Raw genomic sequence first — 144,179 nt, forward strand, 5'->3', positions numbered from 1 at the left:
TCCAGAATGTCACATAGTTGGAATCATGCAGTATGTATTTTTTTCAGATTGTGTTTTTACTTTAGTTTCCTGCATGTCTTTTTGTGACTTGATAACTTACTTTTTTAGTGCTGAATGTTATTCCACTGTCTGGATATAATACAGTATATTTATCCATTTACCTAGGTAAGGACATTTTGGTTACTTTCAAATGTTGGCAATTATAAATAAAGCTGCTGTAAACATCTGTTTTCAGGTTTTGTTTCAACTCATTTGGGTAAATACCAAAAAGCATAATTGCGGAGTCGTATGGTAAAAATATATTTCGTTTTGTTAAAAAAAAAAAAAAGCCAAACTGTCTACTAAATGACTGTATCATTTTGTATCCCCGCCAACAGTGAATGAGAGTTCTTGTCGTTCCACATCCTTGCCAGGACTTGGTGTTATCAGTGTTTTGGATTTTGGCCCTCCCATAGGTGATAGCGCAATGGCATGGATAAACCTGGAGGACATTATCTTAAGCAAAATAAGCCGGACACGGAAAGACACATACTGTGTAATCTCATTAATATGTGGAATCTAAAACAGCTGAACTCCTAGAAGTACAGAGTGTCACAGGTGTGTGAATCAGAACAACCCCATCTCGAGTAGGGGCTGGGTAAAATAAGTCTGAGACCTGCTGGGCTGCATTCCCAGATGCGTAGGCATTCTAAGCAGCAGGATGAACTAGGAGGTCGACACAAGATACAGCTCATAAAGACCTTGCTGGTAAAACAGTTCGTAGTAAAGAAACCAACCAAAACCCACCAAAACCGAGACAGCGATGAGAGTGACCTCTGGTCGTCCTCACTGCTACAGTCCCACAAGTGCCACGACAGTTTACAAATGCCATGGCAATGTCAGGAAGTTACCTATGTGGTCTAAAACGTGAAGGCATAAATAACTCACCCTTTGTTTAGCATATAATCAAGAAATAACCATCAAAATGGGCAACCAGCAGCCCTCAGGGAGGCTGTGCCAATGGAATAACCATTCTTTATTCCTTTACTTTCTTACTAAATTTGCCTTCACTCTATGGATTTGCCTCAAATTCTTTCTTGTGCAAGGTCCAAGAACCCTCTCCTGGGGTCTGGATCAGTACCCCTTTCCGGTAACAAGAGTAGAATTGTGGTTCTCAGGGGTTGGGGGTGGGATGGAGGTGAGGAGATGTTAGTCAAAGGAGACAAAATTTCAGTTAGATAGGAGGTAAATTCAAGAGAGCTATTGTACAGCATAACTATAGTTCATAACAATGCATTGTATTCTTTGAAAATTGTGGGGAGAAAAAGTAGAGTCTAAGTGTTCACACCACAAAAAACGAAAACTTACGCAAGGGAACGCATATGTTAACTAGCTGTATTGATCCACTCCGCAATGTATACATATTTTAAAACATCATATTGTGCATGATATGTACAATCTTTAATTTGTCCATTTAAAACAAATTTTTAGAAAGTTGCCCTAACTGCCCCTCAAAATCTCTGTTTTAGTTGGATTCTTTTATTTCCAATTAAAATTTGCACATTTTATTTAATCATTACGTTTCTTAGTCTAGGATGAACAGTTTATGCATATTTATTTTCTTTCTTGCCATTGAAAGACTATATGTTCCTGGACTATCTTGAGTCCCCGGGATCTCAAAAAATTTTACCTAGGTCTCTTAGCTGGAGTGTTCTACTTGGCCCCAAGTTAATGCCAAGTTACTGAGAAATAACTATTCATACGTTTATCAGAGAAGTGACAGGGAATACTTTTTATTTTATTTTATTTTATTTTCTCATGGTTACCATATCCTATTTGGAAATGTTCAGTCCAGAATGTTTGGGAACTTGGAATTTGCTTTGGGTCTTATACTCATTGTCTCTGCTACTTGGTTACCTGGGACTGTCACAGGGATTCCATCCTCAAAACCTTATAAAAACCTTTGCCTGCTTAATTGCCTCAAAGCAATTTTTGAAGGCTGTTTACCTGCTGTGAAGAAGTAATAAAGAGAAGGCTTCCATTCCTTCCAAACTTCCTTATTTTAACGTTGACAAAAAAAAAGAGAGAGAGAGTCTAGGTCAGTTGCCTTACTCAATGTTTGACACTCTTATTAAGTGGTTTGTTTCTTAGAAGCTTGCAAACCCCACAAAGTGGGGTGGATGTCCCTGCAGCAGAATGTCTTATTGGGAGGAAGTTGATTAGAATCCACAACGTAGTTAGACATTCTGGTCACTAAACATTGAGTGCTGTGCTGCTGGTCTCTTGTATACTAGTGATTACTTTCTCTTCTTTCCCTGCCCCAGATTCCACTAACCAAAGCTTTTGTTTTTACCAGACTTTAGTTGGAAGTATTTTGAATAGTTGCATTACAGAATAGAATGATTTTTATTTTTTTTATTTTATTATTTTATTTTATTTATTTTTTTTAAAGACAGCAGGATGGACTTTAATGAGACTACTCCAGTAAGGGAGAGAGACATCAATGCAGGCTGAGCTCAACTCTGAGCTGTGCAGAGGTGACTGGGCATTTTTTTTTTTTTTTTTTGAGACAGAGTCTCGCTCTGTTGCCCAGGCTGGAGGGCAGTGGCACTGTCTTGGCTCACTGCAACCTCCCCCTCCTGGGTTCAAGCGATTCCCCTGCCTCAGCCTCCTGAGTAGCTGGGATTACAGGTGTGTGCCACTACACCAGTTAATTTTTGTATTTTTAGTAGAGACGGGGTTTCATCATGTTGGCTAGGCTGGTCTCAAACTCCTGACCTTGTGATCCTCCTGCCTTGGCCTCCCAAAGTGCTGGGATTACAGGCGGGAGCCATCGCGCCCAGCAGTGCCTGGGCATTTTTTTTGTTTGTTTGTGTTTTGCCTGATTACTATTTTATATATATATATTTTATTAATTTTTTTGCACACAAAAACAATAAACATTTTCTAAAAATACATACAAACAAAAAGATGCGTATCAAACATATTAGGAAGGTTGCACATGGGAAGACGGGGAATAGATTTTTAAATTTAAGGTCACATATTGCGATTCCTGTAAATTCATTGACCAGTGCCCACCACAGGAATTCAGTTGATAAGTTCTTCAGCAGGATGCAGCCTTCTCATAAGTAACTGGTTTTCCCAGCTCCCTAGACCCTTCCTTTTCCCTTCCCTTTAGCTTCTGCTATCCCGTCTCTAGAGGCATGAGAAGAGCACCACGCCACAGCCTCTTTTACTCTATTTCAGAGGAGAATGTACCTTTTATTTAAACCTATCTAAACTAGTTACACATCTGGAAATCCCACCTTTAGTAGTCAAACAAGTATGCTAACTTATTTTCCAAGACAAAGAAGAGGTTGTCTCTTCTATTCTTTCAGGCTAATGGCACAAATTGAGTAGCTTTTAATTTATGTTTCTCCCTGGTGTAGTCTCAGAGAAAATATGTTGCAGAAATAAATTGGACTTAGAGAAACCAATGCATTCTAAAGATATTTTACAACATCCAAAGCAAACTGTAATCTCCCAAATAACTAACAAAGCAAATCCTGATGAGCTTGAGGAGGCAGGGCTCATGAGTTCAGGTTCAGAGCCCAGCCTGGAGACAATGACCCCCAACTCTGCCAACACCCTGATGCTCACAGAATGTGCTATTTGCTGGACCACTCAGAGGGACTCTGCAGCATGTTGCTAACCTGACAGCATAGCTTCACCATTTACTTGGACAGTCCTTCCCCAACAACAACACGAACCAAATTGTTCTTGTTATTACAATATTAAAATATGATTAAAAGTGTCATATTTTATACTCATCCTAGGATAAACAACTAAAATCCAATTTATGTCTTCTGTATTATTTAATATTAATGTAGAAGAACATAGGGGATGACACTGCTGAATAGTATAATTTGAGTATGGAAAACAGGGTATTAAATAGCATCATAAAAAGCCGGAAGCTAGCAAACCAGCTGGAAAGATTAGAAAACTCATTAGTTAACCATATTAAGGCACAAATTATATTTTCTCTTTTACATTTAAAAAATCAATAATACTGGCTCCCTGTTAATTTGTGACCTTGGGTATAGGAGAAGAAATGTTCATACAACTTTGGGACAACTCTAATAAACTTTACCCGGATGATATGTTTTGACCTTAGTCTAGAAAACAAGTTGGCAAACTCTGGCCCTTGGGCCAAATCCAGCTTACTACCTGTTTGGTAAATACAGTTTTATTGGAACACAACCATATCCATTTGTTTACATACTTTCTATAACTGTTCTCATATTACAACAGCACGCTGGAATATTTGAGACAGAGAACTTGTGAGCCTCAAAGCCTAAAATATTTACCAATTGCCCTTTACACAAAGCAGTTTGCTGATCATTGGTTTAGAACACTAGAGTATAAAGTATTTCTAAACATAAGCATCAAAAAACTCATGAATACATTGCATCACTATACACCCTGTGGCATGTTATTTTAAAATTTTTATTTAGAAAATGTAATTTTTATTTATAAAATTTTAATAGACAATTTGCAAAAAATAATATGGAGAGTTCTCCTGTATATATCATCAAGCTTCCCCTAATGCTAACATCTTACATAACTATAGTATAATTATTGAAATTATGTAATTAGTATTGATATAAAATAATCTATATGCCTTATTTGTATTTTACCACTTTCCTAATAACGTCCATTTTTTGTACTTTTTCAATCCAGGATCATTGCATGTGGGTGTCTTCTTGCTCTCCTCCAGTACTGGACAGGCATTCAGTCTTCTGTTGTTTTTCATGTCCTTGGTTTGTTTGGAGAATACTACTCGGTTATTAAGTGCTTCCCAATTTGGGTTTGCCTGATGTTTTCTCATGATAAGATTGAGGTTATAAACATTTGGCAAGAATACCACAGCAAAGAGAATATACCTTTCCAGTGAATCATATTATATTGTTGATATGTCCTATTGCTGCAATGTTAACTTTGATCCCATCACTAAGGTGGCATCTGCCAGGTTTCTTCACAGCAAAGTAACACATGAGAAATACTTTGAGACCACGAAATATCCTGTTTTTCTTCATACTTTTGTCCCCTAATTTTAGTATCTACTGATGTTACCTGCAACAACTATTATTTTGGTGTTTGTTTAATGATGACTTTATAGTTCCCTCATTTTTTCTAATGTAAGTAAAGTCCTTTTTCCCATTTAATTATTCACTTATATCAGAAGGGACTCATGTGGGTTTATCTTATTTTACAGGTTATAAACTAATACTACCAATGTTTATTTTGTTACCCAGACTGTCTCAGCTTTGGCCATTGGGAAGTCCTTCCAGTGGATTATTGGATCCTGTGCCCTTTTGACATGCTTTCTTCCCTTATTAATTTTTTGTTTGTTTTGGGTCTTACTTCTGGGTTTTCTGTCATCACAAGTTGTTCCAGGCTTGTATCGTACATTTCCTCTTCAAGCCCTAAAACCGGCCATTTCTCTAAGCATTCATCGTTCCTTTTATTGGAGACCGGTATTTAAAATCAAGCTTTGAGTACTAGGTATACCTTGTGCTATTAAGCTGTCATTGTTTCTAGGAAGACAGAGCTAGGAAATATATTTATGTATTCTACTGTTTCCTTAACTATTTGTTTGACTTCTTAACCTTTTGCCTGAAGAGTAACTTCTGTGACGGGGAAACTTCCAGGTGTTGGGCTGCCTTCTCTATGCCTCCCTGTTTTCAGGCAGCTTGGCTCCTCCAGTAAGGATTTAAGCCCTAAGATCCCCGAACTCCAATTTTTGCATATTACTGCAGTGTAATTTGCTCAAAACTCTGATGATTAGTTAGCCATTCAATCCATTCCAAGAATCACCAAATGGTCCAAGGGTAAAAGTGGATTGCTAATTTTAATATCATTTCAGTGGGATTCTGTTCTCTCCTGAAGCGTGACTTCTGAATTTCAGGCTGCCTTAGCAGCTCCACAATGCCTCCAAAAATATGTTTTGTTGTATTTTACCCAGGTTTTCTTATTGCTCCTGGTAGATATGTAGCATTGTTAGGCTGATATAAACTACTACATAATAGCTGAAAATAGTATTTTTTCTTATTTTTTTAATGGAGGTAAAGCAATCATATAGAAAAGTGCACACAGTAGAAGCCTATAGTTCAATGAATTACCACAAATGGAACACAAGCTTATATCTATCTCTCATGTCAATAAATAGATCTCTTAACATTTTAACAGTTTGTGAAAAGTGAGCCCTTTTAAGTTAAATATTCAAAAAACTTCTACCATTCATGTAGAAAAGGCAATAATATAAGATATAAAAGCAAGTCATAGTCTCCTGTGCATGCAGGTCCACGGAGGCTGCAATGTCAAAATGCTATTACTACAGGTTATTTTCATATGCTCTGCTACAGATATCAGAGAAATTTAAGCAAAGTGATGTACAAGGAACATATGTTAGTATGAAGTAAATTAAATCCCCTTTTATATTTTTATTTTTTATTTTACTTTAAGTTCTGGGATACATGTGCAGAATATGCAGGTTTGTCACATAGGTGTACATGTGCCATGGTGGTTTGCTGCACCTATCAACTGGTCATCTAGGTTTTAAGCCCCGCATGCATCAGGTATTTGTCCTAATGCTCTCCCTCCCCTTGCCTTTTACCCCGTGATAGGCCTCAGTGTGTGATGTTCCCCTCCCTGTGTCCATTTGTTCCAACTGTTTAATTCCCACTCCTTTTTAAAGCAGGTGTTCAGCTCTACACCAGTGAATTTCATAAAATTTCCTCTACTCATCACAGGAATTTCAAGGACTGCCAGAGATGATATTCTTTTAATTTATTTAGATGTAGGAAAATGCTTTTTGAAAAGTTAAATTTGCCTCCTTCATGGAAGAAATAAATGTTGAAAAATGTGAGTATTTGTAGAAGTCAGGTTCAGATCTATTTAACAGACACAAAAGATTGCAAAAAAAAAAAATTACATCTAATTAAAGTAGAGGTTGCCATTTTCTCAGGGCAAAATGTGGAAAACAGATTGTACCTCATTTAAAGCTTTGTCCAGTATATGTGCAGATAATTAATGAAAGTGTACGTATTGCCCTGGAGAACGCCAGAGAAGAAAATGTGTTTCAGATGCAAGAACTATATATAAGGTTCAGCTAATTAACAAATCTGAAGAAGAAAACCAAATTTGCTCCTCAATCTGATAAATGAAAAACGAACTAAAGAATGGAAGCTAACCAAAGAATGAAAGAAATATCTACTGTTCAAACACACCAGTAATAGTAAGAATGGGTAGAGTCCATGATAGCCAGAGTCTCCTGATGCCAACTGGAAGGATCTCTAGAAAGGCTTTGAGAAGGGTTGGATAATAGGATGTTTATGCATGTATCTCTCCGTGAGGGCTTTAATGAACAAAAAGGTGAGCGCCACAGACCAAAGAGACTTTGAGAGAGTTGGTAGAATGGGAGTAGAGATCATTGGTTATAAGAATGTTGGATAACTTGTGGGTCAAACTAAGTCTTAAATTTAGTTGAAACTGAGGTAATCATACAAACTTTTTAAGCTTATGTCCCAAATGACAGAAAATTATATATATACCATATACATTAATGTTGCATTTGGAGTGTTTTGTGTTTTCATGTTTTTTAGATGTGCCAATAGTCAGCAGTCAGCTTACCATCATTCTGAATAAATGCCAACAGGCAGAATGGCTGGAAACAATGCCCAACTTTGGAGTAAAATTAATCTTGACACAATTGAGTGGGAGAGTGCTAAACTATTTTGTAATTATCATTTCAACCTAAATATCAGTCAGAATTTTGAATACAACCTAGCAGGTTATTTTCATGGTTTATCTTCAAGCTATTATTAGAAACCTACAAGCATTTAAACCTGCATCACATTTCTTATTTTTTTATGTTAATCTAAATAATAAACTGACTTTCATATATAATGTACATATTTCACATGTTAATACATAAGGTAAAGTGGTTTTGTGGAAGTTGATTAAACCTGGATTTGCAATGTATATGAAGTAGCAGAATTTTCTCCTTTTATTTAGAGTTACCTACCACCTGCCCTTAAAACGTCAACTGCCTTACACAATATCAACACATTGTTTTTTTAATTTTTTCTCTAATACAATATTTTATTTCAATAAAATGCACTTTTGAAATTTTAAAATGTTTTATAGCCCTTGAGACATTAAATGAACATGGCTTTTAATAGCTGCTTATATGGAATTGACTATTGGAAATTTAAAGAACAGCCTTTATCAAGTTGTAGTTAATATTTTTATTCTCACATTCTTTTACTATTTGTACAGAATGACTGGTAGAACTGTCATCTTCATCCAAACAGAATCAATTGTCCTCTTTAAGTAGTAATTGTCCACTAGCTTGTTCAACACAGTTCTCAAAGTCAATTTGTCAGTTTTGTGACCCTGAGAATAGAACACAGTATGGATGAAAAGAGAATATTTTGGTTTTATTTATTTAAATAGATGGTTACATCATTGTAACTGATTTAAGGAAATATCATGTTCTTAAACTCATATTGTTTTCAAGTATGATTTCATGAACTGCTTAGGTATTTATGGGAAGATATTAAAATCTTAAAGTTTTGTGCTTAAGATAGGTATATATTTTCTATGGATTAGCAGTTTTATATCTAGAGTCTTTATCCTTAAGTGTTCTGTAACAAAACATTAATAATTATTTTTTAAAGATTTTAAATAGAAAACTTCCTTAAGAACAATCTAGCCACATTTTATTCATCATGATTAGGTAACAAACAAATGAGTCTACAAAAAGTAGTCATAGAAAGATGTATCTAAGTTAAGGTACATACATATGTTTATATTTAAATGTATATCTGGATATATATGCATATATATTTATATACACTGCGTATTTATGCATGTATATACATACACACATATATACGTGTGTGTGTATATATATATTTGTATTCATAAAAAATCACGAGACTGTCTTTACTTACAATTAGAAAAAGGAATGTAATAAATTCATCCAGATTCATTTTATGGCATAAGTGTTACATGGTTAAGGTGGTCAAAATCATTTTAGAATACTATTCAGTTCAAAGTAAAACAGTAACACAATAGCTTCTGCTGTACACAGGGTTTAGTGAATAAATTAATATATAACCATTAAAACTTTGATTTCAAAGTAAAAATTTAAGAGCAATTTCACATATGATAGACTCACTGCACACTTTTGCTTTTTTCCAGTTGCTTTTAACAAATACTTTACAAGAAAATAGCTATATTTTGGCTTTATTACACATGGAGGAATGCTGTATTATAAGGTGGTTATTATGAAATCTTGTGTATAACAAATGATTTCTACTACTAGACTCACAGTGTACAATAACACTGCTTTCACAGCATGGAGTCAATGAAATGTCCATAGCTTTTAGCAAAGATATATTTTAAAGCCACATACATCTAGCAATTATTAAGAAGAAAATATAATTTTTGCTCAAGTTGATCAGTGGTTCTAGGGAGTTCAAGAATCCTCTTGAGAAGCTGCTAAAGTTATGACTTTTTTTCAGTTTTTAAAAACACAATGTACTTTAAAGAATTGCTTAGTAAGCAAACTTCCTTAGCATGCATAATTAACTTTTAATTTTAGTCATTTTTAATTTTCACAAACCACTGTTTTATGAGTTGTATAATTATCTAAACAACGTTTTGAAAGCATTTGAAACATCTAAAAGACAAAGGAATCCTTTAATGTGTGAAATAACAACACAAACTATGAATTTTATTACCACTAAAAAAATTCCTTCCTTGAATTTTTAGGCTTTAGTTTGGCTAACAATCACCACACTTCTTAAACGCTTCATGTTTCAGATACAACTGGCAGGGGCCAGCACTGTGGGCAGTAAAAGAATTTACCAAGACAGTTGTGTGTAAAGAAAGGCAGGTTTATTAGAGAAAGTACCAAGATATGTTGTGAGAGTGCAATGGGCAGCACAGTAGAGAAGGAGCTGTCTGCAAGGAGACGGGCTGGAGGGAAGTTTTATAGGGTCATGCTGGAAGGGTTCATACAGATCAGTTAGTGCTGCTGAGGCTGTATGTGGAGTGAGATATTTGGGAACAGGATGTTGTGCCAGCAAGTTGTTTGTGTTAGCCATCTCTCAGAACAATTGTTCACCACCTGGCTCCACTTCCTTTTTGTTGCTTACTTATTTTACCAGGACTCTACACTTTCTACCATTTTTTATTTTTTATTTTTTTGGCACTCTGTCGCCAGGCTGGAGTGCAGTGGTGCGATCTTGGCTCACTGCAATCTCCGCCTCCTGGGCTCAAGTGATTCTCCTGACTCGGCCTCCAGAGTGACTGGGACCATAGGCATGCACCACCACACCCAGCTAATTTTTGTATTTTCAGTAGAGACGGGGTTTCACCATGTTGGCCAGGATGGTCTTGATCTCTTGACCTCGTGATCCACCCACCTTGGCCTCCCAAAGTGCTGGGGTTACAGGCAAGACAGATTCATTGAGAAATAATTCACATATCGTATTGTAACCCAGGGTCCCCATTTTCAGGTACACAGTATGAAGAATAACCCATTTGTAACTGTTGCACCTTAAGTTTTTGTTGTTTCAAAAATTCCTAGGAAGAAGCCCAACCTCAGCAAAACAAAAACCAGTTGGATTCAGAGATGCCTAAGTAGGAGATAAACTTTTGATGAATCCTCCTCATTACCGTATTAAAAACTCAGCCCAAGGAGGAGCTTATTTACCATGTCTATCCACAGGACATATGTAGAAGCATGATCAGCAACTGCTGCACCTGCACTGTCTTTACTGTACCTCTACATGCAGTGATTCAGCTATTAGCCCAGTAAAAGCCCAGCTTCCACCTTTGTTTGGAGAGGTACTGCTTTGGGGAAGTATTTCCATGTCCTCCTTACTTGTTGCAAGTAATAAATTCTTGTTACATCTTCCTTGGATGTGGTAATTGGGTGGATGAACCCACCCATTGTGTGAGTTATAGTACAATTTACCATTTAAAGTATGCAATTTAATAGCTTTTAGTATATTCACTGATCTGATCAACCATTATTATAGTCACAGAAATTTTTTGCAGGAACAAGGAATTCATACATTTTCACATACACAAATACTTCGCATTCAAAAACTCAGAGCCTATCTTGAACACCTGTGTAATATTAAGTATGCTGAATACCACACTTTTTTTTGCAAAGGATAACTTAAAGATTTTTAAATCCAGTTTTGTATGCTAGAGCCAAAGTTGCACAAACAGGTAAAGGAAGACTATTCAAGGCTATGGCAATACGAGAGAAAGTCCAAAACTCAGTTTGAGCTCACCTCTGCTGAAACAAAGGGCTGGAGACTCTTTAAGAGGTGGAGTAGGAAGATTATAGGGCATGTATGTTTGCTAATTGGTGTTACTCAAATGAAAAATAAACATTTCCATATCTTCATGGCAGAAGGCAGTTTTACAGCTTGGTGTCCACTGAAGTTAGGCTTCTCTCCTCTGACAGAAACTGGGAGATGAAGGAGCTATCTTCCCTTATGATTACATTTCAAAGGAATGGTCCCACGTTTTTGAGAAAGTCCTGCAATATAAAACTGGCAAGAAAATTTTTAAAAGATTTATATCTCAAAGGGGCAGAAAAAGAACTCACAGGGTTCATAAATTAAATGTAAGCAAAAGAAGGTCAGGCTAGAGACAGGAACATGCCTGTCTAAGGTTTAGTCAGTCTTGGGGGCACAGCTGCAGGCCACCACCTTATTCAGAAATCTGGTGTAATAGGGTACTGTCCCCTTCAAGATGGAACTAAAGAAATCACTGCTTAGAATTTTTTTTTTTCTGTGAATAGTCCTCTGGGTTTGAATTCACAGGGCCCGGTGTGACAGGTCAGAGCAATTGAGTGACTTGCAGGTCAATTGTTAACCTGGCAGATCAGATTCTTCTTTTCACTTCCATCTATCCAACCCCACTCACCACCCCCCAAACAGAATTATAGGTGGAGTCATTACACGTAGAAAATTGAGATGTTAGACTGAACTCTGACTTTGCTAACTGAAGTTTTGACATCCACTACAAAAAATTCATGTATCACTGCCTTGCCTTTTGCTGACATCTACTGGCACTTTCATGAAAATATACTGAATTTGGGCTACTTAAAAAAAATCACACTGGAAAAAGACAGTCAGATGTCCACTTCTGGCCTGACAGAGTGACAGGTACTGTTCTTGCCCTCCCGTCACGAGGGACTATAAAACTGGACAACATATGAGACAACGGTTTTCTCGCATCAAACAAAAGGCAGTGCAAAACCATGCTCTTTAAGAGAAAACAATGTATGAACCGCATTGATCACCCTTTCTGCCTGGGCACTTTCAGGGCACGTTGCCAGGAGGTGCAGCTCAAGTCAATGGGGTCTTGCTGAACTGAGATGACACAGTTGAAGCACTGACTGCTGAAGGAGCTGGGATTTGGGAAACCGGTATATCAGAGAAGAGGCAGTTGCACAGAAGGAGACTGGGGAAGTCTGAGTGTGGATTCTCAGCAGGTCTCCTGGGCTGGGTTGTGGTGTGCTGGCAGAGATCCTGTGAGGCTTAACAGTGAGCTATTGCTGTGAGGCTCCCAGGGTCTGTGACTCCCAGCCCAGGAAGAGTGAAGCAGCCCGGCTGAGCACCTTGGACATTCTATTGACACTCCACAAAGGAAAGGTTTTAAAACGAAGGATCAAGCTCCAAAATAAGGATATATGCCTAAGGATTAAGTTAGAAACCGAAATTGATTACCATAGTGAAGAATAAAACCAAGCCTGACAAGCTCAAATGTAACCCCAGTAACTGAAGAGCCTGCCAGAAAAAAACTCAGCACCCTTAAATGAAGATGACATGATCCATTCTCCTTACACTCCAAGGCCTTGAGGAATTCAAGTTAATTTATAAGGATTGAGGTTTAGAATGAAAAAAATATTTGAACCAGGGCTGATTTTACCCTCAATTAAAGTAATAGAATCTGTAAAGGATTGAGAGCCCATGATATGCTCACCCAGTTGTCCAGTTCCTGGTGGGGAATCTTGGGTCTTAAGTAACAATTTGAGTGAAGTGTAAAGTGAGTGGTATGCAAAGCACTTTAATTCTGCAAGGTATGGTACAGCTCAAGGTACAGTAATCCATGGGGGAATAAGGATGGTGCTATGAAAGGCCCAGTGACGAAAGGAGCTTATGGAAATGCTGTATAGGAGGAGATTAAAGAATGGGTTGACTTCCAAATTGAGTTGCATTACAAATAACTGGAGTGATTACCCTGAAGTCTCAGCAGCTTTACTAAAATGCAATACTGGAATGGATATAATGAGTGAATGGTCCTGTTGTCTTTATTCTTTACATCAGGGATATTGTCTAAGCCTGTCCTTTTCCTAGTTTTAATTGATCATGCTAAGTAACAACTTACCTGGATGGCAACAAGAGATCACTCCTCTGGTTAAGAGAATGGTTATAGTAGGAGTATTATTTCCCACTAAATCCCCTTTTAATAGTCCTAACTGGTCATTATGCAAAGCAGACACTCTGGAAGTTGAGTAGAGGATTAAACAAGATGGTATCGTCATTTGCTTCAGCTGTATTGTATATAGAAAAGACTGTACAGGAAGGGTGAGAGAATCAACGAGGGACTGGCATGTCTTTACAGGCCTAGCTAATGCTTTCCTTTCAATATAGAATTGCAGTCTAGCCAGGCTCTGTTTGCAATGTTTTGAATGGAACCCAGTATATATTTGCTGTTTTCCCAAAGGGATATGTGAAGTTATGGGCATGTTGTCATAATTAGATGAGGTTAAACTTGGAAATGATAACCATTAAGGACCAGTTAGTGCATTACATTGAAGACGGCATGATAATTGCCTCCTTCTTGGAGGAATAAGCAAGGGGAGTTAACTGTGGTTACTTATTCGACAAATAAAGGCTGACTGATAAATACAGCTAAAAGTCAAGGCCCATTGAAATTCCTGGAAATTACATAGGTTGGAACAAACAGGAACATTGTCATTTGTGGTTCAGGGCATGGACCATGGTTTTAAACTACAGATCTATTCTGACAGCTGTATTTTATAAATGATAAAAGTAATATTTAGACAGTGAAGTTTACAGAGATACTTGAAGGCCAAGGACAGTCTAAAATTCAATTTCTGTTACTACTAGTGTAGTAAATGAGTTTTTAATTTGTTTGTATTGTGAAATATTTCAATATCATGAAGAAAATATTTAACAAATATCCATTCACTCATCATGCAGATAAATAATCCTTAATTTTTTCGTATTTACTTAAGATTACTTAAAGAAATATAACATTCCATATGCTATTAAAAATATCCTTTGAAATATTTACTCATTACTTACCTTCCTTCTCAAGAAGGAAATTGTTAATCCTAAAACTAATGTGTATCTTGCCTGTCCACATTTTCACTTTGTTATATTATATATATGTGAATTCTCACTTTCAGTTCTAGTCATCTAGAGATTTATTGATCTACTGTTGTGACAATATCCCAGTATCTGATTTACTTGAGTTTTATGTAAATTTTATTATTCTATAGGGCAAGTTATTCTTCTTTGTACTTCAAAATGACTTGACTATTTCTGGTAGCTCCTTTGTAAGAAGTTTGAAATCAAATTGTAAAGTTTCAAAGAGTAAACTAAAAACACCTGTTGATAATTTGATTGAAATTACTTTGAATTTCTAGGTTGATTAAAGGAACACTCTATTGTAGATATTGAGTCTTCTTTTAGTTGAGTGTAATCTGCTAACTATGATTTGAATTATATGCCTCAATGTCCACATAGGAGTGTGGTATTAAATATAATTTAATATTACTGTTTTTATTTTTTTTTATTTATTTTTTGACATAGTCTCACTCCGTCACCAAGGCTGCAGTGCAGTGGTGCCATCTCGGCTTACTGCAACCTCTGTCTCTGGGTTTCAAGCAATTCTCCTGTCTCAGCCTCCCGAGTAGCTGGGACTATGGGCACCTGCCACCATGCCTTGCTAATTTTTGTATTTTTTTTTTTTCAGTAGAAATGGGGTTTCACCCTGTTGGTCAGGCTGGTCTCAAACTCCTGACTTCGGGTGATCCGCCCACCTTGGCCTCCCAAAGTGCTGGAATTAAAGGCGTGAGCCACTGTGCCTGGCCTTATTCTGGTTTTATTGAAACAGAATACATACATAAAATGGATTGCAAGCTTTTCTTTTTTTACATGCTGTTTTAAAGTATAGTTTCTATCAAGTTGGGATTATCTTTTCCTTCAGGGTGTATAAAACCCATCTGTAAAACCACCAGGACCTGATATATGTTCCTCTTGGCGGGACAATAAAGTTACTTAATCAACTTCAGTTATTTTTTCTTGAAAACTGCACTGAATGCTAAATGTCCACCTATAAAATAAACAAGTATAGTAATGGTAACTCACACTAAAACAAAACATACTTCTGATAGCCATTATTTTTCTGTTTCAAACAATTTTAAAGTTTTTCTTTTGTCGCTAATATAGGAATATACCTATACAAAGGCTCAAAATAGGCCATCTTTTTAAATAAAAAGACAATGATCCACGAAGGACCTTGAATCGAACATGTAACTAGTTGATACAAATCTAATAGGATTTGTTAAAATCAATCACATCTAATACCTCCGAAGTGTTCTTGTGTAAAATACCACGTGAAGAAAAGAAGGCTTTATTAATGTCTAAAAAAAAGTGGGTTTGTTTATAGATAACCTGACAAATTACCATAAAAAGTGTTTCCTGAGACAAGGAAATGCAATATTATTCTTCTTGAACCCTTTTAGCTCAAGACTTTCCACTCAGTAAAATAGCAGAGGATCTGAAACTGAGAAAGTATATCTGAGTACAAACAGCTTGTGAAACTTAATACTTTTTTTCGCATCATCAGAAGGTTTTACTGAACTTAAACCAACTTGCCTGCTCACTATGCAGTTCAGGTGTGAGAGACTTCTCTGTACAGAAGCCTGTACTGTCTTCAATCCTATGCTGCAGGTGTCTACCACGGGCAAACAGTTTTCTCCCCATTTTGTAGTCATGTGATCTTCCTCTTAGCAAAAAGAGGTAACCAGCTCCTGTAGACGAATGGGGATTTCCTCTTAGTATTTTTTTATTTTCATGTTTGAACTCTTGATGCAGCATTCTAGAGCAGGGTGTTCAGGACCTGCTGTGGCCAAAGGACTGATGAAGGAAAAAGCTCTGTGTATTCTTGGTGATTAAGGTGAAAAACTTAACACACAATGACAGAAGTAGGTCGTCAATAAATCACATCCTATTCTTTCAGCGCTTCCGTAAGCAGACGACATCCAATTTTCTAGCTCTTGTAGTTTTAACACTGCAACATCAATAATGCATATGTCCAGAATCAGTTAAAAAGACCGTCAGATTTGTTTTCTGAGTTCATCAATTTTTCACTGTCCCTTGGCCGCAAGTGGATCTGAATGATTACCTTCCGGCATTCTCTGCTTTTGCTCGTTGGGGTGCTCTCGATTGTCCCCGTGTTTTGTGGGCTGGTTGGGAGCGGGAGCTTGGGAAGGATGTGCCACTGTGGGAAGGTTGTGAGTCACTGGGATGCCTCCAGGGATGATCCCTTCCATGGCTGCGGGAAGTCCTCCTGGAGCCACGCCCATGATGCCTGGAGCCACGCCCACGATGCCTGGCAGATATCTGTATGTGGCACCATTGAGCTCGGGATGAATTGCTTGCTGGTCTATTACTGACCAAGGCGCTGATGTGACAAAGAATTCCCTGTTCACACAGTTTCTTAAGCTTTCTGGGATGCGACCTGTGATGGTTTCGTGGATCTTGGTGGCCGTCACCTCCCTCATCCCCAGCGACGCCTGGATGGGGGGGCAGTGTGAGGAGTGCAGATGACATTCCAGGCATCCTTCAAGGAACCCTGAGCAAAGCTAAAGGGCTCCGACTGGTGCACGTCGAAAGCTGCCCTCTTATCTTGCCATCATTGAGGGCCTATGCTAAGGCTTTCTCGTCCACCAGGGCACCATGGGCTGCGTTCACAAAGAATGCTTCCTGACTTATCTGGTTTATAGTCATAGTCACTGATGAGGTGGTGGTTATGTTTGTTGAGCTTGCAGTGCAAAGAGATGCAGTCACTTTGACACAGCAAATCCTGCAGGGTGTAGACCCTCTGCGCGCCCAGGGGCCGCTCTATCCCATCCTGCAAGTAAGGATCATAATATATGACCCTGAATCCAAAGGCCTTGGCTCCAACTGCAACCGCCTGCCCCGTGCTAGCAAAGCCGATGAGGCCCCAGCGTCTCCCCACCGATGTGAGCCCCTCCCGAGGCCACCTCTCGAATCTGCCCCATGCTCTAACACACGTGCCTTCCGGCCATGCCACGTACAGCCACGTGTTCCTCCCGGACAGACTGAGGATGTGGCAGATGGTTGAGTTGGCTGTCTCTTCCACAGCTGCGGACCGGATGTTGCACACAGTAATCTCAAGCTCGCTGGCAGCCTTGATGTACACGTTGTCGTAGCCACTGCCTATCCCCACGATCACTCCCAGGGCCTTGAACTTCTTCAGGTCCTCCCTGGCGAGGGTGATGGTGTGGTACCTCATGGCGCCCATGGCTTCATGTAAAATCTTCTCGTGGATCTCCTGCGTGGAGTGCGTATCACAGAAGGCCATGGTGGCCAGGTCCTTTGGGATGGGTATATCCACGGTGCAGTTGCGCAGTCCAGCAGCGCCACCCGGGGCAGGAGTGGAGTGCAGGGGGCCGTTCGTGACCTGGTGGCGGATACCTTCACAAATCTGGTGCACTCGCTGTCTCTTAACTTTGTGCTTATCCACACGGGCCATTCTTTATGGAACTTTGCAGCTACCGGATCAAAAGGCAAGGCAGTCCTCTAAGAACTTGGGGAACTCGCAGGAGTCTGCGTGCATGAGGCCACTATGAACCCAGTATAAATCTGTCCACAAACTCTATATAGTTCACACGATGGGTTGTCCTTCTTTTAAAGCAAATACGGCTTCATTTGTTCGAAATTTTGTTCGAAACCGTTTAAGGTGATGAAACCCGTTTGCTTGCAACTCGGCCACCATCACTCATTCAATCAATGAACCTCACCACCACCCCAGGTGTGGAGTGCCCAGAGTCCGTGAGGGCTGGGGGTGGAGGCGGCTCAGGCCCGGTGCTGCCAGATCCCTGCCCCTGCTCCAAGCCTTGGGCACGGGCTGGGGGGCCCACTCCAGTGTCCAGTGTTGTCTCGCAGCTCCTCCCCTGCTGGGGCCCCGCTGACCAGAGGGGCGCCGGAGATCCCACTGGCATTAGGGGGGTGGTCCGGCTGGACCCCTGCCACCCTGGGTCCGACCTGGCCAGCCCAGCACCACGTTTTTTACTTTCTTCTAATTTTATTTTCTTCTTGAGAAAAATTATGGTAAGATACTCTAAAAAATTACTGGCATTCGTTTTTTCTTTGAATTTTATTATAAAAAATAACGGCCAGGCGCGGTGACTCACAGCCTGTAATCCTAGCACTTTGGGACATTGAGGCAGGTGGATCACCTGCGGTCAGGAGTTGGAGACCAGCCTGACCAAAATGGAGAAACCCCATCTCTACTAAAAAATACAGAATTAGCCGGGCACGGTGGCAGATGCCTGTAATCCCAGCTACTCAGGAGGCTGAAGCTGGAGAATCACTTGAACCCGGGAGGTTGAGGTTGCAGTGAGCCGTGATCACAGCATTGCACTCCAGCCTGGCAAAAAGAGCAAAACTCCATCTCAAAAAACAAACAAACAAACAAAAAATTTAACTATTTTTAGAATCTGTATTTGAGGCACCTTTTCATTGCCAGGATTACCTTGTATTTCTATGGTTTTATGGATCATTTTCCTAGAGGTTTCTTTTAGTTATTCAGACTGTGTCTGGAATTGGTTCCTTCCAGTGGGTTCTTGGTCTCACTGACTTCAAGAATGAAGCTGTGGACCCTTGCGCTGAGTGTTACAGTTCTTAAAGATGGTGTGTCCAGAGTTGTTAGTTCCTCCCGGTGGGTTTGTGGTCTCACTGGCTTCAGGAGTGAAGGTGCAGACCTTTGCAGTGAGTGTTACAGCTTATAAAGGTAGTGCAGACCCAAAGAGTGAGCAACAGCAAGATTTATTGTGAAGAGCGAAAGAACAAAGCTTCCACAGCATGGAAGGAGACCCCAGTGGGTTGTCGCTATTGGCTCCGGTGACCAGCTTTTATTCCCTTATTTGGCCCTGCCCACATCCTGCAGATTGGTCCATTTTACAGAGCGCTGATTGGTCCATTTTACAGACTGCTGTTTGGTCCATTTTACAGCATGCTGATTGGTCTGTTTTTATAGAGTGCTGATTGGTACATTTACAAACCTTTAGTTAGACACAGAGCCCTGATTGGTGCATTTACACTCCTTTAGCTAGACAGAAAAGTTCTCCAAGTCCCCTACCCAATTAGCTAGACACAGAGTGCCGACCGGTGCATTTAAAAACCTTTAGCTAGACACAGAGCACTGGTGCATTTACAATACTTTAGCTAGACAGAAAAGTTCTCCAAGTCCCCACCCGACCCAGAAGCCCAGCCAGCTTCACCTCTCAATCCTCCTCTAAACAGGACACTCCAACTGCTGTTGGGAATTTGGCTGATGACCGCTCTAGCTACTTCCTGCTGGATAAGGGTGAAGAAGGGGCCCTGCAGTTGTATTGTCCTCCAGAGGGGAACTCTTTAGGCCAGTGGAAGGGCCAGCGGGTTGGTCCAGGGGTCCTTGGTAGAAGTTGTTAGTTGAACTCATTTGGGTTTCCATTTGCAAGACCATCTGTAGCTTCATGGCCTCAATTCTAGAGGAAACAAATTTGACAAGAAGGTTAAAAATACAAGGCCCAAAGGTGAGTAATGGCAAGATGGCTGTCACGGGACCTAGAAAGGGGAGAAGCCATGTTGCCCAACTCCAGAGGTTGGTATAAGAGTTTGAAAGGTGTTATCTGATTTCAGAAGCCTTTTCCTCTAAACGCTGGGTGGCATCTTGTACCATCCCTGACTGGTTAGTGTAAAAACAGCACTCTTCCCCCTAAGAAGGTGCAGAGTACTCCTTTCTCAGCAGTGAGGAGGTCTAGGCCTCAGTGGTTTTGGAGAGTCATTGCTGCCAAAGAGTCTATTTGGGATTGTAGAGTAAGGGTAAATTTTGTTATTTCTTGCAAACTGTCTGAGAAATCCTTTGAGAGTGTGTGGTAGTAGGATAATGAAGTAGATAAACTGGCTATTCCAGTTCCTGTAGCAGTAGCCATTCCTAACCCTATAAGTAGCATATTAGTTGTATGGCTCTGCGCTGACGGACTTGAGCTTTGAGGGGTACTGATAGGGTCTGATTTCCACAAGATTAGAAGTTAGGATAATATATGTTTATACAGTTAATTTTTAGCAAACTTTACTTTTGTTGAAAACCTTGTAAGTTTGGGATTTCAATTATTCTTTGCTATTAATAAGACTTCGTTCAGTCCATGTTAACTTAGATTTGGTATAGATGGCTCCTTCCTGATTCTGTAAGTACTTTAAGGTTTGGCTGAGTGCAAACAGCTTGCACATTTGAGCACATTTGAGCAGACCAATTATTAGGCAATTTTCCTTACTCTGCTTTTACAAGAGTTTCCTTATCATTTACTGAATACCCATTGTGTCTTTTTTCCTAATCGCCAGGGTGAACCATCTATTGTCCTGTCCTGAAGGGAGTTCCTCCTAGATCTGGTCAGACCTTTGTATGGTAATTAATCAAGGTTTAGATCCCCTGTTAGGAAACCTGCTGGGTTAAGGATTTTTGATAGGAAGGCTGAGGGTGGTCAGTGGCCTCAGTGCTTTTGGGCTCCGCCCTGTTTATACTGACAACAAGGTGGTATTGGAGTGTTATAGAGTTACAGAGAAGACCTTCAATTATCAATTACAGGTTTTAAATTTACCCTAGCTTTTAGAAGAATAGGGTACACTGTTTTTTCTTTACTACTTCTATCTCTTTCTCTTTGACTCCTTTGTCTCTTCCTCTCTTTCCTTGTCTTTTGACTTTCTGTCTCTCTCTCTCTCTCTCTCTCTCTTTCCTTTCTGCTGGTCTTTCTCTGCCTCTGCCAGCCTCTTATGCTGCTGTTCTCCCTTCTCCTTCCCCTTTTTGATGGCTTTGGCAGTGTAAGACTCCCATCTCCTTGGGTTTTTGCACGAGTGCAATAACTCCATGGTTTCCATGTGGTATTTAATGGGGGGTTCCTCCAGAGGTTAAGAACTCCTTTTCTTTCCATATTGCAGCATGGGCATGTAGGATTAGATAAGCATACTTGCTATCTGTATACACATTTATTCTTTTTCCCTTTCCCAGTTCTAAGGCTCTGGTAAGTGCCATTGGTTCTGCCAATTGGGCACTGGTCCCTGGGGGAAGAGGCTTACTTTCAAGTATGGTTACATCATTAACTATGGCATAACCTGCCCTTCATATCCCATTCTCCACAACTGAACTTCCATTGGTATATAGGTTAAGGTCAGGATTGGCTAAGGGGACTTCTAAGAGATCATCTCGGGCGGCATAAGTCTGGACTATAATTTGGTGGCAGTCATGCTTGAGTGGTTCCCCATCCTCTGGGAGAAAAGTGGCAGGGTTGAGGGCCATGCATGTATGTATTTGAAGTACCAGTCCCTCAAGTAGTAGCACCTGGTATCTAAGTAGGTGGTTGTCTGATAGCCATAAACTTCCCTTGGCACCTAGTATGCCACTTACATCATGTGTAATTCAGACAGTGAGATCCTTTCCTTGTATTATTTTGATAGCCTCTGACACTAAGACAGCCACAGTCACAACTACCCTTAAACAGTGAGGCCAGCCTTTCGCTACTACATCAATTTCCTTACTTAGGTATGCCACTGGTAGTGGGGTTGTCCCACGAGTCTGAGTAAGGACCCCAAGAGCTCTTCCTGCTCTCTCTGTGACATATAAAGAAAAGTTTCGTCCTGTGGGAAGGCTTAAGGCTGGAGCTTGAGTTTGTTCCTTCCAATGCCCAGACTTCAGGGTTGATTCCCTCCTAAAACAGGGGACAACAAATGGGTAACTTGTTCCCTATATTCATGTAGACAACAGCTCCAGCTTTGGCTAATATATCCCTCCCTAATAAGGGTATGGACTTTCAGGCATAGCAAGAAAGGCATGTGAAAAGAGCAAAGTCTCCCAGTTACAACTGAGGAAGTGGGAGAAATACCTGGTTATAGGCTGTCCTGGGATTCCTCAGATGGTAATGGACCTTGAGGACAGTAGTCCAGGACAGGAGATTAACACTGAGAAGGCTGTGCCAGTGTCCAGGAGGAAGTCAACTTCCTGGCCTTCAATGGTTAAGCATACCCGGGGCTCAGTGAGGGTGATGACATGAACTGGCACTTGCCTTGGGCACCCTCACTCCTTTTGTTGGGTCATCTGGTTGGGGGCTTCTGGCCCAGAGAACCATTGCACTCTGGGGCAGTGTGCCTTTTAATGATTGCCTCGGCATAGTGGACATGGACAAGGGGGTGGCTTGTTTCTTGTTGGACAATCTTTTCTAAAGTGTCTTTGTAAACCACACTGATAACAAGCCCTACTGGGCTATTGGCCTGCTCCATTTTCTGTCCTCTCTGAACCACCAAGGTTTGTTTGTCTGAGGGCCATGACTAAGGCTGCGGCCTTTCTCTGATCTCACTTTTCCTTTTGGGCCTGTTCCTCTTGGTCCCTATTATGGAACAGCAAAATTGCCAGGTTTAATAATGCCTCCAGATTTTGTTCAGGGCCCAGGGCTCACTTTTGAAGCTTTATCCTGAGATATGCAGCTGATTGGGTAATAAACTTATCTTTTAGGATCAATTGACCCTCGAGTGAGTCGGGTGACAAGGGACTATATTTTCTTAAGTGCTCCCATAGCCACTCGAGGAAGGCAGAAGGATTTTCTTCCTTTCCCTGAGTTATGGTGGACATCATTGAATAATTCATGGGCTTTTTCCTAATTCTCCTTAGTCTTTCTAGAACACAGGTCAGCAGATGTTTACAACTCCAGTCCCCATGATCTGAGTCGAGGTCCCAGTGGGGATCCACACTGGGGATGGCTTGCTGACTGGTAGGGAATTTGTCCCTTTCTTTGGCTGTCATCTTATCATTTACTTGACTAAGATACCAGGTATCTCCAAACTCTTGGGCTGCAGCTAAAGCCGCATTCTTTTCATTAAAGGCCAGGGCTTGATCTACGAATAGCATGACATCTCTCCAAGTGAGATCAAAGGTTTGCCCTAGACCCTGTAGGACATCTATGTACCTATCAGGATCATCTAAAAACTTCCCCAGGTCTGCCTTGATCTGCTTTAAATCAGAGAGGGAGAAAGGGACATTCACCCGGGTTGGGCCAAATTCCCCTCCCCCTACAGCTGGAAGGGGACATAACCGATAGCCCGGGGGTTTTTGTGGTCCTTTGGAGATTTCTTTGCTTATTTCCTTCTGGGCAGGGGAGATTAGAGGAGGCTTATCATTAATAGGAAGGGGAGCTATAGGGAGGCTAGGATATGGGGGTAAGCTGAAAGGTCCTCTTGTAGGATGTAAACTGCAAGCTTTGCATAGTTGTGTATTCTCCTTCAATGAAAAGAAAGCTTGGACATAAGGTATTTCACTCCATTTGCCCTCCCTCTTACAGAAAAGGTCAAGCTGCAGGATAGTATTGTAATTTATATTTCCCTCAGGTGGCCATTTTTCCCCATCAGAGAGAGAATATTGGGACCAGGCTGTGGTGCAGAAAAAAAATGAGCTGCCTCTTTTTCAGGGTTTGTGGGTCAAATTGGTCACAATGGCTTAGGATGCATTTCAAGGGTGAGTCTGTTGATGCCTGAGTGTTTCCTATCTGAAAGACAAAACTGCCTGCAGTTTTGCTTTGTTTGTTTTTCCCCCTGCCCAAGAACCCACAATGGTCCGTGGACCCTGCTGATTGGAATAGTTGCACTCACTGATGCGGCAGCAGAAACACCTCTTGCCCAAGAACCCGCAATGGTCCCTGGACACTGCTGATCAGAATAGTTGCACTCACTGATGAAGCAGCAGAAACACTAGTTTTCCCCCTAGACCACATGGAGGACTGAGGAAGGTCAGATTTAGTGGCCCTTACCGACACATTCTCGAAAACCTGCACCCTTGCCTGTCCTCCTAGACCACAAAGAGGATCAAGAAAAATTGGATTTAGTGGCCCTTACCAGCACATCCTCGAAAACCTGTTAGAGTCCTAAGCATTCTCCTGTTAGTATTGGGACCTTATCTGTGTCCTATAAAGATGTTATACCCCAAAAATGAAGTGGAGGGCCATACCCTGAGGGAGGGAAGGGATCTCCAGAGTTGGAAGAGTGATGCCTTTTGTCCTCACTTATATGAATAGGAAGGATACAATTTCTGAGGATCCCCATATCCTAGCTTCAGAAATAGCTTTTGTTAGGCCTGCTCCTGCTTGTCTGAGGAGGGAAAATAAAATTCCAGATAGTTCTCCCCTACGATGGGGATTTGGGCAAAAATTATATCTTTCTGATTGATGACTCCGGATGCCAAAAGAAGGGAATAGAGTCCTGGAGTTTATGCTAGAAATCATTCTTATAGGAGAAACTAGAAAAGCACCAAAGACAGGGAGTGGTTTTTAGAAGCGGGACTAGCCTTGGAAAAGAGAGGTAAGAGGAAGTTTGTCTGACAAGTATTAGGACCTAGGAGGCAAGGGTCAGGATAGATAGGATATATAGGCGAGTCTCGCTTGGGCGACATGACTTTGAGAGTTCTGCTCATGGCCGCGGGGTCAACCAAATTGCTCTCAGGACCCTGGAGCTGAATGGCTTTCCTCTCTGTTGACCCTTGGCTCAGCCCAGAAGTACAGGAAAAGTGGAAGCTAGTTCCAGGCAAACCAACGCTCCCAACTCTGAAGAGTCAGGGCTTGTTAGAGATCCCTCTCCCAGAAAGCCTGACACCTGTGTCTTTAGTCCAGTAGCCGCACTAGTCGCTTTTAACTGGCTGACAGGTCCCCGGTGTTTATCTCCTGAATTCTAAGGAAAAAATAGGACAGAATAGCAAGCAAAAGGGTTCCGATGGTACTCACCACTTGGCGATAAGGGATAGTCCCATCTGGGTCGCCAAAATCTGTCCGGAATTCATTCCTTCTGGTGGGTTCTTGGTCTTAATGACTTCAAGAATGAAGCCGCGGACCCTTGCTCTGAGTGCCACAGTTCTTAAAGATGGTGTGTCCAGAGTTGTTCGTTCCTCCCAGTGGGTTCATGGTCTTGCTGGCCTCAGGAGTGAAGCTGCAGACCTTCGCAGTGAGTGTTACAGCTCTTAAAGGTGGTGCGTCCAGAGTTGTTCATTCCTCCTGGTGGGTTCGTGGTCTTGCTGGCTTCAGGAGTGAAGCTGCAGACTTTTGTGGTGAGTGTTACAGCTCATAAAAGTAGTGTGGACCCAAAGAGTGAGCAGCAGCAAGATTTATCGTGAAGAGCAAAAGAACAAAGCTTCCACAGTGTGGAAGGGGACTCGAGTGGGTTGCCACTGCTGGCTTGGGTGGCCAGCTTTTATTCCCTTATTTGGCCCTGCCCACATCCTGTGGATTGGTCCATTTTACAGGGCACTGATTGGTCCATTTTACAGAGTACTGGTTGGTCCATTTTACAGAATGCTGATTGGTCCGTTTTTACAGAGTGCTGATTGGTGTGTTTACAAACTTTTAGCTAGAAACAGAGCACTGATTGGTGCATTTATAATTCTTTAGCTAGACAGAAAATTTCTCCACCCCACCTGATTAGCTAGACACAGAGTGCTGATTGGTGCGTTTACAAACTTTTAGCTAGACACAGAGCGCTGATTGGAGCATTTACAATCCTTTAGCTAGACAGAAAAGTTCTCCAAGTCCCCTACCCAATTAGCTGGACACAGAGTGCTGACTGGTGTGTTTACAAACCTTTAGCTAGACACAGAAAACTGATTGGTGCATTTACAATCCTTTAGCTAGACAGAAAAGTTCTCCAAGTCCCCACCCGACTCAGAAGCCCGGCCGGCTTCACCTCTCAAGACTATCTGGGAAATACTCAGTTTGGTAAGAGGATTTCAATTTCTTAAAATTAAATATTAATATAAATTTGATATTAAACTTATGTCAGCAAAATAATAGTTGTATATTTTTGGAGGTCAGAAATTTCATACAAGTATTTCTTTTATCAATGCATGATATTAAATTGTTACAACGTTTTTTCTTTTTAAAAATTTTATGTGTATAATCTTAAGGGATAAATGGTCAGTTTTGTTACATGGATATATTGTATAGTGGTAAGGTCTTGGCTTTTAGTGTAACTATCACCAAATAATGTTCTGTTAGGTAATCTCAGAAAACCTCACACCACTTCTTCCTCTTAACAGACAAGAAAGTTGATTCCACTACAGCTGAGTCCTGGTCTAGGAAAAGTTATTAACTCTTTGGTTGTTTTCCTTGTCCATGGAGAGGGAGAGAAAACTCAATCCCAAGTTTACCCATTGAATGGAGTTCTAGAGAGAAGGGGCTGTTACCAGTTTGTTATTCTTTCTCTGAACTCAAATAGATCAATCTCTTGTTGGTTCTTTTAAGTAGCTGGCTTTATGTTTTCTCAATTTAGTTGATGCCATCCTTAGACTATGGAGAAATAAAATAAGCTATGGAGAAATATGCTCTTTAACTAAAATATAAGTCATTTACATTAGCTCTTTAAGTATCCTTAAAACAATTTTTGCTTATATAGTCGGCCCTCTGTATCTGCAAAGCATCCTCAGATTCAACCGACCGTGGACTGAAAACATTTTTTTAAAATGAAAAATAAAACAAAAAAAACAAATTAAAAAACAACAGAGTATAACAACTATTTATGTAACATTTACATTGCTTTACGTATCATAAGCGTCATGGTGTCCTGGAATCAATCCTCCTCACATACTGAGGAATGATTGTATCATAAGTATCATCATATTGTATCATAAGTATCATCATAAGTATCATAAGTATCATCATATTGTATAATAAGTATCATGGGTGTCCTGGAATCAATCCTCCTCACATACTGAGGAATGATTGTATTCTGTAGTTCTAAATTACATGTTTTTTTGCTCAGGGAGGGATATAATTAAAACAGATTCAGAAATTTTCATTCAGGAATGAATACAGATGTTCCTTGATATGGTTTGGCTATGTCCACACCCAAATCTCATCTTGAATTGTAGTTCCCATACTCCCCACGTGTCCTGGGAGGGATCTGGCAGTGGAAGGTAATTGAATCATGGGGCAGTTACTCCTATGCTACTGTTCTCATGATTGTGAATGAGTTCTCACAAGATCTAATGGTTCTATAAGGGGCTTTTCTCCCTTTTGCTCAGCACTTCTCCTTGCTGCCACCATGGGAAGAAGGACGTGTTTGCTTTCCCTTCTACCATGATTGTAAGTTTCCAGTGGCCTCCCCCACCAATTAACTGTGAGTCAGTTAAACCTCTTTCCTTTATAAATTACCCAGTCTCGATTATGTCTTTATTAGCAGCATGAGAATGAACTAATACATTCCTCTACTTACGATGGGGTTGTATCCCAATAAATACATGGTAAATTGAAAATATCATAATTGGAAATTAGATTGAATATACCTAGACTACTGAACATCATAGCGCTGCATAGTCTACCTTAAAAGTGCTAGGAGTGCTTATATTAGCCTATAATTGGGCGAAATCATCTGGCAACACAGTACCCAGCAGAGTATTGATTATTGACCCTGCTGATTGTGGGGCTGACTGGGAGCTGTGGCTTTGTTGCCCAGCATTGAACAAAAGGATGGCATTGCATATCGCTAGCACAGCAAAAGAACAAAATTCAAACTTTGAAGTTTGTTTTTTTCTGAACTTGTATTATTTTTGTATTATCATAGAGTCAAAAAATTATAAGCAGAAACTTCATAAGTCAGAGATCATCTGTAATTGCTTCTCTAAACATTAGATGGCTTTCTTCAACAGCATATATTTTCTATCTAAAACCTATATCCAAATTTCATAGATCATAGTGTTAATGTATTCATTGCTCAGACAACAACCTCTTTTGGTCATTTGGATACTTTACTCAAGCTCAAAGTAAATATTTAATCTTTCACCAGTTGTTGTGGTAGAACAAAATGTTGTATCCAATAAATATGTAGTATGGTGACTTCTCTTAATCTAAATATGTACATTCTTTGAAAATGTTTACTTATATATTATTGCATTCCCATTTTAATTCTTCATTTATATTTATGTTAAACTACTTTAATTTGCATTTATCTACAAAATTATAATATGGAAGGAGTGGTTCATTGAAATATCCATTAAACTTTAAGCCTATGTAATTGGATTATTATATTTAATTTTTACAACATAACATTTACTAAAATAGTGAAGACACACACACACGTATATGTATATGTATATATAAAACTAAATTTATTGTCTCTAGAAAGTAGTCAATTCCTTGATGGCTATTCCAGGGATAAAATTCAATGAAGTCAGGCTTTACTATTTAATTTTATTGGCATATAAACCAATGATTCAAGTTTTTGAATCAATAGCGATACTTTAAAAAATAATATTATGATCACACTCTTAAAAATTCTGACTTAATTTGTCTTTGGGGAGTCTGTGCATTTGTACTTTTAACAACTGCCCCGGAAAAAAACACTGGACTCGACCAATATACAAGTATCATGACCCAGAGTTAAATAACTACCAATAGAAAAACAAGGTCAGAACACCCAAAGCACTGAACCTCAGCCAAGTAATCTTTGTCTAATTGAGTACAGCAGAAAACTGCTAAATAATTGAGGAGAATGTCATTAAAACCTTGGCACTATAATGTGCTAAAGGTAATCAAAGTAGTTATATTTTAAAATTCTGGTTTTGCTTTCTAATTATACAACCACTTAAAACCTTGGAATTCAGTATATTACATGACTTCTTTAGGGGCGTAGCCAATTAATGAAAGAACCACAATTTGCCTCCGATTACATGTAATTATGCTATAAGTGTAGTTTATGTACTGTATGTTCTTTGTATTAGACTGTCATGCATTCTTTACCATTTATCTTCTTTACCATGAACAGGAGATGAGAAATGTCACCTGTTGTATAAAGAAATGCAAATAATAACAATTCTCTACAATTCTAAATTTTAACATCCTATATTATTATCAAAACCTTGAAGCATTACCTTTATATAACTGAGCACATAATATTCAGGGATATACTAGGCATCACTATACTCCTGTTATTACCAGAAATAGAGTAAAACACCATCCCCAACGCAGAAGGGATTATTGTCTAGTTAGAGAAGCAGATAGCCAAGCATATCATTTCAATGCAATGTATTCAGTACTATCAGTGAACATATGTGAATTATATTTTTGATGGTCATGTTATTGGCACTAGTTACAAAGTGAAATTCCAGAAATAGTCTCTGCCATTGTAGAGTGGAATATAAGAAATATATTAAAAGAGGAATTATGATTTGGGAGGAAATTCTTATGAGTGGTCTAAACCAGTAGTGGGAATATATATGTAAAGACAGGAGTCATAGCTCAGATGACTGCCTCCAAAAGCCAACTGAGCAAGAGCTTTCTCTTCTGCTTCAGGTAAACAAACCATCAAACTGGTAATAATTGTGTACTGAGCATGACAGTAGCTTCTCAGTGAAGAACATGGTAGGAATTTTTGTAGCCCAAAGAAACAAGAGCCTAGGAGGAACATTGGATCAAGGTCAAGTTGTTCACTAGGGTTTGATATCATAACACTTGATGGGATGGTTTGAAAGACAATATACTTTAAAGGAGCACTCAAATTGAGTCTTTTGGGGCAACATGTTGCACTGCCATTTTCTGTTAGGTACATCTTATTACAAAATATGTAATTGTGTTTCTTAAAAGCCATGGTTATTAGTTTCTCTCTTTCCACTTTTTTGTTGTCATGGCAACAACCATAGAAGGCCCAATGATTGACCAGTCATTTGAAATTAAGGAAAGAGGCACTTATATGAGCTTGTCTATTTTCCCTTGCCTGAGAAGAATCAGTCAGAAGTCCATGAAATGAGATCCTATTAACACTAATTTCTCCCAGATTTTTGTAACTCAGTTATTTTCATACTTCAAGATCTTCTGCCAAAACAGATGTGAAATTTTCCATGTAGCTCTTGTTTGTAAAATATCGGACCCTTTTCATCATATCTGTAAAATCACTTTTCTGTTACTCTCTCTCCTTCATTTATGTCTAACGAGCAGCTTCATTTATTGCTTTCCATATATTTTATCATTAATGATTCTACTGTGATGGAATATCTGTAGATCAATAGATCATTGTAAATTTCATGCTCAGCAGTATAAGTAATTACAAACAGCTATGCCTTGAACACAATGGAAACAGCATCTAAACCCCATTCTTGGAGAACTTCCTGGAGAAATCCATCATGAATTTTTGGATTCTAACATGTTAGTCATCTTGGAGTTTCTGTCTATGGTACATGGTAAACACAAAGTCTGTTTATGTTATAAGCCACGGCAATGGAAACGTATGGTGTAATAACTATAACAACTGTACTTTCCTCTAATTTGATGTTGGGGTCTCTGTCTCTGGAGAGTGGCTATGATCTCTATCCCTGCCTTGATGGGGCTCCAGGGATTTGGTCATGGATGCTTCCAGTATGCCTTTCACTGGATACTTATTATCCAGGCAGGTGGCCCAATGCCTGTGTCTGACCTGTGACCAGGTGCTCCTCTCAAAGGAAACTTGTATACATTGGCAGGGATCTTCGTGGGTCTTGTCTGATCTATGTCCAGTTTATTCCTACCGAAATATCCACTCTCCAGGAGAGCCCTAACCAGGAAAGAAGTTAGCTTCTCTTTATGTCAGTCAGGTGAGACAAGGAAGAGGCAACTCAGCACAACATTTAAAACAACAGAAGCAGCTTATTATTTACAGCTCCCAGAAAGTAAAGGACAGCATAGCTCGTAGGACCAATGGGGCACAGGGAGGGCCATCAGGGACATGCCTGCTGAACCACCAGGTGGAAAGTGAAAGAGAAAGAGCAAGGGTCCTGTGGGCTAAAGCCTTTATTGGGGTCCTGAGCATTACCCAAGCATGTTTCCCTCAGGGACTTCTAATTGGTGGGTTTATAACAAGCAGGCATGAGTGCTCTGGAGTCATGCTGTGACTGAGATGTGGTCACTGTGGCATATCTGTGCAACCCTTGCTGAGCATGGGGGTCAGTGAGGTTGTATCTTGCTGTCCCATAGGGAAGTGGTCACCAGGAGGCAATTGTGTAAGGTAGATATCTGTATCAGTCACATTGAGGAACTGGGAGGTGGTGGAGAACTAGAAATTGTCAAGGGTGGAGAAGTCCTGCCTCTGGCATGAGAAAGTGAAACTTTATTTAAAATTGATGCTGAGGCAATATAAAATTGCAGAAATGCACTGTAAGCATGGTGAATCCCCACACTTCAGTAACATAGCAGCAGGATAATATATTTGAAATATTTACCGGTATATGTTATTTTGTAAATTTTGGTGTCTCTAGTTAACCCTCTAACCATTGAATTAAGTCATTATATTACTTCAGAGAGACGGAGAGTACAGCCTAGGACAAAGTAGTCACTACTTTGAATTTTCCAAAGTGCTTTTTATTTAATTTTAAAAATTAAAACGATGAAATTTACTTTGTGGAGTACAGTTTTATGGGCTTTGACAAAGACATCGAGTAACGTATCTGTCGCCCCAGTCCTGATACAGAACAGTTCCATCAACCCCCAAATTCCTTCAGCCTGCCCCTTTAGATACAACCATTTACCCTCAACCCCTAGCCCCCGGAATCCACTTATCTGATACCTGTCCCTATAACTTTGCCTTTTCCAGAATTTCATATAATATAATCAGACAGTATGTAATTGTTCACATCTAATTCTTTCACTTAGCAAAATGCAGTTGAGAGTCATCCATGTTGTTCCAGGAATCAATAGTCTGTCCTGCTGAGAGTATACAATGGCATATGTACCACGATTTGTTTATCCTTTTACTGGTTGAAGAATATTTGGGTTGTTTCCAGGTTTTCTGTGATAAGAATTAAAGCTATGATAAACTAACATTTGTATGCAGGATTTACGTAAACATAGCTGTTTATTCTAATTAGCTAAATATCAAAAATGGGATTTCCAGGTCATATAGTAAGCATATGCTTAACTTTATAAGAAAAGGTCTAACTGCTTTCCAATAGAGCTGCACTATTTTGCACTCCTACCAGCAGCATGTGAGAGTTACAATTGGTCTGCATTCTTGTCAGTTCTTAGTATTGCCAATTTATTTTTTATTCTACTAACTATGCAGTGATATCTCATTGTGATTTTAATGTTTTGAGCTAATTAATATGTTGAGCATATTTTCATACTTTATTGCTATCCATATGTCTTCTTTGATGAATCTGTTAAAAATAAGCATATTTTCATACTCTTATTCCTATCCATATGTCATCTTGGATGAATCGGGTCAAAATCTTTTGCTTATTTTTAAACATCAGGTTGCTTCTTTTCTTATTGTTGAGTTTTGAAAGCTCTTACATAATCTGTAAACAAGTTTTTGTCAAAAACAGTATTTGCAAAATATTTTCTCCAGTTAAGTGGCTTGTCTTCTCATTCTGACAGTGTTTTCTTACTTTTTTCTTTTTTCCTTTTTTTTCTAACAGTGTTTTCACAGAACTGAAGTTTTTAATTGTTATGAAGCCTAAATCTGGGGGAGATTCTACTAAGAATTTTTTTTTGTCTGACCTAGTCTTTTTTCTAGATTTTCTTCTAAAAGTTTTATAACTTTTTATTTTTCACTTTAGATTTATGACTCATTTCAGTTTGGTTTTGCACACATTGTGAGATATGGATCAAGATCACTTTTTGGGCACCTCTTATTTCTCAGTTAATATATCTTTGAATCTTTGTCAAAAATTAATTTACTATACTTGTATAGGTTTATTTCTAGACTGTATATTCTTCTCCAGTGATCAAAGTGCCTATCCTTTTGAATGTATCCTTTTGCTTGATTAGTGTAGCTTTATGGGAAGTCTTGCAATGGGATACCATGAATTCAGTCAAAGCAGTTTCAATTGGCAGTAATTATACAATTCAGAGAAGTCTGGAGTACTCAGGGTATAGAATTGATAGTATGGACCAAAAAGTCTGAAATAAAGTTAGGTCATGTGATAAAAAAGGGCAGAAACAAACCTCTTCTGGGCCAGAGGATGGGCTGTAAAAGGGATTGAAAATGAGTAAAGCTGAGACACAGAAGAATCACCCAATACCTTATCCATTCCTCCACCACAAACTAGGATAAAACTGAAGGCAGAATGGCAAATGGAGAGAACAGAAAAATCCCAACTGGCCTGGGGGAGGGCCTGAAAACCAAAGCTGTTGCGTATTTTGTTATGTTGTAAATCTTGGTTTTAAAACCAGCACCCCTAGTGTGGTGCGGGGAAAGCAGCTGAGACTTCCAAAGAGGTCTATGAAGTGTTGAATGACACAAGGCCACAGCATGAGGGGTTCTTCAGTAATAGGAGGCACATCCAAGTGAAGGCATTCACATTACTTGCCAATGCAAAACAGAGGGTTTCAGGTTATGCAGAATGAGCAGAGCCTGAATTACTTGCTTTCTACCGCCCCCCGTAGCAGTGTGATTAAATATTATTTCTACCTCTAACGAGATTACCCTCAGAATAAATACGAAAAGAACGAAAATGGATGTAGAATCCCAGGATAATCAGTTTTTACTTGGAAGAGGCAAAATTACATTAAATTTTCAAGTTTACATTATTTGTTAATATAAAAAATAAGATACCAAAGAAAGTTAAAATATAAGAATGTTAAACAAATTACATCATGCAACACAAATTTCTGACTATTAAATTTCATACTTAATAAAATATTATGTCTGGATAATCCATGATAATAATAGGAAAGGAGATGGCAGTGGTTAACATGGAATATGTCCAATTTTTTTTTTTTGAGACAAGTTTCCTCTGTCACCCAAGCTGGAGTTCCGTGGTGTAATCAAAGCTCATTGTAACCTCAAATTTCTGGGCTCAAGTAATCCTTCTGCCTCAGTGTCTCCAGTGGCTGAGGGCTGAGACTTTTTTTTTTTTAAACTATTATTACTTTTTGTAGAGACAGGATATCATTATGTTGCTCAGGTTGGTCTCAAACTCCTGGCCTCAAGCAGTCCTCCTGCCTCAGCCTCCCAAAGCACAATATGTCCATGTTTACGGTTGTGGTATGCATGGATAAAGCAGCTCTGTGTTGGTTAAGATATGGTTCTGCTTGGAAGTAGAAATTCTGATAATTTGAGGTTACAGAAATTATAAATTATGGCCATGATGAGGTCTTCATGATGGTTCTTATTTCTCTATTGGTGTCAGACCACCTGAAAATAAGATTTTCTTTCTTCCATTTTGTAAAGGAGTAAAGAAAACACCATCAAAGTTCCATTTCTGCTTAATTTCATCAAGCATTTGGCAAATTAAAAAAAATTCACATTCTATTTTCATATTCATTTAGAGTTATTTATACAATTATGTAGCATGCAGATGAGTGACAACTTGGGCAATGAATGAAGGGCTGTAAGAACACATAGGCATCCCTCTTAACAGAGAAGGAGATTCTATGTAGGTTACCCAGTGTTCAGTTGTCACGGTGGTTGGAGGCAGGAGGAGTTTGCGTTGGCTTAGGTAGTGATTATGTCGGACACCCTCCTGGACTCCAGACCTGCTGAATCCTAGCTAGTGTTCCCAATCCTGCCTCTGCAATGGGGGTCTGCAAAAACATCAAGCATGGCAAAGCCCCGGAGAACCCATGTCAGTAGATCCTGGACTGATCCCAGTAGCTCAGTCACTTAAAATCTTCACAGATTATTTTATTTGAGCCAAGACTGGAAAGGATTATGCCAAATTCTGGGATGTGTCAGCAAACTTTAATTGCAGCGATGGGTTGTAATGGGAGCTAAAGAAAGCACAAATTGAAACTTGTCTTGACATCGATGTATATGCTATATCCTATTATCTGCTCAAGAACCTTCTATTGTTCCCAATATTCCATAAATAAAAATGTTCAGTCTTCTCTAGTTCTTGAAAAATTTTTAAAAAGGCCGTTAGGTAAATTCAGATTAAAGCCACAGTGGGATACCACCTTACACATATTAGAAGAACTGAAATAAAAAGGACTAAAAATTCCAAGTGTCAGAAAAGATATAAGGCAATGGGAATGCTCATGCTTTGCTGTGGGAATTTAAAATCGTACAGCCACTGTAAAATGGTTTGGCAATTTTTTATAAAGTTAAACATATATTTATTAGATGACCCAGGAAACCCACTTCTTAATTACCCTATAAAAGATAACATTTTTGTTAATAGGAAATCTGTACACTAGTGTTCATATATAGGCATGGTAAAGTGCTTTTATATTTGTTTTGTCATTTTTACATAGTTCTAAGTTGTTGGTCTATTTTCTGTACTGCCATTTTAGCTAACTACAAAACTGGGCTGTCTTTCTTTCATAAGAAAATTTTTAAAGTTTTTTTTTCTTAAATAACAGTTGTGTTGCAGTATAATTTACTGTTATAACACTCACCTTTTTAAAGTGAACAATTATTGGTTTCTAGTTTATTCAAAGAGCTGTGCAACCATCATCACTATCTAATTTTACAGCACCTTCTTCATCACCAAAAGAACATCTGTACTTATTAGCAGCTATTCCCAATTCTCCCCTAACCCCAAGCACTTGAATACACTAATCCTCTTCCTGTATTTATGGATTTGCCTATTCTGGACATTTGGAAATCATATAAGATGTGAACTTTTGTGCTTGGCTTTTATCACTTAGCATACTGCTTTCAAGGTTTATACATGTTGTAACATGTATCAATACTCTATTCCTTTCTACTGCCAAGTATAATCCACATTACTATACCACATTTTGCTTGTTCATCAGTTGATGGAAATTTTTTTTCCCACTGTTTGGCTATTATGAATAATGCTGGTATAAACATTCATGTCCATGTTTTTATGTGGACATAAGTTTTTATTTTGGAAGTGGAATACCTAAGAGTGGAATTTATGGGTCATATGGCAACTCTATGTTTAACATTTTGGTGAAATGCCAACTGATTTTCAAAGTCATTGTACCATTTTATTTCTCTGCCCCAAGTATAGGAGGGTTCCAGTTTCTTCTACATTATCATAAACACTTGATACTGTTTGTCTTTTTATTTTAGTTATCCTAATGTGTGTGAAGTGATATCTCATTGTGGTTTTGATTTACATTTCCTTAACGGTAATGATATTGATCATCTTTTCCTGTGCTTATCTTCTGTATCTTCTTTGGAGAAATGTTTGGTCAAATGACTTTCAAATCCTTGTCAAATTTCACCCAAAAAACATAGCTGGGATTTTGATGGAAACTCTGTTGTGTCTGTAGATTAATTTGGGGAGTACAGAATTTTCAAGAAATTTGTCTTCTGATAATGAACATGGATTTATTTCTGTTTCCTTAGGTCTTTAATTTCTTTCAGTGATGTCTTGCAGTTTATTGTGTGCCTGTTTTGGACTTCTTTTGTTAAATTTACTGCAATTAATTTTATTGTTTTTGGTGCTATTGTAAATAGAAAAAACATTCTTAATTTCATTTTCAGATTGCTAACTACGAGTGTTTAGAAATAAAATTGATTTTTGTATTTTGATTTTGTATTGTCTTTAAATGCTTTTAAGTCTTTAGTCTTTATTTGAACAAGTATTGCTTTCGTTAGGTCTGAATCCCAAGCTTCTGTTTGAACTAATATTATACAAAGAATTATGAGGAAATTAAGAAAACAATAAATAAACATTAGTTCTTTTGACTATGATGCCTGCAATACTTTGACAGTTTTCCTGTGCCAATTTTAGATTCCCTAAGTCTATAACACATGTATTGTTCCAAAGAAGGAGAAACAGCTTAAATTTCTATGATTTTTATAGTAAGTTCTAAATGTAACAAGTAAGTAATAACATTTAGCCAGGTCCCTTAAAGCTACTCTTACTTAGACACGATCACATTTATTTGTGTGCATTTTTGTGAGGTCTTGTAAATGTGTGAATGAATCAACAAGTAATATAGCTTCACTTGTTCCCTGCTGTATTCTAGGTCCTAGCCTGAGTCCTTCCTTGCTCAATGAAGAGTCTAAAGACCTTTCATGGCTTTGGAGTTAAGAGGGTGAAAGGTAAGCATAAAATCAAAAGCAAAGTGATGCAAAATTGTGCCTCTTTTATGAGGGACAAAATCACAGAACTATAAATCATTTTGGAAATCAAGAAATGTATAGGCCACATTTAATAAAGCTATAAAATATCCTTCTATAATTGGCATTTTCATATATTTTCATCTTATTTCTTGGTATCATTTAGCTGTTCAATACAGTTATGGTAACAAAAATTCAGCACTGTTGAACTATCACAGTAAATCATCTGTTCAAAGGAAAATTTAATTTATAACACGGTTATTGAATGTACTTGCTGTAATTATGCAATAATCAATCCACAGGATTTGAAAGGGGCTGAGTCATGTTGACTTTCAAAGTTATCCATAAATCACCAAAGTGGAGTGCATGTGCTAAAGTTAACGATGTTGAATGAGGTTATTGCACTTTTAATTATGTCAATTTTTCCCTGAGATGTGTGATCTGGGCAAAGAGAATTAACATAAAGTCTGCACTATGTCCCCCCAGCTCTTGACTAAAGCAAAGGATAATTTGGATACAGCTCTACTTCCATTTCTATTTACCTCTAAATGATTTGAGGGACGAGAATAAGAGAACTGAGACTTGGAACTGCTGAGTGTACTATCTGTGAAAGATTGAACGTGTCATAAAATGCTACCAAGGCACAGCAGCGGTAACATGGCCCCAAACAGAATTTCAGGGTTGCCAGGAGAAAATTTCAAAGCTAATAGTTCAATTACTGTTTGTATTGTGAGCTCTCTGCTGCAGCCAAGATGATTTGGTCTGCCTGGGAACACAGGACCCAGCTCCGCAAATGTAACATCCATTGTTTTGATCCAAATGTATTTCTTGCTGTCTCCAAAATCTTCCAGTCTCTCATAGATTTCTCCAAATATATCTTTATATTGGTAAATACAAGGAGTAGGATGCACAAAAAAATGACCTTTATTTTTGCTGTTAGAAAGGTAGACACTGAGTTTACAGGATATGTTAATGTAGTCAGGCAACTTGACACTGAATCAAAAATAATTCATGGCTACAATTCTTATAAAATTTCTTTACTTGACAAAAATACGTCTCTTCCTCCTAGACTAATATCACATTTTCTGATAAACTCTGGTCATTTTATCAGAGAACTGACATTTTTTACACTTTAGAAACAAAATTATAGAACCAAAGTATAATTTTAAAATGTCTCTTTTTCGAGTTTTGTTGAATTATTTTAAATATGTTTCATTCAAGTGACAAATTCATAATCTTTACGTTTTGCTTGTTGAAAGAGCTCCAGATCTTACGTTTCTTACGTTTCTTGACATTGTCACCAAACAAATGTCTAACCATCCTTCCAGGTCCAGCTGCTGTCTCTGTTCTCCATTCTGCCTCTAACACAAGTATTTGCCCTCAGAAGAGCAGAAAGACAAACTAGAAAGCACATGAGCTTTGAAACAGAGAACAGTGAATTCAAAACCCTACCACGAAAAACAAAACAAAAACCACCTTTAAAGCGTGTGTTCACAGTTTGTCAAATTGTGATATTAATAACGCCAACATGTACTGTGGGCTTACTACGTGCCAGACACTGTTTTAAGAACTTAAAATATATAAACCAATTCACTGAATTTTTATACAACCTGTGAATAAGTACCATTATTATTCATTATAGTGGTGGGGAAAGTGAATACAGAGAGAAATTCTTAGTAAGGAGCAAAGCTAGGATTCGATCCCAGGAAGGCTGATTCCAGAATTTGTGTTCTTAGCCTCTTTGTTATATTTTTTCGTCTTTTTTTTATTTTTATGTACATCTTCACTCTTTTATTATACTTTAAGTTTTAAGGTACATGTGCACAACGTGCAGGTTTGTTACATATGTATATCTGTGCCATGTTGGTGTGCTGTACCTATTAACTCATCATTTAACATTAGGTATATCTCCTAATGCTATCCCTCTTCCCTCCCCCAACCCCACAACAGGTGTGTGATGTTCCCCTTCCTGTGTCCATGTGTTCTCATTGTTCAATTCTCACCTATGAGTGAGAACAAGCAGTGTTTGGTTTGTTTGTCCTTGTGATAGTTTGCTGAGAATGATGGTTTCCAGCTTCATCCATGTCCCTACAAAGGACATGGACTCATCATTTTTATGGCTACATAGTATTCCATGGTGTATATGTGCCACATTTTCTTAATCCATTCTATCATTGATGGACATTTGGGTAGGTTCCAAGTCTGCTATTGTGAATAGTGCCACAATAAACCTACATGTGCATGGGTCTTTATAACAGCATGATTCATAATCTTTTGGGTATATATCCAGTAATGGGATGGCTGGGTCAAATGGTATTTCTAGTTCTAGATCCCTGAGGAATCGCCACACTGACTTCCACAATGGTTGAACTAGTTTACAGTCCCACCAACAGTGTCAAAGTGTTCCTATTTCTCCACATCCTCTCCAACACCTGTTGTTTCCTGACTTTTTAATGATGGCCATTCTAACTGGTGTGAGATGGTATCTCATTGTGGTTTTGATTTGCATTTCTCTGATGGCCAGTGATGATGAACATTTTTTCATTTGTCTTTTGGCTGCATAAATGTCTTCTTTTGAGAAGTGTCTGTTCATGTCCTTCACCCACTTTTTGATGGGGTTGTTTTTTTCTTGTAAATTTGTTTGAGTTCATTGTAGATTCTGGATATTAGCCCTTTGTCAGATGAGTAGATTGCAAAAATTTTCTCCCATTCTGTAGGTTGCCTGTTCACTCTCATGGTAGTTTCTTTTGCTGTGCAGAAGCTCTTTAATTAGATCCCATTTGTCAATTTTGGCTTTTGTTGCCATTGCTTTTGGTGTTTTAGACAGAAGTCCTTGCCCATGCCTATGTCCTGAATGGTATTGCCTAGGTTTTCTTCTAGGGTTTTTATGGTTTTAGGTCTAACATTTAAGTCTTTAATCCATCTTAATTTTTGTATAAGGTGTAAGGAAGGGATCCAGTTTCAGCTTTCTACATATGGCTAGCCAGTTTTCCCAGCACCATTTATTAAATAGGGAATCCTTTCCCCATTTCTTATTTTTGTCAGGTTTGTCAAAGATCAGATGGTTGTAGAAGTGTGGTGTTATTTCTGAGGGCTCTGTTCTGTTCCATTGGTCTACATCTCTGTTTTGGTACCAGTACCATGCTGTTTTGGTTACTGTAGCCTTGTAGTACAGTTTGAAGTCAGGTAGGGTGATGACTCCAACTTTGTTCTTTTGGCTTAGGATTGACTTGGCAATGCGGGCTCTTTTTTGGTTCCACATGAACTTTAAAGTAGTTTTTTCCAATTCTGTGAAGAAAGTCATTGGTAGCTTGATGGGGATGGCATTGAATCTATAAATTACCTTGGGCAGTATGGCCATTTTCACAATATTGATTCTTCCTACCCATGAGCATGGAATTGTGACTATCTATCTATTCTTTAGAAAAAATAATCAGCTAAAATAAAATGAATTATGTCAAGGTGATTTTGAACTGGAAAATGGCTGTTAACAATGAAGTATTTTTAGCTACAATCAGATTATCAACAAACATTTAAGTAGGAGTTTCATAATGAAGCTTACCAGCAGTTTAAACTTAGAAGGTTTAAAACCCAATTATTCATTTTCTTCAAAGTGAAAATAGCAAAAATATTCATAGCCATTAAAGGACCCGTAGTTTTATAAAGGATCCGCTAGAATTTATTGAGCAAAGCTGTCCATGAATTGCAGCAAAGCATTTGGCAGAATTTTGCAATCCACACTTGAGAAGAAACCTAGCTAGCTTCAGATTTTGATTGTATTACTTATCAACAGCATGATGTGAGACACATTATTTAAACTTTAAGCCTTAGTCTTCACATTCATGAAATGGAGACAATGTCAATCGAGAATTAAATGAGACCATGCACGTTAGTAAACTACGTGATACATGAGAAGTGTTCATGTAATGTTAGTTATGGTTAATGTATTTTTGGATAATTACAAAAGAGTGTCACTGCAGTTGATCTTTAGGGACATTAAAATGACGTTGCGGAAAAAAATGAGTTACATTAGGAGCTTGATGCAAGCTATAGTCACTTCTAAATAAATAATATGCAAGGATCAAAAGGCAAATATGTCAGCCCAGTTATTCCCTTCCCTCTATACATCGTAATTGTTTAAAAAAGAGAAACATCTTTCTTCTATATTTTACTCTTGACAGAGATGAAATACTACAAGAGAATACTGAAACTGATTACAGGAAGTCTTTATTCAGTTAATTCAAGCACATAAAATACACGTTAAGGTATTAAATGTCCACAATGGAATTTCTCTTCTCTTCACAAGAGGACAGGTTTTTGTCTCTTATTTACTGGTGTGTCCTAAGCACACCAAGAAAGTACCTAACATTTAACAGGTGCTAAATATTTAAACAAGCGTGTGTGTGTGTGTGTGTGTGTGTATAAGCTCGATTCCCTTTCATCTTACGTAGCATAGAATAAGAATTAAAAGTTCTTATTCATAGTATTTTTATAACATTTTCAGTATTCCTTTCTTATTATCTTTAGGAATAGAATTGTTTACCGAGCCTTTCAATTTCATCAATAAGATAGTCAACATCTTTTTTGTCTTGCAGCAGGATTAGAAAAAACCATTCAAAAAAAATTTACTTTCCCTCCACATGGCTGGTAGCTTATCATGACTGTGCCTTAATCTTTGGAGCAATCTGTGTGTAAATGTAAATATTATTATAAAGAATTTTTACAAGTAAATACTCTTCCATACTCCAGATGGCTACATAACTATCATTAGCTTCAAGTAAATTGTAGGCAATTTAAGACCATCAGGGATAATTTTTAAGTAGCAGCTTAGTACAAAAAAGCAGCAAATTCTATATTCATATTGCAGCTGTCATTACCCCATGATTTACAATTATCAACCATAAAGTAATATAAATTTGCTAGACTGCATTAAAGAAAGGCATGTGCCATTTCCTCATATTTATATGGCAATTCAAATAGAAGTACCTGGGAAAGAGGTAAAATGAAATAGAGAATGGAAAAATAGTATCATGTTTCAGTAGTATTTGCATGATTTGAATCATTATTGTATATCTTGAGTTTTTCTACAAGGTCACTATTTTGCAGCAAATATAGTTCTTTGTAAATTTCACAGAGACAAGCTCTGTTTAATTATCTTGTTCAGCTCCTAAAATGGCATCATGCAGGTGGCGTTAGAGCACATTAAAACAACTTTGGCTACTGTTATTAAAACAACTTTGGCTACTGTTATAGGGCAAAGTGACACCAATACTCAGAAAAGCCAAAGATGGCATTCTATAACTACTCAATCTGCACCTATTCATGGCCTATTTCTGCAAACAATTTACCTTTAAATGCTACAAATGCTATCCATATTTAACTTTCCTATAAGACTGTCTGATGGCAGTACAGAAGCAAATATACATTTATACATATATATTTATGCATATGTAAATATATACGCACATATAATTATATATACACACACACAATACAATCTCATATATATATGTATACACACACAATTCTATCATTCAATAGTCAGGATTTTTATTTTGTGTCTTTCTCTAATATTTTATTCAATATAACAATACTATATTGGGTATTTTTTATTATCTGCAATATTGTGAGAAATTGTTTAATAGTCTTGGCTTGTCCTCCAGTCAGGAACATGTGTAGAACTCTAAAAGGTTGAGTGGTTTTGGTGTACCTCTAGAAGCTTTCTTGCTTCTGACTCAGTTGTTGGTAGCTACCCTCGTGGAGGGTGACATTTATATGCTTAGAAAAAAAAATAAGAGCTTCACTTAGTCCTTGCCTCAAACTATAACATATTTACATAAGAGTATTGTGAAAAGCAAAAAGGAAAACAAAAAACTCCATTTTCTCTTTTACTAATGATGATAGAAAAAGTTGAAGGCCTTAAACATTAATGTCAGACAATTTTTGTTCAACTTACTTTAGGGCAACTCAAATTATGTAAAAATTATGTAAAATACGTGGTTGAACTGTCAGCATAATTCAGAAAGGGGTGGTAATATTATAAAATTGCTGGCCCTACAATTATTAAACTCTTTCTCTATTGCAATACCACTGTCTCAGTGCATTGGTTTTATCTGTGAAGCAAGAAAGAAGTGCCTACTGGGCAATTAATTACAATACCTATCCAACAGAACTATTGGAAAAAAAAGCGAGCTAACACACATAAAGGTCCTAGCGCAATAGATGTTCAATAAGTGCTAGGTCCATTTTGGTGAGTTAATGTATTAATGTTTTCAATCCTTATTACCAAAAGTATTCAAAGTGAGTTACCAGGGTATATATTTGTACATATATACGTATATATGTACATATATACGTATATATTTGTACATATATATGTGTATATTTAGGTATATACACTGCTATTTAAGCTAAGTCAAGCTGCCTGGTTTGATTAGCAGCTAAACTATTATATAGGAGAACTGGTGACCTCTTACAAAGTTGAAAAACTTTATAAAAATATTTACAAAATATAATCTGTACAGAAGTGGCTTGAGAAATATTGGGATTATCAGTGTCTGAAATTTATACAAGGCTGCATGGGTGCAAAAATTTGAGCTTTAAACTGTTATAAGTTTAACCAAAATTCTAAATTGTCCATTTACAAATCTTCAGGAAAAGAATTTACAGAATGCATATCTTAGAATAATAAAAATTATCTATGAAACTTCAAAGTTTATATAATTGCTAAGTGTAATCCTGTGTTATTGATTATATAGATATCTGTATCAGAACGTTGGCTACCTAATAGGCTGTTGATGGATGATTTCTATGAAAAACATTGTCTTTGCTTTGGGAATACCAAACTTCTAACAAAAGAAATGACTTCAAATCAAATAGCAGAGCTAATAATATATCAAAGATGCTTTTAGTTCATGTCAAACCTTTGATCTACACAGAACCTAATGTCCATCTTTCTATAGAGGACTAGGAAGGGGGTGAAAGAAATGGCTTTATAAAATCTTGTCGGTTATTTCAGTTAAACATAAATAATGGGCAAGAGGAAGGTGCAGAACATACAATTTTTGTTGTATAATATTTGGAGAAACTGTATCTTCAGACTCTGACCCTGATTGATCTTTCAGGCAATAAGTAAGTATTCACATCTGAGATTCAATATTGACTTCAGGTAGCTTGACCCATTATCACTTTCTATTAATAAAGGTGAAAAAGAGGCCTAAAAAGGTACTAACACGTTTTTATGTTTCTAACATGTTTTTTATTCCTGAAATTTCATTGAGTACATGATAGTGGTGGGACTGCCAAATATTCTTGTCACCTCAGTTAGAATTTTGACTTGAGAAACCACTTGCAATTTGCAGTTAGAAAGGCGGCAGTTTTCTTGAGAGGTATTTAGGAAAATAATGGAACTATAATTTGGGATTCATAGAGTTCTAAAAATCAATGGAATCATCTAAACATTGGATGCAAATAACGAGGACCTAAATAACTACAGATTGAATAAAGGTAAACACACTGGCAATGGAAGTAGCTTATATTTGGAACAGTTCTTAAAAATTCAAGAGCCAAAACATCTTCTGCAGAATTTAGATTATATTCCTTCACTTAGTCATTTATATTTTCCTTGTGACCAGAATCATGAAATGTGAGACGAGTTAAAAGATCAGTCTGTGGCTTTGGCCATTTTCATATGATTCACATCATATGACAATAACCGTAATCATAGATAATTATGATTAAATTCTTGACTCCACCATAAGCTTTTATTTTATATAATAGGTGTGAGACATGAATATGCAATGACTATCTTCACTGATCCTATAATTGTAAGAAAATAATTATGCTGGACATTTGACCACATTCTGATGATTTTCATAAATGTCTCCTATTATTTTCTCTATTGTCCTTTAAAAATAGCATTACATAATAAACTTTAATACCATTAAAATCATTGTTAGTAAAAATCATTGTTAGTAATTTTGACTCAGTATTTACTGTCACCTTTTCTCTCTGATAGATTTGGTACAGTTTCTGAAATGATTTCCTCTTTAAATTCTGAGTTGTTTTCTCTTAGCATTTACGAATGAAAACCATGCATGCTTTCATTATGTTGATTTGTTTTTTTTCAGCTTGTAAAGCTAAAATTTATAAAGCTTGTGAAGCTACAATGTGTCATAAAAAAGTATCAAGATGCTCCAAACTCAATAATCTAAAAAATTGTATTTTATCTTAATTGAAATTGTGACAATAACTCAGATTATATGGTGAATTATAGCAATATAGTTAAGTTTAATATTTTATTTAAACTCAACTATATCTGTATAAAGAGGTATGTACAACATAATTGTACAAACGAGGAGCCTGAATCTGAGAGAATTTAAATTACTTGTCTAGGTTCTTTGCATATTACAATATTCTTGTGATATTTCTCAAATTTCCCCTGCTATTAGAGTCAATGAAGAGTCAAAGACACCTAAACTCTACTTATTTTAAATATAACATCATACATTTATGTTCATTAGGACTAGAGAATATTAAATATATGTGTTTATACTTAGTCAAAATTACATATGTTGAAAGTGTTAATAGAAAAAGGAAGTGTTGTGTAAATCGCTTTAAGTACCAAGGAAAGCTCACTAATTGACTGTTTCCTAGCCTTATTAAATCAATATTCTGTCTACTCCGTTTTTGTATTGGGCGGGTGAATACAGATGGGGAAAAGCAAGTTGGAGAATTGGTGTTAATGTAAAGTTACAACCACAAATCTCAACTGGACCTTCAGCACCTCTCCACAGTCTGACTAGAGTTCCCTGGCCAATCCTCCATTGCCTAGATGATTTTTCATTCAACTCACTAAATCTCCAGTTTCCCTTCACTCCTCACAATTTCAGTAGATGATCTTGTTTCTTGCTCTTTAACAAAATAGGAAAACTCAGCAAATAACATTGTAGAACCAAGTCTACCATCCTGCCTATTTGTATACGGTCTTTCCTCTAGTTATTATGTTGGTGCAAAAGTAATTGTGGTTTCTGCCATTTTTAGTGGTAAAACAAATAAATAGCAAAAACTGAAATATCTTTTGCACCAATATAATACAACAGATGGAGTGCACCTGACTCCAGATAGGATGAGCCCATCTAATTGTAAACTACATCACTTGCTCACCTTTTGCCTAAAACAAAGCACCCATTCCAGTTTTTCACTTTCTTCTTGCATAATGATATTTTCCATCTATTAGACTATGACAAAAAGTATATTCATATGCTATAATAAAGCTCATCTATAACAACAAAAATTCCTTTGGATGTGAATTTCCCTCCAGCTACCACTGTGTCTCTCTCGCCCTTTATAGTCAATCTCCTCAAAACACTTTTCTACATTCGCTTTTTTCATTTCCTTACTTTCTATTCTCACACAACTGTTCTTACTGAGATCACTACTAAACAATAATGAAGCATTTAATTTTCAATTTCCAGTTCTCATTTTAGTCAAGGAATACACAGAGTTTGATATAGTATCATTCTTTGTTTTCTGAAATTCTTTCTTCCCATGGATTTGGTGACACCTCACCATCTTTTTTTTTCTTTTTTGGGAGTTTTGCTCTGTTGCCAGGCTGGAGTGCAGTGGCACAATCTCGGCTCACTGCAACCTCTGCCTCCAGGGTTCAAGCAATTCTCCTGCCTCAGTCTCCCAAATTGCTGGGATTACAGGCACGCACCACCACGCCCAACTTATTTTTGTATTTTTAGTAGAGATGAGGTTTCACCATGTTGGCCAGGATGGTCTCAATCTCTTGACCTCGGGTGATCTGCCTGCCTTGGCCTCTGAAAGTGCTGGGATTACAGGCATAAGCCACGGCACCTGACTGATACCTCACCTTCTTAGTTATCCTTTTATATGCTTGGCTACACTTCACAGTGCCCTTGGTTGGATCTTTTCTGCTTCTCCCTGATTTCCATGTTTTAAGTTTCATTTCCCTGGCTTCTCTTGTTTCTACCTACAGTCAGTCCCATGACTTCAAATACTATCTACATGTAAATAAATACTATCTACATGTAAATAATTTTTAAATGTATATTATCTTCCACAACTTCCAAATTGAACCTCAATTCACTATTCAACATCTTCACTTTATTATCTGTCAGTCTTAAAAAAAAATGATATTTCCATGATACAAATCAGTTCTTTCCATCACCTTCTTAAATTCAGGATATAACTCTTTTCTCCTAGTTGCTCAGATCAAAATGGTTGGAATGTTCTTTCACTCCCTTCTTCTCATACCCTACATCCAGTCCATCAGTAAATCCTATTTATTTTACCTTAGAACTACTCTAGGATCCAACTACTTTTCACTAGTTTCACCACTACCACTTTAGGCCAATCCACTGTCATGTCCTGCCTAGACCACTGAAAGAACCTCCTAACTAATCATATTGTTTCTCTTCTCTTCCCTGCCATGTATTTATCATAAGAAGCCAAAACAATTCCCTTTAAAACATAAATCTGATTCTGTCTCTCCTTGGATCAAACCATGTAGTGATTTTATGTAACACTGAAAACAATATCCAAAGTCCTTGTTTTTAATGCATGACCTGTCATCACTCTATGTTCTCTAAGCTCCCTTAGTTTTTTTAGATATCATTTCTAGATAACTTAATAACTTATTAATTATTGTCTATAGCACCCAAACCCTCCACAACCCTCCCAAATGTAACTGACATGAGAAAAGGAAATTTGGTTTCTTTGCTCACTGCATTCCCCGGCACCTAGACTGCTGCTTGGTTAAATAGTGCTCAACAAATCGTGAGAAAATTGTTAAACTTCATCAATATAGATGGTGCATTGCTACAGAGTAGTTTAAATGTGAATGAGTCAGACTGGTCCTATAGTCTCCAGTTTCATTGTTCCCTCTTTTCTTAACAACCTGTGCGTTTCAGACACTTACACATCTGTTTGGTGCCTGACAACACTGAGAGGTTCTCATCTTAGGAACACAACTGAGGTTCATGTATTCTGTACTATCTCGTGGTGTAAAATGTCAAAATCTCAAATAAATAATGAAAATCATTAGATTGATTAGTTAAATTTGTTCTTGTTAAAAACCAGATTATTATAGCCCTAAAACTTTAAAATTTTGGTGTTTTTTTCCAAATATGTATATTAATATGACCTTTACCCCCTTTCTTTTCTACTCCAATAAAAAGTAGGATGAGTGAAAGATGACAAATTCCTACCTTTGCTTTCCACATTAACCATAGCTTGAAGATATCAACAAACATGTCGGCCACGCTGAATAGTTTTATCCCCAGTGTCAAAGTCAACATTGTAGAGTTTATCTGACCGGAAAAGATATTCAGCTTACATCTGATTACATGCATCTAGAAGACCCTAAAAAAGGAAAAACATATCTAATATGTCAGTCATATACATTTCAATAAGAAACCACCATTATTTATTTCACTTAACTATTTCCACTTTGAATGCAAATTTAAGTAGAATTTTGCACATTTAATGTAGAAATATATCCTTTTTTGAAAATAAATGAGCATATTCAGTTTTTTGGATTTATCTGGAATATGGTACAATTTGGTGAATACTTGTCTATTTTTTAATACTTTTCTTAAATGCCTTGAAGTCTTGCTGCTCTTTTGAAATTATGTGACTGTCATTTAATAATGTTAATGAGAACTGACTGCCTAGTGCACTTTAACTAAACTCTCCTGTGAACCAACGGTGTAGATGCCAAATAAACAGCTCTGATGACCATAGTAGATGAAGAATAAAATAATCCATACATTTAATCCATTCGTTTAATTTTGTCATTTTCTAGCCTTTTGTCTCATATTAAAATGTGGAAAACATTCCTCCTCAGTGTTAAAGACTTCAGGAAGCTTTACTTTGGAAGATTAAGAAATAATCACTAGAAAAGGACATGTTACCCATCATTGTGACAGAAATGCTTTTCTCAGTATGTATGTTGCTTCAGCACAACAAAAACCTAAATTTATGTGCATTGATGGGGTATAATTTAAATGTTAATTAAGCAGAACTATTTGTACAAGAGGTAAATAACATTATATGTATTTATGTGTTTGCTATATGCTTTCCATTTCACATTACATCATTTAATCCTCATGGAAAACTGATGGTGTAGGTACTATAATGACAACATTTTTATAGATTGAAGAAACTAAAAATGTTAACATGTTAAGTAATTTTCAAGAACATATATCTATATAATGATGAATTTGGGAGCTGACAAAAGGGCAGTTTGACTTGAGGTTTGTGGAAACACAACATCCTAAGGAAGATAACTCATGCTGTTTCAGGATAGGCTTGTGGATCTGTAGGAAGGACCACAATGTGATGGTGAGTGTTGAAGTATTTGAGGGAAATAGAATAGAAATTATAAGTCAAAAACAAAAATATTTTATGAATCTGTATTTTGGGTGTCCTATTTACACATGTAAATATTTTCTTCTTAGGCTCTTTTGAACCTAAGAGTAGATAACTCTACTCTTAATCTTTTGTTAGAGCTGGCCTAGAGACTATTGAAAACACTTTAAAACAGTATCATCAGGATGAGCTTCTGCACGGCAAAACAAACTACCATCAGAGTGAGCAGGCAATCTACAGAATGGGAGAAAATTTTTGCAACCTACTCATCTGACAAAGGGCTAATATCCAGAATCTATAATGAACTCAAACAAATTTACAAGAAGAAAACAACCCCATCAACAAGTGGGCGAAGGATGCGAACAGACACTTCTCAAAAGAAGACATTTAGGCAGCCAACAAACATATGAAAAAAAGCTCATCATCACTGGCCACCAGAGAAATGCAAATCAAAACCACAATGAGATACCGTCTCACACCAGTTAGAATGACAATCATTAAAAAGTCAAGAAACAACAGGTGCTAGAGAGGATGTGGAAAAATAGGAACACTTTTATACTGCTGGTGGGACTGTAAACTAGTTCAACCATTGTGGAAGACAGTGTGGCGATTCCTCAGGGATCTAGAACTAGAAATACCATTTGACCCAGCCATCCCATTACTGGGTATATACCCAAAGGATTATAAATCATGCTGCAATAAAGACACATCCATACATGTTTATCGTGGCACTATTCACAATAGCAAAGACCTGGAACCAACCCAAATGTCCAACAATGATAGACTGGATTAAGAAAATGTGGCACATATACACCATGGAATACTATGCAGCCATAAAAAATGATGACTTCATGTCCTTTGTAGGGACATGGATGAAGCTGGAAACTATCATTGTCAGCAAACTATCGCAAGGAAAAAAAACAAACATTGCATGTTCTCACTCATAGGTGGGAATTGAACAATGAGAACACTTGGACACAGGAAGGGGGACATCACACACCAGGGTCTGTTGTGGGGTGGGGTAGGGGGGAGGGATAGCATTAGGAGATATACCTAATGTAAATGATGAGTTAATGGGTGCAGCACACCAACATGGCACATGCATACATATGTAACAAACCTGCACGTTGTACACATGTACCCTAAAACTTAAAGTATAATAAAAAAAAAAAGATGAGCTTTATCTGGTGTGATGATTGAGCTACACTTAGTCATTAAGCAGCATATATTTATAGCACCTGTCATACATGGTGCTGAGACAGTGGATTTGTGGTGAGAAAAAGGGTAGAGAGACTCTGCCTTCATAGAACTTATAGTCTGAGTGGCAGGAGGCTGGGTAGGTAAGGGCGGGGCTGGGCACTAATCACAATGTCACAGATATGAGTGTCAAATTATACCCATGATAAATGTCATGAAAGAGTTTTCATGGTGCTATAGAATATTCTGGTCTAAGGGTCAAAGATTCCATGTAGCCTGGAAGTCAAGGAAGGCTTCTGAGTAAAAAACATTTTTGAATTCAGCAGTTTAGCAAGAAAGATGCTGGGGGAGAGAGCTGTGGGAGTGAAAGTTGAGTCAGACCATGACAGGTGGAAGGACAAAGATGTACTGAGATCATAACGGAGAGAGCTGCACTACATCTTTTTGGAACTAAAAGGAAGCCAATGGATATGAATAAAACAAAAGGAAACACAAGAGGAAGTAAGAGTTCAGAGAAAGCCACAGACTATACCTCCTGGGCCTTTGTGCATTGTCAAGGATTTCAATCCCCATCTTAGCGACAAGGAGAAGCTACTTAATGAGTTTATATTTTGCATTATGAAAAGCTTCTTCTGAATAAATGAAATTGATGTGGTTGGCATTTTGTTTGAAAAACATATGGTATTTTCATTCCCTTGAGTGTAAAAATGAAGAATATTTAAAATCAGTTTAAATATATTTTATGTACAATTATACAAAAATGTATATATTTACTTCCTTATACTCAATTCCTTGTCGGCATTGAAAAATATGTTAAATATTGATATACTCAATTTGTTCTACTCATTAAGGCATGAATTAAAATTGTCTATCTGCAGCCCTGGACATTCAAATGGTTACTAGATAAGAATCAAACATTCCTCTTAATTCAAGGCTACACCAAGATAGACTTGTTTTCCAGAAATGACCTTAAAAATAGTAAATGCTTATTGGTTTGGGAATTCTGCTGTACTTCCATTGACCATCCATCTACCTTTAGGAAAAGATAAAATACAAGACAAAATATAAAAAACAATTTATTTGAAAACTCATGATAGGTACTTATGTAGAATAAAGTGTATTACTTCAACATACTCATGGTGGGCTAAGAAATCAGAGAAGACTGCAGAAAATTTGTATTTGAGCCATAAAAAGAAAGGTATCTGAAGTCTGAAAGTTAAATAGAGACCTGTTAGCAAGGTAGGGGTTGGAGACAAATTTGAAAACTTCTCAAATAAAAAATACGGCCAAACAATAATGTCTAGGTTCTGGCCACACACCAACGCTGAAGAAGGATCAGTCTGCTAACCTGCAGGCTTCGAGCATGAGGCATCTGCCATTTTCTGGACGGGATATTGCTGCCATGCAGGCAACTTAGCAGGAGCTGAAGCAGAGCTCATGTTACTAGTTCCAGTCAGCAGAGCTGATAATGCACTAGCTATGAGAAAATGAATAAAGATTCCCTCAGAACTAGGGAAGATGAAGTGAGCATTAAGTACTCAAAGAGTAGGCACGAAGGCTATAGTAGGAAGACAGATTATTTTTATACCCAAAACCTCTGGATTGCTTGCAAATAAGAGAAGATAGAAAATGATGTCCCCAAAGGTAGAAATGAAAGTTAGGTAAAATGTGTTTGCAACTTGACACCTCAATAAAGAATATGCAAACTTTATAATTGTATTTCTACTTGGAGGAGATTATGACCTCAAGTCCTTATATACTGTCACATTTACTATGAAGGGAAATAAATATACATGTAAACAGAAAATAATGTCATACTACACATACATTTATGCCTTTTTTTTTTGAGATGAAGTCTCACCCTGTCACCCAGGCTGGAGTGCAGTGGCATGATCTTGACTCACTGCAACCCCCACCTCCCAGGTTCAAGCGATTCTCCTGCCTCAGCCTCTTGAGTAGCTTGACTCCAGGCACACACCACCACACTGGGCTAATTTTTTGTATTTTTAGTAGAGATGGGTTTTCACCATATTGGCCAGGCTGGTCTCAAACTCCTGACCTCGTAATCACCCGCCTAAGCCTCTCAAAGTGCTGGGATTACAGGCGTGAGCCACCACACCTGGCCACATTTATGTTTTTTGTGCCAAAAATATATTGCAGTTACTCATTGTCTTCCACATGAAAATATGCCCTATTTTTGGCTCTATACTCTAAGATTACAAATTGGCCAGTGGGTCAAATTGATCTCTAAGAGATATTTTGCCTGGTGGCTTTTTAAAATTATTATTTCCTTTTATTTGTAAATTGACAAATAGAATTTTATTTATTGTGTGTACAACTTGATGTTTTGATATATATGTATGAAGTATGGCATATATGCATGTTTCACACACACTATACATTGTGGAATGACTAAATACAGTTAATTAACATGCATTTCCTACATAGGCATTGTGGAATGTGTATATATATGATGTATATATGCATGGTGGAATGACTATATCTAGTTTATTAACATATGCATTGCCTCATATAGTTTTCACTTTTGTGGTGAGATCATGTAACATCCACTCTTTTAACAATTTTCAAGAATACAATCTGTTGTTATGAACTGTAGTTTCCAGGTCCTAAAATAGATCTCCTGAACTTACTTCTTTTACCTAAATGACATTTTGTATCCTTTGATCAACTTTCCCTTGAACTCCCTTCCCCAACTGCTTCAGCCCCTGGTAGCCACCATTCTGCCCTCTAGTTCTGTAGGATCAATGTTTTTAGATTTGCTTATGAGTGAGATCATGAGGTATTTGTCTTTTTTGTGTCTGACTTATTTTACTTGACATAACGACTTCCAGGTTCATCCATGTGGTCACAAATGGTAGGATTTCCTTTTTTTTTTTTTTTTTTTAAATGGACGAATAGTATTCCACTGCATATATACACCTCATTTTCTTTATCCATTCATCCATGAATGGACACTTAGATTGATTCCACAATGTGACTGTTGTGAATAATGCTGCAGTTAGCTTGGGAGTATAGCTATCTCTTAGGCATTCTCATTTCATTTCCTCTCCTTTAGATATATACCCAGTAGTGGGACTGCGGGATTGTATAGTAGTTCTATTTTTAGTTTTTGGAGAAATCTTCATACTTTTTACCCATACTCTTTTCACTAATTTACATTCCCATCAAAAGTATACAAGGGTTCCATTTTTTCTGCATTGTCACCAATGCTCATCTTTGTGTGTGTGTGTGTGTGTGTGTGTGTGTGTATAATAGGCATCCTAAAGTTGTGAGGTTATATCTTACTGAAGTTTTAATTTGCATTTTCCTGGTGATTAATGATGTTGCACATTGTTTTCATATATCTATGGCCATTATGTTTTGTTTTTTGAGACAGGGTCTCTCACTCTGTCACTTAGGCTGGAGTGCAGTGGCAAGATCTTGGCTCATTCCAACCTCCTCCTGGGCTCAAGCTATCCTTTCACCTCAGGCTCCCGAATAACTGGGACCACAGACATGCACCAACATGTCTGGCTAATTTTTTGTATTTTGGGTGGAGATGGGGTTTCACCAAGTTGCCTAGGCTGGTCTTGAACTTCTGGGGTCAAGCAATCCGCCTGCCTCAGCATCCCAAAATGCAGAGATTACAGGTGTGAGCCACCGCGCCTGGCTGGTCATTATGTTTTTAATAACTGGGTTATAAATAATCAGGTTTTCTATAGATCTCACTGTCTTTCATCTCATACCACATCTTTCCACCCACAGGTAGCTGGTTTACTACCTATGCACTATACTCACTTGATTTTGTCAAATGACTGCTACTTAAAGATCAAGGGAGGAGAACAAGTTCTCCTCCATAGGGCAAATTGCGCTGCAGTATGTTTAATTCAGTGAGGTCATATTTTTGTTAATTTAAAACATTCACAATGAAGCTAGTCATTGTTAAGCCATCCATTATGTCAGTAATTAAGAACAGAAATCATTTACTTTTTCCCAGATCAAGATAGCAGAGCATTGAAGAGGGACACCCATTAGTTTGTGTGGATTCCAGGTCACAGAGTTGGCCCTAGGTGATAAAGCAGCTCTGGTTAGCACTCACAGTCACTGGAGAAGGAGTCTAAATGGGTTCTTTTGCTTTCACAAGCAATGCCCCAGGTCTTACCTTTCGATGCCACTGAGTTTATAGGAATCGTTTCTGGATAGCAGCAGTCCACCTCCCCAAGCTGCCTACGACAAACACAAAGAACATGTGCTCTTATACTAATTACTTTTTTTTTAATTACACTGACTACTTTTTCTATGTTAAATTTATTTTAAAACATGATGAAGATTTAATTATTATGCTAGATAATTATCAAGATGGCTATAATTATTCTACTTAAAGAAACAATGAATTAAAAAATTTCCTACCATGAATTTTCATTGTCTATTCATGACACAGTGAAGTCGTAAGTTCCTAATTAATTCAAGAAGGAACTTTCTTTATAATTTCCAAAGACAGATTTTAAAAGTTGGCATCAAATTAGGCTATACTACAGAAAAATTAAAATCTCCATGGTATGCTATAACTTTAATTTTATTCAACTCTAATCAAAGCCAAAGGAATTTCTGTTAAAAGTTATTGTACTAAATTAATAGCATCAAAAGTTATTATTTCTTTAATAGATATTAATAAAGAAATGTATATTAGAGTAATCGGCTAAGTCTTCTTTCAATTTCAAATCATGTTTGACTTTAACATTCATATTCTAAATTTGGGGTTGAATATTAATAGAGATTAAGGTTTTTAAATATAATTTGGTATATTTTTAGCCCTTTTCATGATGTATTAAGTCTATTTAAAAATAAACTTAGGTAGGCCAGGTGCAGTGACTCATGCCTATAATCCCAACTCTTTGGGAGGCCAAGGTGGGCAGATCACTTGAGGTCAGGAGTTCAAGATCAGCCTGGCCAACATGGTGAAACTCTGTCTCTACTAAAAATACAAAAAAAAAAAAAAAAAATAGCCAGGTTTGGGCTGGGCGTGGTGGCTCATGCTTGCAAGCCCAGATACTCAGGAGGCTGAGGCATGAGAATGGCTTGAACTGGGAGGCAGAGGTTGCAGTGAGCTGAGATCATGCCACTACACTCCAGCCTGGGCGATAGGGTGAGTCTCTGTCAAAAAAAAAAAAAAAAAAGAAAAAAAGAAAAAAAAGAAAAATAGATGTAAATAAGATTATTCTTTATCTGTATTTTCTGTATTTATTCATTATAAAATCTAGGTACAGAGAAATTTTTGACTTGCCTGAAATGCCTGTTAGGAATCTTTAAGGATTGTAGGATTTTTTTTCTTAAAAAAGAGACATTACAAGCCAGACTAAAGGAGATGACTTACATCCACATGCAACCAGAGTTTGTGCTTCTCACAAATATCAGTGATGTCAGGGAGAGGGTCGAAGGCTCCATATGGAGTTTGGCCCTGGTGATGAAAAAACGGAATCATTCTTACAATCTCATGAAGTCCACAGGAACTATATACAATACTGGTACCCATTACACTTCGGGATATCAGAAATCTGGATAACTTTGATTAGGGATATTGAATAGCTAATGATTTCAAATATTCTGAGGTACATAATCACTAGAGGTAGTAACATAACTGTAAGGTGGATTTATACCTTTCCCTCTCAATTTTATTTATTGTTATTTCCGTTTACACTTATTTTAAAGAAAGTAACACCACAAACATGGAAATGGCCAAATTCCATTATATGAGGAAGACCCTGATGAATTTCCCTTTCATATTTAACAGAACCAATAATATTAGAAATACTGCAATGCTACTTCATTACACCACTTCAGTTTTATAAGAAATTTCCCACATTTTGTGTTTATTCTATTTTTTAAGCAATTTTCTTATCAATTATTTTTCACTAATAAAAATAGGTAAAATATATAAAGATATTTGCATGTTAAATATAGAACCATAGAACATACCTTCTTTTTAGCTTGTAATATATTTTTCTCTAACTCAGCTGGAATCATCTTTCCCCTCAAAAATGCAAATACACATTGATTTATTATAAGTATATAAACATACAAATTCTACCAATTAGAATAAGTGTTGTGCAAGATTTTAAAACAATCAGTTTTTAGTGTCTCCTAAAGACATTTATAAGTGTATGAATAAGTAATAAATGTTCAATTAATTTAAGCCACGTTTAAGTTAGAGAATGCTTTATCTACTATTCAGTCACCTTAAAATCTGCACTCTTACTAATCAGAAGATTTTGATCATTGTAAGGAAGATACAAAATAATAAACTCCCTTTCGATCATTCTTTTTTTTTCTTTCCTTATTTTGTTAAAGTAATTGAACTTTATTTATTTATTTATTTATTTATTTATTTATTTATTTAGAGACGGAGTCTCGCTCTTTCGCCCAGGCTGGAGTGCGGTGGCACGATCTCGGCTCCCTGCAAGCTCCGCCTCCCGGGTTCACGCCATTCTCCTGCCTCAGCCTTCGGAGTAGCTGGGACTACAGGCGCCCGCCACCGCGCCCGGCTAATTTTTGGTATTTTTCATAGAAATAGGGTTTCACCGTGTTAGCCAGGATGGTCTCGATCTCCTGACCTCGTGATCCGCTCTCCTCGGCCTCCCAAAGTGCTGGGATTACAGGCATGAGCAACCCGCCCGGCCCTTAAAACTTTAGTTATTAAGACCTCTTGATATCAAGATTAAAAATATCAGGCGTTCAAATTTGAGGGGGGACGGGGGTGGCATAAATTAAGGTGGCCTCACATTTCCATGAAATAAATTAAAGCCAATATTTTTCTACTCCGTTCAGCTATGAGACTAACTGCCAGCAGGCTTAGAGATAATTCACTGGAAACATTTTAATTAAAGTCAGTACCAAGATGATAATGCTCGCTATCTATCTTCAATATTCTATTTTCTTTTTGAAAAAAAAGAGACAGATAACAAAATAAGAAACCTAATTGGAGTACATATGTTTGTATACCTATAATACCTAAAGTTGTTTATAAAAAAAATGTTGAGCAAGTTACATAAGTAAACTATGGCTCAATTTCGTCATACTAATTATTGAAAATAAATAGTAGAAAAATCCTATTAATAATAGTAGAAGTGATGTAAAATATCTTTAGAGTGGTAATTCTCAGGAAACGTGCAGGGACAAACAACCTGTGATAAAGTTTATTGGATAATAAACTTATAAAAATATTTGCAAGATATTTTATATTTATATATTTCAGAATTTCATAATATATAAATGTTTCTTATAAGGCAATAAGAAGTAATCAACTACCACTAAAAACATAGGCAAAGGACATGTACAGTTAATTCACAGTAATATACAATTGGCAGGTCAGTATATTAAAAGATTTCTATTGTTTTGAACAACAATAGACATCATTTCTGTCAGATTTTCTAAGTATAAAAATATTGATAATATTTTAATATTACATTTCAGATAAGAATATAATTAACTAAAAATGTTTAAAGGGCAAATGGAAAATTTATATTGAGTTATAAATTCACACATAATTTGAACCTATGGGCATTCATATGAGAGATATTCATACAAGACAACTCAAAGGTGTTTATTAAACTCAAATATGTTTATTACATTCATTTAAGCACTGTTCTTAAGTACTAAAATCAATGGGAAAACCTATAAATGTCTTTTTAAATAGGACTTGTAAAATTATGCTGCATTTATAAAATTGGAAACTGATATAACTTACTTAAAAAAAAAAGTCTGTGAATTCACGAGACAAGATTTCGAAGCTATACCATAAAGCCAAAGGAAATAAAGCAAATAACAGAACATAACACAGAATTGATGTATGAATAAGTTTGATATTAATAAAAATTATATCCAGAATCTGTATAAAGTTTGTAATATTGCTTATTTCTGAAGAATTGGATCCAAAGAAAATATATTTTCACCTTCTACTCTAACACGGTTGAATTTTTAATTTCGAAACATCACTATGTTTATAATTTATTTAATAAATATAAAATAGGGAACAAATATATGGCAATAGAATTTTCATAAGGCCATAGTTAGTAAATAAATGTCAACAATAGGGTAAATAATTTTGGTGCTTCTTTCATAATGACTCATCTTTAAAACATAAATAAAATGAATCTGGGAGAGGATTCTTGCCAAAGAATGGAACCACAGGCAAATGAAATCTTAATCTGTGAAGCATAGTAATAATAAAACTTTGAGAATGTATTAAGAAACCTACCTTTCTTCGCACTTTACTTCAATTACATTATCAATTCCAATACCCAGAATTGCTGCAGCTTTTTTTTATTGACTAATGACCCTTGGGCAAAAATAAGACAAGACAAGACATTACTTCTCCTACATGAAATCCCCATTTACACACAAGTGCACTTGGGGCATGTATGCATAGCTTTGAATGGGTCTGTGGATGTATATGCATGCAAGTATCAAGGCATATTTCCAGGCCCCCATCTTGACATTTGTTGGGATCTAGAATGTTGTAGCACCTCTTTCCAGAAGGCACTGTCACAGAATAGAACTCTTTACATGCTTGAGTGGGAGCTTGAATATTTTAGTTCCCTGCATACACACGAAGCCACATCATTTATAAAGTTAGCGACAGTATCCTCCAGGAAAATCTTTTTCTGTTCTGGACAGCTCTAGCTCCTGCATTTGAGATTTTTTTTTTTTTTTAGACAAAGTCTCGCTCTGTTGCCTAGGCTGGAGTGCAGTGGCATGATCTAGGCTCAGTGCAACCTCCGCCTCCCGGGTTCAAGCAATTCTCCTGCCTCAGCCTCCTGAGTAGCTGGGACTACAAGCGCACGATGACAGGCCCGGCTAATTTTTTGTATTTTAGTAGGAATGAGGTTTCACTGTGTTGCTCAGGCTGGTCTGGAACTCCTGAGCTCAGGCAGTCCGCCAGCTTCAGCCTTCCAAAGTGCTAGGATTACAGGCGTGAGCCACCGTGCCCAGCCCATTTGAGATTTTTTTTTTTTTTAAGGCATGAGGTCTTATGAATGTACTGAATATTCCAGTGCCTGTAATTCTTAATTCTGACTTTGACACCCACTTTGATCTCTTGCCTGCTAGTTTACTTTGTCCTTGTATCATCCTGCCTTATGTAAATAATACCAGCAAGACAGAGGTGATAGCAGCTCTAAAGATAAACTTGGCCCGGATTATTTTTAATCGCCAGGAAAAGACCAGATATATGAGATTAAAAAATACAGAAATTAAAACCTTAACCATGTTTCTATTTCAATAAAGAATACACAGATTAAATAAAAAACTGATTTCTTAAATATCAACATTATGGAATTTCAGCTTATTTACTCATTATATATATTTTCAAATTATATTTCAAACGATGACAATTGCATTTGTAAACAAGCATGTTAAGTTGTATAAAGTTCTGTAATACATTGCATTGAATATAAAGTAGTAGTTTCCAACTTGATAATACATAGTAAGTACTTACTTAACGTAGCCATAGGTTCTTGGAAACTGACTTTAGCCGAAAAGATGTAAAACGAAACCAGTATTTTTTTTCTCTTTGACATTATAATAAAGCAACTGATGTAATCCAAGGATCTATTGTATATTGCTTCTCTTAAAGTCACAGTTTCCAAGAACCTGTGACGTTAAGTGAGGACTTACTATATAGACGTGTAATGCCAATTTGAGTTTGGCAAAGGGAGTGCACTGCAAAAACAGGAATATTTCAATAAAAACTCTTTGTTTCTAGGTACTTTTAGGTAGAACTCTCAAACTGGGATGGCTACTACATTTTAAGATCATAAATGTTGCCATGATAGATAAGAAGAAATCAGATTACAGGTTTACAAAGTTTTGATTCTATGCACGAGAGTGGAATACTCAATGTAAAGGAGATATCAGTGGAGATACCGTCAACATCAGAAGAGTTTGGCTGAGGATCTAGTCTATAAAAAATACAGTTTTCTTTTAACTGATTCCTTTGGTCCGAACTGGAAAGATGAAACAGTAATTACATTCTTTTTCTTTTTATTCAGTGTGAAAAAGAACTACTAAATCTTTGAAATTTTTAAAACAATTATTTTGGTAAAGTTAGCAGAATGTTTTATATTTATAATCACATCTGCTTTCTGTTTGTCATGCTGAAATTAAATTTTAATCCTGAATTATTTGTATTGCTTACCTATAGAGCCTATATTTACTGGAAAGTTTTTTCCTTTTCAATATCAATATGTAGATCCGGACTCAGAGATTATCTGAACATATTTGATAGAAGCATAATGCCAATATTCTTAGTCTATATTTTATCAGGTTATCTTTGATGATTCTTAAAAGTTGGAAAAAACCTACACTTGGTACTTACTTGCTCAGAAACAAATAATACAATGCATGGGAGTGCAGTCATGCCTTTTGTTTTTATCTCTGGATATTGTTTGTAGCGAGCTACTAAAATACCATAGAGGTTTGATATACTGCCACCTGTGGAAGAGAAATAATGACCGTTAAGCTAATTTCAATCCTAATAAATGTTTATTGAAATAACAATTTGACAGTTTCTGAAACTAATGAGGTGCTAAATCATTGTTATTTTAAAATTATCCTTCCCTGAAATTGGTGAAAGGTCAAAGAATGAAATTCCCACCTTTAGATTTCTGGAAATTTCATTTGCAATGATAGCACAATGGCTTACAAATGTCTGTCAAAAATAGCAATATTAGTTGGAATACATTTTGAGTGTCTCCCGATAGGTATTTTATTTAGCTTACAGAAAGTTGCTTTTTCTTACCAGGTGAAAATATTCCATCTGCTTCTGTTTCTCCCCAGCCAATAATTTCATACATCTTCTTGAGAAGAATTGTCTCCATTACAGTAAAAACTGGAGCTATTTCATATGTAAACCTATAATACATATAGATAAATTCAGCTGTGACTTATATTACACAGAAGAGGCAAAGTCAAGTCATGTGTTAACAAGATCATATACTTTTTAATTCTATATTAGACTATGCAAGAAATGGTTACCTTTTATATATTCTAAATTGCTTATTCCAGATTGAGTATATTAGTTCTACAAAGAAAGCGCCATGACTTCCATTGTTTTGTGCAATATCTGAAAATTTCTTTCCCACCTGGAGGAATTTTGAAAGCAACTCCCATCCCTTCAGAACACACAACATAGTTTAGGATCAGAAAATGCCCAGTTATTAAGAAAAAAACCTATATATTCCTTAATAGACAAGTTAAAAAGACACAGATCTGGAGTTGCAACAATGTTTTGCAGAACATGAAAAGGGTAGAAAATGCCTTTTCTAGAAATTGATTGATCAACATCCTTTGTGTAAGGATTGTACTTTGAGGAAACACACCAAAAAACAACTAAGAGTTATTATGTTTTCAATAACAACAGCTGTAAAGCAAGAAGATAGCACAAGACAAGAATAATGTGGGAACCCAGGGAAAAGGATTCAGATATGACCGTGATGGGAACTCTCCCTCTGTTGTCACACTGTGCAATTAGAGTCAGCTCTTCAAAAAGCAAAAGTCGGAATTCAAGGCTATAAGCTTTCCTTAGTGCACACTCTGTACAATAAACAGTGAAATATTTACAGTGGGTTCTGAAACCTGAAGGTGGCTTTCGTTAGTCTCAAGAAATCCTTTTATTTGTCATCGAAAATGTTTAGTCTCCTTTAAGTGTCCTTAAACATAGATATTGACATCAGGCACTATTTATATGCTGCTTTGGATGCTCTCAGCTTGCTCTGCCTCTGAGGCCTTTGGACAATATTCAGGCCCAGCCACACTCACACACAGCCCCTAACAGTGAGTCACCTCCTCTCTTGACAGCAGTCACTGGCCTCCTGCCCAGAAGTTTCCTTTTCAGCCTGAAACCAAAATGCCCATCCATCAGGTAGGGGGAAGTCAATATATCCTATGGTACAATCCTTTGGCCCTAGGAGACCTGGTGGAGTGTAAATTCTTTTCCCTTCCTCCCCACAGATGAACTGTCCTGAGAAGCACAAACCCCGGGGGATCAAGCACTCACTGTGCTTATATTCATGCTTAGACCCAGGTCTCTAATGATTCCTTATACTGCTCTTCTGTCCTTTCCTGACTCACTTCATTTCTTCTCAACCTTTCCCTTTCGCATGGCATACCCTAAAAATAAAGTAAGACAGAAGCTCTTGCCTCCAGCTCTGTTCAGAGATGCAGACTAAGAAAACCCACTGACTATTAGAATTAAGATTTTAGTTCTAAGAGGAACGGAGTAGGAAGCAAGCCTTATTCACTTCTATTTCAACAGGGCTTAATTCCGCCAGAATGTACTGTGTCAATTTCAGCTTCCACACATGACCTTTGTGATCCTATTTCACCTTTGTGTAATAGGTATTACTATTTTCAGGAAACAGTGACTTACTAATCTTCACAGCATTGTAGAGTGGTAGAATTAGGAATCCAATTTGATTTTCTCTAATTCCGTCTTACATGCTTTTGTACCATCTTAAGATTATGGTAAGAGATATCCAGTCATTAAGAATGAGGAAACTTTTTGAAAATAAAAAACCGTCTATCTCTTAAATTATTTCTCTTTGCATCTACTACCTATGCTTTCCACTATTCCTCTATTTAAGCTCAATAATATGTATTTTCTTCACATAGAGAATGATTAAGTCTCATAATAATGGGATTCCAAACTATGGAATATAGTTTATAAATTTATTTTGTATAATATATAACATATAAAATATAGCCTATTGTCTGGAAAGACAGTATTGCTCTATACAGGTTTAACTAAAGAGCCATTACAAAGCAAAAAAAAATTAAAAATAGCAGTAAGCTAAGTACACTACTTTTATTTCATATTTACAAAATACTAATTACCACAATGGACTATGCATCATTAAAATCTCAATGATAACTAAACAGTTACAATAAACCTCAGTTTTCCCACATAACAGGGCAGGCTCTTATAAATATTTAGTTCTTGGTTTTAAAGTTTGAAGTTCTACCAGCTATCTCTTTTGATTGCTAAATTATATTAACATCTGACACAGACTATTCCTTTCAATTTAATATCCAATCATCTCTCTATTCTTTTTTACTTTGAAAAATACTGCCCTAAAATTAACTTTACTTCAAAACACATCAGCAGTATATCTAATTTTCTTATGGCCACAAGTTTTGCCATGGCAAAAGTCAATATTTTAAAATAATCATGTCAAAGTTAAATCTAACTTTTCTTTAAAAGTTTATTCAATACGATTGAGGTTCTAATTTATATTCGGAGAACTTTTCATATATATGTGTATGTGCTTTTTTTGTTTTTTGGGTTTTTTTGTTTGTTTGTTTTGTTTTGTTTTGAGACGGAGCCTCCCTCTGTCTCCCAGGCTGGAGTACAGTGGTGCAATCTCGGGTCACTGCAACCTCCATCTCCCAGGTTCAAGCAATTCTTGTGCCTCAGCCTCCTGAGTAGCTGGAATTACAGGGGTGAACCACCACACCCAGCTAATTTTTGTGTTTTTAATAGAGACGCGGTTTCACCATGTTGGCCAGGCTGGTCTCGAACTCCTGACCTCCAGTGATCCACCTGCCACGGCCTCTCAAAGTGCTGGGATTACAGGTGTGAGGCACCGTGCCTGGCCTCTATGTGTGTGTATTTTTAAACAACTACATACTGTGGGCTGTTTTGAGTAGTGTTGAAATGATTCCACTCCTAGAACTTGACTCCCAGTCCACACCCTAACATCTGAGGCTAATCAAGTAAATTCAGGCCCTGAACACTGCCAGAGAATTTTCAGACAACCATGTAAACTTCACACATGTCACACAGGAAACACATAGCAGCTTCTTTGCATTTCTCCCAAGTTTCAACTATTTGTTTTTGACACAGCAAGCATCGTATCCAGCAAAATGGAACTTCCACTACCTACATCTTCACTCTTGCTTACGTGTGTCTAATAATCTCACATTTCCTAGGTACAGAGGGCTACTCACAGGTTGGTATTTGCAGTGGCTGTCAACCATTACCCTGCAAGTCCAATCATATCTAACCCACTGGACAGCTGGTTAAAATAGCGAGGACGTCTTGGAGACAAAAACAAAATTGCAATAGGCCAAAATAAAAACTAGAGTTAAAAAATACTGAAATTTGATAAGTTTTTCACTTACCAGGTACTCATGTATCAAGCACACTTAAATTATGTTATTCAGTAAACATTACTGAGGAGCTATCCTATACAGAGACATTCCTAAGTATTGGAGATATGGTGGTAAACCAATGGGCATAGTTGCTGTCATGCGGATTTTACAGGCTGGTCGCAAAGAAAGACATTAAACAGATAATGATACAAATGTGTTTGATTACAATTGTAAAAAGTGCTACATAGGAAAACAGTGGGTGTGGTAACTGCATTCCTAGGGGAGTGAAAGTAGCCAGGGGAGTGGGCCGAGGAAATCTCCAGAGAAGTCTTCCTGGAGGAAGTGATTTTTAAGGTAAGATCTAAACTTCGGCATTGCCAGACAAAAAGATTTGGAAAAGGAGCAAACTGAAACAGATCTCAATACGCTCAAGGGTGAGAAAGGTCCTGCATCTGAGGAAGGAAGGTCAAGGATGGGGGTGTGTACAACTACTTCCATGGACCACTTGGGCAAAGTGGGGAGAAGCCATCTAAAACATTAAATTTTCACTGAAAAGCTGCTTATATGTTTTTGGGGGCATAATATTAGATCCTTTTACAATGATTTTTAAAGATTTATATTAGTAAGTAATCTTTATTAGTTGTCAAAGTGAGCAATCTGTATTTCATATAGTTTGGGTATTTGTCCCCTCCAGATTTCGTGTTGAAATGTCATCCCCAATGATGGAGATGGGGCCTAATGGGAGGTGTTTTGGTCACGGGGGCAAATGCTTCATGAATGGCTTGGTGACATCTCTGCTGTAATGAGCGAGTTCTGGTTCTATTAGTTACTGGGAGATCTGACTTTTAAAAAGGCTTGCTCCTGTCCTCCTCTTTCTCTTGTTCATTCTCTCACCATGTGGCACGCTGGCTTCCCTTGGCCTTCTGCCATGAGTAAAAGCTCCCTGAAGCCCTCACTGGAAGCAGAGGCTGGCGTGTTTCTTGTACAGCCTGCAGAAACGTGAGCCAAATAAAACTCTTTTCTTTATAAGTAATTATCAGATGTAGGTATTCCTTTATAGCAAGACAAATATATTCACACAATATCCAACTTAGTTTAAAGTAATCTTCCCTGGGATTCCTGGCTTAATGCCTGCAATCCCAGCACTTTGGAATATAATTTATAAATTTATTTTGTATAATAATTTATACAACATATGAAACAAACCATATTGTCTGGAAATACAGTATTGCTCTATACAGGTTTAACTAAAGAGCCATTATTAAGCAAAAAAAAATTAAAAATAGCAATAAGCTAAGTAGGCTATTTTTATTTACATTTCATGTCTACAAAATACTAATTACTATCACGGGCTATGCATCATTAAAATCTCAGTGATAACTAAACAGTTAAAACAAACCTCAGTTTTTCCGCAGGGCGGGGGGCCGAGGAGGGCAGATCTCTTGATCTCAGGAGTTTGAGACCAGCCTGGGCAACATAGTGAGACCCCTGTCTCTACAAATCATACAAAAATTAGCCAGGTGTGGTGGTGTGTGCCTATACTCCCAGCTACTTGGGAGGCTGAGGTGGGAGGATCGCTTGAGTGTGGGATGTCAAAGCTGCAGTGAGCCATGATCACCCCACTGCACTCCAGCCTGAGTAACAAAGCAAGACCCTGTCTCAAATAAGTAAGTAAATAAAAATTAATCTTCCCCTTCTTATCCCCTAGATTATCTTTTGCACTTCTTTCATGACATATTTTACAGACGACTTGTGTCACAGCTCTTTGTGAGTCCCTCTCATTTTTCCTCTAGTATGTTACATTATCCGTGTTTCAACAGTGTCCTCTCCTAGAGCAAACTTCGTGGGTTCTTAACAAACAGGAACTCAATACGTACTTATTACGTGGATGAAATGTAATGTCTGGAAGGTGTGAGCTGTGTTAGCCAAGTGTTCCTTTCTGTTATTTATCACTTTCTTAGCATCTTTATTTTTTTCTCTCTGCACTTCAGATGTACAGAAATGGAAATGGAAAAGTGGAGGGTGGGTCTACAGATTTACCCTACATTTGCAATGCTAGATAAAGTAAAAAAAAGGAATTTAATTTACGTAAGTCAGAAATGCTTCCCAATTGCCCCACTATTTTTCAGAAATACCATTTGCTATTTTTATTTCTAAGCTGAATTTATTTTAATTTCACATTTACTTTATACGGTTAAATTTGAGTCTACAACAGGGTATTTTTTTTCTAATCTTATAAAGGCTTTTTATTTTGTTTAAAAATGGTTTTCTAGTTATAAATATACTACATGTTTTAGAAATACACAAAATACAAACTACACATACAGAATAGTGATTTTTTATGCATGTATAGGAGACAACCTGCCTACTTATCTATTCAACTACCTATTTATAATATATTCTACAAATGATATTTACAAAGATATCCTAAAATGATACAAAGATAGTTTACAAATGTGTTTATTATAAATAGGTAGATATAGACACATATATTGTGTATGCATACACACATGGAATTAACAATATAATTAAATATAACTGAGATATTGAACATATTATTTTGTGGCATACCTTTTTATAACGATCAATATCCTATGAGAAATTCCCCATGACTTCTCTAAAACTTTAAATGGTAATATTGCATAGGATTTATCTCAAAGGATATTCTCTGTTTATTTAAGATAAATTTAAAGACAAGCATCCTTTGTTTTCTGTTATTAAAATACAGGCAGCAATGAGCATTCTCAAATGTAAATCATCTTTGTGCATTAGCATGGCAGATCAGTTTGGTCTGAAAATAAAATATTAGTGATATTTAAAGTGCTGGGGTGTAACAAATATCATAACAATGTCCATATATTTGATATTTATCAAATATAAGGTATCCATTCACAAACGATTTCTAATTATTAAAATTATACATAAATATTTTTCAAGATAACATAATAAAAATTAATAAGCCCAAGTAGGGATAATGTATTTAGAGCCACTTTGTTGGTCCTTTTTTTCAAAGACTATGTTCATTCCAACACACTATTTAGTATGTTTAAGATTTTAGAAAAAGGGTTCCATAGACCCTATTCAAACTTCACTTGCCCCTGAAATTATGATCACTTTAAATGGCTAAGAATCTAGTTACAGTAACTGGGTGTGGTGACTCACACCTGTAAAGCCAGCACTTTGGGAGGCCGAGGAGGGTGGGTCACCTGAGGTCAGGAGTTCGAGACTAGCCTGGCTAACATGGTGAAACTGTGTATCTACTAAAATTACAAAACATTAGCCTGGCATGATAGTGGGCACCTGTAATCCCAGCTACTTGGGAGGCTGAAGCAGGAGAATCGCTTGAACCCGGGAGGCAGAGGTTACAGTGAGCCAAGATCGCATCATTGCACTCTAGCCTGGGCAACAAGAGGGAAACTCAATCTCAAGAAAAAAAAAAAAAGAAACTAGTTACAGTAAAGCTAACTTAATCAAAAAACACAATTTCAGAAATGCAAGATATATATATATATATATGATAATTTTGATGCTATGTATTTTACTGGTACAAAGGATAATCAATTTGGCATCAATATTGAACATTATAAAACTAATGAAAACTGATAAAAATTATACATTTACTTGCCATTAAAATGTAATTTCCTGAATCAAAACCATTTACTTTCTTTTATTAATTTTTAGAATTTTAATTTTAAAATAATTTTGTTAATTTGAAAACAATTTATAGATGATAATTGAATCTGAAAAAATCAAAGCTAAATATTTTAAATAAGAATAAATAAAACTATGATCATTTTTCAACACAAATGTAAACTCAAAGCTATTCATCCAATTTACATTTCAAAAACATCAATCTGAAAAATCACCTGTTTTAACACTGTATTTTAAGGTATCTGTGCAATCAACAAGTAACTGTTCCAGAGATTCAGGGTGGTCAGGCAGTTCTAAGGTAAACCCATCCAAACCTTCAAGTAGTTGATGAGTCTGATGGGAGTCCAATATTTTACTCTTACCATCAAAGGTTTTTTTTACATACTGCAAAAGAATATCTACCACTTGCAGCAGAAAATATTTTGTTAAGTCTTTGTCATTCTTGGATGGCAACAAATCTAGAGAACAGAGATAAACTACAAAGTCAGTAGCTAAATGGAAAAGAAAATTTCCAAGAGATATAATTGTAAACTAAAGATCATCACTGTAAACTAAAGATATTAAAGTGCCATGTCAAATAGCAAGTAAAGTAGCATTTTCCTAAATCTTATCAACAATCTTCATTCAATGTCCCATTGGACAACCTTTATTTTTCACCAAAAATTAACCATTTAAAATTAATGCCATTGGAGCAGGTGTCCCTTCAAGATCTCCTAGAGATGTACTTTACTTTATTTGACTGTACTGCCACAAAATGATCTGGTCATTCTACTTCTAAAAGTAAATTAAATGGTCAGATCTTAAAGAACATTGCTATAAAGACACATGCACACGTATGTTTATTGCAGCACTATTCACAATAGCAAAGACTTGGAACCAACCCAAATGTCCAACAATGATAGACTGGATTAAGAAAATGTGGCACATATACACCATGGAATACTATGCAGCCATAAAAAATGATGAGTTCATGTCCTTTGTAGGGACATGGATGAAGCTGGAAACCATCATTCTCAGCAAACTATCGCAAGGACAAAAAACCAGACACCCCATGTTCTCACTCATAGGTGGGAATTGAACAATGAGAACAACATGGACATGGGAAGGGGAACATCACACACCAGGGACTGTTACGGGGTGGGGGGGAGGGGGAGGGATAGCATTAGGAGATATACCTAATGCTAAATGACGAGTTAATGGGTGCAGCACACCAACACGGCACATGTATACATATGTAACAAACCTGCACATCGTGCACATGTACCCTAAAACTTAAAGTATAATAATAAAATTAAAAAAAAAGAACATTGTAATTGCTTTGATAAACATGTAAAGCACATGAGATTTATGTATTAAAAATAACAAAGGGATACATTTGTTAATGGCATTCGTACCTGAAGCATAAGCATTTGATAAATTAGTCATTACATTCCCAGTGTGAGCTTCTTTTTTCTCATCATTCTCAGTTGACTGAAAAGTACAGATAGACATTTTTCCCATCTGGTTCTTACCTAAGTTAAAAAAGTTAATATTTTGGGCTTATTAAAATATGTTGATAATGTGTATTTCCTTCCTTATCTGTTATTAAATAGATGCTTCTAACAAATCCATAGTAATTGCAACTCCTATTTCCTTTCTCATGTAATCTCTGGAAGACACATATGAATTGGAGAGAAAATTCAATTTTATTACAACAATATAAAGAAAAAATGATACACTTATTGTTAGTTTTGTATCAGTTTAGAGTATAAGATTAGGAATATAATAATGAAAAAATATGTTATCCATAAATTACAATGCCCACTACAGAATAAGATTGTTATATTAACACTTAACTTCTTATGACAGTATCTACTGAATCTTAAGTGGGTCCCAAATGCCTTGCACACATTTTGATCCTCACAATAAACTTTAAAGGATTTTTTATGCAAATAACAAAATAGATAAAGGAAGTTAGATAATAGTAACAGCTTTTTGAGCACTTACTATGGCTCAGGCACGTTTCTAACCATTTCATATGTATTATTCAATCCTCATAACATACAGTTAGGATGTAGGCACTACTATTGTTAACATGAATAGTGATATATGGTTGATTTTGGATTTATAGGTAGATCAGATTAAATCCAAGGGCCATTGCAAATTAATAGTTTAAAATATTAAGTTCTAAAATTCTCTTTAATAAAAATATTGAGCCAAACTTCCACTCAAACACATCATTCTTAAGTGTCTTTTCGTGTTCTGGGAAATGCAGTGGGGGAAAGGAAGTACAAACTATCGTTCCTGAAATCAAAGTAATTACCCGTAGCTATATGTAGAAAATATAAGGTAGCTAGAAAATGATGTATGACTACATTTTGTACTTTTGATTTTCATAAGCTTGTAGTATTGTTTCCAGGTTTAACGAGATTTTTCTTAAATAAAATGAACTATTTTCCTTTCCAAATATTGCATTTGTTAAGACTATAGCAAGATTAACTTGGTTTAATTTTTGAAACTGATACAATGTTTAGGCACCTTGAAATGTTTATTCATTGTAAATGAAATTTTTTATTATAGTATTTTGATAAATACAAATCCAATATATTAAGAAATTGTGCATAAATTGTACAGATTACAGTAACGAGATGATTTACGCATCATGAAATACATTTAAAAATAAATTTTCGTATTACACATTGACCCTATAGACATATATTAGGTTAATTCTACGTATTTTTTTTCTAGAAGATACAGGTAGTTTTACATTTCCCTGCTATAAACAATAAAATAAATTCTGAAGTGACTAAGAGTGTCACTTCTTTTAAATAATCAATGGAAACAAATTCACAAGTAAAATTTTTTTAAAAACCCTTTACATGAAGCCATATTGAAGAAAGTTTGTATATACATTATGTAGAAGCCAACAAATTTTGTATATTGGCGTAAGAATTACACTCCACTAATAGCTTCACTACATATTGAATCTACAATCTAAAACTATGTTAAACTTTATATTTAATAACAAAATAGTTAACTGCACAAGTAATATGAAGATTGCTAATATACTTCTGTCAAAATATTTTAATAATAATTATATAAAATTAGACCGTCATTTTACAGTCATCAGTTTTTAACAAGTTGCAAAATATTACTCAATGTTTTTATAAAAATGTACTCTCTCACCTACTAGTAATTTCCAGTCTTCTTACAAAGTTTCAACTTACTTGCCAGGCTATATCCACATTTCTTGAAATGCATGTGCAGTGAAAAAAATTGCTGTCTGCTTTAAGAGAACATTTGGAGCCAGAGAGTGTTTTCTTGCAGTGAAAAATAACTCAACCATTGAAGATTTTTACTGCTGTAATTTGTAATACAGACTCTTTTAAAGTCTTTTCTTTGAGTTCATAGGAATAATTCTATTATTTGTAAAATGGATGGGGATTCAATGCTTGTATTTCATTACAGAATTAATTGACAGATGGTTGTAATGTATTTGTATTTAAACATCACTTGCTTTAGTGCTTTTTAAAAATATAATTTAATGTTAAAAAAAAAAGGAATGGGCTTCAACTTCCTTTAGACAATTACAACTTTTATCCGCAAGATTGTGTTAGTTATGTAACATTCTAGGGTAGAAATTTAAAAAAATGCATGGGACTATTAATAGCATGAGTCAAATCCTTGTAACACAAGAATCACTTTTTACTTTTGTATTAAAACTCTAATATTAAAAATAATCCATAATGATTATCACTTTGAGCCCCATTACCAGGTGTCTATTTTCTCAAGAATTTATCAAGTATCAGCTTATCTCTGTCGAGTAATGTGCAGGTCAACATTATTTGTATTTATTAAATAAGTTTTACATATGTTCCTAAAGGAACATGAAAATATTGATAATTCACATAACAAAAACTTCTGAAAATATGTTAGTCTCTACCCTAGGCATCTAGGTGCAATTTATAAACAGATTAACTCTTAATTCACTCTAATAATGATAGAAAAATATTGTAAATTGTAAAAATCTGTTGACAACTTTCAAACATGATTTGGGCCCGTTGTTACAACTTTTTTTCTTTTTTATTAAGGAGTTCACTAGAGCCTCTAACAGAAAACAAAGCCAAAAAATCCCACTGTATTTGATGATTTCAAAAAACCACTTCCTCCTTTGCTTTCTTCCTGCTTTCCGTGGAGTTGATCCATGATTGTGGAAATGGATAGAACTAGGAAGATAGGGAATAAAAGCTCCATGTCCACAACTACGTTCTCTTTCCTTCAATGACCTACTTCTTTGCTCTAATAGTGTCACCATGTCTCTTTTGAAAGATTATCCCATTATCTTCATTCAGAAAAGAGGAGCTCAGCCTCATGACTCCTGGACATCTACTCATCTCTGTCAATAAACTCACCCATGTTATTCTAACATATGTACTACCTGTGAGTTAACCCTCCACTCTCCTAGGCACTGATAGGATTCTATCCTGCAAGGTTTCCTCCTTCCCCCCTCTATTCTCATCCTTACCTGTTCCTTGCCCCCCAACATTATAACCACCAGCAACCTAGCTTCAAAATGACTCAAATAATCCCACTTCAAAGGAAATGGATTCTGAGCCATAAAGTCTCTTGAGCTATTATTCCACTTATTTCCCTTTATGTCCTAGCACTTGGTAATTAGATCTTTGTTTATAGACATCCTGAGCATGAAACTAACCCTCTCAAGGCTCAAAGGGAAAGTAGTTTTTTTTTTAATTTTTACTTTAGCCTAATTTTACACATTTTTAGCACACATATAAATTGAAATTGAGACCACTCAAAAATTTTCTCTGCAAAGCACCTAAGTGCTTTCTTACATTATGCTACATTAGATAGAACTAAAAAAAAAAAGAGTAATACTTTTCTCTTAGGGTTGATAATAATAAAACCTATAGATTTCTTTTTGGTTGGTGTTTCTTCTTTTTCTTATGTATTTCTTTCATTGGCCCCCGTCTGTGTTTCATACAGTGTTAACAATTCTCCATATGTTGAAATCTGAAAGAAGGTGTATGAATTAGGTATTACTATTGTCTTGTTCTGTATCATGTCTTCTTTTACCTCAGTTTCTCCATCAATACAATGGACATGGTAATAATATCTACTCATGGATGTGTGCTATCAAAGGAGATAATAGCTCTAAAGTGTTTGTTACAATCTTTTCTATATATTATCATCTTTTCTCTGGCAATACTGACAGACAAAACAAAAGCAAAATAAACAAACAAAAAACAGTTTTGATGATGCTACCATTCTGACCAAAAACTTTTAATAATTTCCCATCTACTAATATTATAGTCTTAAAGTTGACCCTTTCCTTGCCCTACCTCCCACCACTCATCTAGAAAATGTCTGTGTCTCAAAAGTAGGACCACTCACTCTCTTGCACACTTTACCTTTCCTTACTTCCCTTTATGATATTTTGTGTAATTTCTTCTACTATAAATAACTTCCCTCTTTCTTCTAATCCAAAGCCCATATATATTTACTGAGAACTTATTATACACGAAGCACTCTTCTAAGCTAGATTCATATTTGTTCATTTAATCATCCTTGTAGTCTTGTAAGATTTACTGCCATTTCCTCTGTCCATTTTACAAATGACAAACTTAAGGCACAGGGAGATCCTATAGCTTGTCATGGATCACACAGCTAATAAGTGGCAAGTCTATGATTCAATTCCAGATAGTCTGGTTCTAAAGTCCTTTCTGAACCACCAATCTGACTTCTGTCTTATAGGGTTCAAGTGATATCTTAGTAACTCTATAAATACTTCTTTATCTCTACCACTGAGATGAAGTGATATTTATTTTCCTCTGAATTATCACACCAAATATCTGTCAATTTTTGTAGAGCTTACCTGGCAGTCTAATGAATTTATTAGACATTCTGCCTTCATGTTTGAAGGAGTTACAAAATGTTCATTCAGTATTGTCCTCAAGGAAGTACAATTTGGTAGAAAAGAGAGTAGTGGGAACAGAAAAAAAAATATTTTAATAATGTGAAAGGTGCTACATTTATAAGATTATAACCATTGATTCTAGTAGAGACATGGGACAGGATGGTTAGGGAGGGTGTTACCATGGTGTTCTAAAAGCATTTAGCAGAAGAGTTAAGGCAATCCGGAAGGCCATCTAAGGCTCTCTCTAAAGAGGTTGATATGGCACGGTAATTGGCATTTATCTAGAGGATGCAGAAAGAGAAGCATACTCAAGGAAAAATAAAAGAAATGCATAAGGTCTTGAGAGACAAATTAAACAAATAAGAGAAAGCTACAGTATATGGTATGGCCCAGAAAACCAAAACCAAGAAATCATCCTACGGGGTGGGAAGGATACATGAGTGTGTTTGGTATTCATCCTTTACAGCCCAGAAAACCAAAAGGAAGAAATCATCCTGCAAGGTGGAAAAGATACGTGAGTGTGTTTGGTATTCATCCTTAGAGCAATAGAAAACCAGAGAGAGGTTTGAACTATGGAGGAATGACATGATTGTGGCTTTCTTATGGTTATGGAAACAATGGTGATGGGATGATTGTTGAAAGTATTAACTAAGTGTTTCAGTAAACCTTTGTGCAGGAATTCTGCATTTACCTAAGAGATTCACAGAGACTAGAGATAGAGACACATGCTAGCTGGCAAAATTCTTTCAAGTGAATTCCAATTCAAGTACATAAAATTATGATGGCACTATATAATGTAAACTTATAAAATAATATAGAATTATGGAGAAGAGAACCACATTTCAATTCAGAGAATAAGAAGGAAAATAATTGATGGGCATTGAGCCCTTAGTATGTAGCAGGCTCTATTTTAAATTCTTGATAAGCAGTAACTCATTTAATACTCTCAACAACTTAATGAAGTAGTTTAGTAGTTAAAATAGTGTACAGGTGCTTTAATAGAAACCAAAATAATAGGGACTTCAGTCAATGTTAAGATTTATTTCTCTTCTGTGTAGAAGTCTGGACTGGTAGGTGGCTAAGGGCTGTCACACTGTTGCGCTCCATAAGGTCATGCAGAGCTCTGGGTACCTTCTTTCTTGCCATTCCTTAGATCAATGCTGTCTGATAGAAATATAAGTGAACTAAATGTGTAATTTTAAATTTTTCTATTAACCACATTTTTCAAAAGTAAAAATAAACAGATTAAATTAACATTAGGAATATATTTAATTTAACCTAATAGATCCAAAATGTGATCATTTTAAATATGTATTACCTCTCAATTAGGATGCTAAATTTCACTGGAAATACTTGGTCATATTTAGGTTTCACAAAAATTTTGTTTGGAAAATGTTAATATACACAAATTGTTTCAACATACAATTTTTCAATAACTAATTTGTTTTTAAATGTAAAGTAATTAAAACCAAATACAATAAAAAATTCTTTTATTCAGTCACGCCAGCCAATTTCAAGTGCTCAATAGCCCCATGTGGCCAGTGGCCACTGTACTAGACAGCACAGGTCAAGGGTATAGCCTTCAATCCACTCTTCATCTACTAGCTCACTAGCACTGTACCTGAATTCCAGAGTAAGAAATGGGGGAGAAGGGGGATAAAAGAAATTAGCCTAAGGCTTAAGGTAGGAGGCTAGGATAGAAATCACAGTCTCATGCTCGATGGACATCTTCCTTCCTTTGTTTATAGGCAAGGAGGAAGAGAGTAAGGGTAAGGATGTGCTACCAACACAAAATTGAAAAAATGGATATTGGAAAAACTAGCAGTCCACGTCATTTTTGGATACTCTTGAAGCACTATTTTTCAGACAAGAAAAGGGAGACACAAAAATTTATGTTTCTACTTTTATATATTTGTTAACTAGTAAGTTGAAAAAAATAGTATTTCTACCATAATATAACAGATGTTTGAAATTTGAATCCAATGTATCAGATTTTGACAATTGTTATCTAATGTTTATTTTTTTGCTTTACCTGTGTTGATACTCTAGCTCTTAGATTGCATGAGCTTTAAGGAAATGAAAAAAAAAATGTCATTCAATTCTTTTTACACTTTCACGGTGCCTAATATCATTCAATTCTTTACACATTTGCAGGATGCTTAGTTATACTGTAAAGTCTATAAAAGAACTGTTATTCTTTCACCTAAGCCATATTTACTAGGCTTTCTTTCCACATAATTTTTGATTATCTGAGTTCAAAAGATGCGTGTGAAGACAGAAAAAGTAACTACAACTGAAAAACATAAAGAAACAGCAGCTTAATAAACACTCAGAAGTCTTACTGATATATGTTTACTTTGTGAGGTTTGACTTCATCTGTTTTCTTAAGTCACTGATCTCTTCTGGAAGAACTGTTTTCATCTCTGGGGAATTGCTCTTAACAATATAATGAAACACAAAGTACAGAGAAGATCGTGCAGGCTTTGTGGGAAGGTCTGGTTTTTATATTCGTGTGATTATTTTCATTGTTCATCTCACTGTAATTTTTTGTAAGAATTTGTAAGCTTTTTGTTTACCTATATTGAAAGAAAAAAATGTCACGATCCTGTAATAACATCAAAACTATGTTGTTCTTTGTGGGTTTTGTGTCTAGAATGCATCTTTATTTCATTGATCTTGAAAGTGAAAAAATAGTTTTGCTATGTTTTAGTTTTTGTAAATCACATTCACATTATTCTGATATATAATTTGTACCATGTATCTACAGTGTAGAAACTCATTCACAGAAGGTGCAGAGATAGAATAAATTCACTTCATTCTACAAAGTGCAACTCACAACTATCAGGGCAGAATTTTTACCCCAAACGAAAACCAGATCATCCAACCTTAATCCCTCCATTTTGCTGAAACAACGTAACATACTAATTCTGCCGTCCCACCTAGCGGCTTTCTAAATAAACTCCAGTCATTTTTTGAGTATTTTAAATTATTTTCAGGTAAAGTATGGTTTTTACTTGAACATAAAATATCAGTATGTAAAGCAAAATGATTTTTCAGGTTTAGTTTAATCTGAACTGAACCATACCTAGAGCATCTGTGGTAACTGGCTGATGGCAGCCAAGGCAAATGTCATGTGATCCTAGGTATGTAAACCAAGAAGACAGGGAAACAGTATCCAGTTCGCTACAGGTAACTGTTATAAGGAAACAACTTAATCCATAACTCTGAATGAAATATATTTGGAATGGATAGTAATTAAACCAATCAACTTTCTTTGTATTTTAGGATTTAAGGTTTAGCAGGATATATCAGGTCATATAACATGTGTTTTATCTGTACCTCCCAGCCTACCCAAATCCCCAAATCACTAAGATTTGCTTTGAAGATTGCAACAAGAACTGGAAGAAAAAAAATTAAAAATGGCCATTAGGTAAATTTTTTGCCAATTAAATTGGCCAAACAAAACATGTTACAGAGTTGGTAGTGTGTTTTTAAAAAGAAAGTCCTACAACCTTCACAGGAATATAAATTCGTATGGCCTTTTCAAAGAGTATTTTCTTATTTAAAAGTAAAATTCTCCCTTGATCCTATAATTTTGCTTTGACAAATCTAAATTAAAAAACTGTGTTACTTGTCATTGTGAAGAGAATGAAAATAATCTAAAATATCCATCTACTGAAAAAAAATAAATAAAATATGGCATACTATTTTATTTATTGTAGAAGCACATGTCTATGTAGAGTCAGAAAAAGACATCCTAATACTTTAAAATGTAATATATCCTAGGATATGTGTAAGAAAATCCCATTTTTGGTTGGGCGCGGTGGCTCACGCCTGTAATCCCATCACTTTGGGAGGCCGAGGCAGGTGGATCACGAAGTCAGAGATTGAGACCATCCTGGCTAACACGGTAAAACCCCATCTCTACTAAAAATACAAAAATTAGCTGGGCATGGTGGTGGGCGCCTGTAGTCCCAGCTACTCAGGAGGCTGAGGCAGGAGAATGGTGTGAACCCGGGAGGCACATTTTGCAGTGAGCCGAGATGGCACCACTGCACTCCAGCCTGGGTGACAGCGCACGACTCCATTTCAAAAGAAAAGAAAATCTCATTTTTATGAAAAAGTACACGTACACACACACAGTACATTCAGTGAACAATATGTGGTGAGTAACTTAGAGACAAAAAGAACTCGAATGAATACACCAAATTATCTATTACTAATAGGGAAATATTTGAGAATGGTAGTGGTAAAGGTAGTATTTACTTTTATGTATTTTTTTAAGATTGTTTCTTTAAAAACATGTAATAAAATATATGGCTGTTCACTGAACACCAAGCTGTGAGTGCTTAGAGATTTCATGAGGTTAGGCAATGAATATGTATAGAGGAAATAAAACTTACTAAGTAAGCTGAACAATACCCAGAGCTCACATGGTTGATATCCATATCCCAGTTTTGAAGTAGGAGAATGGAGAGACCAATTTGAACACATGGAACATTCAGTAGAGCTCTCAGGAAGAGCCAGAAAGGCTACAAGTTAGGAGTAGGCCTAAATTAGTTCTAGAATAGAGGCTACTCCAGGACTAACAATGCTTAAAAGTCAGAGTTGCAAGGATAATGTGAACTGCTTACCTAAGCAAAACTCATACTCTTGAAGGATGACAGCTATATACAAAACAACATAAAATTCACAATGTCCAGCATCCAATAAAAAATTTAAAATATGCAAAGAAGTGGAACAATGTAACCCACAACCAGGAAAAGAAAATTAGTAAGTAGAAACAACCAAAAATAACAAAGTTGATGGAATTAGCAGAAAGGAATTTTGAAAACATGTACCACAAATATATTCAAAGATTTAAGGAAAACATAAGTATAATATAAACAGATATGGAAACAATAAAACTAAACTAAATTGAATTTCTAGGGCTGGCTGAACAACTAAAATTTATAAAATGAAAAATTTACTAGATTGATCTAATAGAAATTTAGAGGTTACAGAAAAGGAAAAAGATAAGACTAATGAATTTGAAGGGCATTAAACATTAAAGACTACCTAAACTAAACTAAAGGGAGAAAAAATACGGTCAGAGTCTAGTGGCATATGCAGTAAAATAATAGAGTTTCACATACGTTTAAATTAAGTTCCAGAAGAAGAGGAAAAAGAAAACTATTTGAAGAAATAGTGGCTTAACTTCAAATTTGATTAAAACTATAAACCCACAGATCCCAGAAAGTTCACCAAATCCCAAGGGGGATAAACAGATGAAAAACCACACCAGAATGTATGTATCAACTTGCTGAAAGCAAATAAAAGTTTAAAAAAATTTACAACAGTCAGAAAAAAAAATGTACAGGGGACTAAAGTTGTAAGAATTTTTAAAGTGCTTTAAAAGTTTAAAGAAAATAAAACCACTGAAAACTAGAATCCTATATTACATTTTACATCACAAACAATAGTGAATTTGTAAGTAGCACTACAAGAGACATTAAAGAATGTTATTTGGGCCAACTCAAAACAGTAAAAAAGATTCTTCTTAAACTTTGCTCTACATAAAAGAATGAAAAATGTTAGAAATAATAAATGTATGGATAAAATTATCAGATTATTTTTTCTTATTTTCAATTTTTATAAAACAAAAAGATTCTTCTTAAACTTTGTACTACATAAAAGAATTAACAATGTTAGAAATGATAAATATATGGATAAAATTATCAGATTATTTTTTCTTATTTTCAATTTTTATAAAACAATTCATCATTTGAAGCCCCAAACCAAAAGGTAATTGTACTATCTTTCTCTTCAGATGCATCAAAGAAAACCAACAATATGAAGACATAAGAATGAGGAATGCCTGTTGGATTTGGTAGGATGGCGAGTATTGGTTGTATTTGCCAGAAAACGTTTCAGTGAATTATTAAGAGCAGAAGCCAATCTGTGGTGGGTTGATAAGTGAATGATGGCAATTTCCAGACATACATCTAATTGTCAGCATGCATTTCCCACCTTACCTTTCAAAATCCTATCATCATTATATTTAATAGAAAATAAAGTAATATTAGATAACATTAAAAAGATTGCAAAATAGAAAATGGAGGAATGGTAAGTGATTTAAGAGGGTGATGCATAATCTCCATACAGATCTGTAGAGACATAAAACAACTGTCTGGAGTAACTCTGGAAAGGTACAAGTGGAAGCACCAGATAGTGCAGAAAGTGAGGGTATGGTGTGACATAGAAAACAGATGATTGATTGAATATTGAGCCCCAATATTCAATCCCCAATATTGAACCCCAGATGATTGAATATTGAATATTGGTAGATAGATTGAACCCCAAGATTCTCCTCCTTGTATAACCAAGCAATCACCGTTCTCTTCCACTCTCTACCTCTGAGTTCCCAATTCCTACAGAATACTGAAGTTTTATGCCTTTAGGAAGTGAATTTGGGAGACTTTAAAGTGACCAAGCATATTAAAAGCAAGGGTGAAGCAAGGGGCTACAAACTGAGGAATTAAGTGTAATTCATACTGAAGTCTAACTCTTTCCACTGATATGCTTCCAAAACCACCAGCAAACATACTTTTCCTCTTTCCTCAGGAACCTCCAAAGGACCCAAAAGCAAGAGAATATAAGAGGCCTCCTCATCACAAATAAAAGAACTGAGAGAAAATGTTTCAAGATGCTCCACTGGAAAAACTCACCGGGTGCCTATAACTAATTTCTCTAATTGGCATTCTCACTCTTACATTCAAAACTTTCACAATGAACACACAACACAATCAATGATGCCCAGCCAATAGGGAAGTGGGTCTTAAATAATCAAATAAGAAACTGAGAACATGCTTCAAATAGAAAAGAAAGAGAGAAAACACAAAAATAACTTATAATATTTCCAAAGAAACAAGAGGTGATCAAATATCCACAAAACAAGAACCATAGCCAAAGCAAATAAGCAGAATAAGAAAAATTTCTTAGAAATTAAAACATGGCATGTCAGAATCACTTAAGCACCTAATGACAATATATGTTAAAGCCCCAAATACAGTTAAACAATACATTATTTATCTGTAGGAAGACTTATGAGCAAAGAATATATAGAGAACTAGCATGTTAAGTTACAGATTAGCATCCCAAATGCAATTAACTATTGTTTTAATTTAGAAACATAATTACAATGCAAAAGGTAATATTTTAGTTCTTGGAAACGTAATAGGCAAAAGATGAAAAAGATACATACACATGCATTAGGCTATGTAGATGCATTAACGTTTCCCTTTCAGAGTAAAATTCAAGAGAATTTAAACAATGAAATCCACCAAATGGCCATTTAAATAATTGTGGAAAAAATTTTATATGCCTGCTCATATTACAATTGAAATTATCTTGGAAAGTGTTTTCAAATGAAGAAGACATTACTATTTTTAGAACCTTTATTCTATCAAATGTCACTTATATTGGTCTTTCATTATTCTTCAGGTTAGACCCTATTCAAGAGTATTAATATGAGGAAATTGACCCATTTTTCATTTACTTACATGTTATTTAGAAATTTGAAATAATTTCTCATAGAAAAATATTCATGTCATATATTGTCTATAAAAATCACTAAATGTGCTATATTTCATTATTTTAAGTAATATTATTTATATCATTGGATTCTTCATGAATTTAAAATAAACCTTTATTTAACGTGTTGTTTAAAAGTGACATTGGGTAACTAGCCATAGACTAATTTAATTTAATGTAGAAAGAGAAAAATAAAACTTTGAAATTTGAGAAATGTAAATGATTGATTTTATATCACTTCAGTTTTGTATCATACACATTAATAAAAGTTTAATATTCTGTGCCATGAAGTTGTAAGTAAGGATAAAACATAAAAGTTGCATACTGAAGGAGAAAGATAGGTTGACTTGAGGGAAAGCACTCATCTACTTGTTAGAGATGTAAGCTAAACTAGCCACTTTTTCATGGAATACCACCTTTACCTCAAAAAAACAAAAAACAAACAAACAAAAAAACTATGAACATCTAGATTTGTGTGTTTGCCAGACTGTTTTTTGTTTTTGTTTAGAAATGAACAAAGTGAATCTTTCTATATAAGGGAAAGAATTTATATTTGATTATAAAATTTGGACTTTCAAGCAAATTTAGGAAATTTTGTTCGGCTATTGTGAGCTTGACAGCTTCCCAATAAATATTTTCTTTGACATAAACAGTAATACTAGAAGATCTCCATTAGTTATTAAACCAATATTTTCCAAATGACCAATGCATATTACAAGTCATGCATTACAAAGCGCAAGGTGAACCAATGGATTTTAATATAAAAGAGAACAAAAAGTTCAGTGATATACTTTCAAATTCCACACTTCAATTAACTGTTAAGAAACTGCCACTTCTCATTTTTTGTATGTATCAAAGAAAAATAACCACAATTATATTAAAAGATGATTAAAATATGCCTGCCTTTTCCAGTTACACAAGTGTTCCAGCTGGATTTTCCCTGTTTTATTTTTGATAAAAAATAGATATACATACTTTTGGAGTACATGTGATATATTCACATAGTTTGTAAAGATTAAAGGCCAAGCGCGGTGGCTCACGCCTGTAATCCCAGCACTTTGGGGGGTCAAGGCGGGCGGATCACGGGGTCAGGAGATGGAGACCATCCTGGCTAACACGGTGAAACCCCGTCTCTACTAAAAATACAAAAAATTAGCCGGGCGAGGTGGCGGGCGCCTGTAGTCCCAGCTACGCGGGAGGCTGAGGCAGGAGAATGGCGTGAACCCCGGGGGGTGGAGCCTGCAGTGAGCCGAGATCGCGCCACTGCACTCCAGCCTGGGTGAAAGAGCAAGACTCTGTCTCAAAAAAAATAATAATAAAAAAAAGATTAAATCAGCATAATTGAGATATTTATCACCTTAAATATGTCTTTATCATAAAAACATTCAAATTATTTTCTTCTAGCTATTTTGAGATATAAAATAGATTATTGTAAACTCAAACACTAGGTCTTATTTCTTCTATCAAACCATATGTATTTTTTAAACTATTAATAAATGTCTCTTTATCCTCCCCTACCCTCTACCCTTGCTGGTGTCCCATTTCCACCAATCCACTCTCTATCTTCATGAGATCCACGTTTTTAGCTCCCACATATGAGTGAGAACATGTGATATTTGGCTTTTTATACTTGGCTTAATTCATTTAACATAATGACCACGAATTCCATTCATGTTGCTACAAATGATGGGATGTTTTATGCATGAATAATGCTCCATCGTGTATACATACCACATTTTCTCTGTTCATTCATCCATTGAGGGACACTCAGGTTGATGCCATGCTTTGGCTATTGTGAATAGTGCTGCTAGAAACATGGAAGTGCAGGTATCCTTCAGTATACTGATTTCCTTTCTTTGGGGTATATATTCATTAGCAGAATTGCTGAATCATATGGCAGTCTTGTTTTTAGTTTTTTGACTAAAACGAATCATATGGTAGTTCTGTTTTTAGTCTTTTAGTTTTTGTATGGCGTTTTCCAAAACTCCATACAGTTTTCCATAATGGCTGTACTAATTCACATTCCCACCAGCAATGTACAGTTGTACACTCATTTCCATTACCACCAACAGTTCCCCTTTCTCCAGCATCCTCACCAGCATCTGTTATTCCCTGTCTTTTTGATAAAAGCCATTTTAACTGGGGTGAGATGGTATCTCATTGTGGTTTTAATTTGCATTTTTCTGATAATTAGTAATTCTGAGCTTTTTATTTATATACACCTGTTGGCCACATGTATGTCTTCTTTTGAGAAAATGTCTTCTTTTACCCATATTTTAATTGGATTGTTTTATTCTTTAGATGCTTCCATTGACACAACATTTTGAAACATACAGAACCCAAAAGCAGATATAAAATTTCAAATGTTTTCTATTAAGCCAAACATGCAAAAATCTTACATTAAGCCAGATTTACCAATGTACAACATTGTTACCTTTCTATTTTTATTTTTGTTTTAGGAAATAAAATTATATTTTATAAAACCATAGTATTTATGTATGTTACCCAGGCTGGAGTGCAGTGGCATGATCTCAGCTCAGTGCAACCTCCACCTCCGTGGTTCAAGCAATTCTCCTGCCTCAGCCTCCCAAGTAGCTGGGACTACACATGCACACCACCACACGCAGCTAATTTTTGTATTTTTAGTAGAGACAGAGTTTCGCCATGTTGGCCAGGCTGGTCTCGAACTCCTGACCTCAGGTGCTCCACCCACTGCAGCCTCTTAAAGTGCTGGGATTACAGGAGTGAGCCACTGCACCCGGTCAATTTTAAATAAATAAATAATTTTTTTTAATTATCAGTTGTAATTTGTAATATTTCTAACATAGCCTAAATTGTTAGATGTAACTCACATAAAACAAAATTCTTTGAGATCTTAAATAATTGTTATGAGGTAAAGGGTTCCTAAAAACCAAAAAGTTTTAAAACTATTGCTTATAAAGTGCTGCCTTCCTAATGTAACTGTTGTAGATGTGAAAGTATTCTGAAATGGAAATTTTAATGATATTCTTATTTAAAAGGAAACAGTAAGTTAAATTTTTTTTTCTTATGGAGTCTTATTATTCATTTTTTAATAATATACAGATGTAACAACTCTGCCTAGTGTTTGCATTTGAATCTCAAATAACAATCATTGAACATAAAAAGGAAAAAAAATAACATCTGAATATCACAAAATAACTCAATATCACAAATTGGCTCATGAATATTTAATTTGTACATTAATTGAGCTACAGATAAGTAAGGCTTGCAGAATGAATGAACAAACTCATAAATATTTCCTGAATTATTTATCTATTTGGTCTTTTGTACAAGGCAGTAGGTGTATTATGCAAAAAAGTTGCTCCATAAATATTAATACATGACATATTAAAAGTCAAGAAAAATGCCCTTTTCTTATAATCACTGGCCACTGCTACTCTAATAATAAGCAAAGATGAAAGATGGAGATTTACATAATTGAACATCATTTGAAAATGAGATATTAGCTTGATTCATGTTTACACATCCAAAACTTCAAAACTCTTGGACATGATGATGATTAACCAGAAACAAGCAGATTATGGCACATTTATTTTTCATCTCTCTAGTTTAGATGGAAGTGAGGATGCAGGTCTATTCCCCTATTAACTGTCACTCACTGAGCCTCCTATGTGATTTACATATACAAGATGACATGGTCTTGTACATATGGCCAAAATATATGTATTTCTTTGTGAAAGTTTACTTTATTGAATTAAAGGGTGATTAAAAGTAGATTAAAGATTGTTTCCTTATTTTGCTATTTACACAGTGTGCATGCCTCCCCCAAATAGTCTTTTATTATTTGAAGTACTACTTATTCCTACAAGGCTTCCTTAAATAATCCCTAATATCATAAGATTAAATATTTTCTATTTCCTCAGTATTGGCATAGAAAATCTTAAATTTTTTTTGTTGGGAGTGGGTGGTTGTCAAATATCTTACAATCTTTTCTTGTTTGTTTTATTTATTTATTTTTTGTAGAAACAAAGTGTTATCATGTTGCCCAGGCTGGTCTTGAACTCCTGGCCTCAAGCAATCTTCCCACCTGGGCCTCCCAATGTGCTGGGATTACAAGCATGAGCCACCTCTCTCAGCCTGATTTTTAATATACATTCTATCTCATTAACTACATTGTAAGTTCCTTGAAGTAAACTAGCAGTGTACTTGGCTTTGTTCATATTGATATGGTGCAAAGCTGATAATTTAGCAGATGACTATTTTTTGTTAACCAAAGTGACTCAAATGACCCAAGCAAGTTCTGTCAGCTCAACTCAAGTATCCTGGTGAGGGAACCCAAAAATAAACTTCACCTGAAGAAAGCTAGGAACCAAGAATACCATATACATATTTTGTATTATTGTTATGTAAGAACTTAAGTACCTTATTTCCTATTGGAAAAGAAAATATATAAGTCTACGTTCTATAGCCCTAATTACCAAATATTACATTATATGAAGAAATAAACTATTAGCAATGAGACCCAGAATGAAATTTCATTAGCGTTCCAAGTGAAATCCTTCAAAATCACTCCCGTTTCCTCTGCCTATTTTTTTTATAGTGAGTGATATTAATCTCTCTACTCTAAAAGGATGAAATGTGTAATGAAAGGGCACATGCCACCCTAAAAAATGCTTTAATATTCAGTGATGATGTTTTTTGCTGTAAATTTAAAAACATAAAAATTATGTTGACTAAATTTGTGACGACAGATACTTTTTATTATATTCTAACAAAAAGTAGTTGCAGGCCTTCTAACATGTTTATTCTTGTATCTTCCTCACATCTATTAATTACAACTCATTCACCTCATCATCATAAGTACTAGTTTGAGTTTCCCCAAAACAGACCCTGAGACAAAGACTTGAGTGCAGGTAGTTTATTTGAAAGATAATCCCAGGAGGTAGAAGTGAGGGAGCAGGGAAAGTGAGATGGAACAAAACCCAATAAACAGTTGATACTGTGGAAAACTGGGACCCATTCCTGTTGATGATGCTCAAAGGAAACATGAAGAACAAACCTTGGCATTGTCCCATGTTGACCTACTGCCTATTCTTCCTCATAAATCGAAGGTTACCCACCCTGGGCATATTCAATCCCTGGCTTTCAGGGACGTATTGATCAGAAATTTGGCTCACAAGATTGTACCCTCATCAAAAAAGCAGAGTCCATGGTACTTAGAGTGAGATGCTTTCATTATACAGGATCTTATTGTAGGTGAACGCCACTGTGGACCAAGCAATTAAGAGGTGAGACATCTACAACATCTGCCACATCAATGTTCACTTTTTAGAGTTAATTTTAATGATGTCTTTACCTCATTCATCTTATAAGTTGTCAACGATATCTCAATAGCTTCCTAACTGAATTCCTCCTTTGCAATTATGTTTCTGTCTAATCCTATAAGCAGACAGGGAGGGTCTGCAGGGATTATAGGAATTAAATCAACTTGAGCAGTCAGCCTGTTTTACAGCTTTGCAGCCTGTTTTTTTCCCAAACCCTGCATTGAATGTGGTCACCCAGTTGATTGAAATCAGCTCCTCACAGATCCCAGAAACTTATCCAGACAAACATGAGTGAACGTTCCTCAGTACCACGCTGAGATCTCCACCCCAGGAGGAGCTATAGCTTCATTACCATAACGTGATGCATGTGCTGGCAAGACTCACTGCATTGTGCAACTGGGACCCCTTCTCTACATGCAATGACTCGCCCTTTCCCCTCTCCATTGCCCCATGGAACCCTCCTGTCACTTTTCCTCAGGGAGATAGGGGTTTGGAGAATATTCCCAGGGCTCTGTTTACTTGTGGCAAGCAATAAAAGTATTGATCAAACCTGCGTTCTTGTGGAGAGTTGCCTATTATTCACTGGGCGAATGAACTCCTATTTTTCTAGGTAACAATCCCACAAACCACACCAAGTTAGTGATACTTACATTCATGTATTAATTTATCAAAGGACATTTATTGGGTGCCTGTAATGGATCAAACACATAGGTCCTGAACTGGCCATTCCAGACCTGGCCAATCATAAGCCCTGTGATCATTGTCATTCATCCAGGATTGATATATACCACCCAGAATTTTTTAAACTGGGACACGTACTGAAACCTTTTTACTTCACTAAGCTACAATTGTCTGACCACCCCAGACTGCTGGTATTGTGTCCCCTGCCACATGAAGTCTGTGGAGTGAGTGAAGCTGAGGATCAAAGATCAGAGGCAGAGAGGGCAAAGATCCAATCGATTCCTGGTTCTGATTGCTGAGGAACTTGAGAATGGACTTTTCTTCTGGAATGTTTCCTTCTGTTCTGTGAACTATCCTTCCAACATCATCTCAACACCGCTTCTTTCTTTTTATTATTATTACTAAGCTAATTAAAATGGAAATTATGCCATTTACAAGCAAAACAATCCTGCTATGCTATAGAATTTAAATTAACTTGAAAGTCTTTTCTCTAAAGCTGAAAAGAGAAAAGAAGAAAAAGCAAAATGTTGATGTTTGGAAGGAGCGCTGTATCACATACATCTTTATCATGAAATGTACTCAATCGTGGTATTAAACAAAGAATAATAAAATATCAGAATACAAAATGTGAGAATAAAGATTAAACTAGATGCTAAATTAAAATACAATGTCAACTCTCCTTAATTATATATTCTAAAATCAATAGCCAAAATGCACCAGCTCTTTACCCACTAATCAATGAGATATTAATGACTTTCTTCTTATATAATTATAAATAAATATATTATCTTAAAGCAAGCATCTTATGAATAGAGTCTAAATCTACTGGACAAATTATGACAAAATAGAATATCTAAGTACTTCTGAAATCCTAAATGGTCATATAAGCCTTGGTTATCAAATCCTCCATTGCATCCTTTTCTCTCTCCAGAAGTACTTTGGTAGAGAACCTTGAGAAGACTGCTACAGGAAATAAGAAACTCTCATGGAATTGATATAATCAGATTTATATTGCAAAATTCTCAGGGTTGCAGGTTTATAGAGGATAGAATAAGAAGAGGCACATAATGATGCTAACCACTATTAAAAGAGGGCACTGGGCTACGCGGCAGGTTCCTTTAAGATTAATCAATCAATATGCCTGCAGCAAATATTGTGCAAACTTGTGAGATTATCTAAATGCCTATTATGTTCTAAGTTACAGCAGGGCTGTAACTTGCTCCTTTTTGTTGTCACTGCACAGCATTGCCCTGAAAATATCATATATTTAAGTGTAAATTATTTTTCTCCCCCAAAAGGTCTAAGTTCTTTGAGGGCTGAGACTTAAAATTATTGCTGTGGCCTTATCACTCAAAATTGCTGCTTGGCAGATAACAGATTATACATACATATATGTGCATATGTTTTGTATCTAATAGAAAATATATATATTTATATATATGTACATGTGCATAGCCAATTATTGAAAGAATCAATGAACACCAAAAAGTTCCTGATAAAATTATAAAGAAAATCATTTTGGATATTTATAAAATAATACAGAGCTCAAGGGATGAGATGTTTTACTTAATCAAATGTGGAAATTTTTTTTTTTTTTTTTTTTGAGACGGAGTCTCCCTCTGTCGCCCAGGCTGGAGTGCAGTGGCGCAATCTCGGCTCACTGCAAGGTCCGCCTCCCGGGTTCACACCATTCTCCTGCCTCAGCATCTCCGAGTAGCTGGGACTACAGGCGCCACCATGCCCGGCTAATTTTTTGTATTTTTAGTAGAGACGGGGTTTCACCGTGGTCTCGATCTCCTGACCTCGTGATCCGCCCGCCTCGGCCTCCCAAAGTGCTGGGATTACAAGCGTGAGCCACCACGCCCGGCCGGAAAATTTTTATTTAAAAACTTGACTTAGGCAATAGTTCTATGCTATTTTATTTTCTGGATCAAAGCTAATCATGCTTAATTATAATTTTATCTCATAAAAATGTTCATTTCCTCTAATAATGAGAAAAAGATTTGAAAATGTTACAGTAATTTGAAAGTTTATTCGTGTATTGAAAATTATAATGAACTTAACTATATAGAATGAAAACAATAAAAGATATAAAAGAAAACTGAAAACGTCCAAATATAATATTTTGACAATATTACATTTTCATATTCTACTTTGATGTAAATAAAATAGACTCCAACTTACTGTTTTAAAAGCAAAGAAGGAGGGAAGGGAGAAAGGGAGGGAGGGAGGAGAGAAAGTACCAACACTAGACCAACTGCTTATGGATTCTTAGACATGTCACTTTAACCTATAGGGGACTTGCCAATCTGTGAAATGGGCTGTTTTCTCCTTCACAGTGTAATCACGAAGTTCATATATAATAATGGGAATGAAAGTTATTGTTAAGTAATGTAAGACATATTAATTCCCTGCTCCAGTCCTCAGGTGCAGGGCCCCTTCATTGGGATAACTGCCCATTCAGAGAGCCCCACCTTCCTTCCTCATGCCTAGTCCCTATCACTTGATACTAGCCATTAGTTAATTTTAAAGTATAGAGGAATCTTTTTCAGGAAATGTCAGAGTCTTTAGAGGAAATAATCATTAACTCTTATAAATAGAGCATGTGTTTCCCACCTCTGGTCATGTTCAGATTATTGCATGTCCTACCTATTCCCTCTTTTAGAGTGGTTATGACTGTCCTCTGATGCAGTGTTAATGTCCACTTCTCTCTAGACTGTGACAGGAAGCTATGGATCCACAGCTAAGCATCCTATACAAGCATAAGTTGAAGAAACACAACTGGATCTAACCTACTCTTTGAAGTTAACGGACATTGCACTGTACAGACCAACTAAAAGAGTTCCAATTCTAAGACAAGACCCAGAATTTCCAAATTTTAGTGTCCTTCAGAGCAATACCACAACAGTTGGCCTGTCTCCGCTTCAGTTTGATTATACAATAATTTAAATGAGGCAAAGACTCTGAATATTTTTGTTTGAACAAGGAATTTATCAGAGTAATAGCAATATTATACCTTTAAGGTTGAAGTGAAAAGACGATTTACAAGTACCTATACCCTAAGAGAACAGAGATTTTAATTTATTTGTATTTATCTGACAACAGATTATGAAGTAAGGAATCAGAAAGGCAAATTTTTAGGAGTTAAAGGGACATACCAACCATCTCTTAATAATAGTTTTTATAATGATCAAAAACAGAACAGAATTACTATAGTTGCACTAAATAATATGTCATAGGCATCTCAATGTCTATATATAGAGTTGAATGTTAATTTTAAAAGAAAAGACAAACATTTAAACATCATAAAAATCTAATATGCTAAAAGTAGTTAATTACTCTACACATGCATTTAGCAATTGTTAACATAATTATGGAGATAATGTAGAAATATAGGTGGCATTTTTCTATTCTGGTTTATTTAAAAGTCAAAAATTAAATTATTTTTGAACATTCTTTATTTCAAGATTTTAAAAAGGCAGAAAGTGAAAATAATTAGACAATAATTAGAATGGTGTGTGGTGTGATTCGGTTTGATGCCTAATCATTTAGAAGTTGTAATTTTCCATATAATTTTGTCATATATTTTCAAACATTCCTTAAAATGGCAATTTTAAACAAAATCAGTAAAGCAGTATTGTATAAATTATTTCTATCATGTATGAAATTGAAAGGATAAATTAATCTTTAAAAATAATTGGTTTTGCCTATAGAGGAAAAGGTAGCAACTCCCTCTTCTTGCCTCCTTCAAAAGATCTCCTTGAAAACATAATTGGCTTGAATCCTTTCTCTAAACCATGGAACATAGATCAATCTCTTCAAGCAATAGAATAGCCCAGACTCCATGTTTACAATGTAGATTTCTCCAGGTCATGGGACTCACACCCTCTTGAAATATAAAACTACATCCTCAGAGTTAAAGTAGGAGCCCATCTCAAGGTGTAACCATTGGTTTTGGAGGGAGGTAAGAAGTGTTATTCTTTTGGAGGAGCTCAATTAACTAAACAAATAGCTGTTTGAATTCTCCAGTGAACTTTTTTCTCACTTTGCTATATAAATTGTGCAGAATTTTATCTTGGCTCTGTTGTCTCCTGTGGGCTACCTAAATGTGTGTATTCTCTTTTGTTAATTCAGTAATAATGAGTTTTATTTCTATATGGACATGGGGAGGTCTCTCTTTGTCAGTAAGATTTTTAATTCCCAACAAGATAAATGGCTGAAAATAACATTTGTTTCATACAGGAAAAAGAATTGAATCAAAATATGCTTTTTCCTCTCATTTAATGTTTAATGTAAAGTCCTTGTTATAAACTATGCAGATTTGAGGTCAAGGTAGAATCGGATATTAGCAGTTGTGGCCTATGGGAAGGAAGAGACTCCTGGGCCAAGAAGAAGTAGAACTCAAGGGGCTGGGGTAGTTACAAGGACAAAAAGAAAGGAGGGGGTGGGGGCCTTAGGCTCAGTTCAGGCAGGTTTCAATAACAAGAAATCAACTAAAACAGGTATAGTGGTAAACAGTCCCTTCATTTAGTAACCCAGTCACTTGCTTCAAGTATAAGGAATATAATCAAATAACCTGAAAGGATAGATAAGATTCACAATAACGAGTCCAGATTTAAAGAAAGGTTTCAGCCCAGTGCAATTGTGGTAAATCTAATGAATTGTGTTATCCTATTATTAAAAATAATAGTGGCTTCTGATCTGAGTAATACCTAGATAACTTGGAAAGTCCCCTATTCACAACTATCTAAAGTTCTGGATAAAATACCAAATTCATACCTTTCATTGTATAGCTGACATGAAAATAAGAGAAACTTCCAGGAGTCAAAATAGATAGCCTGTGGAGACACAGTTGATTTACAGAATAAATGGAAAAGCTCTATCTTTATTTCTGGAGAAGACTGAGTATTTGATTTTTTCACTCTGAGCCAAAATCAGGCTAACGGAATTTGAGCTGCATTATTTAAGACGTCCTGTTTAAGGTTCCTTCATGACTTCCAGGGTCAGCCTCTTTAACCATACTTAGCAATTGGCCTAACAGAGTTGACAAGCCTGGCTTGAACACTTGAAAGACCTCTTTGAAAGTTTATCTCTGAACTCCCAGAAAGCTATGATGCCTCACAAAAATCCTTGTGGTTCAACCTGAAGACACAGTGTGATTTGTGTATGTGACTGAGACTTCGTGGGCTTTGTGCATGGGTATCTAGGGCTTCCAGTGTTTGCCTGCATTCTCTTTTTCTTATTGCACCATATACTTTGTCTTTAAGTATAAGCCTTATATAAGTATGGTCGGTGGAGTCTGATGAGTTCTTTCAAAAAACTGGGGAAGTCTTTGCAGATCTGAAAAAAAAATAGTGATAAGGACATGACTTAGCTGTGATGTTATTGGAAATGAAGTTTAGAGGAAGTGGTCTTTGCTTATCTCAGAAACCAACAGCTTGAGTGTTAACATACTGGTAAGGATAGAGTCTTGCTGAGATAACAAGTTGAAATAGACACCAACTTCTAAGCCTGAGACCTGTAGAAGCCTTTATTCTCAATAAAAAGATGAACTAGAAATTATTTGCCCCCAAACTTTGGAAGACAACAGCTTATCTTTTTTCAGCATGGGGTCTTGGTAAGAGAAAAGAAAGTGTCTTCTCTGAGAGTTCCAGAACCACAGGCTTGGCTTATTTTGGTTTACGGTTTGAATTCACACGACTGTAAAAGCAATTCAAAAAAAAAATCTATATAATAATATCCCCTAGACAGAGACACAACTGAAAAGGACTTGACAGAGGCAAATGCAAAACTCCCCAAGATGGAGATAGCCTAATCAGAGCCATGCAGTATTCCCAAATTAAGCTTCATAGAAGATGAGTCCCTGTTTCAAATTGCAAAATATATGGGGAAACAGTCCAACATGAGTGATATTATTCTACAATATATAAATATATATAAATATAGATTATAAATATATAACATATATTTATATATTAGATTTATATATAACACATTTTATATATTATATAAATACACATTATATATTATAAATATATAAATATATCATAATATATAATATATAATAAACATTATATATAATAAATATATAATAAACATATATAATAATGTATATATGTATACTATGTAATATATGTATATAAATATATACTTATATATAAATATTATACAATTTATAAAATGATTATCTCCTAAGAAATTTAATAATTAAATTATTAAATATTTTTGAAAAGGAATTAAAATGATTAAACTCTACCAAAAATAACCAGATAACCAGAATAACCAGAAATGAATCTACAGTCATTGAAAATCAAGTGGAAAAATTCAACAATCTATTCAATACAGTTTAGCAAATGATAAATTATCTCAAAATAGGTCTGATGAATTCACTCAGAAAAGGTATTACAGAGACACAGAAATAAAAACTACAACTGCAAAATAAAGAGGTATAGAAGGTAAAATGTGAAATTTTAAATGTATCAAGGAAATTAACTAGAAGACTAAAATAAAGAGAAATGTGAAAACAAAATATGATAAGAGATCATGGCTGTCATTCCGGAAAGGAAGTGAGTATGAGTTCTCATAACAAAGGACATCTAGTCACAAGCAGGATTTAAATCAAGAAGCAAGCAAAACTCACAATTTTCTAAAAGTAATATGGTACAGTAGTTCTCAAGCTTTTTGGTTTTAGTACTATTTTACTCTTATTGAAAAAAGCACTAATAAGCCCCTCCATGTTAACACAAGCAACACGTTTATATAAAGAGTAACTACATTTTCCAAAACTATTGAAAAGGGTGATACTGTTTTACATGTTTGCACTCTTTAATATATGGCTTAAGAGAAGGTATGTAGATTCTCATCACTGTTCTGCCTTCAATCTGTTGACATATACCACAGTCATATGACTTCAGAAAACTCTCCACTGTCCTCTCATGAGAGAATAGCAAAAGACATTCTCTTACTATTATTATACACGTATTTTTTCAACTCATGAATCCCTTCACTCCTGACAAAGTCAAACTAAAGACCAAAAAAGATAAAAGGTCTAAAAAACAATCTGACAGAACAAAGCAAAACAAAACAAAACTGGTGGACTAATTAATCTAATCAAAGGCAATGATTAGAAAGCATAGGAGAACATTTTTGTGACCTTCAGTTAGGCCAAAGCTCCTAGATATGTAACATCAAAAGTACAATAGATAAAAACACTAAGTTTAATTTCATTTAAAAATTTAAAACTTGGCACTTACAAAGACAATATTAACATTTCAAAATCCCACTTATTTGAAATATTTGCAAATTCTGTCATATACAAATAACATTTGAAAGTATAAAGAATACTTACAACTCAGTAAGACAAAATTTAAAACATAAAGAAAATATTTGAATAGATATTTCTCTAAAGATACATGAATGGTGAATAAGCACATAAAAAGATGCTCAACATAGTCATTACAGAAGTTCAAGTTGAAACCACAAGCCATATTACTTCACAAGTACTTGAATAGCTATAATTAAAAAGACAGGCAATAACAAATGTTGGTGAGAAGGTAGAGAAACAGAAACCCTCATACACTGCTAGTAGAAATGTAACACAGAGCAGCCACTTTGAAAAACAGTTTATAGTTTCTTAAAAAGACATAAATTTACCATAAGACCTGGCAATAGCACTCATAGGCATTTGCCTGAAAGAAAAGAAGGCTTATGTCTACATAAAGATATATAGTGTTTGTTGCAGCACTATCCATAATAACTGAAAAGGATTTTTTAGGGGAAATGAAAATATGCTAAGACTAGATTTTGTGGAAGTTACTCAATTCTGCGAATTCACTGTACTCATGAATTATACACGTAAAATGGGTGAGTTTTATGGTATAGAAATTCTACCCAATGAAGCTCTTTTTTTAAAAAAAAGTTAATGGTTTATCCAATTTGATTAAATTGAATAAAAAGCAAAATCCAGATGTGTTGTTAACAAGATACATACCTAGAACGTAAGAATACCAGATATTGAAAGTAGAAGTAAGGAGATGGAAAGCTAGGGAGGACAATCATAAATAAGCTGGTGTAGTTAAATTAGTATCAGAAAAGCAGATTTTAGGAGAAAAGAAAATTTTAGGTACGTTTCTAGGATTTAGTTTATCACTGTTTTCATTCATAATTTTCTTCTGGTCCTAGAGTACATAGTAAGACAAAGTAAGTTATAAAATGTTTACTACTCACAGACATTACCATTGTCTATCTGGAAAATAAAATCAAATATACTGAAAAACTATTAGCATTAATACGAGAGTCCAATAATTTTATTGGGTTTAAATCAATCTATAGGAATCAATTATGTTCCAATGTGCCACAAATAACTTAAAATACATAATTTTTTAAAATGATATTATTTATAACAAAAAACTACTGCTACTTAAGAAGAAAACTAATGAAATGATTCAATTACTCTAAACAGAATATGATAAAAATTTATCGAAAGCCATAAGAAAAGATCTAAATAAATAGAATGATTCACCACCCCCATAGGATGATTTAATTTCATAATGATAGCAAGTCTTCTTAAATTCATCTACAAATTTATTGCAATTATTATCAAAATTGTAATTTGACCAGCTGATTTTAAAATGTTCAAAAGATCAACTATGGCCAAGGTAATGTTAAAGAGCGAAAAGCCAAGGGGATTTATCCTGAAATAAATAGTTATAAGAAAATTACCATTACAGAAGTGCATACTGTTGCACAGACACACAAACCAATGGAACAGGACAGAAAGCTTAGAACTACACCTATGTGAAAACTTGATTCACCATTGAAGTCACACTGCACGTCAGTAGAGAAAAAAACCGACCACTTAGTAATATGATGCTGTGACAGTCATTTATATAAATATTTTTAAAGTTTGATCTTTTATGCAACACACAAATAAAACAGAATTGATTTAAGACTTCAGTATAAAAGAAAAATGGTATATTTTATTATAACTTATAACTTTTATTAATTATATTGAGATAATCCACAGAACAAAAAATCTAATGGCCAATAAAAGTGTAAAATTACTCATTCTCATTAATGATCTGGCAAAGGGCAAGTGAAAACAAAGAGATGATAAGTCTCTGCATTCTAATCAAATAGAAATTTTAAAACCTGGCAATACCAAGTGTTGGCAAGCAAAGACAGAAAAGGGAATTTTATGCACTTCTGCTAGAATTGTAAAATGATATACCCATTTGGAGGAACACTGTAACAATACATCATAAACTTGAAAATGTTTATACACAACTTCTATGACTTAGTAATTCTCTTTTAATATCATTCTCAGTAAACTTTCGCAAGGACAAAAAACCAAACACCACATGTTCTCACCCATAGGTGGGAATTGAACAATGAGAACTCATGGACACAGGAAGGGGAACATCACACTCCAGGGACTGTTGTGGGGTGGGGGGAGGGGGGGAGGGACAGCATTAGGAGATATACCTAATGCTAAATGACGAGTTAATGGGTGCAGCAAACCAACATGGTACATGGATACATATGTAACAAACCTGCACATTGTGCACATGTACCCTAAAACCTACAGTATAATAAAATAAAATAAAATAAAAATAATTCTAAATCAAACTAAATTCACTTGGGGAACTTTAAAATAATGCTAATGCCCAAGCCATTCTGTAGAACTATTAAGTTAGAATTTCCAGAGCAGGGGAGAGATCCCAGCACCAGAATTTTTTAACACTACTTCCCAAGTAATTTCAGTACGCAGTGTAAGAACTTCTTAGAGAAACATCAACATTTGTGTGCAACTATATGAGAATGTTTATAGGAGCATAAATGGAAATGGTATAAATATATGTAAGTATAGCATTATCCACACACCATCTACAGAGAATGAAATAAATAATACTGATACGTTCGTCTCATGTAGATAAAATTAATCAATTGTAATTCCAAGTATCCTCTGAATAAATCTAATGCAAAATAAGTATATATTCACAGTTTCCTATATTTGTTTCCAAGTGGTTTTCTTCTTTTGTGTGTGTGTGTGTGCTGTGGGAATTATAAACAACAAATGCTAGAGAGTGAAAAAGGAAGGATGAAGGATGCAGAGAAGCCCATAGTCAGTATCAACTAAATAGGAAATATTTTATTTCTTAGAAAAAGAAAGAGAGATCTGAAGCAGGTGGATGGGACAAGGTAAGAGAATATGGGTAGGCTGGATTTATGGGTGTTTTATATTTTGCTTCTTAACTTACATTTGTGTTAATTATATTCTTTTTATGTATCAAATACATTATATCAAAATTGCAAAAGGCATTAAACAAACATGATCAGTGTTAAGATTGGTAGTGTATATGTAGATATTCTCTATAATAGTCTGTATTTTCCCATATGTTTAAAGTGGGATATATTTTAAAAATTACTCTTCTTAAACAAATAAACAGGAATGGGAGGCCAAGAAACTGAGTCATAAGCTATTTCCCTAAGATTAAGCCCTCATGTTGGGACTGCTGTGGACTGATTGTGAAAAGGTAAATTCCACATTCTCAGTTTGCATATAGGACAAATTGTATGTTAATTATCAATCCAAATACAGTCCTCCCTTGGTATCCAGGGATACCAATACCCCATTGGTTCCATGACTCTCAGGACACCAAAATTTGAGAAAGTTCAAGTGCCTTATATAAGATGGCCATTTGACTTTCTTCACAGAATTAGAAAAAAATACTTTAAATTTCATGTGGAAGCAAAAAACAGTCCATATAACCAAGACAATCCTGAGAAAAAAGAACAAAGCTGGAGGCATCATGCCACCTGACTTCAAACTATACCACAAGGCTACAGTAACCAAAACAGCATGGTACTGGTACCAAAACAGATATATATAGACCTATTGGAACAGAACAGAGGCCTCAGAAATAATGCCACACATCTACAACTATCTGATCTTTGACAAACCGGACAAAAACAAGCAACAGGGAAAGGATTCCCTATTTAATAAATGGTGCCGAGAAAACTGGCTAGCCATGTGCAGAAAACTGAAACTGGACCCCTTCTTACACTTTATACACAAATCAACTCAAGATGGATTAAAGACTTAAATGTAAGACATAAAACCATAAAAATCCTAGAAGAAAACCTAGGCAATACCATTCAAGACATAGCCATGAACAAAGACTTCATGACTAAAACACAAAAAGCAATGGCAACAAAAGCCAAAATTGACAAATGGGCTCTCATTAAACTAAAGAGCTTTTGCACAGCAAAAGGAACTATCATCAGAGTAAACAGGCAACCTACAGAATGGGAGAAAATTTTTGCAATCTATCCATCTGACAAAGGGCTAATATCCAGAATCTATAAGGAACTTAAACTTACAAGAAGAAAAAAAAAATCATCAAAAAGTGGGCAAAGGATGTGAACAGACATTTCTCAAAAGAAGACATTTATGCAGCCAACAAACATATGAAAAAAAGCTCATCATCACTGGTCATTAGAGAAATGCAAATCAAAACCACAATGAGATATAATCTCATGCCAGTTAGAATGGCGATCATTAAAGAGGCAGGAAACAACAGATGCTGGAGAGGATGTGGAGAAATAGGAATGCTTTTGCACTGTTGGTGGGAGTGTAAATTAGTTCAACCATTGTGGAAGACAGTGTGGTGATTCCTCAAGGATCTAGAACCAGAAATACTATTTGACTCAGCAATCTCATTACTGGGTATATACCCAAAAGATTATAAATCATTCTACTATAAAGACACATGCACACGTATGTTTATTGCAGCACTGTTCACAATAGCAAACACTTGGAACAACTCAAATGCCCATCAATGATAAACTGGATAAAGAAAATGTGGTACAAATACACCATGGAATACTATGCAGCCATAAAAAAGGATGAGTTCATGTCCTTTGCAGGGACATGGATGAAGCTGGAAACCATCATTCTCAGCAAACTAACACAGGAACAGAAAACCACACACCACACGTTCTTACTCATAAGTGGGATTTGAACAATGAGAACACATGGACACAGGGAGGGGAACATCACACCCTGGGGCCTGTTTGGGGGGTGGGGGTGTAGGGAGGGATAGCATCTGCAGAAATACCTAATGTAGATGACGGGTTAATGGGTACAGCATGCCACCATGGCACATATACATATCTATGTAACAAACCTGCATGTTCTGCACATGTATCCCAGAACTTAAAGTATAATAAAAAATAAAAATAAACAAGATGGCCATAGTATTCGCATGTAACCTATGCACATCTTCCCATATATTTTAAATCATCTTTAGATTACAGATAATACCTAATGCAATGTAATATTATGTAAATAATTGTTATACTTCATTTTTATTTGTGTTATTTTTATTGCTTTATTATCTTTTTGTTATTTTTTCAGATATTTTCAGTTTGTTGAATCCACAGATGCAGAACCCACAGATATGTAACTGTCAACTCTACTCTTAAAGTTTAATTTATACTACAAAGCAAAAAGCAAAAGAAAATTATATATTACTCAGTTATTTAAACTTCTTGTACTTAATACAAGTTCAGTGCAATAAAAGAATTAAGAACAATTCCTTCATTTCCTCAATGGACAGAAGATTTTGATTTTCAAATATATATTTCTGCAAGCTATTTGGGTCCATAATTCACACGAGGGATTAATTCAATAACATTGAATAGGCAAGTTTAAAGTGCTTTCAATATTCTGTCACCAGGATGGCCCCATCTTTAACAGTTTCTCTTTATTCTTCTCTTAGTCCATAAGCACAGCTGCTTAAGGAAGCCAGATGGCCCAGATGCCACAAAGCAGCCTTGTGACCCTATGCTGGATTACAAAGGGATTCTAGACCTGAGCAGGTGACCTCCTGTTACCTTTCCATCATTAACATGTCATTATAATACTAAAAACCCCTCCCCTAAGGGAAGCTGGTTATTTTGTGTACATGAGATGTATGAAGAAGTATGTTCATGAACTGTGCCTCTGCATCTGAAACTCCTCCCTGTGCGTGCCCACAGACCTTCCTTGCCCAGCAGCAACCCTCCCTTCAAAACTCCCATCCCTCCGATTGCCCAGAGAGAAGGGGGCTTTAGATCATGAGCACCCCTGCTCCATTCTTTGGCAACTGGACAAAACCTGATCGCCTCTCCAAATGGACATTCTTTCTTTGTGGCTGATATAAAGAAAAAGCACAGTTTACAGTGACATTATTATTAACTATATAAAGTGGATCATAGTCAGTCTAATTTATGAGTGGAAAAATAAGGCTCCCAGTGGCTTCAGAACCAAGAAAGTCTTTGGAGTCTTTCCTGGTCTTCACCATTAAAGGATATGAGTAAGGTGGGAACAGGCTGAAGATGGTCCTGAAGGAAACGTTCTTATCTATTCTGAGTTCCGTATACTCTTATCACAAACAAATTGACTTATGAGAGTCAGGATTTAACTCAAACATAATTTTAAAAGTTGTGATGGAACATTTTCCTGATTACTGTGAGTAACATTAAATGAAATTGAGATGGCGTCTGTAACAGAATAATTAAATGGAAAAATGACTTCGATTAATTAGATGTATTACATGGTGAAAAGAAAAGAAAATTATAAGAGCAAATAATCTGTTCTCAAGTCTAGGTTAAAGGATATAGTCTGTTATTACAATTTGAATACTTAATTTTCTTCTTAAATTTTTGAAGAATTATATGTCACTGTCTTTGGAAAAAATTAAAGTGGAATTCATCTTGTCTTCCTGTTTCTTTTATGCTGTATTGCAGCTCTCAGGAACTGAGATATCTGATGATAAAATTGCTTTCAATCATTCTACCATAATTAGTACCATGACTATTTGCAACCTATAGACACACACACATACACATATATACACACACATATATATGTATACACCTCTCTATATATACACATATACACACACATACACATATAAATACATATATATACACCTTTCTCTCTACATACATATATACCCATACACACACAGACACATATATATGTACATATATAGACAGACAGCATATATGTATATATAGAGAGTATATATAGAGAAGTGTATGTGTGTGTGTGTATTTTTTAAAGCCATTCTTCATCCTGCTATCATCCTTCTGTCTCATCTTTTTCAAGCTCCCATGGGAAAACATTTCTACTTTGATACTTTCCTGTTGACAAAGTTGTCAGACTTCCTGTGCCAATTTTCACTTTCACAGAAAGTAGCAATTAGAAATTCAGAAGAGAACTCAACTTGGATTTTATTCAGAGTGGAATGGTTATTTTCCTCCTGACAAGTTACAGATTTGCAAAAACAGAGTGATTCGCTTTTTTATTATTTCAAAATCTTAAAGTAAACAACATAAAATATGTAGAGTTCCTTGCTGCTGCTGTAAACCAGAAACACATTAATCAGTGAAATGGTGATATTTACGTTTGCCTTGATTTTCTCTTGATTACCCATACCTCATGCAATCATGTAGTCTAGAAGTTCCCACCCTACATATTGCTTTTAGATTAATTATGGCTTTTTGTTGCCATCCAAGTTTTACCAGAAAACATACAATAGTAATTAAAATAAACACAGTTTAAGGAACTGTGCTATAAATGAATTAGTAACTATATTTTCTTTATATTTAGGAAAGAGAAATTTTTAAAAACAGATTATATTTTACAACATAGAATACATAAATATGCACAGGATAAAATCATAACTTATTGTAGCAGAAAAGTCATCAGCTTGATTTTTTTTCTAGGTTAGTGTTCCCCAGTCTAGTGTAGTATATCTACCAGTTTTATCGATTTTCCTTTCCTGCTGTGTTTAATTCTTTTTACTGTTGCCAGGCTGGAGTGTAGTGGCATGATCTCGGCTCACTTCAACCTCTGCCTCCCAGGTTCAAGTGATTCTTCTGCCTTAGCCTCCCAAGTAACTGGGAATACAGACGTGTGCCATCACGCCCAGCTAATTTTTTATTTTTAGTAGAGATGGAGTTTCACCATGTTGGCCAGGATGGTTTCGGTCTCTTGACCTCGTGATCTGCCTGCCTCAGCCTCCCAAAGTGGTGGGATTACAGGCATGAGCCACTGTACCTGGCAAAATCTTTAAAATGGAATCATTTAAGAAAGTATTTTTATTTACAGTATGTAAAAGGCCACATAAGGATTACTTACTTATTTCTGGATAAAAAAATCATTAAAAAATTATTCCCTGTTTAAAGCAGATATCAATCATGTTTAAACAGTTAAATATTTTTCTGCATATCCTGGTTCAGGTTATTCCCAGTGTCTGGAATACATTTTTCTCTTTTTCTTACCCAACGAACTTACTCACACTTCAGAAACAGTTATACTCTTCTCACACATTTGTGACATTTCCCTACCTCTCTTACAGTTAATTTTACCTTCCCTACCCTCCCAAAGAGAACTTCAAACCATTATGATCATAATGAGTTATGGTAACTAATAAGCATATACCAAGTGATACCTCCAACAAAAATATGATTTTTTTTCAGAATTGGGAAAGGCACTTGTTTTATTCTGTATTTCTGACCTTTAGCATATGCCTAGCACATAATGTGTTAAGACTCATTCAAAATAAAGACAAGAATTAATTCAGTCTCAGAATTGAATCTCTGACAGTAAGAATCTCTGCTCTTCAAATAAGAAGTTGGAGGGGATTACTACATCATGCTGTTATGATGAGTTTTACCTGGCTTGCTTCATCTAGCCCACAGTGAATTTCCCTTCCCCAAAACTGGTGATATAATGCAAGTGTGAATGGGTCTAGACTAATTTGGACTGAAATCTTGAACCCAACTTTAAAATTAAGAGATGGCCTTCAAAAGGTACTTAATTCTGAGGCTCAGATTCTACATATGTAAACTTAGAATAATGGTATTTTCTGGCAGAGTTGTTGCAAAAAAAAAAAAAACACAAAAACATATTTTAAGGGCTAGAACAGTGCTAGGTATATAGCATGTTAGCATAGCAATAAAAGTCTCCTATCCTTTTTTTTTTTTGCTGCTTCTGTTGTTTCTGTTTCTTCTCTCCAGTATCCTTCAATGCTGAAGAATTCTGAAAGTTAGTCTGATTGTCAATATAGATCAACCTAATCTAAAATTTAAAATGTATATGAGTTTTTTTACTTAGAATGCATAGCAAGTTATCATTTGCTTTCAGTCCAAAATATAAGACTACAGAATTCTTTTCACTTTTTAAATATTGTGTGATAAATTCCATAAGAGATATAAATATTCAGAGATGATACAAGTTGAGGAATAAAAATTAATTTACTTGAAATATTTAGAACGTATGATTTTAATTTCAGAATTTCATGTCATTCCTTTTAAAATTATTTTTGCCTGGATAAAACTTTACATTTTTAGCAATACTTCAAGTTTTATTCCAGTGAGTGAAAATTTGAAGAAAAATTGTAGAGGAATTTTCTTAAGCACTATAGACAAAGCTAAGGAAAAATATTCAGAAAATATTAAAAATAAAACTTAGGGGTATTATCTGTTAATAATATAATTGTACGTGCACCCAACAGATAATAAGAACTGACAATACTTATTTTGTCATGGTACTCTGCATTTAGTAGTACTCTGACAGTCCACTGAGTCTAGTCAGCTCTTTCCTTCTGTGTAATTTGGTAATAAATTTTACACAAGCCTCATCTCTTTTTTTTTCTCCTTGAGAACTGACTGGACCAACCTTGCACTCACCCAACTTTCAAAAAGAGCAATTACTCTCTTTCAGAGTTACTGTTCTCTTACAATTTTCATATATTTGGTTTCACCATGGCTTCAGCTGAGTTTTTCTGCAATTGTAGCAAGAATCCAGTTCTTCAAATGTCCTGCTTAAAGGTTAGATGCCGTGTATGTTTGGCCACAGAATCACTAAACAGTTCTGAAAAGTCAAGCTACAACTTTAGAGCGGAATAACATGCTTTATTCTACCAACAGTGCAAGACATAATTCATAGATAATGAACTCTGAGGGGAAAATTTCTAATTTAATGGAAAGTTTATTATAGATTATATTATTAACTCTATAGAGCTAACTTCACAGTATATAGTCTACGAGAATTTTCTTTCTATTGAAATATTGAGGCAGGAGCTAACTTCACAATATATAGCCTAAGATAATTTTCTTTCTATTGAAATAGAGGCAAGCGCAGCAATGTGTGTCAAATTTGTAATAAGAATTTCTTAAGCATTATGAGAAAAGCTAAGGCGAAATATACAGAAAATATTAAAAATGAAGCTTAGGGTTGTTGTCTATTAATAGTAAAATACACATTAAAGATAAAGGAAAAATTGAAAATAAAAAACCTCACAAAATATATTATTTTGTAGGTTATATTTTAACTACCTCTCCCCAAAATATATTCATTTAACAGTCCCTAAAATTATTCTTTCTTAAGGCTTACACCTCGTTGCTGTTTATTACGATTTAGTTTTGCTTCCAGGTTGCTGGTATTGATTCCTCAGTTCTAATTTGTCTCCTATTGTCCACCAAAGAGAAGATTCTTCAGAAAGTTTTCTAAAACAGTGTTAGGAAAAAAAAATACAACAGCATTCTCTTGACTCCTTTTCCAATAACAGTTAATGATGAAACACTAGGCTTTTTGTGTCATGATATTGGCATCAACAGCCATTCTCTGCTTGCTATAGAGCTAAATACTAATATTGTACCCTGCAAGTCAGAGAAGGTAAAAGGAAATTTGGTAAAACTATTTTTTTTTTATTTTTAAAAGAGAAGACATGTACCCTATATAGGGTACATACTGACTTTCTAACAAGAAATTACCTGGACTTCCTAACTCCCTTTGCTCTCTCCTCCAGCTTTTCTCCATATTGATGATCCAGCAATCCTTCTAAAACACATATGCCTCTAGCCTCCTTATTAACAGGATAAGACCTGCTTACCTCCTTACTCGAGCCTAGGTGGCCTTTCAAAATCTGACCTCTGCCCCAATTCCAATTTATATTTCCCACCAGGCAGCTTTGCCCAGCCTGACCAGTAGAGCACGCTGTATTTCCCTACACTACTAGAATGCTTTGTACTATGAAGTTCCATCCATTGTAATTGTGTGTTTGAACATGTGATGCCCATTCCTAGGTATAAATTCCCTTCAAGGTAGGGGCCAGCTATCTTCATTTATTATTATTTTTATATTTAATTCTGCCTCAGCACAGTGCCTGACTCATAATGGTACTGTTTCAGGCCGTTCTTGAATTGCTGTAAATACCTGACAGTGGGTAATTTATAAAGAAAAGAGGTTTAATTATCTCACAGTTCTGCCGGCTTTATGGGGAACATGGTGCTGACATCTACTGGACTTCTGGGGAGGCCTCAGGAAGCTTACAATCATGGCAGAAGGCAAAGTGGGGACAGACAGACATGTCACATGGTGAAAGCAGAAATGAGGCTGGGGGGTGGTGCCACAAACATTTAAATGACCAGTTCTTGTGTGAACTCAGAGTGGTAACTCACTGATCACCAAGGGGATAGCCCAAGCCATTCATGAGATCTGCCCCCATGGTCTAAACACGTCAGCTCCGCAGAGCAGCAGCCCCAGCCACGCCTCCCCTGCTGAAGCTGATTCATGCCACTGCTGCCATCACTAACAGTGATGATATTAAAAGAGACGTTGTTTTTTCAGTATCTGGGAATCTTTAGCAAAGTTTGTATTTGAATTCTTTAATAATAACAGTTGTAATTGAATTCAAGTTAATTTGGTGAAATAGCTGGTCAATATTTGGTTAAATAGTTGCTCTTAACAAATTTCTGATAAGGAAGATTAGTTTTGTATTTGGCACTTGTCCAGATTCTCTTAAGCCCGCAGAATTGTTAAAGTTTGGCTCATGTCTCTTTAAACCAGCAAATTATCTCTCCCTGTAATAGGTCTACTCCTCTAACCTGTCTGAACTCATACCCTTGAAATTAAGTAAACTGTCTTGTATTTGCACACATAAGGAGAATGTGCTTCTCTCCAAAATTCAGTTTTTTTTTTGACTTGTGTGTATGTGTGTCTGTGTGTTTTCATAGTTTTCTCATTTCTTTAAAGGAAAAATGAATTTTTTTCAGTTTATTAGGTCTTTTTCAATGTGGAAGCAACATTTTTTCATGACCTTCTGTATCCTAACTTAAAATGGAACTACCAGTGAATCTTTAAAGTTGTTTTTTATTAAATATTTTAATTTTTTTGTGGGTACATAGTATTTGCGGGGTACATGAGATGCTTTAATACAGGCATGCAATGTGTAATAGTCACATCGTGGAGAAAGGGTATCCATTTCCTCAAGAATCATCCTTTATGTTTCAAACAATCTAATTATACTCTTAGTTGTTTAAAAATGTACAATTTTTATTGACTATAGTCACCTGTTGTACTATCGAATAGTAGGTCTTCTTCATTACTTCTAATTTTGTACACATTTACCATCCCCACCTCCTGCCCCATGCCCGCAGCTCCCCACTACCCTTCCTACCCCCTGGTAACCATCCTTCTACTCTCTCTGTCCATGAGTTCAAATGTTTTGATTTTTATGTCCCACAAACGAGAACATGCAATGTTGGTCATTCTGTGCCTAGCTTATTTCACTTAATGTAATTATTTCCATTATCATTAACATATCATGATCTCCAATTCTATCATGTTGTTACAGATAACAGGATCTCATTCTTTTTGTTCTCTTACTCCATTATGTATATGTACCACACGTTCTTTACCCATTCATCTATTGATAGACACTGAGGTTGCTTCCAAATCTTAGCTATTTTGAACAGTGCTGAAACAAACATCGGAGTGTAGATATTTCTTCAATATACTGATTTCCTTTTTTTTTTTTTTTTTTGACACAGAGTCATGCTCTGTTGCCCAGGCTGGAGTGCAGTGGCGCAATCTCTGCTCACTGCAAGCTCTGCCTCCCAGGCTCACATCATTCTCCTGCCTCAGCCTCCAGAGTATCTGGGACTACAGGCGCCTGCCACAACGCCCAGCTAATTTTTTGCATTTTTAGTAGAGCCGGGGTTTCACCGTGTTAGCCAGGATGGTCTCGATCTCCTGACCTCGTGATCTGCCCGCCTCGGCCTCCCAAAGTGCTGGGATTACAGGCATGAGCCACCGCACCCGGCCCTGATTTCCTTTCTTTTGGGTATATACCCAGCAGTAGGTTAGCTGGATCGTATGGTAGCTCTATTTTTAGTTTTCTGAGGAATTTCCAAACTATTCTCCATAGTGGTTGTACTAATTTGCATCCCACCAACAGCGTATGAGGATTCCCTTTTCTCCACATCCTCACCAGCATTTTTTATTCCCTGTGTTTTGGATGTGAGCCATTTAAACTGGGGTAAGATAAAATGAGATGATATCTTAGTGCAGCTTTGATTTGCATCTCTCTGAGGATCAGTGATGTTGAGTACTTTTCATATGCCTGTTTGCCATCTGTGCATCTTCTTTTGAGAAATGTCTATTGAAATCTTTTGCCCATTTTTTGATCAAATTATTAGAGTTTTTATTATAGAGTTGTTTGAGATCCTTATATATTCTGGTTATTAATCCCTTATCAGATGGGTAGTTTGCAAATATTTTTTCCCATTCTCTGTGTTGTCTCTTCACTCTGTTGATTGATTCCTTTGCTGTGCTAGGGGTGGAAAAGGGGTGGCATTAGCGATTTGGGACTGTTTTTACTATCTCTTTGAGGTCTCTTTCAGTGATATGAAGTTAAAACCAGGAACTTTGAGTGTTGACCTGATTTTTGGCTCTTCTGAAGGTGATTCTTTTCTGGGTAGATGTTAAATGGTGTCTTTGCTGCGGGGATGATCAGTGGAGCCCTCTATTTCATCATCTTGCTCTGCCTCCTCAACAGGAAAAAATCTTTAAAGTTGTTTTGATTTGGAAATGGTATAATATGGTTGAAATCTACGAAATCATGTTAAAGAAAAAGATTTCAGCTACTTCAAAATTTCAAACTAATATAAACAAGTATATTAATAAAATTAAAAATGTAAAATAAAAGAACTCACAACTAGTCAACAGTGATTAGAAATAATCCTACAATATTATGATGACCTTGTGCCAATGAATTTGACAATTTATATAAGATGGGCAATTTATACATAAAAATTAAACAAAATTGTCTTGACAAGAACACAAGCTTGAATGAGTTATAAGTATTAAATAACTAAAATGATACATTAGATATGTAACTACAAAAAATACTTGGAGAATAGGGTTTTACTGACAAACTACTAAAACACAAGGGAAAAAAAGTCAAGGAACGCTAATTTTAAACAAGTTACTTTACAGCCTACATGATGGAGGAACAATGTTGAATTTATATTATCACAACTCTAATTTTGATACCAACACCAAACCAAGGACTCAAATGGATTAAAAACTATAAACCAATCTCACTAAAAGACATGTAATATGACAATATATAATTAACACATAATTATCTGACTTGTTTAAAATAGGGAAAATATTTTGTCTTATCTTCTTTAAAAATCCTCAGATATTATTATCACATTAACAGAGTAAAATATAAAAGTCATATAATTTTCAATGGATAAAAATAGCTGACAATATTTAATACCCATTAACAATAAATCACTGAGCAAAGCAATGACTTTATTATTATATTTTAAGTTTTAGGGTACATGTGCACAACGTGCCGGTTTGTTACATATGTATACATGTGCCATGTTGGTGTGCTGCACCCATTAACATCATTTAACATTAGGTATATCTCCTAATGCTGTCCCTCCCCCCTCCCCCCACCCCACATCAGGCCCCAGTGTGTGATGTTCCCCTTCCTGTGTCCATGTGTTCTCATTGTTCAATTCCCACCTATGAGTGAGAACATGCGGTGTTTGCTTTTTTGTCCTTGAGATAGTTTGCTGAGAATGATGGTTTACCAGCTTCATCCATGTCCCTACAAAGGACATGAACTCATCATTTTTTATGGCTGCATAGTATTCCATGGTGTATATGTGCTACATTTTCTTAATCCAGTCTATCGTTGTTGGACATTTGGGTTGGTTCCAGGTCTTTGCTATTGTGAAAGTGCCACAATAAACATACGTGTGCATGTGTCTTTATAGCAGCATGATTTATAATCCTTTGGGTATAGAACAAACAACCCATCAACAAGTGGGTGAAGGATATGAACAGACACTGCTCAAAAGAAGACATTTATGCAGCCAAAAGACACATGAAAAAACGCTCATCATCACTGGCCATCAGAGAAATGCAAATCAAAACCACAATGAGATACCATCTCACACCAGTTAGAATGGCCATCATTAAAAAGTCAGGAAACAACAGGTGCTGGAGAGGATGTGGAGCAATAGGAACACTTTTACACTGTTGGTGGGACTGTAAACTAGTTCAACCATTGTGGAATTCAGTGTGCCGATTCCTCAGGGATCTAGAATTAGAAATACCATTTGACCCAGCCATCCCATTACTGGGTATATACCCAAAGGGTTAATGGGTATATACCCAAAGGAATGACTTTAAGTAGATAAATTGCATGCCTCAAAAACCTATAGCAACTCATATAGTGGGTCATAAGAATTTTTTAAGTGACAAAGTAATTAAAATTTCTGTGATCACTACATGTATCAGTTTTGAACTGAAAGTCTGGTTTCAGCAAAGATGCTAGACATTACATCACTATCATATTTTAAAATATCTAAAAACAATATGCAAGACCTGTAGGAGAAAAAGTGTGAAATTTGACTGAAAAATGTTTAAGAAAACCTATGTAAAAGTCACATGTAATGCATTAATGAATGGAAAATCAATATCATAAGGATGCCAATATTCTGAGCTTTTGCTATTTCTTATCAATATCTCAACAGGACTTATAGAAGAAAATTAGGAAACTTGATTCTAAAATTTTTATTCTCTACTAAAATATGGAAATTCTAGGTGGCCAGTCTCTCAGAAATCATCTTTATTGATGATAAAAATTGAACACTTTAAGAAAAGAGATAAGGAACAGAGAACAGGTCCCCAGTCCAGGCTATTTTCCATTCTCCTCCCTAAATATTTGTTAAATAAATGAATGGCATCTAACCATCAAAAATTAAGATATTAGCCAGGTGTGGTAGAGAACTATAATCCCAGCTACTCAGGAGGCTGAAGCAGGAGTACAGCTTGAGCCCAGGAGTCTCAGGCTGTATTGCACAATAATCAGGCCCATGAGTAGCTAATACATTCCAGCCTGGGCAAACATAGTGGGATCCCCATCTCTAAATAATAATAATAATATTAAGATACTAAATCAAATAATACTTCTTACACCCAGACATTTTATAGAGGTGATGAGAACTGGGTAATCATGTCTTTAATTATGTGTTTGGGTAAAGAAAACACCATCTCAACTGTAGTAAACAGTCATTTTCTTTTGCTTTGAGAAAAAAAATTAAATAAGAAAAGATGCAAAAGAAAGCTCACAATTATGAGGCAAAATGTGGAGAATGGGTTCCGTCTGAATGTATCATATTTACCTGATAGATATATGTATTTCAGGGATGGAATTGGTAACAATTTATTGTGCATATTGAATAATATAATAATAACATGATGACAGTAGAGAGGACAACTCAAATAAAATGGAAGATGAAATTAGAAAGAAAATGTTTCCTGAGAATGGTAGAACCAAGCCTTATTTTGTAGGTGAAGTGTGGGTTGTTGTGTTCCTTTTTTATAAAAAGAACTAGTAGCAAAGACTTGAAGAAAATTGCATTTGTTTTAAGAAGCAATGCAAATTAATTCCTTTGACTTTTCAATTTTTAATAAGCAAAAAAGAAAGACAATTGGTGGAGGTAACCAGTGAAGGGAAAGATTGCATACAAATAAAGATGTCAATTGAGTATGCGCCTATCATCAGTTGCACTTGTAGTAATCAATTTATTATGTTCATATCAGCAGTCAAATTCAAATAACCCTTGAATTTCAGGGAGGCTGAGGAAAGGTATCAGAGAAAAGACAAGAAAAAAGAGATTTGAAGGAAGGTGTAAAATATGACAGGAAAACTTTTTGGCATGGGAAGGCTCTAGAGTAAGCATGAGCTTGTAAAATTTAATTCATTCTGTTGTTTAAATCAAGAAAATAGCTTACTTTTTAAAAATTATAAGTCCGTAAGAACAGGATCTGAGTTGCTAAATCAGTGGGTGAAAGGAGATTCTACATTCCTAGGCAGGCAGAGCTTCTGAATTTACATCTCAACCTGAATTTACAACAGCACGAGTGAGCAATAGGTGCAAGTGGTAGGAGCGATGGATAATCAATGTGATTTTTGTACCACATTACTGTAATATTAGCTGTAATGCTTTCGGAAAACAAAGACTTGATTTCCGAAAAAATAATAATAAATTCACCAGTTACTTTTCTGCTTTAAAAGATATAACTTTTTTAAAGACTTGCATAACAGTTCAGTACTAATTTATTCTACAGGGAATGATAAACATTTTTAAACACATGAAGCAGATTTAAAACAGACATTAACTGTATCATAATTGTGATCACTCTTTTTGGTTCTCAATTTGTTCACTTTGGTGCCTTTGTACATAAGACTTCGCCTACTCTGTCACTTTTTTTTCCACACATTTCTCCCAGCATTATTCTTCTCTGCCCTCCCCTTCTAAGTTCACTCCACAATCTATCAATTTTTAGCAGCAATTCTCTAATCATTAGTCATGGGCACTTTAGCCCCCAGGTAAGTAGTATATTCTTAATCCGATGGGCAGCATCTTACATCATCAGATGGTATATTTGTTTTATGCTACAAATTAACTTCACCTGTGTGATAGAATATACTAGGTGATTGTATCTGCCTCTAGAAGAGAATAAACAACTTTCTTATGTAGAGAGTTAAGTGATATTAGGGGAAGATAAAACACTGACAAATTTAACTAATACTTAAAAAACAATCATCATCTCTTAGGTTTATATTTTTCAAGTTAATCAGTCCTAAATGTTGAGACCTCTAGAGATGTGATACCTGTATTAATTTTTTCCCATTAACTTCTTCCTATCTTAGTCCCTTCTCTACCCAGCATAGGTTCGATGGTCGTTACTTCAGACACTCTCTTAATAATATTCTCAACTTCCTTTTTGTGGTTTTCTGGCTTCTTCCATTCAGTGAATCATCCTTAAAACTCCACCCCAACAACTACCATACTTCATCGCCCCGCAAAGATAGAAGCCATCAGACCAATTTCTTTCTAAGCTTAGACACGTCTGCATCTGTCTGGGTTTAAAGCCCTCCTATTACCAAAAGCAGTATCACTCATCTGTGGCTGATCCTCTTCTCAGTCTCATCCTATCTGTTTAAGAATCTCATTCCCTCACACTTTCCTTCTTTTTCCTATAACTTCCACTTCTTCCTCTTTAAAGGAAAGAGTGCATCAACAGAGTTTGGTATGGGTTGAATTGTGTCCCTGCCAAAATCATATATTGAAGTCCTAACTCTCAGTATCTTAGAATGTGACCAAATTTGGAGATGGGTACCTTTAAAGAGGAAATTAAGGTGAAATGAGGTCATTAGGGTGGGCACTAATGAAATATATCTGCTGTCTTTACCATGAGAGGAAATTAGGACACAGACACACACAGAGGGAAGACTATGTGAAGGCACAGGGAGAAGATGATAGTCTGCAAGCCAAGGAGACAGGTCTCAAAAGAAACAACCTTGCCAATAATCTGACCTTGGACTTCAAGCCTCCAGAACTGTGATAAAATAGATTCCTACTGTTTAAGCTGAGTCTGTGGTTCTTTGTATGGAAGCCCGTACAAACTAATACAGAGTTCATCAGCCTTTATAGAAATTTAAGTCTTTTTCATCTTCAGAAATTATTCCATCTTTTGAACCTACATGCCTCTTTTTTATCACACAATTTCCTTCTTCTCCTAAAGAGTCAATATGCTTGACTTGTGTGTAGTTCTACATGTGTTTTCTCCACTTTTAATCAATTACTCAGCTCATAGTCAACTTGGATTTTACCTTCATCAGTCTATTAAAACACTTTTCTTTCTTATTTCCAAAGTTTGATCCTGGTGACCACGTCCTCATCCTGAAACACTTCCTTGTTTTGCGTTTATTTTTTAAATAGTACCATGCGCTCTTAGTGTTCTTCCTACCTCTTGGGTTATACAATCTCCAACTCTACTCGTCTACGTTTCTTCCATAGTCTTTTATTTTGTGTTCAGCCACTGACTGTTTTCCATTCTCACCTTGCTCTCCATGCACATGATTTGAAAGTTATATTTCAAGTTCAAGTTACTGGGCTTCAGACTTTTATATAAAAAGCTAATATTCTAAATAAATTTAAATCATTGTTCATCCTTCCTGCTCTTCTTCCAGTGTTCCTACCCCGATATGACATCACTTTCCCAAATGATAAACCCTTATTCCTCCTTTTCTCAAATGTCTCCCATCAATTAACCATTTAGGCCTTTTTTATTTATCCTCTCTGATAATTCTATTTTTATACTTCTCTTAATTACTATTCCCATTCTTTAGGGTTAGGCCATCTTCATCTCTTACATAGCCTCACAACATGTTCTTCTGACACCATTCTTTATAGAGAGACACTGTATCCATAGTAACCAGTTTGAAGCATAAGTCTGACTTTAAAATCATCTTGTCAAAAATCCTTCAGTGGTTTTCCAAGGCATTCAAGATAAGGTCCAAATTATTGAGCATGGAATACAAAACCCTTCCTGGATTTGCCTATGCCACTAAGCTGGCACTTCTTTTTCTCCAACCTTCATGGTCTATGCTCAAGGTGACTTTAATTCAATTTCAACATGTAGTTATGTTCTCTGGTCTATGGTCCATTTAACATGGAATCCTTTTGTTTAGAATCTCCTTCTCCCTATCCCTTTACTTAGTTAATTGCTACTCATCTTTCAAGTCATAAATTATATATCATCATTCTTTGCCACTTTCCATAGCCATTGAAGACTAAATTCATTTTCCTTTCTATGCAATTCCATGGATTTTTGTGCCAACATATTTAAGTATTTAGACAAGTAGTTATTTTCATTATGATGTGATCATTAGTTGTCTCTCAGTTTCTACCAGTCTCTAGAAAGCTTAAGGTAATAAATATCTGTTAGATTAAATAATTAATAAACAAATGTTTAGGTTTTGTATAAGAGGATTTTTTAACAAAACTATTTGACTTTTTTCTGATTTTCATCTATTTTTCAACATCTCACTTAATATGTTCCACCTAGCATAGTGCTTGGCACATTATAAATTTTTAAGGACAATATGAGCTTGATAAAACAAGCCTTAACAAATATAGCTAGTTAGATATTAATTCCCTTATTTTCTGTTATTTTATTATAAAAATGATGTTGTTAGGAAATAATTGTGAAAATATTTCATGGGAACATAATAAAAGACTTGAGAAGGGACAGCAGTATTCCTTAAACTCTATATTCTGTGACATTCCTTTTTAATTATTTTTATCTTCAACCCAGAACACTATGTAGATAAGCATACACATTTTAGTCCTATGTCAGTTGTTTTCGAGTATCCCTTCATACCATATTATATTTCACATTCTTGAAACAGTTACCTTGAGAGCACAATTACAGCTTTGCTGAATTTTCTACTCTTTTTACCTTTTTATTTTAACACGATTTTAGATGAACAGAAAAGTTAGAAAAATAATGTAAAGATTTATAATATTCCTTTCACTTAGATTCCCTAAATGTTTACATTTTAATGTTTGCTCTAGAATTCTTCAGCTCATAATATTTACATTCATACTATATATGTATATAATAGAAAGTAACTTTTTTTTCTTTTTTTATTATACTTTAGGTTTTAGGGTACATGTGCACAATGTGCAGGTTTGTTACATATGTATCCATGTGCCATGTTGTTTTGCTGCACCCATTAACTCGTCATTTAGCATTAGGTGTATCACCTAATGCTGTCCCTCCCCCCTCCCCCCACCCCACAACAGTCCCCGGAGTGTGATGTTCCCCTTCCTGTGTCCATGAGTTCTCATTGTTCAGTTCCCACCTATGAGTGAGAACATGTGGTGTTTGGTTTTTTGTCCTTGTGATAGTTTACTGAGAATGATAGTTTCCAGCTTCATCCATGTCACTACAAAGGACATGAACTCATAATTTTTTATGGCTGCATAGTATTCCATGGTGTATATGTGCCACATTTTCTTAATCCAGTCTATCGTTGTTGGACATTTGGGTTGGTTCCAACTCTTTGCTATTGTGAATAGTGCCGCAATAAACATACGTGTGCATGTGGCTTTATAGCAGCATGATTTATAGTCCTTTGGGTATATACCCAGTAATGGGATGGCTGGGTCAAATGGTATTTCTAGTTCTAGATCCCTGAGGAATCGCCACACTGACTTCCACAATGGCTGAACTAGTTTACAGTCCCAGAAAGTAACTTTTATACATATTATTCATATTATTTTTTGAACCACTTGAAAGTGAATTTCAGATATAATCCCTTTTTAGCCCTAAATTCTTCAGCGTATGCTATACAATCCACACCAAATTATCAAAATCAGGGTATTAACAATGATCAAGTATCATGATCAAAGCTATAGACCTTATTCAAATTTTGTCAATAAACTCACTATCACCCTTCTAACATACAAATTAATATATATCTGTATCTCTATATATCATACACCTTGCCTTTGGTTGTTACGTCTTTTTAGTCTCCATTCATCTGAAACTGTGTTTTTTCAAATTCAGTCTTGATATTTACTAGCTCATGAATGATTGCATGTTAGTGTTTTAAATCTTGGTCATTTCAGTGAGTTTATGTCTTCTTCTAGACCATATATCCCTAGTACTACATCTTTTCAGAAGTGCAGTAATATTATAGATTTATGGGCTTTTATTCTGAGGTATTTAATTTGTACTCTCGAGCAGATGCTACTGTCAGCAGCTACAGGGGGTATTTTTAATTTTAATGCTTTTTCCCAGGAGGTAATATGCTATGGTTTATTTCAAAGTTTGGACTCCAAGAAGTAAGTGAATTTTTCAGTAGCTGAGAGGAGTTTAAGATGCCAGAGTGTGGAATTCCCCTCCTGTAGAAATAAATATAACATAGAATGAGCACTTCTGGTTAAAAGAAAAAGCACTGCACTTCCTTTATAAAGCCGGGCACTAACTTTTTTTTCCCCCTGAACCACAGGCAAGGAGGTTTTTTCCCACAGAAATTGGATAATTTAAAAATGGTCGTTAAGCCTGGATTTAGGGCACATTCAGTTTTATTTTGTTGCTTACGTATTTGCTCAAAAAACCTGTTCTAGGGTCCCCATTGCAGCAGGGCAGGAAACTTGGTGAGTTCAAATTAAAAAGAATGCATGTTGGTTAATGGCTATCCTCAGTTGTTCATGAAAGAAAATTGGGATGTTCCCAAGTGAGAATTATCTGAAGTCTTCTTCAACAAATTATTGAATCTATGAAGTCCTGAGTTTAAGAAAAATATAGATAGATTAAAAAGATACGTGATAGGTAGGTAGGTAGGTAGATACATACATACATACATACATACATAGCTAATAGGAAGGATCCTATTACTCTGAGGATTCCATTGGTCAAAATGTATGAAATCTCAGAAGTTATCCTTTGAAACAAGATATACTTTATGAGGCTTATCTTTGCATGTTCCCTATTTTTTACATAAGGCCTCACAGCCTTTTCTCTAAAAATCAATTAAAAAAAAGAAAAGTATTACATATTGGCCTAAATAAGAATAGAATGTCTGTTTTTGTTTTTTTTGTTTGTTTGTTTGTTTGAGACGGAGTCTCACTCTGTCGCCCAGGTTGGAATGCAGTGGTGAGATCTCGGCTCACCGCAAGCTCCGCCTCCCAGGTTCACGCCATTCTCCTGCCTCTGCCTCCCTAGTAGCTGGGACTACAGGCGCCCGCCACCATGCCCAGCTAATGTTTGTATTTTTAGTAGAGACGGGGTTTCACCGTGTTAGCCAGGATGGTCTCGATCTCCTGACCTTGTGACCCACCCGCCTTGGCCTCCCAAAGTGCTGGGATTACAGGTGTGAACCACCGCACCCGGCCAAAAATGTCTGCTTTTATATTTTGAGATTATACAGACTTTTATCTCTAATTTAATGATAGACTGCAGCTGGCCTGGCTTTTGGAGGTCATGGAAATCTCCTCTTATGCTATTAATCTGACTTGCCAAAAAATGAGATCAGGTATAAATAACAGGCCTCATCCTAGCGTTATGACGCTTTACCCAAAGAGATCCCTAAGGATAATGCAAGTTCTTTGGCAGAACCTCACATTTATGTATCTGAAGGCAGATACATAAATAGATGTCCTCTTACAGAAATCAAAACTCTGTGGCGCTCTTGAGCTGATGCCTACAGAAGAGCTGTGGGGATCGGGGGCTCCATGCAGTCTCAGCATGAGAAAGCTTGATGCCCTGGAGAATACTGTGAGCCTTCTCTAATGATGCTGAAGAGTGACTGACCCCAAAAGCTCCTCTGAAGGCCACAAATTGGGCTCCATAGAGTGCCCTATTCAAGTGTGACAACGAGTATCCACAGAGAGTTCATTCAATCATCTTTCACAAGTAAGCCAGGATTGGGTTGCCAGCATTGGGTAAATAGATGCAATTCTCTCACTAGGTTCTCTCTAGAAGAATGGGAAAAGATAGGTCTAGTTAGATCAAAGAACATGCCAGCCAATGGTTTTGTTTTGTTCGTTTTTCTCTTCCAAAAATTAAAAGGGGAAATAAAAACATCAAAAACAGCACATATATTTATAGGAGCTTGTGACTCTTAGACATATGTCAAAACTTTCCTTTTTAGTCAGGCTAATAAATTTAGCTACTGCAGCACACCCCGAAAATCTCAGTAGCTTAACAAAACAGAAGTTTATTTCTCACTGTCATCAAAACTCAGTGAAGGCCAGGTGCAGTGATTCAGGCCTGTAATCCCAACACTTTGGGAGGCTGAGGTGGAGGGATCACTAGAGCCCAGGATTTCAAGACCAACCTGGGCAATTTAGGGAGACTCATCTCTACAAAAGAAAAAATTTAAACCAACTAGGCATGCTGGGGCTCACCTGTAGTCTCAGCTACTGGGGCAGGGGTAGAGGAGTTGAGAGACATAGAGGGTGGGGGGCAGAGGTGGGATGGATTTTAAGCCCAGGATTTTGAGGCCACAGTGATCTATAATTGCATGACAGCACTCCAGTCTGGGTGACAGAGCAAGACCCTGACTCAAAAAAAGGCATGCAGTGGGGGAAATTTTGGCAGCCTCCTTGGCAACTTTCCTCCAAAATGAATTAGTGATCCAAATTCAGTCCAATTTGTGAACCCACTGCCTTCGGCATGCAGGCCCCCACAATGCTGCAGAAAGGGAAGAGGAGGAATGGGTGAACAGGTAGAGGTCTTACACTGGTGCCTGAGGTGGCAGACATCACTTCCACACTTGAACCAGGTGTCTTGAACGTGGGCCTCACTGAAACTGAAGGGTAAGCTAAGAGTCTGGGGGAGCTTCTCCTGAAGCTACTTAAGAGTCACATTTATCAGCAGATCTAAGGGACTTCCCTCATCCAAGACGTCTCAGTTTTACTAGAAAGAGCACCTTAGTGCTTATCCTATATTCATGCTTATATTTATAATAAGTTCCTAAAGAGAGCATTTCATATCAAATTAAATAGTACTTTCTTCTCTGTGCCCATATATAGGAGGAAATAGGTATATTATCTATTTTGGGGATTTTAATTACAGTATAAAAATAATAGCTAATGTAACATGTAACATATATGTGGTGATAAATTAATGAGCTTAATTTGTTATATAACTGAAAATGTGCCTCTATTTTACAAGGACACATCCATTTCATCACTTCTTTATATGATATTTTATACTCTCTTTAAATGCCCTCATGACTTATCATATCTTCCACCAGATTTCAAAATAAATATCTTTCAATTAAAATGATCAATAAATAGCAGTATTTTGGTACTTGTTAAATTTAAATATGCTAAAATCCAAATAAAAAATTATGAATGAATAAAATCTGTTTTCCACATTTCCTTAATTGAAATTTCTGACTTCTGATTGATGTGAATAAGCTTTCTAAAAGTAAATCTCAGGATAGTGTTCAACTAATAATGTCCTCAAAACATTTATATTGTTTTCTTTCCCTATATGTTGGCTTTGCCAGTCTTATAAATATTTGTTTCTTCTAACTTTTCAGCATGGACAAAATAAACAGCATCAAGCTTCTTCTATGACTTCAAAAATTCATTCTTTTTAATAGATATGTTCATAACAAAGCTAGGCCCTTCACAGTTGGTAACAAACATAGCTACATTTAAAATCTTAAAAGAATTCATGAGGGAACTACCATTCACAATTGCTTCAAAGGGAATAAAATACCTGGGAATCCAACTTACAAGGGATGTGAAGGACCTCTTCAAGGAGAACTACAAACCACTGCTCAATGAAATAAAAGAGGATACAAACAAATGGAAGAACATTCCATGCTCATGGGTTGGAAGAATCAATATCGTGAAAATGGCCATACTGCCCAAGGTAATTTATAGCTTCAATGCCATCGCCATCAAGCTACCAATGACTTTCTTCACGGAATTGGAAAAAACTACTTTAAAGTTCATATGGAACCAAAAAAGAGCCCACATTGCCAAGTCAATCCTAAGCCAAAAGAACAAAGCTGGAGGCATCACGCTACCTGACTTCAAACTATACTACAAGGCTACAGTAACCAAAACAGCATGGTACTGGTACCAAAACAGAGATATAGATCAATGGAACAGAACAGAGCCCTCAGAAATAATGCCACGTATCTGTAACTATCTGATCTTTGACAAACCTGACATAAACAAGCAATGGTGAAAGGATTCCCTATTTAATAAATGGTGCTGGGAAAACTGGCTAGCCTTATGTAGAAAGCTGAAACTGGATCCCTTCCTTACACCTTATACAAAAATTAATTCAAGATGGATTAAAGACTTACATGTTAGACCTAAAACCATAAAAACCCTAGAAGGAAACCTAGGCATTACCATTCAGGACATAAGCATGGGCAAGACTTCATGTCTAAAACACCAAAAGCAATGGCAACAAAAGCCAAAATTGATGAATGGGATCTAATTAAACTAAAGAGCTTCTGCACAGCAAAAGAAACTACCATCAGAGTGAGCAGGCAACCTACAAAATGGGAGAAAATTTTTGCAATCTACTCATCTGACAAAGGGCTAATATCCAGAATCTACAATGAACTCAAACAAATTTACAAGAAAAAAACAAACAACCCCATCAAAATTGGGCAAAGGACACGAACAGACACTTCTCAAAAGAAGACATTTATGCAGCCAAAAAACACATGAAAAAATGCTCATCATCACTGGCCATCAGAGAAATGCAAATCAAAACCACAATGAGATATCATCTCACATCAGTTAGAATGGCAATCATTAAAAAGTCAGGAAACAACAGGTGCTGGAGAGGATGTGGAGAAATAGGAACACTTTTACACTGTTGGTGGGACTGTAAACTAGTTCAACCATTGTGGAAGTCAGTGTGGCGATTCCTCAGGGATCTAGAACTAGAAATGCCATTTGACCCAGCCATCCCATTACTGGGTATATATCCAAAGGACTATAAATCATGCTGCTATAAAGCCACATGCACACGTATGTTTATTGTGGCACTATTCACAATAGCAAAGACTTGGAACCAACCCAAATGTCCAACAACCATAGACTGGATTAAGAAAATGTGGCACATATACACCATGGAATACTATGCAGCCATAAAAAATGATGAGTTCATGTCCTTTGTAGGTATGTGGATGAAACTGGAAATCATCATTCTCAGTAAACTATCACAAGGACAAAAAACCAAACACCACATGTTCTCACTCACAGGTGGGAATTGAACAATGGGAACACATGGACACAGGAAGGGGAACATCACACTCCGGGGACTGTTGTGGGGTGGGGGGAGAGGGGAGGGGTGAGGGATAGAATTAGGAGATACACCTAATGCTAAATGACGAGTTAATGGGTGCAGCACACCAACATGGCATATGGATACATATGTAACAAAGCTGCACATTGTGCATATGTACCCTAAAACTTAAAGTACAATAAAAAAAAAACTTCAAAAAAAAAAAAAGAATTCAAAGACCTAGGGAACACAGGTGATATCTCAGAGAAATGTTTTACAAAACAAAGTAAGTCTTCAAATAAAAGAAATTTATTTACTTAGCTATAAGCATTTTGGAAAAACACAATACACATCCAAGATAAATACCATAAGGCACAGCAGCAATAGATTCCAGATTCTGAGAGGAGAGGATATGAATAGAGAATGATAATTGGAGTCTAAAGCAATCAACCGGGCAACAACAACAAATGCTACATAATTGTACAACTATTTGCATATATGAGCAATCAAAACTACAAAGAACAGTGGGTTTTTTGCAAAGTCCTTGAGAATTTAGTCTACAAAGTAAATTTTAAATCAGATTTTTTTGTTTGTTTGTTTGGAAAGGTCTCAATGTGAAATACTTTATAAATGACACCTAATTAAGACTTAAATTGCCTCTATCGGAATGACAAATAAGGTTTCCTTTTCAAAACAGTCTTGAAGTAAGTTGTATCTTGTTGATGCAGAGATTTCACTGGACAAATTAAACATACAGTATACATAAGGGCACGGAGAGAGAATGACCAGTTCTGTTTTTGGGAGCACTTACTTATGCTTTTATAAGAACGAACAATTAACTAGATTTTGAAGCTATCTTGTAAAGACAGGGGAAAGCATCCCAAGCAAAGGAGACTATAGGTCTAAGGATATAAAGCTTTGAAGTTCTTAGTTATGAGGAAATCATAGAGACTACAGCTTGTTGGAGCACTGAGATGGAGATGTGTGGTAGTGAGAATGTGGATTGGAGCTATCTGCATTCATCTAACCTAAAGACCACCATGCCTGCTGCACCTGCTGTCTTACAAGTAAGTGCTCAGTTACAGAAACTTCTCTACATATAGAAGGCATGACATTTGCAATACCCCCTTGGGCATAGTCACTAAAATTGGTTTCTTTTATCTACAGGGATCCAGGTTGTAAATTCCAATCAGTGCTCCCCAGTTCCTGAGCCTTCATGGCTTTCTGACCTTGACTTGCTCCTGCCCTCTGCTCCAGCAGGCTTTGTCAGGGCTAAGGCAAGTATTTCCCTTACTATGTGAACCCAGCAGAAGAGGACTGAAGCTAATGTGACCTCTCTCCAATCTCTCTGTCTCTGTCTCTCTCTCTGTCTCTCTCACACACACACACACACATGCCCACACATACATAGCTGGAAGGTGCAAGAGTTGAGTTAAAGCATTACTGTTTTACCTGCATATTACTGTTAATGCTGGAAAGATACAGGTATTTACCTTTAGTTTTTAATGTTATGTGTGGGAAGGATGAATGCTAGGGTGGGGTTTAATTCTACCAGCAGCTTTTGTTAGATGAAACATCAGAAGATTTACTTATTCTAAAAGGTATTTGTCCTTTTTCAGTCTCTCAAAGCTCAGAAGGTCAGCAGCTCCAAAGGACATTGTTCTGTATTGAATATAATGAAATCTATGCTTTGTGCTCTGTGACAATAATGGGGAATATTCTTAAATTTGACTGGCTGATGGGGCATGAAATTCAATTACTGTTCATTCAAGTATTGTTTGAGCTATACAAGTTTGTTCTTTTGTAAAATTTAACAAATGGAAGGGAAATAGAGTGTCTTCCAGTTGAAAGATATAATTGACATTGTTATTCTGTAATTATAATTACCCTTATAATCCATTACCTTTTGAAGTCTGGCCTCCAAAAAAGAAATTAAACGAAAGAAGATAACAGAGAAAACTTGAATAATTTGACTAGACCACTTGCATCAATGCAGCAAGTTTTCGACTTAAAATTTTATAGCAATTATTTTCATATAAATAAGTTGGGAACACATTTTGTCATGACATCAAATCTCATTTAATTATTCCATCAAAGATAGAGTATCTAGTCTGAAATATTGATGTCAAATGATAAATCATTTTCTCTTGAACCAGAATCTGCCTTCTCATTAGTTTCTGTGATACCCAAATAACTTCATTCTTTCTACAAAGATGAAAATATTGAGTCAACCTTTTCTTTGAAACTTTCCGTTTCCACATGATGGATTAGAGTTATTTTGGAGAATAGCTACAATTTTCTTATCATCTTAGAAAGCTATAGAATAAATTATTGGCTTTTACGAAAGGATTGCAATTCTATTTTTATAAGCCTTCAATTTCTACATATATTTAAAATGCTGGTGCTTAATTTAGGTTTCTCTTGGGTTAGAATGTAAAGCATGAGCATTGTGTACTATAACTTTGCAGACTGTATTTGTAAATGGCCATTTGCTTTTACTTAGAAATTTTGCTGATTTCAAGCACCACGACTACAGATGAGCAATATAATCTTCCTAACAACATTATCACTGAATAGGTGTGGTCAACAGCAAATAATTTCAATTTGGTTTTTACATTCAAATGTTATTTAAAAAAACAATTTTGAAGCTAAGAAATATTAGAAAGTTAAAGCAAGAATAATAAATCTTGCAAGTTCCGTTTCTTAACTTATCTAAATTTATCTAGTTTAACCTATGCTGTGGTGTCAGATTTTGGTTAAAACATACTTCTTTTCTGAAGTGTGTTCCAATCACTTGTCTATTTTTTATTTATTGGGTTTTATGTTGTCTTAATATTAGATTATAAGAATATTTATATGTTCTACATACAAATCCTTTGTTAGATATATGATCTGCAAATATTTTCTCCCAGTCTAGGCTTGCCTTTTTATATTCTTATCATTGCCTAACAAAATCAAAAGTTTTAAATTTTGATGAAGTTCGATTAATTCACTTTCTCCTTTACAGCTTTGACTTGTATCATCTAGGAATCATTGCTTTACAGTCATAAAGAGGCTTTCTTCTGTTTTCATTTAGAAATCTTGGATTTTTTTGTTCTTACATTTAGGTATATCATTTACTTTTTATAGATTACATTTATTTTTGTATATATTTCAGGACAAAAGTTGAGGTTCATTTTGTGAATATGGATATCAAGTAATTTTAACATAGCTTTTAAAAAAGTTTCTTCATTGAACTATCTAGGCAATTTTATTGACAATCAATTGACCATATATATGATGATTTATTGCTGTACTCATTTCTGTACAGGTATTAGATTTATGTTTTATTAATCAATTATCTATTCTTATATAAACACATAGTTTAATTAATAGAGCCATTTAGGAAGGTAATCAGATGGTATAGTGATTGTTTTATGTCAAAATTTCTTTGGCTATTACAAATTTGTTATTAATTTTTTTTTACAAATTCCTCATTAATTTTACAAATAGGTTGTCAATTTTTACAAGAAAGTTTTCTAGGATTTTTATTGGAATTGAGTTAAATATATAATTTGGGAACAATTAAATGTTTTGGAATCTAAGAACACGGTATTGCTCTCAATTTATTTAGATCTTCTTTAACTTGCTTCAGCAATTGAGTTAAATATATAATTTGGGGAGAATTCAATGTTTCATAATCTAAAAACATGGTATTGCTATTTATTTAGATCTTCTTTATCTTGCTTCAGCAAAATTTTGTAGTCTTCTGTGTAAAGGACTTGTACATATTCTGTTAAATTTATTTCTGAAGAGTCGATAATTTACACTATTGAAAAGTCTATTGTTTCTCAATTTTAATTTTCGGTTGTATATTCTTAATACATAAAAATATAATTTATTTTTATGCATAAATAGTGCATCCTGCCACTATGTAGCTTTTTCATCGATCTCTCAGGCTATTCTCTGCTCACAATTATATCGTGTACAAACAGACATAAATGCATTTTATTTATTTCTCACTTTTTTGCAAAGGCTAGGGAATTCAGAGCAATACTGACAAGAAGTGGTTAAGACTGAACATCCATGCTCTGGTAAGATAAAAAATTGCCCCCAAAGATGTCCACAGTCTAATCCCTAAATCCTGTGAACAACATGCCTTATAGTCAAAAGAGACTTTGCAAATATGATCAAGTTAAGGATTCTGAGATAGAAGATTTATCCTGGATTATCCAAGTGGGCCTGATTTAATCATAAGGCTCCTTATAAGAGAGAGACAGGAGGTCAGAGAAGCAGGAGGTGCTATGCTGCTCTTTGAAAATGAAGTAAGGGGTCTTGCGCCACGGGATGCAGACAGAATTTAAGAACTGAAAAAGGCAACGCAACAGACTCTCCCCAAGAGCCTTCAGAAGGAGCACCACCCCCAAACCCATTTTAGACTTCTGATTTCCTGGACTGTAAAATAATGGATTTGTATTGTTTTAGACACCAAATTTGTGGTAATGTATTATAGAAGTGTTATGTTACAATACTCTTGCATTCTTTCTTAAGCAGAAAGCATTTATTTTTGATCATTAAGTAAAATGTTAGCTGTAGATATGTTTATAATTCAGTTTTAGCAGATGGCAAATATTCTCTTCTTTTCCTAGCTTCTGGGAGTTACTAACACGAATGTGCATTAAATTTTGTCAAATAATAATTTTTCCTACTGAGATGATCATGTGGATTTTCTTTATTAATTTAGTGAATTACATTGACTTTCAGAGTTAAACTGCCTGCATTTTAGGATAAAATTCACTTGTCCATGGTGTATTACCTTTTTGATATTTTATTGTATGTAATTTTTTAAGTATATTCATAATAATGTCAGCATCACTCTTCATGTTTGATCTTGGTCTGTTGTTTACTTTTTTTCAAATATCTTTGTCTAGTGTGTGTCTGAGTAATTCTGGCCTCATACAATCAGTTAGTGTTCATTCCTTCTCTTTTACTTTCTGAGAAAGGTATGTCACACTGGCATTATTTCATTCTCCCACGTTTGTTAGAATTCATGGGTGAAACCATTAAGGCTTAGAATTTTCTTACAATTTATTAGATATAGAGCTATTCAAATATTCTATGCCTTCTGAAGTAAATTTTGATACCTTAGTAATTTCTTTTCTTTTTTTTTTTTTTTTTTTTTTGCATCAGGATCTCACTCTGTTGCCCAGGCTGGAGTGCAGTGGCACAATCAGCTCACTCACTGCAGCCTCAAACTCCCGGACTCAAGTGATCCTTCTGCTTCACCGTCCCAAGTAGCTGGGATTATAGGCGTGTATCACCATGCTTGACTAATTCTTTTTATTTTTTTTGTAGAGACAGTGTCACAGGATCATTATAATGTCACTTTTCCAGCTCAAAACCTCTGTGGCCAGTGTCACCTTTGCCTGAGTTTTGCTCAGGCTTGCTGGGCTCGTTCTGCCCACTTGGCCCAGCAGGCTGCACTCAGCTTGTGTTACCAGCCCAGATCCCATGCCTGTCACGGGTTAGCCAGGTACAGAGCACTAAGGGGTGTGAGAGCGAGCACTAGCCACTCTGCCACTGTACACAGCCAGGTGTGCCAGCTGCGGTGGGACAGGCAGCTTCAGGTGCTGGCATAGGCACCAGCTCCTTGCGAGGTTCTGGCTGGACCAGGTGTACTGCAAGCAGCTTACACTGTGGGCACTGGGGAATGGAGTGGTGCCCAAAAGATTGGAGATTTCAGAAACTGCAGGGCTCCAAAGAAGGTGTCACAGCCCTAGCTCAGGGAGCTCCTAGGTCTGGGCACCCCAAAGGGCTGCAGCTCTTCTCTTTCTCTATTCTCTTATTTGCTTCTCTATTCTCTTCTTCTCAGTGCCCACAACCTGGTGAGTGGGGTGGGTATTTCAGCCATTTTTGTTACAGTTCTTTCAGTCTTACCATTTGGTGGGTCCTGAGTTCTTGTCCTGCATCCAGGAAGAATGAGGTATGTGAACAACCGGAGGATGAGCAAGGTGGAGAACAGCTTTATTGTGCAACAGAAGAGCTATCAGGAGACGGAGAGTGGATAGCTCCTACAAAGGCAGGTCAGACAAAAGGGTGTCCAGCTCTCAGCAAAGAGGAGACCGTGAGTGGGTAGCTCCTTTCCATAGGCAGGTCATCCCAATGAGTTGAGGAGACCTAAAGTGGGTAGATCCTTCCCACAGCTGGTAGTGCAAAATCTGTGTGAGTCTGGCTGAGTCCAGAACTTTCTATGAGCTCAGAAAGGAGGAAGTGCATGCTGATTGGTCCACAGGCAGGTCCAGAAAAAGCACCGTAAGTTCTCACTCCAGCTGTGGACTCTACCCAGAACTGGCAGCCAGGCCCCCAGGTTTCAGGCCACCCCCGGCTTGAAGTTGAGGTTTCACTGGGGACCTGCACCTTTCTGCCCAGGAACCGTCTGCCTCCAGATATCAACATGGCATCCATGGAATCCAGGCTGTTTGCACCGATGGGGACCTACAGGCCCTTGCCAAGCTGCCCCCACAACCAGACTACATCCTACACTCCTCAGTACCCAAAGTTTGAAGGGGATGAGACAGTGATGGGGGCTGGTGTGTCAGCAATGCCACAGCATGCACACACCCGGCCAGGTTGTGACAATGCCCAGGCTCAGCCACAATTTTGCTCCGAAATTGGAGTGAGGGCCAGGAGTGGGGAGAAGGTAGAGAGCAGCAGCAGGCACTTCTGAGCTTGTAGGAATAGGGGGTCTTCCCAGGCCCCCAAGAGTGCAGAGATACCCAGGTCTGGAGCTGCTGCTGGGTGACCGCAGCTGCACCCAGGGGCGCAGGGCTCCTTCCACACCAACTTGCTAGGGGGCAGGGCTCCCACCTGTCCCCAGCTCCTTCTGGCTCCACAGGGTACAAAGCCCCAGCCATGCCTCCCCCACTGGAGCTAGCATCCCCACAGCAGCTGATCCAGACGGGCTGCCACCACTGTCAACAGGGTTTCACTAGGTTGCCCTGGCTGGTCTGAAACTCCTGGGCTCCAGTGTTCCTCCTGCTATGGCCTTTCAGAGTGTTAGGATTATAGGTGTAGTCCATTACACCTGCCTGATAACAATAATTTTTATGTTTCAAAAAAATTTTTCATCTCATCCAAGTTGTCACATTTACTGTCATAATTTTACATGACATTTTCTTACCATTCCTTTCATATCTGTAAAATCTGTAATTTCTCCATTTTTCCTGTTTTTGAAATTTGCATGTTTATTTTTGTCTTTATCACAGTCTTGCCACAGGTTCATTAATTTTATTGAGTTTTCCAAATAATCAGCCACTGACTTCTTTGATTTTCTCTACTGTTCTGTGTTTTCTATTTCATTGATTTCTACTTTTTTCCTATTTATTTCCTTCGACTTTCTTTGAATTTAATTTGATCTTTATTTTAGCTTCTTTAGACTTTAATGTTAGACTCATTATTTCTGCTTAGGTTAAAAAAATCTAAAAGTATTTTATTATTATTTTTGCTTTAACAGTCAATTGTTTTTTAAAAGCAACAGGAAGATGAGGAAATCGTTTAATTTTTAGATGCATACTATTCTCAGTGTTCCTAATTCCATGTGTAAATCTAAACTTTTATCTGATATTAATTTGCTTCTGCCTAAACATTTGTAAAATTCAGCTTCTGTTTAAACCTTTTGTTAAAGTCTAGAAAGCCTTTATTTCCTCTTCATTTTGATAGAGATTTTTGTGAAATACAGAATTATAAGTTGACAACTGTTTTTTTTCTTCTGCACTTTAAAGATGGTGTTGCCATACATTCATATTTTCTGAAACATCATTCTTTTATTTTTCTTCTGTATAAAATGTGTCTTAATTTTCCTCTTGTTGCTTTTAAGATATTTTCTTTATCATTAGTTTCGGCACACTGATGGTGTGCCTTGTGTTTTATTCGTGTGTGTGTGTTTGGGTATTCTTGCTAGGGGGTCATCAAACTTCTTGTGTGGATTTATTGTATTCAGTTATTATTTCTTCAAACATTTTATCTGTTGTACCATATCCTCATTATTTGAATCCAATCACACTTGTTAAAGAACACTTAAAGTACTCCCACAATTCATTGAGACTCATTATGTTTCAGTCTTTTAGTACCCCCCTGTGTTTCATTTATTCACAGATGTTTTTTTCCTTTGGCTTCTGTTTTGCTGTCATTCTAGTCAATAAAAATTTTATTTTAAATATTGCACTTCTGCTTCCAAAAACTTCAATTGATCCATATAGCTTTCGTTTTTCTACTCATTGTTACAGGATCACTAAGGTGTCGATTTTTCTAGCTGGAAACCTCTGTGGCCACAGTGCCTTTGCCTGAGTTCTTGTCCTGTATCCGGGAAGAATGACGTACACAGACAAGCGAAGGGTGAAGAAGGGGAGTTATTTAGTGTTAGAAGAGCTCAAAGGAGTGGGTAGCTCCTCTCTGCAGGCGGGTTCTCCTCTTGAGTGTTCAGCTCTCAGTAGGGAGGAGGCCCTGGAGAAGGTGGCTCCTCTCTACAGGCAAGTAATTCAGATGTCACTGCAGGTCTCTGAAGCTCTCCACTGCAGCTGCTGCTCTCAGCAGAAAGGGTACTACTCTCTGCAGCTGCACATTCCATCTCCTCCAGCTATCAGGGGAGAGGGTGCTCCATCAGTCTCCCTATCCTCTGCTCTCCTCATCCTCTGGCCATCCTCTGCCCTGCTCTGGCTGAGCCCGGGGCCTTTATGCACCTCAGAAGGGAGTAAGTGTGTGCAGATTGGTCCATGGGCAGACATGAGTGGGTCCGGAAGAGGCACCACGGGTTCCCACTCCAGTCCTTGGGACTGGAAGCCCAGCCCCAGTCTTCAGGCCCTCCCTGGCCTAAGGGTGGGGCCTTACTGCGGACTCTGCCCCCTTCTGCCCAGGACTCTGTCTGCCACCTGTTGCCATTCATGGCCCCGGGGCTTAGCCCCAGCCCCACTCTGAAATTGGAGAGGATGCTGCGAGTGGAGAGAGGCCAGATAGCAGGAGCGGATATGTGAGCCTGCAGGAACAGCAAGGGTCTTCCTGGGGTGCCCAAAGGTGCAGACTGCAGAGATGCCAGGGTCCTGCACCTGGGAGGACAGCTGCAGCTCCACCCAGGAGCTCCTACCAGGCCACCTTGGAAGAGGCAGGGCTCCCACTTGTCCCCAGCTCCTCCCTGCCTCCTGGAACAAGAGGCCCAGGTCTGCAGCTGAGGGTGCCATGGCTACAGCTGCACCCAGGAAGGCAGATCCTGCCTATTTGTAGCTCCCCCAAGAGCACAGGGAGTCTCAGATCCACAGCTGTAATTCGGGCGGCTGTGGCCCCACCCAGGAAGGCAGGGCTTCTGCTTGCTGCATCGAGAAGGAGGCCTGGGTCTGCAGCTGTGGTTTGGGCAGCTGCAGTGGCAGGGGAGCTCCTGTCCCAACTCAGAAGGGGCAGGGCTCCCAATGGCTCCATGGAGTGTGCAGCCCCAGCCGTGCTTCTCTGTTGCAGCTGGCATGATGGCAGCAGCCACTGCCATCATCATCATTCACTCTTTTCTTAAAATACTTGAATTACCTAAATAGCTCCCTTAATAGACACATATGCATATCTTTCATTTCTGGGTCTATTTCTATTGACCTGTTTTTCTTTCAGCTTTGGGTTTTGTGTGTGTGTGTGTGTGTATATATATATATATTTTATATATTATATATTTTTTAAAAATATAATATATATTATATATAATTATAAATTATATATTATACATAACTTATATAAAATATAATATAAATTATATATTATACATAACTTATATAAAATATAATATAAATTATATATTATACATAACTTATATAAAATATAATATAAATTATATATTATACATAACATATATAAAATATAATATAAATTATATAAAATATAATATAAATTATATATTATACATAACCTATACAAAATATAAATTATATATTATACATAACCTATACAAAATATAATATAAATTATATATTATACATAACCTATACAAAATATAATATAAATTATATATTATACATAACCTATACAAAATATAATATAAATTATATATTATACATAACCTATACAAAATATAATATAAATTATATATTATACATAACCTATATAAAATATAATATAAATTATATATTACATATAACCTATATAAAATATAATATAAATTATATATTATATAATTTATATAAAATATAATATAAATTATATATTATATAATTTATATAAAATATAATATAAATTATATATTATATAATTTATATAAAATATAATATAAATTATATATTATATAATTTATATAATATATAATATAAATTATATATTATATAATTTATATAATATATAATATAAATTATATAATATATAATTTATATGAAATATAATATAAATTATATATTATATAATTTATATGAAATATAATATAAATTATATATTATATAATTTATATAATATATAATATAAATTATAAATTATAAATAATTTATATAATATATAATATAAATTATATATTATAAATAAATAATATATATTAATTTATATTTTATTAATTTATTATTATTATTATTTTGAGATGGAGTCTCGCTCTTTCACCTTGGCTGGAGTGCAGTGGCGTGATCTCAGCTCACTGCAACCTCCGCCTCCCGGGTTCAAGCGATTCTCCTGCCTCAGCCTCCTGAGTAGCTGGGACTACAGGCGTGCCACCACACCCAGCTAATTTTTGTATTTTTAGTAGAGATGGGGTGTCACCATGTTGGTCAGGCTGGTCTCCAACTCCTGACCTTGTCATCCACCCACCTCGGCCTCCCAAAGTGCTGGTATTACAGGCATGAGCCACCACACCCGGCCCGGGTTATATTTTTCTGTTTCCTAGGATGTCCACTAATAATTGGATCCAAGATGTTCTGAATATTACATTTTTGTTTTCTTTACAGAGTGTCTGGTTTTGTTTTTTTGCATCATTAATCTACTTGTGTATTAGTTTGATGCCTTTGGGATCTGTTTTTAAAGCTTTGGTAGGGCAGGTCTCGAGTAGCCATCATTCTATAATCAACACTACATATACTCAACGCTATGTATAATCAACACTATAACTAAATACTAAATGATCACTAGGTATTCTCCACTTCAGCTGGTGGGACCTCAAATATTTCTCTACCCTGTGTGAGTTGTCTATCCTGGTGCAGTTTCAAGTTAGGTATGTATGGCCTACTACTCCCAGAGAATTTATGCAGATTTATTTTTTTTTTCTGCTGAGCACCTCACTCTATTGTGAGACTCCCTGTCAAGATTTCTAGCTACCTCAGCGTCCCCAAACACTGATTTCCTTCTCTTTTATTTAGTGAAGTTTCTGAGCAATGTTTAAGTGCTTTCTTCCTATGTCTGCAATTCAGATCACCTCTAAGCAGGAAACCAAGCAAACCATAGGCTCACATTGCTACTATTTTCTCCACAGTAATAGTCTGCACTTCCTTTTGTTAAATATGTATGTGGTTTCACATATTGTATCTTTACTTTTATTAATTTATATGTACAAGATAAATAAAATATTTGATAATCTTTCACGGCCAAAAGAAGAAGTATTCAGGGTTAGATTTATACTTTAAAAAATTTTGAGTCATGTTATATTAGATTCCAATGGGAGAAATCTGATGCTTTCACTTTCAGAGAATTTAATTAGTTCAGCTCTTCAAAAAGCAGTAAATGAGACCAGGTGCGGTGGCTCATGCCTGTAATCCTAGCACTTTGGGGGGCCGACGTGGGCAGATCACAAGGTCAGGAGTTCGAGACCAGCTTGGCCCATATGGTGAAACCCTACGTCTACTAAAAATACAAAAATTAGCCGGGTGTGATGGCACACACCTGTAGTCCCAGCTACTCTGGAGGTTGAGACAGGAGAACCACTTGAACCTGGGAGTCGGAGGTTACAGTAAGCAGAAATTGCGCCACTGCACTCCAGCCTGGGCGACAGAGTGAGACTCCATCTCAAAAAAAAAAAACAAAAACAAAAGGGCAGTAAATGGCATTTGTTTTTTTCCTTTCCTTTTTAAAATCTGTATGTCTCCAAAGAATTATTAAATGTTAAATCCAATAGTAAAATATTAAAAATGACAACCATTTATAATCCTAAGTTTTATATCAGTGTCCACTGCTTCCTGGCTTTCATCCTGTGGAGCAGAGAATAACAAAAATTGTCCTGAAATAATTCTCACACTAATAGTCCTGATGTAACACTGAGTATTTATATCTCCTCATCTCAGAATTGTCTTCTAACAGCATCCAATCTAAAGTGCCTACTCCTAACTATAACCCCATCATTCTCTGTCATGCCACTATGTTTGAACTCCTCCAGACACTCAAAAGTATTGGTAAGTACAAAATCAATTTCACTCTTGATCTGTTGATTGTCTGGACACCCCCCTCTCACCTCCCCGTGAGAGCTATGATGTTCTCAAGCTTATTCACTTCTATAGCTCCAGTTCCCAGAGAAGTGGTGATATATATTAAGCACTTAATAATCTGGAGTGAATCCATTATCTCTTTTTGTTTTCCTAAATTCATTTACATCTCTGAACTGCTTCTGTAGGAATTGAAGGTTTCTCTATGAAAACAGTGTCTCTAAAGCTGAGAAAAAAGTCTCACATCTAATGGTAACTGTTGATACATACAGATTCGGCCACAACGAAAATTCACCAAGTTCAGAACTAACTGAATTGGTTTTGCTTAACATGTCTCTTAATCACACATCAAAATCCTTTAAAATCAAAATATTTGAAGTACATTTGTTGTTAAAAAATGGAGTCTGTCAAATGAAACGGCTATGTCACTTTTATTAGGAGAAATCATCCAGAAAATGTTATTTCTAAATAGATTAAGATATTAAGTAATGAGTACTAATAGCAGCTGGTAACTGGAGAGTGACTTGGTTTCAGAGAGAAAGATTTTAATATCAGAGGAACCTTTCTGAAAATCTAGTTCCATTAGTTCTAAGCACATGACAAACTTTAGAGATTACATTTTTTAAAGAAGAGAACTCCAATTTTTTTTGTAATTCAAATGCAGTTTTGGAAATATCTAAATAATATTTAAATATAATGTATATACCTTAAAATTTTTCCAGGACCCTATTTATGACATCCATTTTCTTAGGAGACCAGAAAATATATTTATTTTAAAAGTATTACATATTCAGATTTACATAATTTAGATTAAAAGATTATATAACTACTTTTTTGTTATTTTATTTTGAGACCATCAGTCATAAATCTAAGAACAATTTTGCCTTCTTCATTTCAAATGCTGGAATTCTGCACAGAGAATGAGCCATAGAGGGCACTATTGTATTTACAATCTGATGTAAGACGCTTACAGCTGATGAAATTCAAGAAATTAACTCAGTGGAATCAGTTGCTTTCACTTTGTTTACTACACTAGAAAAATCAAGTGTTTTTTGACAATTTGATATTCAAAACACTGTTTTTTCCTCTTACAATGTATTTTAGGAAAATCAGATTATCACTTTTAAAGGGACTTTTTTAACAGGATAGTGAAGTAATAAAATTATTTTGTCATTAGAAAACTTGAAATCCACTTCCTTAGAAATTTTTAAGAATGAAATACATTATTATTTCTAGAGTCACCATGTTGTACAACAGGACTTTTGAATTTATTCCACCTGTCTGAAATTTTGTACCCTTTGATCAACACATTCAAATCTCCCCTCTTTTTTTTTTTTGGGACAGTCTCACTGTGTCTCCCAGGCTGAAGTGCAGTGGCGCGATCTCGGCTCACTGCAACCTCCGCCTCCCAGGTTCAAGCAATTCTCCTGCCTCAGCCTCCCGAGTAGCTGGGATTACAGGATCATGCCTCCATGCCCAGCTAATATTTGTATTTTTAGTAGAGATGGGTTTCACCATGTTGGCCAGGATAGTCTTGATCTCTTGACCTCTTGATCCGCCTGCCTCGGCCTCCCGAAGTGCTCGGATTACAGGCATGAAGCAGCGCGCCCGGCACTCCCCTCTTTTTGAAGCCACTGATAACCACCATTCCATTATCTGCTTCTATGCCTTTTTTAAGGTGAAAAATGATAGGCATGTGCTGTAATGCATATGTTAATTAGCTTGATTTAGCCATTTCACAATGTATATATATTTTTAAACATGTTGTAAATAACATATATAATTATTTGTCAACTAGAAAATAATAAAAACTGTATAAAAAACACAAATTATTAATGCAATCAGTAGACGAGATTTATAATGAGTTCGGTGATATCCATTTTTCCATTCTGGGGATGGCATGTATTGGCCTCAATTTGTTCATAATACTCATTTTTTGATGCAGGTATTTGAAATCTAGTGTCCTCCTTTGAATGAGATGAGTGTTCTTAATTCTATTCCTTCTCAAGTCAAAATTCTACCAAACTATTAATATTCAGCACAAATTCCCAATCGCTCCCAAATCATTTGGTACCTATAAACTACAGCTTCTCTCTTGCTCCACTGAAATCAATCATTTCTCTTTTATTTATCCCACAGAGCATGTTCTATTATCCTCTACAGTTATTTGTGAGGATGTGTCACCCTCTTGCCAGACACCTGAGAGCTACGCTCACGTAGGCTAAGTCCAAAAGCCCCAGAACTCAGACCAGACGGCTTTCCTTTATCTCAGGCTTAGGTAAAATCCCTTCTCTTGGGAGACCGACGCAGGCGGATCACGAGGTCAGGAGATCAAGACTATCCTGGCCAACATGGTGAAACCCCGTCTCTACTGAAAATACAAAAATTAGCTGGGCGTGGTGGCACTTGCCTGTAGTACCAGCTACTCGGGAGGCTGAGGCAGGAGAATCGCTTGAACCAGGGAGTCGGAGGGTGCAGTGAGCCAAGATGGTGCCATTGTGCTACTGCACTCCAGCCTGGCGACAGAGTGAGACTCCGTCTAAAAAATGAAAAAAAAAAAAAAAAAAAAAAAAATCCCTTCCCAACCAAAGGCACAGGCCCAGGAGGCAACAGACACACTTAGTAAAGTGGAACTGGAACAGAATTTGTACATTTCTGTTTTCGACACCCCTTACTCTTCCTCTGTGATCACACCTGGTGACGTCTCTTTCTTCTCTCATCAGGTGAGTGGCCTAGTACCCTGGAAATTTACCTGGGAAGGTCCTATTTAAGTGAGATAAATATGTCACCTTTCATTTAAACACTTTGAAAATGAAAGGGATACTATTAAAAACTATGACAGGCATAAACCAGAACTGTCCTGGACATGCAAGATGTATGGTCATCCCATTTAATGTAAAACTATAAATCTTAAATATAACCTTACTAGCCTTTACAAATAGTATCTCAGAATCAATCCTTGGAAGAGGAAGTCTTAAGTATCAGACAGAAACGAGTTCTAAGTCATTTCTACCACTCATGGCCTGCGAAATAATTTAAAACTTTCCTAGAGCAGTTATCTCCAAAATGTGGACTATATCATCCTCCTGAGAATAAACTCTGAGGTCATTGTGAAGACTAAACTTGTTCATATAAGTGAAAGCAACTGGTACATAGTATACGTGTGATAAAACTTAGTGCCATTTCCTGTTACTCTTTTTCATGCCACATTTTCTGTTCCCAAGTAAATAGATTTTTCTTACACACTGTTGTTCATTTTTACAGTTTTTGGGAAATAGCATAGTATCTATCAGCACTCAAAATGTATACAATTACTATGGTTATTTCTATTCTACAGATTTTTTATTCTTAAATTCCATGAGAGATTGTTGTTGCTTCTATCTGTCTGGTTTTTATAGTTCAACCTGGGCTTATGAGTTCTTTATCTTTGTACTCTAAAGAATATTTGCAGTTAAAAATATCGACAGACATAATGCACAAAATCTATAAGGCATCTGTTACAAATGTTTCTAGTGGCAAGAAATGAGAAACAACTTCTCGTCCCTCAAGTGAAATTGGTTAAATAATTAGTGGTAGCTTAATACGATTTAATATTACGTAATTTTTTAAAAGGAATCATTTAAAACTACATCATGTACATCACTCTGGTTAATATTAGTGATACGAAAGACAAAAAAAAAAAGTGGTACTTTAAGCATTTCCAGTAAGAGATATCTTTGAAAACAGAAAGGAAATACAAAAGAAAATAAATCTTTTTTCTTTCTTTTTTTTTCCTTTCTGAGACAAAGTCTGGCTCTGTGGTACAGGCTGGAGTGCAGTGGCATGATCTCGCCTCACTGCAACCTCCGCCTCCTGGGGTCAAGCGATTCTCATGCCTCAGCCTCCCGAGTAGCTAGGGTTACAGGCGCCCACTACTAAAGCCCAGGTAATTTTTGTATTTTAGTAAAGACGGGGTTTCACCATGCTGGCCAGGCTGGTCTCTAACTCCTCAACTCAGGTGATCCACCCTCCTCGGCCTCCGAAAGTGCTGGGATTACAGGTGTGAGCCCCCACGCCCGGCTGAAAATGAGTGTATTTTAATGAAAATAGAAGAAATTGTTTGTTTAGAAATCAAACGGCAAATTCCAAGGAGGTGAAATTATGGAGAGATTACTATTTTTATAGATTTCAATATTGGTTAAACTACAAAAATAAGCATAACCTACTTGTATAATTTTAGAAATTAAGGAAAAGTCCACATGTGAAAATTATAACATTTTATTTATAAAATTTAATTTTGATACAAAATGTTATAAACCAAGCATTATCTGATTTTTATATTTTTAAATATTTTTACTTAAGTGCATGTATGTTGAATTGTAAAATAAATGAAAAAAAAAAGGCTACCTACCTTCTCCTTTGTCTACTGAAATGTTGCCATTTAAATTTATGTATTCTAAACATTATTATATATTTAATCTTAAACGATGTATTTGTATTATTTGAAATTCCCCGGTTTTTTTCCCGGATATTTTGTATCACATATTTCCATTAATTTGATACACTTTATGATTCTAATGAAAATTATAAATCCATTTTTTGGCATAAGACAAAAAAATTGCATGTCTCATTCAAAATAAGAAACTGCACAAAAGAGGCGATTTCTATTCTTTGCGCTTCTTTTTCTTTTTTGTTAAATCTATTTTACATACTAATTAGTTTCCAGAGACATAATTATATTTTCCTGAGGTGGACAGTCATGAGAAACTATTGTATTCAGCATTTACAATCATTATGGCATCTTCAAAATCCAAGTTCAGACAAAATATTAGAAAACGAAAGTTAGGCTCAAAACTAAATTTAGCATGAAATGATTTCATAATCATAGAATATAAACCTGCATGAATCAAATAAGAAAATTATATTTCAGTGAGCTTCACTTTTCTGGCAACCTCTTGTTACCAAAATTCCCACAAACCATATTTTCCACCTTAAGAATGCAGTATTTTCAACTGGCAGAACAATGATTAGACATACTTTTCTTAATGACCTACTCAGTTCTAAGCAGTACTAAGGATTTTTTAACCAGAATGTTTCACAGTGAAAATGAGATTGGGGACTATTGAGGACTAATTTGGATTGGGCATATATATACACACACACACACACACACACACACACACACACACACACATCAATTCAGTGAATTCATGCACTGCATTCAGCATGTTTACATTTCAGGACCTTCAGTAATGACACTTCATTTTCCTAACACCAATGTTCACTTCATCAGGAACATACTGACCAATTAAAATGCCCATCTCATGTACCTCCACTTTTCTAAATCCTCGAACACAAGAGATCAATTCTTTTTTAAGCGAACTTAGTTTATCAATCCCAGTGTCTTGTGATTTTTAATTTTAATGACTATTTCCCTTATTAGATTGCTAGAATTATAAGAGAGATATTTTTTAAAATACCTCAGTGTCAAATAGATTAGTTTGGGTCGCTACAACCCTCAAAGGAGCAGGGAGAGACATATACGCCAGGAGAGATAGATATGCCAGGTATGGCTTTCCTTTTCTGATGACAGTGCCTTCATCAGCACCACTCTCAGAGATGATTTTGTTGTTGTTAACACAGGATTCCACATAACATTGTCTGAGGCTGAATAACTCACTTTATCTAGCAAAGGAGGCGCAGTAGCATGCAAACCATTGGATCTAAGTTCTCATTGCCTACTTGCATAACTAATCAGCTCCCAGCCTAATGAAGCAATGGAAAAATCTTGTGGAGGCCCGCCGAGGGGCAGCTAGGAGGTATACCCCGTGAGGACAGATCACCATCCTTCAGGAGAAAGTGTCCAGCAAAATCCAGCAACCGTCCTATGGTACCATGTCACCAATACATAGAATACATGGGTTCAGGAAGCATGGGATATAAGGGGACCAGTTACTATCACTCTCAGAACCACTAGGGATTTTCTGCTTCCCACCTCACAGCTTGGTCTGTGTAGGCTCAAAGTTCCTAGTTCCCAAAGAGAAACTGCTTTAATCAAGGCACACAGCACGATACCCATTAAACCGCAGCTGCTTTCTGATTACTTCAGGCTTCTTATGCCAGAAAACCCAGAAGCAAAGAAAGGATTCACCATCCTAGCGACTGATCATCAGGAGGAGGTAAAATGGGAGAAGGGAAGAATACACTTAGCATCTAGGTGATCCAGTGGGTTATCTCTTTCTACTCCCTTGGTGGATTATGATGGTAAATGGACAAGTGCAGCAGCCACAGTGTGATAAGGGCTCTGTGAACAGGGTTTCAGAGACTTAATGAAGATCTAGGCTGCTGCACCAGGTAAAGAGACATGCCTGCTGTGCGTGAATGGAATCTAGAATGGAAGGAGTTGATGAGACCTGCTTCAGTACTTGGAGTTGCAGAACACACCAGTGTAACTCTTGTAAGTTTCCCAGGAAATGAGACCAACAAACCATATATATATGTGTATGTATATATATATATATATATATATATATATATATATATATATATATAAAATAGTTCTAGACAAACTATTTCTAGATGGTGTAACCTTATCATACAACGCAAGTGGATTTGAGTGGTACAAGATATCAACTGGAGAGAACGGTGTGGCATGCCACCTCCCAGCTGCTAGGAGTGTTTGCAGCTAATGGCTTACAGCTGAGTCATTTTGGCCAGCCAGAACTACCTTAAGGTCACCCACTTCCTGAGATTAGGGGTGAAAGAAAACCCATATATAATGACTGATAGAAACAAGGATACAAAGTAGTATCCTGTTGCCTCAGTTGGGACAACTCTGATTCCTCCCTGGCATTTGCTGAGGCTTTTGTTGTGACCACATTGCAGTTAATATTCTCCCTCCACCGAATTCTCCTTCCTTCACTCCTTCACAGACTTTGTTCCCCAAAGTGATCTCCCATAACCTTCCCACACTTACATTTCTGTTTTGTAACCCATTTCCCAGGAAACTCAACCTCAGATAGGATCTTTCCCTGATTTGGTTACATTTATAGAGTAATCAATGAACATATACTATATACTCTGTCATATAGGTTATATAAAATAAACAGAAATGTGGTTTTCATCTCAAAGAATTTGTAAACTTATGGAGATAAACAATAATAGTTGCAGCATTCTTAGTTATGTCATGTGTTTAAGTGCAAACAAGAGTAACACAGATTACACTGACATTACAATTCTGAATAAGGCATTCAAGTTAGATGGTGTATTAGTCCGTTTTCACACTGCTAATAAAGACATATCCTAGACTGGGTAATTTATACAGGAAAGAGATTTAATGGACTCACAGTTCCACATGGCTGGGGAGGCCTCACAATCATGGGGGGAGGCAACGAAGAACAAGTCACGCCTTATGTGGATGGCAGCAGGCAGAAGGAGCTTGGCAGAGAAACTCCCCCTTATAAAACCATCAGATCTCGTGAGACTTATTCACTATCACGAGAACAGCACGGGAAACACCTGCCCCCATGATTCAATTACCTCCCACTGGGTCCCGCCTACAACACGTGGGAATTAAAAGAGCTTAAATTCAAGATGAGCTTTGGGTGGAAACACAGCCAAACCATATCAGCTGGCAAGGATTTGAATTATTCTTCCATCATTTAGCAGATATGTGAATGACCTCAGGGAAGTTATTGACCTCTTTGTGACTCAGTTTCAACTTTAAATTGGGGGTGAGAATATAAACTACTTCTAAAGACTGTTGTGAAGGTTAAATCCATGAAAATATGTGAAGCAGTTGAAATGTGTCTGGCCTGCAGTAATTGGTCTCAAAGTATTAATCGTTACTGTCATCACTATGGCCTAAAATGAACAAGAAAAACTATTGAAACAAGGAGGGTTTACACTAGGATTTGAATGACAGCCAATACTTATAATTTACAGTTCAAAAGTGCTTTCTTCTTTCTCAAGAACTTTCCTACACATTGCTTCATTAGATTTCAATAACATGTCAGAAAGGCAAATATCAATTTCATTTTGCAAATTATAAAACTAAAATAGAAAGGAGTCAAGATTTCTAGTCCTAAATTATTCTTGATAATGTAGTAGAAGCAAAAAAAAAGTAAAGGATCCTAGGATACACCATTTAGGAAGATAAAACTGAATACAATATACAAGAAAACAAACAGAAATCAATTAGTGGGAGATTAGTCTCGGTATATAAGTTGTGGTCAGTCTGTAGATAGCCTTGACTTGAATGCTAAAATGAATGAGAGAGTCATTGAATGTTTTGAGCAGGAGAAAGAGATAATAAAATTGACATTTTATGACAAGCTTCTTGGAGTCAGAGATAACAGAGTTTGAAAGTGAATAAATTTGATGAGAATTCCAGCTTGCCACACAAGAGTACATTGTGTTAGTTTGATTTTTCCTTTTAATTACTCTGATATATGAAAAAGCTATTTAGACTTTGTGAGCATTTGTTTCTCTTTGCCAAAGAGAAAGAATAATGATGCCTGTAAATCACTTGGAGTTCTTCTTATGAAGGGTGAATGATGCAAAGCAAATCATTGTGGCTCAATCCATCCTTGGCTTGGTTAAAATGATACACATATGGCAAAATTATTTTCCTGAGCTTGTACAGATTCTGATCTTTTATTTTTCAAAAATTCCAATTTATATCCCTTGGCATTGTGTGAAATGATCTTCTATTTGCATATTTAAAACAACTTTGTATAGTAAGATTAAATGGTTTCTCAAATTTGTTCTTTCCTCATTAGATGAATCACAACCCAAAATAAGTGAAATTGATGGCTTATACTTTTACTTTACACATGATATAAAATATGAACAGTTAGAACAATTGCCTAATCTAATAAAATTCTCTGTAATTAAAGATGCCTGAAAGTTGCATTACTCAACTGAATGTCATTTAACAGGAGTAACACTTAACTTGAGATTCATAAAAATCTTGAGAGAGGTCATTGTCTGAAATCAGAAGGCCCACTTGACTCCATGCACTTAACTTCATGAGTTCCTGAGGGAGATATATTCCCAGGAAACAACAGCAAATGGAAACAGAAACTCTGGTGTTTTGTTTTCCATTAATTGAGAAAACAGAATACAGAAATGAGTGTATACTCTCTCCAGAGAGAAAATCCTCAAATTCCTCTATCACAAATTCACAGGAAATAAATGGGAGAACCCGATTCCAGTAACCTTTGGAGGTCCAGTATCTCTACCCACTAGAAAAACAGCCCAATCAGGGATTTTACTGCTGACCTATTCACAGCCACCCTTGCTGCTTGGGGAAGGGAACGCTTGTATTTGGATTGGAGGATGTTTAAGAGGTAACTGCAAAAGACACAATGGCTTAGTGTGAACTTGGGTAAATTAGAAAAACTTCATTAATCTCCCAGAGATTAAGACCTTCCTTAAAGATTATCCTGAAAATGAAATGAAATAGTATTCCCATATGTGTTCATTTACTCATTTACCAATAAAAAATTACTTACTAATTATTACATGCTATTTACAGTTCTAGTGGCTATGGATTGTAACTTTTAGAAATCTTTTAGTATTAGTATATTGGTTATTTAATTACTAATA

At 36.1% G+C, this 144,179-nt stretch overlaps 2 pseudogenes; both read right to left on the reverse strand.

Moving 5' to 3' along the window:
- Positions 1 to 16,453: 16,453 nt before the first annotated feature.
- LOC100599240 lies at positions 16,454 to 17,865 on the reverse strand (annotated as a pseudogene).
- A 250-nt stretch (positions 17,866 to 18,115) lies between these two features.
- LOC100598901 lies at positions 18,116 to 70,223 on the reverse strand (annotated as a pseudogene).
- Positions 70,224 to 144,179: the final 73,956 nt, after the last annotated feature.

Source organism: Nomascus leucogenys, chromosome 4 (assembly GCF_006542625.1).
Source record: "Nomascus leucogenys isolate Asia chromosome 4, Asia_NLE_v1, whole genome shotgun sequence".
Taxonomy (NCBI): Eukaryota; Metazoa; Chordata; class Mammalia; order Primates; family Hylobatidae; genus Nomascus; species Nomascus leucogenys.